This window comes from Cylas formicarius, unplaced genomic scaffold (assembly GCF_029955315.1).
Source record: "Cylas formicarius isolate icCylForm1 unplaced genomic scaffold, icCylForm1.1 PGA_scaffold_1__22_contigs__length_36826433, whole genome shotgun sequence".
NCBI classification, from domain to species: Eukaryota; Metazoa; Arthropoda; class Insecta; order Coleoptera; family Brentidae; genus Cylas; species Cylas formicarius.
This window is the reverse complement of record NW_026844264.1, coordinates 6,930,069-7,055,720: the sequence shown is the minus strand read 5'-3', so window position 1 is coordinate 7,055,720 and position 125,652 is coordinate 6,930,069. Positions and strand designations below refer to the sequence as shown.

At 34.4% G+C, this 125,652-nt stretch overlaps 1 protein-coding gene across 1 annotated transcript; it reads left to right on the top strand.

Annotated features, from left to right (window-relative positions):
* The first annotated feature begins 27,159 nt into the window (after positions 1–27,159).
* LOC132697203 (uncharacterized) lies at positions 27,160–93,008 on the top strand. The gene is made up of 3 exons (XM_060662510.1): positions 27,160–27,346; positions 88,064–88,259; positions 90,887–93,008. The coding sequence occupies exons 1-3, from the start codon at positions 27,317–27,319 to the stop codon at positions 91,825–91,827; spliced, it is 1,167 nt and encodes a 388-aa protein (XP_060518493.1). The 5' UTR covers positions 27,160–27,316; the 3' UTR covers positions 91,828–93,008.
* Positions 93,009–125,652: the final 32,644 nt, after the last annotated feature.

The window sequence follows — 125,652 nt, the reverse complement described above, 5'->3', positions numbered from 1 at the left end:
TTTATAGGAAAAGATTTGGAAATACCTATACATCTTAATTCTGCTGTCAACGTGTGATTAATAAAGACTTAATATTTGTGATTCGGTGAAAATATCTTTAAGGTTATGTAATAAATAAATGTTGGTTTTCAACCCCGACACCAAAGAAGAGCAATTAAAATTATTTTTTAAGTAGGAATAGAACCTTTATATCATATACTGACAGCAAATCTTCACTATTCATATAAAGTAAAAGGTCTCTACATGGCTTTTGAATGTGATGGAATCTTATAAAATATATTTTTAGTGGATTAAAGTGTTAGTTACTAGCATTAAGGCAAGAGTTCACTTCAGTCAAAACTAAGTCGCATTTGTCTTCCAGCCATGTGTGATGCTGTGTGTACTCTTCCTAATACAGACCCTTGAGTTTATAATATTTTGCAAGAATACAGTAAATACTTGTATATATGGCACTTCGAAATTCGAAATGGCTATCAGGTAGTATTTTAATATTTTCAAGATGCAGCAAATGTCGTTGCAAATAGGCGTACTGAAACAACCGGTCTGTAACTATTAATATTTGTTTTGCTACTTTTTTCTATGCAATAGAATGTAATATGTTGGCTTTAAGGAAATTTCCCTTTACGGGTAAATTTACTAAAGAGCTAAATGGATAGAATGCGTTTTATAAAAAAATCGTTATACAATAACATTCAGTAAGACGTTTATTTATAAGCTTTTTAATAAGTATACTGTATAGCTCCTCCTCAAGGGCAGCCGTTCAAAAATTAGTCTATCTTTTCCAGGTTCTGTAAATTCGTGTTTTTTTTGTGCTTGTGTGGGAATGTTTTTGGTTATTTTCGCCATAATAATTTTTTCGTTATTGGATAGAGCATAAAAAATTCTTAGGGTCACAAAATAAAAATTTGATTGCTTTTTAGTCAGGCCATGAACGCTGGCAGCAGACATTTCGAAAAACAAAAGATTTGACAGTATTGGAATTATTTATTTAACATTGAACAGTTTTACTTTCTAATTACATTGGAATAACTTGGAATTACTTACTAATTATATTGGGATTAATAAACAAATAATAATTCAAAATTATGTAATGCAATTTAATATTTAATACATATTGTTGATTTATTAATATTGTCGATAGCTATATTTACAGTGTCAATTAGAAAGAATTTTCAAACAGATGGTCATCATCATTAGCACACGTCATATCGTTTAACAGTGGAACTCAACAAATTATTAAGTACATTGGTGTGATGATTTGAAATGCTTCCAAAACGAGCTGAAGGTTTCCTTCCTCTATTTGAAAATTATGTTGTTGCACATAGTGTCTTATGTAACCCCCAGAGATAAAACACGGGAGGAGTTAGATTCATCGTACAGGCCAGGAATCCATCTCAATATTTGTCAGGAAATCAATTTTTAGGTGTTATTGAACTATTTTCAAATTATGAGCGGGGCTCCATCTTGTTGAAACCAAATATTGTTGACCTCCGCTAACAGTAAGTTAGTATCAAAGTATCCAAACCATCTTTATCCAAATTTCGATATATTTCGGAATTTAGTGAGTTGTTTCTAAAATTTCTGCGCACATGTTGTAACTAAAATTGTATTTTTGTGAAGACTCCGTTACCACACTTTCGTAAGAAAATTTTATTAAGAAAACTTCTTTGGTATGTCTACCAAAAATATTGAAAAAGGATATAAACTTAAAGACTCCCATTGAAGGATGTAAATCAGTCGTTTCTGAAATTCTAGTCTGACTGTGGCTGAAGCATACAGGTATAGATTGTTTGTAATATTGATAAAATTGAGACTGACACCCTAGCTATGTAGCTTGTGGCATAGTAAGTTATGAAAGACAGAGTCGCAAGCTCTACGAAAATCAACAAAGGCGGCATAAACCATGTAGTAGTATAGATGGTGTCAATGCAATACCTTCCTTTTCAAAAACCAGACTGTACTTCTAGTATAATGCTGACAGCAGACTCCCATATCAGAAACCTCCTCAGGAATATGTTCGTAAATACGTTCACTAACGTATTCACCAAAGCAATTGGTGGGAAATTGTTACCATCAGTAAGTAAGGTATTAAAAAAAATAGAGCTAAGTTGTAGGAGTCAGTTTTGTCGCAGGTTCTTAAAAAATTCATAAGGAATATCCAGGAGACTTAGTATTTTTAGTTCTTCTAGCATGTAATTCAAGAGGGATACTTTCCTGACAAAAATGGCCCCAATAGAGTTGCAAAAAATTCCCGATGAGCAACTTTTGTTACAACTATTAATAAAGCATCAAAAGGATTTTAAATCAATAATAGAAGAGTGTGCACCAAGTTGTCTCTTATCAAAAAGGCGCTATTTGCTCATTATAAGTTTTTTATACAGTCGTTTAGTTTCAAGATAAGATTACAAGTTACAAGATAAGGTTGCCTGAGCCAATCTTCGTAGCTTTTTAGTTCAGATTTAGTTTATTTTTGAGTGTACAACACTTACAATCACAACAGGGTTTGTGTTGACCAGCACTTTTTGGATATGAAGTAGTCAAGGTGGTTACTGCTCAGGAATAGAAAATCAATTGTACTAACCTGCCTTACACCACCAAAGGGAAACTGTGAGGGATTGTAAATTGGATGTTCTTCCATTAATAACAACGAAACTATTTCTATTCATAAACTCAGGTAACTCTCGCCCTCTAGATTTAATTGTTTGGTCTAAACTAGATTACTACTCTATAAGAAGTTGCTAGCGCTTAGCCAATGAATTCTAGGATACTGGGAAAGCTGGAACGAATTCAATACCTGTGGGTTTTTACGACCAACGAATTCAAAAATTAGAACTGCAGTGTTGTCAGATTAACCACTTTTACATTAACTTGGATGCTCTATTCACTTTTATTGCAATGAATTGATCATGTCTAATTTATTAAAATTTCATAATTTGAAAATACTATTACTAAGCGTCGAAAACAGTGCTTTTTCAATAAAACGTACCGAAATGGTTAAATATCTCCAAAAATGCCACAGCTGGAACTATAATATTCCGTACCTGTGGTTTTTGAACACGAGGAATCCAAAAAGGCTAGCACCAATGATGATTGAACATAGGACGGAGGTTCTGAGAGATAAAATTAGATGGGGCAGTTTCCGAGTCGACCAAACCTCACACAAGGTTGCAATGTTATAAAGTAAGTAAATAAATCGTAGGTTTTGCACGTATGGAATGGCGAAAAAAAGGGCATTACGCAAAGGTAACGGCAACTAATGTATAAAGAAAACTACCTATCTAGAAATAAATAAAATAACCAAAATCTGAAAAAGTACATTGTCTGTTATATATGAAAAAGGACACAATTTTACGACATTAAAAAGCAAAGGCAGTTGTCCATAGCATAGTATAGAAGTTTTACGTCTACATTGGAATCGTTGCCACGGGGACCAAAAAAAAACACACCGAATAATAAACCGCGTGGGTTTAAAAATCAATTTCCTCATTGACGCAAAAAAAAATTTATCGTCTAATTTAGACGGGCAAAGTGCGTTAGGTAACTTTTATTGCCTATTCGCCCACACCGGTCGGGGCGGGCAATTGTTCCTAATAGGTTGTCGATTTGGGTGTGGAATGGCGGTTTCGATAAAGCATTCTTAGGCCGGTTTGAATGTACGGAGTGATATGAAACCAATGGTGATAATATCTTATTAATTTTGATATTAGTTTAAAAGGTTAAAATTATATACTTCTATACAATAATTTTTTTTTCTGGTAATCCACTACCCCGATCATCCAGGGTACAATAAGATCAGCACTATGCCACGCAAGCACTAAGGGAAAGCTGGAAAAGTAAGAAATTGCATGGTAGGTATCATACCAGCCTTAACATATCGGAAGCTAACAAAGAGAACTCGGTGGTCTACATAACTCTTCCCTGAGGTAGAAGAGTTTCTCAGCTCCGTTAAGGAGCAAGTGGTGCTGACAAGATCTTACAGGAAATACATTTGACCGAGGATGTAGCGTCTGGGAGCTGTAGGTTTGAGCGCCAAGTTGGATTCATCCAGCATATTGTGTCCGTCTAAGCATGCAGACAGGTCTAGATAAAAAGAAAAGATCACTTAATGTTGTCGACATAAATATTCCAGAGGACGAAAAAGCCTAATCTGAGAAATAGAGAAAAAAATCAGTAGCTATCCTTTGAGCTGAAACAACTCTGGACCTGGAACGATTAGACATCTTTCCCATAGTCGTATTGGCAAATGGGTTGGTGCATAAAAACTTACCTGATTGTCTTCAAGCGCTTCAAAGTCAGAGCCAGCAATATTCGGAACGGTGTCGGCAGATTGCCGCCCAGGTAAAGGACCTGTTGAAAAAAAACCCATCGTAAAAAAATGTGAACGCTGGATATACTTGAACTGCAGCGAGATACAAGTAGATATGTCAGAAAAACAAAATAAATCACCAGCAAAATGGCCAATATACAAGGCAGCTGACATGCGCTGCAATAGACAGTTCTCGCAACTCTGGATCACCGGCGGAAAACTGTACCCAGAGACAGACTGCTTTATTATGGTAATACTACATCGAGTTGTCGCAACTGGGAATTATAATAAAATTACAATAGGGGATCAATATGATGATGAAACGATTGAGCGCATAAACGCGGGATGTCCCTCTCTGCCGCAAACTTATAAAGTAGCTAGTGCATAGACAGCTAGGAATTAAGCACAACCTTCGGGACAAGCCTCCACTCTACTATCAATACTCACCTACTGCAGGCCCCGAAAAGGAGGTTACTTAAATATATTGGGGTCTCCCAATCCTTGTTGAAAAGTCTGTAGATTGCAACCGACCAGACATAGTAGTTGCAAAAAAAGAAAGAAAGAAAAGTCGTTTCAATCGATTTTACCTGCCTTTTAACCTGCAATCTGGAAGAGTGAAGGGTGAGCAGATCTGGGAATACCAGAACTTGTGCATCGATCTGAAACATATCTGGCAGCTTGAAGAGATTTGATTGGTTCCTCTGGTGATTTCGTTTACAGGGATAGTGACGGAAAAGCTTAAAAAGCCTCAACAGCTTGAGCTATCAGAAAAATTAGTAATACCTATGCAACGCACTACTTACAAACTTACCACATTGTAGGCAAGGTTCTAATACTCCGCACACCGAAGCAAGGCTTTTTCTGCGGGTTAATTAAGCCGGTACATACCGAGATAAAACTCCCCCTCTCTCCTATTCCTAATTGTGGGCTTGATGAAGTGTGTGTAACGTGTGTCCAGTCTCTGATGTTTCTGAGCCACGATTTCTTCTTTCTGCCTATACTTCTCTTAATCTCAATTTTGTCTTCCAGGATTAGCTGCAACTGAAGCTTTTCAGGGTTCTCAGTCGAACTGGTGTGAACAGCTTGACGAGACATAAAAAGTTACGCATGTTCAGGAATCCTGCTGCTGCCAATTCTCCTTCTGATCTCTTTTGAGTGGTCTAGATGGCTATTCATTTCTGTTGTCGGATTTTACCACCAGAAGCAAGTCATTCGTTTAACTATGTTTTCACTAAGGTCTTGAACTCTTCAGCCACAGTTCCGTCTTCACCTGGTGACTTGTTGTCTTTACCCTCTCTAATAGCCCGTTGTACTTCTATCATGAGTATAGGTATGTTCTGGCCTTTGTCGATGTGTTGATATTCTTGTCGTTCATTGTTGCTGTTTATCTAGGTCCAGTTCGATTTCGTTATTCTCGATGGCCACTAGTGAAAGTTGTTGGGCTGTCGGTGGCTAGTCTTTGATCTTTTGACGTAATTCCCTATCTCTGTACTATTGTTGCAGTTTTTCGACTCCATTACATTGCTCGCTCAGCCATTTCTCTTTTGCTTGTTTAATATTAATTTCAATTATCTTATCTGTTTTGGTTTTAATGCCTTTCATCCATCAGTTATAATATTTGGTCTTCATTCATGGCTTTTTCTTCTTTAAAACTTCGTTGGGCATAATTTTATTAGAGATTTCTTAATATTTGTTCATGCATTCTCCACGTCTGTTGACTGTTTGTGCTTGACTTCCATTCGGCGTCTACGTACTGTTGGTATTGCCGCTTTTGGTTTTCATTTGCGTGTTTTCTTAGCGTTTCTTAGATATCTTGATAGAATTCTTTCAACCCATCCTCTCTCCTCTGTCTGTTGTAGAGGCACATACTTGAAGCAGGTTCAAATCAAAAGGCTTTCCATTCAGCTTAGAGCATAACTCTCTCGTATAAAGTTTTTGACATACACCTTCATTTTCTTTCGCTTCCTGAGTAGTAGAGTTTGTTTCCTTTCTCGGTGGTGATTTATCATTCACCCTTCCATGGAACCTCGTTCATGCCCAGTATGTCCCAGTTCATCTTCTATAATTCTCTCTCGGCATTCGACAGTTTGCCGGCTTTATACAGTGTTTTCACGTTCCATGTCCCAATTTAAATTTTTCACCCTTGGATCCTTAGTACCCCCTGACCACTTAAGGTTGAAGGAGATTAGGGGCCATATCTTTGCTATCTTTTGCTATATTGATATGCCTAGAAATGTTAATGTTTCCTACTTGCCTTTCGGATCCTATGCTGTTGACCAAGTATAATCTTAGTTCATCCACCTTCGGTGTTTCCACTCTGGGCAAACGGGTGCCTCTTTAGCCGCACCTAACAATAGAGAGAGAAAACAACGATAATAATAAAAAAAGCAAATTCTTCGTATGCATAACAAAACGCTATGATGAAAGTTAGTCATGATGGAATTTTTTATTTACTCTCTGAGTCTCAATATTGGTAGTTTCAAGGTTCAACGGAAAGTTCACAATTGGCGTGTCTGTCACTGCGACCCAAAGAATCTGCTGTGACTTCTAGTGGCTATAGAGCTTTATTTAGTGGCTTCAATAGTGGCTCCTTGGCGCATAGCAGCTTTGTCGCCTCCACCTGCTTGGTTATGGCGCACCAGAAGGCTGTGTACGCTCTCTTTGGTCTTACAAGGAGAGCCAAAGTATCATTTTTGGTTTTAAAGTGTTATTCTTTGAATGTCCGATTTGCAAGAAAACTTTTGGCCCTAAATACATACTTTGCATTGTTGGAAAAAAATTGCCCTTTCTCCACACACTACGGGCGATTCATGTCCTGTAAACGACTTGCTTATGAATAAATGGAACAATTGTGGTTTTCATATCAGTTTTTCAAAATATTTGTAGAATCTGGGGTCCTATTTGAGAGAATCCCAGTAAATTCTTATACTACAGTATTTAAATCTTATGCGGATCCTAGGCAGTAGAAGCTCTCTGCATACAGGTTTTACATTTGGTCATCATACATATACAACAGCTGCCGTCGAAACAGGACAAATTTGTAAAATAGATAAGGAAGACCCTTCTCTTTAATAGTGCTATAATAAAAACGTGGCATATGTCACTTGAGTCTGTCATGCAAATTAAGCTATTCTGAAATAGTATAAAATACAACAAGTGCGGTAACGTCATTTGACTCACGAGTTTATTTGACACGAGCGTGAGTGAGTGAGTTAAAACGTTTACCGAACGTGTTGCATACTATACTTTTTCTACGAACGTTAGGTTTTGGTTACATTTTCGCAAAACAACACGAATAAAGACATGACAAAGCGTGGGAAATATCTCCGAATACATCCGATTGCTCTCAAATCCGTGCAGTAAAATCTCGGAAATATCTGAAGTGGCTCGGATTCGTGGGAAACGAAACTGACGTGGTAAAGTGACGCTTCCCGCACGCTAGATCGGTAGGTAATTAAGTATTTTATAGACGGGAGTAGAGAAAGGTAATTTCAGTATGATCGTTTGCATATTTCTTCAAAACAATGAATCAAAATATGGACCACAGAATGCACGGCAGTGATTTAACAAAGGTAGGACCAAGGAATTACAGGGAGGATTGTTTCCCTGGGAATAAATACGTCTTAAGGTACCATGGGGTCTCCTAAGCTTATGAGTAACATATTCCCGAAGTCTGAGTTAGTGATTAGTTGGCATTAATCCGTTAATTAATTTGTCGATGATTACTGGCATTGTGAAATTGGCATGAATAAATATTTTTTAGTACAAATCTCTTGGAGTACTCCGAACTTAATTTCGATGCAATTTGAATGCATTCGATCAGACAAGAATGACTTTAGCAGGCTGGCTTAAAACTCGAGTACTTTCTTGTTTTTGACAATGTTTGAAGAACGGAGATTCGGAAGGAATATTTATTTTTGCAAAAAAAATCCGTTTGTGGAAAATAAGAACATAAAATGCTTTCGTGAATTATAATAATAATGAGAGTTATATTAATTCTATCTGCTGTAAAAATTTTGCTTTTTATATTTTAAATTATGCTAAAAAAAAGAGCTCTTACTTTTTTAAGTGTTAATTAAAAATAAATGCTATATTTATATTCCAAAACTGGTTTTAAAGTATATAAATCGCAACCTCTCGAACTGACATTACTACACACACATTATCACTTACACAAGAAAAATTAAACTAAATAATAAAACTATTAAACAAAGTTATATTACAAAAGTCTCCATCCACATATCATTATTTTAGATTTTAAATTTAAACTTTTTATTTAAAAAAATGTTATTTGTTACTAGTGAAAAGGGTTTTATCAACAAGGGGTGGGTGAAATTGTTGAATTAAAAATCCTTTGCCAAATATTGTTTTAAGACTGAGACAATGTCAAATGCCTCTCAGTTAGCAATGACACTAGAGGATGACTTCGAGGGTGGTCTGTGAGAAACCGACAAAGAATTAGGTACAATGATGGAATAGAATGGAAAAGAAAACTTCAAACCGAAGTTTCCACCAAGAAATGGTTTAATAATGTTATAAGGAAAATCACCACAAAACTTGGTCATCGTATGCCAATTAGATTCAAAGAATAACGGTTGCTAGTAACAATACCACATTTTCAAAAGCTATTTTTTACAAACTCAAATATCCATTGTACTAATTTAAAAATATGGAAACTCTTTTTATATTATTTCGTGTCATAATTGACTAATAAGTTGGACCGTTAATAAGCCTTCAGTCCGAGTGTCTTTTCGAGATGAAGCATTTCAATTGACTATAAAGTTATCGATTATAAACATGGAATTTGTTTTTACCAGTAATGTGAGTAGTACACAAAAATTGAAAGCCTTCATGAATAATATTAAAATAATTTATGTTCTTTGTTGTGCACTTTTAGAATAGCAACAATTTTACTGGATACTTTAATCAAAATAAATAAGAACTAAAAGTTCAGATTTTCACGAAATTATATATTATGACATGACAATTGTTTCGACAACACCGTGTCCTTATCAAATACTTTAATGATTTTTTTCACATAGGAGTATTAATCTTTAAAATGTTTATAAAAATTGACAGCTTTTATCAAGCTCATTGTTGTCATTAAGATAGTTTATGATGTAGGTACCGATGTTTTATTGTAAAACTTCGAAATCCTCACCAGATTAGTGAGCAGTTTATTTTTCGATCTAACATTGGACAAAGAAATGTCGATAACTTAAACTGGTTTTTCAGGGAGGAATCTTTGAAAAGTTTTTAATGAACTTTACCAAATTTTGTTTTCTTATGTGAAAGCATAGAGAGGAAATATTTGCAATATTAAATTTCGCTACAATATACTTTTATTGCCAATTCGTATTAAAATTACTAATGCGTGCTCTATTTATAAAAGCGGGAAGTTTTCTGGTAACACATTATTGCTAAATGTTCTCGTAAATATTAATAATAAATAAAAAACAAGGCTAATCGACGTGAAAAAACCTACTTACAAGACTCGTGAACTATATATCCGGGTGTAATCCCACGTATACCACACTGATTTAATTCGTGATCTGTTAATTATTTCAACGGAATGAGAGTTTGGAATTGCTGATTTGTTCAAGAGTATTTTTTTCAAATAATAGTGATAATAATTATTCTCCGCTGGAATGTACTAGGAAAAAATTAATTTGTAACTTAGTTAATTACAATAAATGATATGACAAAAATTTACTTCGAAAATTGAACTCATGTGACTTGCGAATGACCCAGATACGGAAGGCAGATGTTTTCGTCTATCAGGGTATAAATATCCGCCCACTGTGTAAACTGGGGCGTTTTATTGCATGCACTTCCATTTTTGGCGATTGGCGTGTGAGGCTAACGAACTCTTTATATGAAGGCGACAAACGGTACATATTTATAGTCGTTCAGAGGAAATGTTCCATCAAACTAATAATTAAGGAAGTCTCTTCAAAATAGCTCAAAAAATATATAAAGATTTGCATTGATAGTTCCATTCTATATCTATGCATGTTGATTTCAAATTAACTTGCAATACAATACAATTCAACCATTTCTTTTGACATCAAACGATTACAAGTGTGTTCAAGATTTTTCTGAGAAAATAAAACTTCATACATAAGAATTGTATCACGATTATCCCAATCTACGTCTTATTTTTAAAAGTCACGTAAGTAATACTAGAAGCCATTCTGTATGACCATATTTTCAACTCTGTATAGAACATTATCTCAGCATGGCTTTTATAATTAGAAGATATAACAAGAATACTAGATAATCAAGACAAGTAGACCGAATTCGGTTATTCATTTGACGCAATTAGTCACATTGCTTTACTTCAAAAACTTAACAAATTTGGATTTGCTGATGGTGCAGTAATGTGTATGCAATTAAACCTACTCTCTCGTGGTCGATAGAGTACAGAAAAAAAAATTGAAATAGCTAGTGTTCAAATCTGATATTGCATATCCAATAGGTATATGAGTTGTGTTCAAAAAGTAAGGTGACACCTCCATACCCCCCCAACCCCGCCACACGGCAATATTATAAACATAACTCAAAAAGCTGACTCATGGTATGGAAACACTATCGTCACTTTTTACGTCGAAATTCGTGTTTGCCATCTCAATATTCCAAATATTTCAATCAGAGTATCGCAGCATTCGATCCTTGTTTCGATATTTTGATCATTTTTATTGTTGAGCTTAACAAAATTGATGGATCGCTCTCTCTATTTAATGCTTCGCCACTCCAAAAGACTGCAAATACATTGAAAACTAAATTGGATAATGAAAAACTTCCTTTATATATACATCGATTCCTCCTGGAAATGAAAAACCCGGCATAAACTCTGGAACAGCTAATTCGGGATTATTTTTCAAATTTCACCTGAAGACTGCAATATGGCGTCTATTTCAGGAGATGGTAAGCCCTAATTGAGTACTTTTTTGTTGCTTAAAAAGAAGAATACTCTTTCTGGAAGGACGGAATTTATCAAAGAAACTTCCACAGGCTATTTATAATATTTGAAAAAAATCTGGATTTCTCCACCGTCGGTTTTTGCTTAGTCGAACTTGCTGACGTTTCGCCAATGTCCTGTTGGTTTCTTCAGAGTTTAACTGAAACTGGTTTCAAGTTCTGAAGAAGAAAACAGGATGATTGGCGAAACATGAGCAAACCCATTGTTTAAAAAACATTTCCCGTTATTTTTACTTTTATTGATGAAAAGTTTCGGTTTTCGCGCCAGTGTACTAATTTCTCCTGAGATTAAAGGTGCCGTTGAAATAATTTTTGTAGTCCTTTTAGATTTTAAGATATACCAAATTACCAAATAATTTATCGAAAATGAGAAAACCGTCTCTTATATAACATTAACTGTAGAACTCATTTCTGCCTTCCGAATTTGTATACAGGGCCTGGATCAAAGTTGGGAGACATCCTGTAAAGTTTTTGTTTTTGAAAAATCTCTGATACGCAAATTTTGTTACTAGTAGCTCTAACCTAATCTAAAAATGTTTACAAACCCAATGTTCCCTTGAAAATAGAATGGCCTTACTAAATGATACACAGATATGTAAACCCTTAAAGCATTTCAAAGATTTTTTATTAGCAAAAATTATAACATAGTGCAAAAATTATCTTTGTTGTGAAGATTTGTATAAACGTTATGCATTTATATCCTTCATTATTCATTTAAAAAAAAATCTCTTTTTGGAATGGCACATCTTTCAAAAATATTTTCATGTTGTACAGGGTATCCCAAAAGTGCGAAACATACCCAAGTGTGTGTATTAAATACATAAACTAATTTTTGTTCATAGTCGATAGACAATTTTACATCTGCTATTGACACAGCAAAATTATAATATGCAGATATATTTTCAACAAGTTTACACCCAATTAAAGATAATATATAAATAAGGGAAAAATAATGAAAATACAGTACAAAATACAAGCAAGCTAATTATTCGCACACGTACTCTAAGCAGTTATAAGCTTTGCGCGTGAACCAAAAAACCGTCAACAATATCAATAACATATCTAAAACAATATTGAAGTTATGGTCTGTTCATAAATATAAGAAAGTGACCAATTTATTAATAATTAATAATTGCTTAATTCATAAATACCTTAATTAATAATAATAATCTTGTTGCATCATCATCCTTGGATAATCCGTTCTAAAGCGTTTGGGCACATTCTTATATCTATGAACAGACCATACCACACATCAACATAATTGTTGACTGATATAAAACATTTTTCCTGGGAGTAAGGAGATAGAATGTAGGCCTAAATCTGACTTCAATTGTGAAGACGTAAAATTTTACTTTGCTTAAAAACTACTCAGAGGTCACCGCACCATGCAAAAGCCCATACAGAAATTTGACCTGACCTCCAGAGATGATTTCCCGATCCTCCGTAATAGGACCTGATGGTGACCTGCTCTGTGAGGATACATATTATCTTCTTTAAAAATTGAGTATTTAAGGAACCGGCATGACATTGATATACTGGATGCCACACCAATGACCTATATTCTAATTTAGATCTCACGTATCAACAGTTCGGAGTTCTAATAGTTCAGGTAGTGCTGAAGTGCCGATAATACTAATTGCTGAATATAAGGTATAAAAGTAAGTATGGAATCGAATACGATCCCCAAGTCTTTAACCTCACTTAGTCGATTCAATACAGTAAGCACATTACACTTAGAAAAATTTGAACCCAATCGATTAACCATTTGAACATTTGAAACGAACTAATTATAATTGTTTAAATAATGATTATTTGATCTTATTTTTTAGGCACTCTGCATAAGTTGGTAAAAATTTTACAAGTGCTACATAAAACTTCATAATTTATTATACCCCCGTTTTAATTTGCTTAAGAAAAGGAAAAGACCGGCTGAGAAAATAATCAATTTAAGTTTAATTTCATATATTTCAATTCATCAAATCTGTATTAAACTCATCTGAAATGGCATATATGGTGATCCATAAAAAAATAAAACTTTGATACATTTCGTGTTTTTAAGATATCCTGTATAAAATTCAAATATTTCTAAAATACAGCTTTTTCAAATGTTTGTTTCTATCTTTTAAACACATTGTATATTTTTCACATTAGTTAGTCTCTAACCAAATCCTAAAAACAACACTTCGTGTCGAATAAGTTGAATAACCCAGTATATTTATACGTTGTTTCCCTTTTAGATTTACATAGGCCAGTACAGAAACACTTAACGTTGTTTCTCAATCTCCTTTGGGAAAGCCATTTTCATTAAGCATTACACCGACATACCTATTTCATGCGTACTGGAAGAAGTCAACACCAAATTCATCTTTGAAAGCGAAAATTACGTTTTCCCGTAGATGGCGGCCCCGCCCGGTCATTAGTATTATAATGAAAACTTTTACGTACTTCCTCTAGAACCACTTTCATTTTCTTCCTAAACGAGACCTTGAAGACGTCTAGCGCGCACAATGGATGTGATTTGTTAAACACCCAAATTATCATGTGACGAAGTGAAAACAGTTTTTTCTTTGCAAATGGAACAATAGCTTCCCGCGCAATTGATTGTTTTCCGTTTCCCAGAAGCCGGTCTGGGTTACCCAGAAGAAAATAGGATACCGCGAAAGAACGGATTGTGAAAAAATTCATAGTTCCAAGCTTGTAATTACACTAGAGGTCATCAAGCTTCGATTATAAACTTTCTCCATGAAAATTTTGTCCACCAAGACTGCGCTCCGAGTGTGAAAAAACAACAAATGATAACAACGAAGTAATTTTAAATGTACAAAATCCAACACTTTTCAAAAGTTACAGCAAATGTCCATTATTGACGAGTTGGTGTGAGCAAGAATATAAATATGAAAAAGTTTTGAAAATATTGTTTGGCTTTCGTGTTTTATGAGATTACGCCGTAGGAAAAACCAAAAGGCTGTTCTTTGAGACGTTTGAACTCTACATTGACGCTTTTCGACCCTACCTGAAAGAATAACATTTTGAATTGCATATCATTTTTAAAGAAATTATAGGATATAAAATATTCAAATCATTCTTCAGAATTAATGCTAATTGTTAATGTTAATTAATGTTAATGGTGACTACAGGATTTCCACTCAGTGAGTGACGTTCGCCATCGCAGCACTGTATTCCATTTTTTACATAAAAGTATATGCAAATCCTTTTTTCAATTTTAGCACACAAAATACGTCTAACGCTTCTGTCTCACAAAGTAAACGTGCAAACTGGCTGAAACTGTAAACATATGCTAGGGACATGTGTACCAACATAAAAAAAATATCGAATATCAAATGTACGTACAATTACGAAAGTCGCCTTACTTTTTGAACACACCTCGTATATATGCATTTTATATAAATAAATTTATTTCAAATGGTCTTGAACGGAGGCGCAAGTGCATATCAGTTATACTCATTTATAAATTGTTACCTAACGTCATAAACTGCCCGAATTGGTTAGCGTACTTGGATATTCTCATTTGTCAAATGTATGTGAGATATTAAACTGCAGACTGAATGGACTTTTGCTTTGGCTACTAAATATTATTTTTGTTTTGATATTACCATATATTGCTCTGTAAATAGATTGTGTTCTTAAATTTTTCAAAGAAACTTCCACAGGCTGCGGTAATACATTTTACAAAATTTGTGGATTCCTCCTGCATTGCTTTTTTCTGAGTCGAACTTGCTAATGTTTTGCGAATCATCCTGTTGGCTTCTTCAGAGCTTGACTCTATATCTGCTTGTATATTGTTTGAGGAACAATTTATAGTGCTATCAATCTACAGACCACCTCAGGGTGATATACATGCCTTCTTACATTGCACCGAAAAGGTACTGCCCCAATTTATTAACGAAAAGAAAAAAATTGTTATGGCTGGTGATTTTAACATAGAAATGTTTAAAGGGCAATGTCAATGATACAAATTTAACTTCACTTTTGTCGTCTTTTAATATAGCGCCTACAACTTTTCAAAACACAAGAATAACTTTAGAGACATCAAGCTGTATAGACAATATATTTGTAAATTGTGATTTTGTACATAGCTTAGTATTAGATACATTTATCTGGGACCATACAGCACAGAAAATTGAATTTCTATTAAAACCGTGGCACAAAAAGTCTAATTATGTGAGAATTTTCTCAAACGAAAATAAACAAAAATTTTTAGAGTGTATATCTGAAGAGAAATGGAATGATGTATATAAGGTCCGAGAACAAAACGTTAATGGACCATGGTCTAATTTTTTAAATCCTTTTGGTAGATCTTTCAATTATTATTTCCCGTTGAAGTTGATAAATAAAAGAAAAAACCACTCTGATAGAAATAACCAGCAAATTCTAGATATTAAAATTAAACTAAACATTTTACTTATACTCTCTAGAAATAATGCTTATTTTAAATCGCTTTATAACCAAACAAAAAAAGAATACGACAAACTCTTAAAAACCTCCAGAGCTGAAGAATACAGACAGAAGATAATAAAACAAATAAAACAAAATGTTTGTTGTCAATTTGCAACGACATTTTAGATAAAAACAACAAAAGTAATCTGCAAATGCAAGGTGACCCTACGGAAGTAGCAAATCGTTATAATGAGTATTTATTATAAATTATACCAGATCTAATCAACAATCGGAGCTTAAACAGTTGTAAAATACCAATTAACAACCAAACAATGTTCCTCAGACCGGTGTCACCAGATGAAAGAGCTGTAATCAAGCCATTATATAAGATGGGTGACCCGGAAGAAATGGATATATATATATATATATATATATATATATATATATATATATATATATATATATATATATATATATATATATATATATATATATATATATATATATATATATATATATATATATATATATATATAAATGACATATATTCGATTACACAACTAAATAGTGAAAGCATTGTGTGGTATGCAGACCACACAAACTTGTGGATGGTACAGATATTACTCAGGTTCTGAACAATGGTAGTAAGTTGTTTGTAAAAGCCGACAATTGGTTTAAAGAAACCGAATTAATTTTAAATAAAGATAAATCACACGCTATTTTCTTTCGAACACAGTGTAAATTGTATAAACCACCCTATTTGGAATGTGATAAGCATGTTATCATTATAGTAGATAGTGTAAAGTTTTTAGGAGTAAATATAGACGAATTTGTGGACTGGAATGGGCATATTGATAGTTTAATAAAATTGTTAAATTCTGTTTGTTGGAATTAGAGTAGTTAGGACTACAATACAACAAAAATTTTATATTTTGCCAATTTTCTGTCCATTTTGAAATATGGAATTATTTATTGGGGAGGGCACAGCGCAGTACAAAGATTATTTGAACTTCAGAAGATAGTTATGAGGCTAATTAAAAAGATGAAGTGTGGAGATAGTTGTCGAGGAATTTTTCAGATGGAAGGTTTAATGACAGTATACGGTGTCTATATTTACGAGTCACTCAATTTCTTTTTTAAAAATCGGGAATATTTCGAACTGCATATATCATCCCAAACACTAGACCGCGAAATGTAAGTTACCCAATGCATAGATTAACTCTGAGAGAACCCTAGTCAATAAAAGACTATTGTGAGAAAGTAATGTAAGAATTTTTATATCTTATGGTTCATTGTATAGTATCTCTAGATATTAGACGCAATTTCCGTTGTATTTTTGTATTTTGTAATATACTAACACAATTTGAAATAAAGATGATTATTATTATTAGGTTGTTTAAAGATTTCTATAGACTCTCGGATTTTTCGTTGGTGGAAGAATTGATTACATGCAAGAATTTTAATTTTATTGAGTAAAACTTTATGTCCGGTTTCGTGATTGTTGATTGTATTCGGCAACAGCTGATGAGTTTATTTATCTTAGTCGGCTCTTTCGTGTTCTTTGAGCCTAGTTGATATTTTTCGTTTTGGTTGATCGTTCTCTCCACTTAATGCTGGTCGGATTTCGTTACTCTAAAAGAATGCAAATAATTTGAAAATTAAATTTTATGATGAAAATCATCTTCGATAGCTTTGCTATTAAAAATTCACCACTGTACAAGAAGAGTCAACGATAAAGTACAATTCATTATCTCATTAGTGAGCAAGTTTTAAATATTTTTCAATGTATAATTTCTGTAAAAGTTATTCTGTCAGGTACGGTTGAAAAAGCTTTAATATAGAGGCGAAACGTACCAAAGAAGAATAGTCTTTTTGTCTTTCTTACGACTTACTTCACGTAAACCAGAGCTAGTTTTGAAAATATTAACAACATTTATTAATTAAATTAAATTAAAATACGTTTGCTTAATGTTTATGCACGATTACTAATTATTCCGTCATCTTCAGCGTCCTTTCAGGAATCTAATTATTCCTTGTCTATTGTGATTATTTGTTCCGATGGAAAACTATGGGAAAAATACAACCCATTGTTTACTAGAACGCGTTTAATTTTGTTGTCAGAAAACGTAAGGTCAAAAAACGTCTCGAAATAGTCGTTATTAATGGCGATTTAATGAAAGGTGTGGTAAACAGTGAATGGTTGATTATGGCGTCCGAGCGAAAACGCAAGAAATAATGATTGTCTAATTTAATAAATATGCAACGGCGAGCATGTGGTGACCTAGAGGGATACCTACTGTTGAGATTTATAGCTAGTAGTGGTAAATGGCAGCAAAAACATATAGAGCACCTTCGCATAGAACTGCAAGACATGCTATTTGGGTCATGCATGGATATTCTGAACGTTGAAAATGAAATTGAAATTGAACTCGTCTGATGTGATTTGACATTTCATAATAACTTTTTTTGGGGTTCTCTGGGTTTCGGTTTTTCTCTCTTCTCATGCGGTATAATCTAGGTATACATGGATATTCAGAACGTTAAAAGATTTCTCAATTTGGGTTTGCGTGGTCAAATAAAAGTTTATATTTGTATTTTAATAATTTTGTTTAAGGGTATTGATACTCGCCTCTCATGGAGTCTTATCTTGGTTTTAAATGGATATTTAAAATATAAAGGGATTCTTCAATTTTGATTTTCGAAAATTATTTCCTTACAAACTCTCCATTTTTTTCTTCTCATGAAGTGTTATCTGGATTTTGCGTAGATATTCAGAATGTTAAGAGATTTCTGAGCTTTGATTTATTGAATTTATTTACTTACAATCTCATGTATGCTTTTTGATAATTTCTTTGGAGTTTTGATACTCTCTTCAGTAGATATAGTTTGCAATGTTTCATGCAAGTAGGGTTAATGATAATGATAAAGATAATTCAAAAATTGTTATTAAATCTGTCCTCGAAGTTTTTTCGATCACTACCAAAATTAATTTACTAAAGTCGTTATGTTCCCTTAGTGTCAATATTTTCCAACGAAATCGAAAAGCTTATTAAAAATTGTAAACCTTTGGACTTTTTAAATTTTTTGCGATAGCCATTTTCCGGTCTTCTGTTGGAAAACAATTTTTAATGGAACCTACATATTCAAAATGAACGAAAAATTCAAATTGATGTCGACGTAATTATATTACAAACGTGCACATTCAATCATGTCACATATCAATTTATTATTGGCCCTAGTTTTGGTATTTTTGGAGAGCCGGTAAACCTGCCTTTAAAAAAAATGTACCGGTCCTTCAATTTTATTTAATCTCTTCTGACATCACTTTATAAAAACTAATTTTTTTTTTTGGCTTATTAGGCTAATTTATCAATTAACTTGAAATTCTAGAAACATTTTATTACCTTTCTATTGAAAATAATAGTGATAATAATAATAATAATTATGATGATAATAATACTCTGTGAATTTCCCATATACTTTGATTATTTTCTAGGTAAATAGGTTTGCACATTTAGTTCTATAGCATTCTATTTTTTCCAAAATTTAGTAATCGTGAAAACTCGGTATTACTATTATCGTTTACTAGTTAGCGAAATTGCAAAATATAAAACAATAATGAAATAAAATTATAGGTTTTTCAAAAAAGAACTATTAAACAATTAGTAATTAAGCATAAAATTTTCAATGATTACAAGAAATTTTTGTGTCTTATTTCTATGTTACTATTTCCCTTCGCGATAACGTCGTGTGGTATCGGATCAAACGTTAGAGTTACTTCATTATTTTTAGTCAAGGTTTGTATATATACTTTATAGCCAATTTCTATATATCATTTTCTTTAGCCTTGCTTTTCCTGTCCGTACTGGTTTCCTTTTTATTTTTCTATTTTATCGTTGTCTCTGACATCATCAGCAGCAAATTATTGTTTAGACATTTCAATACTGGGTGTTTTACCGGTAGCTGAGTGCTGTTGTACATAATTAAATAGTCTATCAAGTCTTGTTTCCGATTTGAATTTTTTGCATGACTTATCCTTAACTTCTTTAAGATGTCTTTGTTTTGTCTCTCTACTTCTCCATTTTGTTGAGGCCAGTCAGAAGTTGAATGCAGTAGCGTTTTAAACAAAATCTTTTAAGTTCTTCCGAGATGATTTGTCACCCCTGTGAACTATCGGATTCTGTTTGCAATCTAATTTCATTAATTAAACAAAGAACCTTTTGCTTTTTGCCTATTACTCGGAACATCCTACGGTATGGGTTCACCATGGGTAATTCTATGAATCTATTCATATATAAGAAAGTGCCGTATCGAAAAGGACCAGACGGGGTCTTTATTTAGCAATAAAGTGCAGTAAATGTTTTATTATTCGAAAACATGCACCTTTTGTACAGTGTGAGTCAACAATAGAGTAGAGTTCATTATCTCATTGGTTTCAAGAGTTATGATAAAATGGTAAATACAAAAGTGCTAAAGATTGTTAGGATGAGCAATTTAAAATTATTTTTAAGTATACAGGGTGGAACACTCCAGTTTTTAATTTCGTTTAAAATTCCTTTTCAAATTCTTCCACTTTGTTAATAAAAAAAATTCAGATCATATTTTTTAAAAATATTTTTTATTGTTTTTATTATTTATTTTTTTTATATTTTAAACAAAATCTTCCGAGATGAATTGCCTTCATTATCAGCAGTTATTGAACTTCTTTATATCTGCTGTAGTAATCGACGACAACGAATACATAATCCTCACTAGGTAAGGGCACCATGAAATCTATTGTAACATCAACGCGTGGTGCTGTAGGAAGCTCTCTTCGTTCCATGCCGATACTAAGACTTTTATCAACTTTTCAGTCGCGTAATCGATTTTTCGCCACCAGACCTTAGTTCTCAGCCTTTGTTTCATGGCAACAACATCTGGGTGTCCTTAAGGTAATACTGTTAGTCTCAAGTTTACCGGAATAACTATTTTGTTTCCTCTTCTTTTACATTTTGAATTTCGTAATCGTCTAGTGATGACTCATTTATCCCCGACAATGTCAGTGCTCTAGATTTTGCATATTCCAATTATTTGGTGGACATACTTTTCATCGCTAATCGAAGTACATGATTCTACTGACCAAACCAAAATAGAGCTTCTGTTCCCTTAAGCAATTTTACGTGGCCCCGAAGCATCATACTGGATTAAAACTGCGCCCAGCCCGACGGAACTGGCATCGGCTATTACTTGCGTTTTGTTGTTGGGATTATAATATCCTAAACTTTTTATGTTAAGTAAACTATCCTTCAGTTTTACAAACGCATCATTTTGCTAATGTTTCCAGCAATTTTCAATGTTCGCATGCTTACCTTGTTTTAAACACAGCAGCCTTCTTATTGGATCTCTCAAAGTAGAAAGATTCGCGATCCATTTACCGACAAAATTTAAAAATTTGAAAAATTGATTCATTGGAATTTTAATAATTATGTCCTTAAATTTTGGGAACTGTTGTATTGTGTTGACGCTTATTCCGATTCTAAGAACACCCAAAGCGGTATTTTTACCCAACAAGCATCTAGTCTCATCTTTTATCACAAAATGTTTAAAGGATTTTTACTTCCATAAATTATCTTTTTTTTTTCGGTCTTTTTATTTGATCCCACACTTTTGCGTTCTTTTGTTTTAAAATATTCTACGTTTTACCATCTATTATATTGCTTTTTGGAAAAGGTAGATCTGTTCTTCAGCGTCTACATAATCTACTCTTTCTGACTTGGATTTTGCACTCGAAAAATTTGCAAAAACTCTAGCTGTTGTCGGAATTGGGTTATGTTTGTTGCTTTCGTTTGTGTGTACTTGGATTTCGTCTTGGTAACATCGCGTGTGAGGATTAGTAAAACAATAATTTTCATTTACTACATGTTTTTAACTTTGCTGGATATTTTGGAAAATTCAATGTTCGATTTCCCCCGCATCGACTACACTCTTTTTTATGTGATACATGGTTTAAATCAAGAAATTCTGTTTTTGTTCAGAAAATCCCTTTAGTTGTCGGTTAACTATTTCTAGAGCATTACCTTGAGAATGATTGCATTTAAAGCAATCGAATCTCCCCTAGATAACATTTTTTTCCTTAGTTTTTCAAAGATTTGAACTATCAAATGCTCATGCAAATTATTAAATTTACAACACTTGGAAGCTTGATTTCTTAGTCGGACCAGGAATTTATAAAATTTTACACCTTCCTCATGCTTAGTTACTCGAAAAATATACCATTCCTATACCCTGCACTGCTTTGGGAGGAAATACTCGTTCAGCTTCTCAAGAGCAACTTTATACACGTCGATCTTCTTACTTTCATCATCTTTTGATGCCGCATGAGCTCCAGGGAGGCTGCAACAGACATCTTGAAGGGCGGTGCCAGCGCTGTGTAACAGTGTTGTCCGTTTTTTTGCCGCCTGGTCTATATTTGATGCTTCCAGGTATATTTAAAAGGATCGAAACCATTTTTCCCAACGATTAGCAACAGACGTTGGCTCTCCCTCGCATTCAAAGGTTGTATTGCTAGCAGATCACCAGATTATGGGTCAATATGCCCTATGGAACAACCCCACTGTTTCAATTTGTATATTGTAACGACGCACAAACAGGCCAATTCCCGATAAGTTCGAATTAGTTCAACATCATTGCCAATTTTTTAAAATTAAATTTAATTAATTTATTATTATTATTCTTACTATTTTTATTATTATGGTATCTAAAGTTTACCTGACATACGTAGTTTTAATTTTGTTAAGTTTTGTTCTAATATCTAATATGTTCTAATAGATAAGGGGTTTTTTTACATTTTAGAAAACTTGTGTTTCAAGCATCTTAATTCAACACTGTAAAGTGATTCCTCGTGATCACACGGGTTAATATTGCCTGATTGTCCAAGCATCTGTTATCATTTATACATTGCAAAATAAAAGGTTTTTAATGTACACATTTGTATGTATCTTTGTGAGTCATGGATATGTTTATTGGATATACGTTAAAACAGAAGCACAGAAGAAGGGTGCGGTATAAAGAAGTAACAGCCAGAAAATGCTGAACACCTGGTCTGATGGTTTTTTAAATCTATCACCAGTTAATTGTCTAAGAGTAGGTGGTATATAATTTAGCTATTACAAATGAAAACGAACGTTCGAAGGAAACAGATGCATGTTTAGGTGATATTTTATCTTAATTGACACAGGAGGCCTAGATTCAACTACACCTTTGCAAATTTAAATACCTTACCTCTGCTCCTCTTTCTAATAATTTCCACATTAAAGATATTAAGCGTTAATTTTTTTCAAAGAAACTTCCACAGACTACTGTTTTACAAATTTTCCGGATTCCTCCTGCGTCGGTTTTTGAAGAGTCAGACTTGCTGACGTTTCGCCAATCATCTTGTTGGTTTCTTCAGAGCTTGACTGAAACTGTCACAGTCAACAGCAAAAACCGACACAGGAGGAATCCAGAAGTTTTGTAAAAAGTATATTAAGCGTTCCACCACAAAATACACTTCACCACAATCTTCCAATATCAATAAGCCTGAAAGCAATCCCACACTTGATACTGTTGTCCTTCCTTACTTTCAATACATCACTGACCACATATCGAAAGTTTTACAGAATCATTACTTAAACCACATTTAGCACTTCAAGTACCAAATCAAGAAACATTAAAAACGGTCTCCCTCAAGGCTCAGTACTGGCTCCACTACTTTTTAATGTTTACATAAGTGACACCCCAAATACTACGTCACGTAAGTTTTGTTACGCAGACGACATGGCTATAGCCACTCAAAATAAACACCTTGAAGAAGGAAAAACAACCATAACAGCCGACGTAGAAACTTTAAACCAATACTTCCAAAAATGGAGACTGCGCCCGAACCCAAATAAAACAGAGACATGTGCCTTCCACTTAAATAACAGGATGGCGCACAGAGAACTAAATGTCACGTTTTGTGGAGAACCAGTCAAACACAACAAACACCGCAAATATCTAGGCGTAGTCCTCGATAGGTCTCTCACCTTTAAAAAGCACCTTGAATTGACATGCCAGAAACTTAAAACCCGAAACAACATCATACGTAAATTGGCAGGCACCACATGGGGAGCAAATGCAGCTACCTTACGCACTGCAACACAATCACTTGTGTACTCTGTAGCGGAGTATTGCGCTCCTGTATGGGACAGAAGCTCTCATGTAAATAAGATTGACGCCCAACTTAATGAAGCCATGAGAGTAGTAACAGGGACATTGAAGTCGACTCCTTTACCATGGCTCCACGTACTATCAAATATCGCTCCCCCAGGAATCCGAAGACAACAGGCTACATTCCAAGAATGGCAAAAGATAAATCACCCAGACCAGCCAAGAACGTGGCCTATTCACAAGGTAATCGATGAACCCTGTGTGAATCGACTGAAATCAAGGGCCCCAATATGGAACTTGGAAGCACTTGCTCCAGGAAAAACCTACGACGCTTCTGAATCATGGACATCCGTATGGAATAACAGCAATGTCAATCAACACAACATAGAAGATCCTAATAAACAGCTCCCAGGGATGCAACTACCTCGTAAAACATGGTCCCTATTAAATAGAGTTAGAACTGGACATGCAAAAACGAGATCAGCGATGCACAAATGGGGAATTGCCGACAATCCAGCATGTGACTGTGGAGCTGAAGAGCAAACGTTAACACATATAGTCCAAGACTGCCCGCTGAGAAGATTTACTGGACAATGGAAAGACTTTACTGATGCAAGCCCCGCTGCCATTGCATGGTTATCTGAACTGGATTTGGACCTGTAGATTTGATTTTCCCATACCGCTAGGTTGCTCGCATGCACCTGTTATATTAACTGTCTGTGTCATATTTAATGTGTATTACTGTGTTTTACATTACTTGTATTAATTGTCATTTATACCTACCTTTCATAAGAATTTTGTTTGTAACCTATTATATAGCACTTGTAGAGCCATACGATAAATAAATAATAAGCACTTGTTCAAAAATCTCTCAACATCTTCGATCCGTCAAAGACAAACTTCCATTTGAGATGCCAGGAGTTTACAGCATTCCATGCATATGCGGCAAAGAATATATTGGCGAGACCGGCTCACATACCAGGATGATTGGCGAAACGTCAGCAAGTTCGACTCAGCAAAATACGACACAGGAGGAATCCAGAAGTTTTGTAAATAGTAACATTTGCTATCTATACTATCTTTGTGACAACATGATATTAACGCTGCTTGAGGTTTGCTTACAACATACCCTTTAGACGTCACATAAAACCACATCTAAATTCTGATCAGCCTAATTCTTGATTATCATAACACCAGATATATAACTGATTTTAGATTGCCGCATCACAAAACTGCAAATTTTCAAAAGTCTTTCTATGTTGCTGCTAGTAATTGGAATGCCATACCTAGTCATATTAAATTGCAAAAAAATAGAACTTTAGTAAGAAACATTAAAAAACATCTTTTACTGTAACAAAATATTATGCCGTAAAATAATTGCAGCTTTTCTTTCCTTTTTTTCTCATGTATACTATTCTGTTATGCTTTTCTGTAGCTCCAGCTGTCGCTATCGAGGCTCTGTCTCCATTTCCTTTCTTTCTGCCTGCGCGCGCGTCTTCTCCCTCTAATGAACGACATCTTATTTAGTTCTATCTTCAGTATGTAAAAATAGTTATCTTATACTTATAATATATAATTTTTCATTTAATACGTGTCTGCACATCACAGGTATGTTCAGCTCCTGTGTAATCGTTTTTTTTTTATAATCGCTGGATAGTCACTTTTACTGAGCAAGTGTAATGCAGAATTACTATTGTTTCTGTATATTCTGACAAATAAATTCGTTTTGTTTTGATTTAATTTAATATAAAAGGTGAAACTTCAAGTTCGGGAAGAAACATTATTACGACAAATGGCAGATTTCAGTTGGCGCCAAAAATGTTCAATGGGATTAAATATACAGTGCAAAGATTTTTTGCATAATTATCACAGACGTATTCTTTTTGTAGGTTCAAGCTTTGTAGAACCTCAATTAATTGCTCTTGGTATAATCTTCGTGAAAATAAATGTCGTTATTATACATGTAATTTTGGATTGTTTGGATTTAGTCAACTGTCTACTGTGATAACTTGCATTGTCTATTACAATGACGCTATTAGGAGGAATGTTTGGAACTAGTTTGTTTTTAAACCAACTTTCAAATAAATCAGCGGTGGTGCCTTCATGGTAATTCAGAGAAAAATCTTTAATATCTTTCGCAGACAGAGAAAGTCCATTTGGAATCCAACCATCCTTAGAGCCAGCATGCAAAATACTTATTCTTTTACCTCTTTTTGATGGCGCGTTTGTTTTACACTTATCAATTGAGTCAACCCAACCCTTTTCCGGGGTATCATAAGTGTCGAACCAGGTTTCATCCATGTAAATATTTGCCCTGTGTTGTTCTCTGTAAATCGTAATTTTTTCTAGATATTCCAGTCGCCATTTCCGAGTTCTAAAAGATTCCGCTTAAACTTGCCTTTTGTCAATTTTTTTTAAATCTAAAACCCATGTGTTGAATACACCTCCATAAGGTAGTTCTGCCACATTTACCACCGGTTTCATCTTTTTCAAGCCTCTTTATTAAGATATCTGTATCTGTATGTAAGCATGCTTTGTTCCTCGTATAACTGGTAAATTTTAGGCCGTATTATATCTTGATCACTTTGATCTACACTCGAGAAAATGTGAGCATCGCTTCTTTTTTTCCTCGCTAAAATGGGATTATTCACAATTTTCGATACAGTTGATGTTGGAATTTTCGTCAATGTGGCGGTTTCTTCAAAAGATGCTTGCTTGCTGGCACCGCGTTCAATGAGAGTCAAATTAACATTGTTTATAACTTCCTTAGTCTCAATAGAATATTGTTTTCAACATTTCGGCGGGAGCATCTCCTGAGATACACTTGACTCGCACATATTTTGCATAATTCGCACACGATTCAACACACACTGTATTACACACGAAATAAGAATAATTACTAATAAACTTAAACTATACCAAACCAAAGAATATTAAACACAGGTAGGTATAAAATTATTTTCTATTACGGACCTCAATTTTAGCTGAATTTAAATTCAGAAACCATAGGTAATAATCTTGTTGCATTGTATGTTAATGACCACCATTGCCATTGCCATTCAAAAGCGATTGGTCACTTTCTGATATCTATGAACAGACCATACTTGCAAATTAAGATCTACCATGTGGCACCCCCAACTGGGCTCTCGTTTTTTTCCGATCGACCTACAAAACGACCAACAATCAAAACGTTATTTTAGCTGGGCGCAACACTCGTAGCCTTGCGTTGAATTTGCTCTTGCCGACCTCTGACTCCTTTTTGGCGGGGAAACACCCACCACACACACTCAGCATATCGCGAACTGTTCCGCACTCGCACCGGAGCGCGGCAGAAGCTGTTCGCAGTTGGTACCGCTTATTGTACTCGTTTACCAGGGGGTACCGGGCTACATTTTGCGCGCGTAATCGAGTCGAAAAGTGCGTGACGTTTATTGTTGATGCTTGCCGGAATCCGTGAGGCGAACGATGTGGAACTGGTACTGTCTGTTCATTTTGGTTAGTAGTTTTCAGTTTCGTTCTGGTACTATTTAATAAACAAAACGAGAGTAAACGATTTCCTGCACGTACGTTATACGAGGTTTTAATATAAGTTTTGTATATTTTAAAAATATTTTCAATAATGCAGGTTGTATTATGAAAACAGGGAAATTGATAATGTATTTTTTTAATGATCGATAGGTATAGCGAAACCTTAATAAAAGTGGTAGTGATAGAAAAGTTAGATACAAGGTGTTTAATTTAAAAAATCAGAAAAACATTGGCTTGAAGAAATTAGTAATAGTATTTTTCTAATCTATCTAATAGTATAATAATAATAATAATAATAATAATAATAATAATAATAATAATAATAATAATAATAATAATAATAACAATAATAATAATAATAATAATAATAATAATAATAATAATAATAATAATAATAATAATAATCTCCTTAATTGAGGCTACAGGGTTAGCTTCAACTCCGCTGTTTTCAAATTTTAATTTAAATATATGTTAGTTATCGTTCTTGTTCGGGTACTTTTTATTAAACAAAATGGGAGGAAATAAATGCTTGCATGTACATAAACATACAAGGGGACACGGTGTGACAAAAAACTACGTCCTTTACTTATTTATTCTTTAAAAATAATAGAGGTTGCATAAAATCCTAAGATGGACATTTTAAAAATATTTTAAATAATACGGGCCGTACCCCTTTTGTTTTATTTAAAAATCAAGCAAAAATTAGTTTGAAAAAATTAGTAATAATATCTAAGATTTATTATTTATTTATTATTAACAGAATTCGTAACTTTAAAGTATTATTAATTTTTGGTTCTACCGAAATTGTAAAAATTTCTTGATGGCTAAAATTTGTAATGGTTTTAAGTTATAATGTAGCCAATACTATCTTGGGAAGTACTCGAGAGGTTGTTCTTATGGAATGAAAACTGGTATTTCATTCATGAAATCATGCCAATAGAAAATATGTTTTTTTTTAAAGGTACCGCTTTTATTTTAATTTAATGGCGATAAGTCTATGTATTTTTGTCCAATCGAAGGGTATAAGCAAACCTTAATAACAGGCGCAATAGTTGAACGTGATAAAATAGTTGGATACAAACTGTTTCATTTAAAACATAACAGAAAAATTAGTTTGACGAAATTAGTAACATCTAAGAATTATTATTTATTTATTAGGAACAAAATTCGTAACTTTCCATATATTTTCGTTTCTTTCTCCAGTATTTTTTATTCTTGGTTATACCAAAATTGTAAAAATTTCTTGATGGCTAGAATTTGGAATAATTTTAAGTTATACTGAAGCTATTAGTATGCTGAATGTATTCTGTATTTGTATTGTTTTTTCTTCTTTCGCGACAATATACGCTCCATGCTATATAGTTATATAGCTATAGTTGTAGAACCAACATCTGGTTCAACTACGTTATTAATTTTTGCAAATATGTACTTTTAAAAATACTACACAAGATTTGCTTAACCAATTTGTATCTAGGGCAGTTTATATTGGCCTTTTTTTCAACCTGAATTAGCAATTATCCATATTGCAAAAAAAGGTCTATTTCTGAAATTAAAAATTTGTCATTTGTGATAACAAACGTAGCTGTGGGAAGTAAAGTTACATAAAATATGTCTGAAATTTCAACTTGAATGAACGAACCCAACCAAACAGAATATACAAATTATCTCAAAAGTGTTAAAAATGTCAAACTTGTATTTTTTAAAATACGCTTTCAAAATAATTTTGCTTTTGTTAGTAAAATTGACAGTAGCGTGTAACAATAAACCATAATCTTAAGATGAATAAGAACTTCCCATCTTAGGCATTATTTAATGCAACACCATATTTTTAATTAACCAGGGAATCCAATTTTCAATTTCCTGTCGAATGAGGTTAGAGTGTCCTATAATTAACTCTTCTCGTATGGTGTTTTCTATATCAAAATTTTCCTGATTCTCGTTGCTTATGGAATTTGGAATGTGATATAATTTATTAAGGCTGCAGGTTATATCCCACTTTGAGGGGTATAGTTCCGGGTTTTAAAATTTGCCACCCAGATCCCCGGGTGGAGACACATAAAAGAAATTACTTACCTCTACCAGCCACACCAGACAAGATGAAAATTCACAAATATTGTGCAGTTAACAATAGCTTCAAGAGAGCCTGGAACGAGACGGCTGATATTTCAAAAATTTATTGTAAATTTTTATTTTCCTTCTTTTTCGTATTACTTTCAGTTAGTTTTCATTGGTTAGTTGACGTCATACAATAAATTGATTTTCATGTTTCATAAATTTATTGTTAATTGTAATTGCCATAATCTGTATAATTGTTTATAGTTAATTATTGTATAGAATTTGTTTTATTAAGAGTGATCAACGCGTCATACAACCAGACACCAAACCCCAGACCAATTTGTCAACTGGATGCAACAAGACATATATGTACCTATATATTACGAAGAACTATAGATTTGCGAAAATACCTTAAAGCATAGTACATTTAATTAATAATATAATTTAGATATAAAATATGGTCAATGGTTACACATTACTGATAGAGTTTCGCATTCATACTTTCAATAATTCCTATTATTCAGGTGACTCCATTTAAAAAAATACCATTTTGATACTTTCTATGCGACCTGTATAGAATAAAAGCAATTTTAAAAAGTGACAAAATACATCGCAAAGGTAAAGCTTTCTGAAAGCTTTGTACTTCTTGGATAACCTCGTATATCAAAATAAAAGACAACTACTGCAGGAAAATGTGTTAAAATGTGTTCCCACTAATTTTTTATTCCTTTTTCGAACGCTATGGCAGATACGGAAAAAGGAGTGTCTTTCTTTTCCACAGTCGACGACTTTCTCCGCGATGAGACAGCGGAAAAAATACATTTATAACAACGTTTGTCGCAATAGTTTTATACGTAAAGCCAGGACATTAGAGAAAAAAAAAACGCAGCCGATTTTGCTATATCGAGGATCAAACCAAAGTTAATCTTTAGATCGCGCAATTACTTTTCTATCTCGTTTAAGATCTCGTTATTAACAGGATTTCACCCTGAAGCTAATCGTTTCGTTTAATCTTGTACGTGTTTTTTTTTAATTATTTGTTATAGACGCCCATAAATATATACGCACTGTGCTGTGGGCAAAGTATTCTTTGAAATTCTCCCATTTTATATTCATATACCGAGTTTGAAGCAATCGATCCAGTCGAATCAATTACAAAAAAATAAATTAAAAAAAAAATGCGGAATGCATTAATCTGCTATCAATAGCGTACACCGTGCTTTGATAGATAAAGTGATTCCCGTATTTTAATATTATGAATTTTGCAGCGCAACTTTTAAAAATATTTTAAAATATACAGGGCTTGTAGCCGTAGTCAATTTCAGTTTTCTAATTTTAATTTGAATACCTTGTGTATTAATGTATTCTTGGATTCTAAATAAAATTCTGAACAATTTCTATTGAAGGTGCCCACCCCATGCTTAAAACGAATAATTGTTATTTTCCTCCGCTTGTTATGAAATAAAATGAAATAGAAATTTGCTGGTGATTTTTTTCAATAACAATATATTATTTGTTTTGTTATTTTTGAAAATTCTTTTTGGTATATTTTGAATTTCAGAAAAAAAATATTTTCTCGAAAACTATTAACCCAATCGGCAAAATTTCTGAACCCGGAAATGCGAGAGATCTGGGACCCTAACTTTTATTTCAGGCATTTTTTCCATTATTTACAGAGTTTTTCAATTATAGACAAAAACCTAATAGATTCGTGAAAAATATGGCCAATTGGTTTAAACAGTGTTATAGGCCACATCGAAAGCTACAATTTTTGTATTTACGGTTTTCGTCTATCACTTATGCTGTTCGAGACATTTGAAAAAATCCAAATGAAAATCACCATTTCTCTTTACTATTACCATGTACTGCATGGTTTCAGAACACAAGCATTTTCTTGAAAACCACTTACTCTATTGGAAAAAATCATATACCAGGAAACGTGGGAGATCCAGGGCTATATATAACCTGTATTTCGAATATTGTTTGAAATATATAGAGGGTGTGTCGTTTATGGGCAAAAATTTCTAAAACATCCTAAAAATTTCCGTTTTTGTGGGTAATTTTATTGAGGATAAATGAAAAAAAAATGAGCGCAAGATATTTCAAAAAATATCATTCGACAACGCAATTATTTGTAAAAAAAATAATATTTGCCAAAGTTACCGTAACTTTGAAGTTCAGCGAGACGTAAACGACGGTTTATACAGGGTGTATGCACAATAAAATAACATCGATTTTGAGAAGGTTCTATAGTGGTCCGCAGGAACACGATAAAAAACAATGCGTCCCTCTAAGACAATATTTCTTTTCAAAGTACAAAGCTGCTTCGCGTTACGCGCTACGAAGTTGCCCCGCCTAGCTACGATTTTTCAAAAGCACTCTTTTTAAACTCGGATCTTCTTGCGATTGCACTAGGAGCATAATTCTACTATTTATTGAAAACAAAAAAATCACTCAAAGTTGTAATGAAAGAATTCCTTGTATACATGATTATTAAAATAGCACTACGAAAGAAGTATAAAGAAACTAGTCATAAAAAAAGACAGAAAAAATTTATTCAAAGAAACGACAAAAAATAACGGTACCCCGTAGGATACGGACCAAAAATTATATTTTTTCTGTAAATGTTATTTTTTAAGGAAGAAGGAAATGATTTCTAGTTAATGGCCTTGAAAAATTCTGATACAGAATGTATTGATACATAACAATATCTTAAGGCAGGATTTCTGCGGTCATTGATGAATCAAACTTGCCTTGGCTTCTTCAGAGGTTAACTGAAACTAGTTACAGTTTCGGTTTTAACTAGTTTCGGTGAAGGTGTAAAGACGCCAAAATGATGATTGGCGAAACATCAGCAATTTCGATTAAACAACAACCGACGCAGAGGGAATCCAGAAGTTTTGTGAATTGTGGAAGTTTCTTTCAAAAACGTCAACCAATTGAGATTGGGCGATGTTTCGAACCAGATCTTAAAAGAAAAACACTCCTTTGCACCAAATAAAAATGTTCGAATCTTGCATTTTTGCCATAAAAGGATTTTGTTGTACCTCCTACAGATTTTCATTTCATCAACAAACGAAAGATGAATCCAGGATTTGTAAATATAATTACAGTAGCCTGTGAAAGTTTCTTTGACAAAAGTCTTAAGGTGTTTTTCGAAATTTTTGATAGTTTTGAGATTTTCACTGTTCTGAAAGAGGATTATAGAGACGTAAACCAAAAAGAATTGATGATTGTTTAACGTGTTCTTCAATATTTCGTTGACTAGAGAAATTGCTTCTATTTCTTGTAGAATATTTATGAAAAACTTTAATTCGTCTTTATGAACATATGTTAAAATATTAATAGAGTGATAGAAGCGGAATATTTTGTGTCGACATCGCCTGTCCCCAGACAACAATGAGAACAACTTATCCCGGTTTTACGAGTGAGGACCTCCAAAATCAATATACATATACAGAGTGTTTCAGATTTTGGTTCAAAGATGTTAAGGACATTTTTGTCAAACCAGAATAAGTCTATTTTTTGATGTAATATTTGTCCTAACATAATTTGTTTTCGAGATTCGGTGTCAAAATGTGTAGAAAAAAATTGTTTTTTCATTAAATAATAAACCAATGGTTTATTAATATAAATTTTATCAAAGCAGTTATTTTTTGATGACTTTCGTAAAACGGTTCATGATTATTGGCTGTCATCTCTACAGAAAAAAAAAGTTTATATAAACTGCTAAAATACTGTTCTAAAATGCTTCATTTCGGAGATACAAGTTGTTGAAATATTGTGAAATTTTCTCCTATTTTGAAAAATGTTTGCTATATTGATAAACCATTGGCGTGTCGCTTTTTACATTAATTAAACCTGTCTTACGAAGGGCAATGGTTAAACAAAAATAAATTTATCTCTGCTATAAATTTGTTAGTTTTGGTTAGTTTGAAAGCAAAATCTAGAGAAACAAGATTTTATAATCAAAACGAAGCATTTTTGGACATTTTTGGACACAATCGTGCCAAGTTTTGTCAAAATTAGTTAAAAAGTTGGAGCAATTAATAAAAACCAGATTTTTTCTGTAAATTTCGATACTGCACCTCGAAAACATAACAAAAGAATCAAATTTTGTGTGATGAATAAGGCACGTAAATCTGGCTAAAATTCTTATTATTATTTGAAAACTTGATATAAAATACCTACGAAAATAATTTTGCAAACGACTGTCCTCAGTAGCAGAAGCAATTTAAAAAAATAGTTGTTCTCTCCAAAATGCTCTCATTATAATTCATCGTTCGCATCCCACGCCTTTTAGCATAGCAATTTAATATCTTACCTCCGGCTTATTAAAATTTCTAATGCAGTCGGCTCCTAGATGACCTAAACCATCTTCAACGAGGTATCCTCCGGCGACCGCTCTTCTTCTACAAATTAATATCCCAAATGAAACCGCGGGCATCAAATTGAATATAAAGCAGTTTACACAACCAAACATACCCATGACATCCCGCAATTAATCAATCAAGGAGTTCCGTCAGCCATTTGGACCAATTAATAATGCAAATAAAAATAATTTGTAAATTGTTTCAAACTATTTGTTAATTCGGCACAGAGCAATAGGATCAAGAAAATTTTTTTAATTTTTGAAATTTCAATAAATACTGAAAATATTTTTCCCGCTATACTGTACAGGAAGGTCGTAATTGGAGGGTTTTAACAAACCTATTTTTAAATTAGCAAAAACCAAAATCAACTTACATCTCAAGGGTTTGATGTTTAAGAAACATTTTTATTACCAACTGAAATGTAGGGATTTTTCAATTTTCGGCTCTTTTGAAAATTGGACATAACTCTTTATGAATGAAAATTTTATATTCGAATACTCAGGAGGACTGTAGAAAAATCTGAGAACGCTCTGCGTTTGCCTTTAAGACATGCCCAAATAATATCTTTATCCGTATCCAAAATATTCAAAAATATAAAAACTATGCACAATTTTCAAAAGAGACTTAACTATAACTCAGTTGGTAGAGAGCCCCGTAAGTCGAATTTGCTCGATCTGTTCGGAAATAGGGTTTCCCTTGTTAAAACAGTCCAACTACGACCACCCTGTACAAGACCTATCATTAATGCGATGCTTTAAAATATGTTGAATATTTAACAATTACAATTTACAAGAAAAGTGATCTTCGAAAAAATTTAAGGCTAAGGATCGAGAATTTTCTAACTTGGAAGGATTTTTTTAAATATTTATTATACATTTTATTCTATTGTGTTACAGAAGAAGTAGTCGGATGTATCTGAAGCTTTTTTTTTAGAATATTTTAGACAAAAATTATTATGATTACCTATGGTTATAGAAAATATTAAGGTATGAATGCCCAACTACCTTTCTGGACAATAATATTTGAAAACAATTCGTTGTCGTTATACGGCTTTCGGAATATATTCGTCAACATTGACATCGATTTATTGTGACTCTGTATCACAGCTAATAGTTTTGAATATATTGGCTTTTTTTCAACAACTTAGCCAACAATCATACATATCACTCATTGCTAAAATATAAATAATATAAGAACCAATTGATTTGAACCAAGCGTGACGTCATTCCAGAAAAGTAAAACGCCAACTATAATTCTCACTCTTATGCTGATATAAAACAATATAACAAATATAAAACTATACCCCCCTAATACTGTAATTAAAAGCAAAGTCAATTTCTATTAAAAAAATCAATCTTAACAAAAAAGGTTCACTATGTTACATCTGAATTATTGTAGCTTTGTCTATCTTTTACAGAAACACCAAACTACACCAACACACCAACACCAACAACACTATTGGATTTCTGTTGACGCATAGCTCTATGTTTTCGAAGTGTCTCCCTTTTTATTTATTTTTTTATAATGCCAGACCATATAACTCAAGAACACTACAAATTTATTTAAATAAGATGAACATTAAAACCGCCTCCACACAGTCCAGACTTTAACCCAATGGAATATTTATGGGATCAAATGGGCGATGACCTATTGGGTAGGTAGCTTACGCACATACGAAATCGCTACGTTTGAAATTAAATTCCGTATTTATTTAATAAGTGAGATAAAGACGTGAACACAAAAAGGAAATGCTGAAAAAAAATGGGTTATATATTATCTGAGACAACTAATATTCTCACTAACCAACCATTGAGTATAACACTGTTTTTTCATTAAACACTCTGTACAGAGCTGGCCGATTTAAGAGGGGCCCATACCTTATCTCGCAATCTGTGAGTGTTATAAAAAAAGTTTGAAAGGAAAAGTTGTTTCCAGTAGATTGATGTTTAATTTTTTTGTATTATTTCAATTTTCACTCAATTACACACAGTATGGTCATTTTTTAAATAAAACATATATACTTTATTACATGTTTACATACCGGTTTGAAAGACATATCCAACGTTGTTTATAAATATCTATATATAATAATAATACATATCTTCGGGATTAAGGTTATTTTGGAAATTTTTTGGATACGTTGCATATTAACTTTTACACCATTTTTCTGCGTAACATATTTTTTTAAAATAATATTCAAAGTTCAAGTATTTTCATTATATTTCGCAAAAAGTTACTTCTTAAAACAAACACCTTGTATATTTTCGGTTAGCCCTTTAAGAGATGAATGATGATGAATCCAAGGATATATATCAAAAATTTCCAAACAATTCCGAGGCAATATTAACGAAATTAATTAAATTTCTTAGCTCTGTGGTTTCATTCTGAAAGCGAATCTAATATTTCTTTATTAAATTGCTAGTTATTTAAAGTAACTTTAAATATTAAAAATCTTTATTATAAGTGAATAAATATTGATTTGATCATTGAAGTGTTCAAAAAATCATTAGTAGGTTTTGAAAAAATTGCCGTTTCTTGTTGTCACAGCAATATTAATGATTTCTTCGTTTACACGAATTTTTTCTCAATTGAAAATGCATAGAAAAAGTTGACAACCAAAACTTGTCAATAAATTCAAAAATTCGTTTTTTAAAGAGCTATTCGAAAAGGCAAAAAATATACTGGGGTTTTGATTTTATAAAAAATGAGAGAAGTAATATTACGTATTTAACAAAAAAAAATCTTATCAGAGAAAAATATGTTACGCAGAAAATTGAAATGTACTAGAAACATATTTTGTATTCAAACTTCCTTTATAACACTCATAGATTTCCTAAAATTTAAATTTAAGTAAAATGTGTTTTGTAAAATCGTTTCTGAAAGTTTAAGCTGCAATTAAAAAATACATCCAAAGAAAATTACGAAATAAACGCATTGCAAATTTAAAATTATGAAATAATAATTTAATTTTTAGCGCTTCAAATAAGTATTACATCTATGTTGGAGGAATATTAGTTTAATATTATACCGATTAAAGTCAAGAGGTCATGAAGTTATAAGAAATTTCGCAAATCTATAATCGGTGCATGTTCCACTTTCGTAAAACGACTAATTACCTATTTCTAACTAGTTTAAGTGTCTTCAGGTATAGTTTCACAATGTCTGACTTAATTTTTAGTGTTAATTAGTATAGCCTTTGATTGGGAAATATTCACATTAAAATACACAGCTTAAAGCAAAAACATAGACAGACTAAAGAAAAAAAGGGTACAGGGTTAAGGCATTGTATATATGATGAGGACTTAAATGTTCCGAATTTGGGAGATAATTTTTAAAAACAATTATTAACACAGAAAGTGAAATCAAGTTTATTTGGACAAGCCGATACGGAGGCTGAAATAATTAAGAGCGTTTTTTAATTGAACAAGCGAATATATGTCTTCTATTAGCTATGGGCTTCGTCTGCTGTTCTGGGTATATGGTATATAACTAATGACAATTATTTTTTGGGAACGTTCTTGCGTGACGCAGTATAGACCCATTTTAAAGTTCGTTCCAAACAACACCATCATCGTCCTGAATACATAAAATAACCATCATAGACTCGAACTTTGTGAAACGAAACCGGCTATGCCTACGACACCGTTCTCGACAAGCGCATACGTGTTCTTATTATCTTACTTAATAGCAGATACATGCCTCCTTTTTTGTTTTTTGCAATTTTTAAAATACTGCTAGACTTATTGCCAGACTCAAGTAAATGTTGATTAATATTGCTAATGGAATATTCATTAATTTTAGTGTCCATGTAAACGATGGGTAAATATTTGCATTCTTTTGGATAGTATAAATATTAAAAACTTCACGGCATATTGAAAAATTAGTATTTCTTGACTTTTCCAGAATTTCTTAATATAAACCTGTCGAAACTTTGCGAACACCTTTTAATAGAAAAGTTTAAATCCACGATATCATAGATGGGTGTGTGACGCACCAATAGTTATTATTATGTACCTCAATTTTCACGTTTTTTTATATGTAATTCTCAATTTTTAGGATTATCTCTTCTCTTCTCCTACCCTATTTGCTGAGCAAAGAAGAATAAAATTATACAGCGCGTTTCAAAAAACAACTTTGAATAAGCCTACAACTACTTCATAGTTGACTCGTATGCGAACGATAAAATAAAAATCTAGAAAATTAACAATATGATTTTAAAGAAAATTTCTTTTTTTGGATACCTAAACTTTGTTCTAAAAAATTAGAAAATGACAGAAAGCATTTGCGTTCTCAGTATATTTTTTAAAAATATTTAATAGCCCATATGTTAAGAAGTAACCAAAACGAAGTTTTCCTTTCCGACCTATTGTCAGTACCATTGGTTCTTTGGCAAAATATCTTACTTCAATATTAAAACCGTTTACAGGGAAAACTTAATTCCTTTCATATCTCATTTCATTGAACAATTAAAAAAACATTATATATATAAGATCCAAACGATAATCTGGTTAGTTTTGACGCAAAATAACTTTTTATTAAAATCCCTGAATGAACCGAACATTATTTCAGATATATTAAAATATGACAATCAGGAACCAAACCTTCTCATAATAATTGAAAAATGCTTGTCTGGAACATATTTTTCTTGTAACGTGTAAATTTATGAACATCGGGAACAGCTATTGATTCTCCATTATAACCAGAAGTCCTGCTACACCTTCCATTTAAAATCAAAAAACCATAATTATGGAAACGCTACCTTGATAAAACTTTTGTTATTTGACCTTATGTAACCCTAACGTACGTTCTTATCAATAGAAAATCAATAGAAAAACCAACGCACACAGACCATTAATGTATTGTCACACCAACATCCGCAGCAAAAAATCATCCGTTATCCGTTTGTTTTGAGAGCCGTAAAACTATCTCAATCCGAATCTTTCAACCGTAATTCAAACATCTTATATATGTTCTTCTCTTTAGTAATTTCCACAATAGAGATATTCAGTGTTCCATCACAAAATACACTTTACCACAACCTTCCAAAGCAGCAACCCCGCAGTTGCCACTGTTGTCCTTCTTTACATTCAAAACATATCATCACATATCAAGAGTTAAAACCAGATATACCACTTGTCCAAAAATATCGCAACATCTTCGATCCTCAAAGACAAAATGCCGTTTGAGACACCAGGAGTTTACAGCATTCCATGCATATGTGGCAAAGAATACATTGGAGCGGCTCAAAGAACCTGAAAGACGTTTAAAACTACCCCAAATAAACTCAAGAGTCGTTGCTGAGTGGAGTTGGAGGTGGACAGTCAAATATAGCGACTGAGCACGAGGATAAACGCGGTCACCAAGGGAGAAGTACATCAGAAACAAACTTGAATGAATGAGGATGGAAAAATTGACATCAGAAGAATAATGTATTCGTTTAATTTAACCTACCCTGTACGAAATCATATCTGAAATGAAAAAAATATATATATTTTCGTAATACGAAAACTCAAAACAGAAAACCACTTTAATAGCGAAAGGAAATTTTGAAAATTCCACGGGAAGACACGAACATTTGAGCCAGTATCAACGACATCCCGGATAGCGAGTATGTATTGGCCAAGCAGTGCTTATTTCTCCCAAATATCAATAGTGTTGTTTCTTCAATCACTAAGAAAATATTAATTCTTTAGCGTCGAAAAAATTTTACTTTTAGATTCCAACAATTCAGTAATTCAAATTTAGAGACTAGGTTATCTATATGTAGAATCCATAATCAAAGTAAAATACAGAGTATTTTTCCAACGAGTCCTCTATAACCCAAATATTTTTTGAGGGTACAGTTTTCGTCGTTTTGGGTAATATCTACCCAGAACGACGAAAACTTACTTTGCACTATAGTTGGGATACCCGGCACAAACAAATTAACCAAAACTACATAAGTATTTTGTCAATTATGAGTTTGAAGAAGAGAATAAACGTGTTGCATACTATACTCTACAGTTAGGTGCTGCTAAATAATTTTAATAATAAACATTTCTGGCAAGGTTCTAATGAATTTCTGTTTGCACGGTCCTGCAAGAATGTATGTCATTTCTGCATTAGCGTAATTCACCATTATTGAATTGAAACCATTATTATTGAACAATTAAATGATAATAAGCTTTTATTAAGTGAGTCGTATTCTGTATTGAAGCTAACTGAGCAATATCAAATTAAGAAACAAGAACGAACGCCTTCAAAAGTGACAGAAGCCCACTAGATTTTGTATAAATTTCTTCAATCTTGTTAGGCGTTGCTTTGGATATTATTTTTTTGTTTGGAAACGGTAAGTATTATAAGAAAAATTACAGAAGACAAAAGTTTCTCATTAAGACATAATATTAAGAAATATGTTTTTTTTATATCATTGCGTAAGTTTTTCCTCAATCTTAGTTAAGAAAAATGATACGGATAGACTAATATAATCCTCTCAATCCATTTAAAAGAAAAAACAAGCAGAAACTGTGTTTTCATGTTAGCAAAACTTCTGTTATATTTTATTGTCTTATCTATTTTCGTTTGGCGATAAAAAATAAAAACATTATTTTTCCGACGTATTTGTAGTTGGTTGGTAATGGCTGGCTTGCACCTAACGTTTGTCTAACAAACTGGCGTTTATTTTAAACAAGGAGTTACCTCCTTAAGATTTTGGCATTTGCTCCGAGACATCCTCTATAACACAAATTTTATTGTGAGAGTTTTTTTAATTCGCTTTTTTCTTCTTTTTGCCATTATTTTTATTTAATTTTTTTATCGGTAAAGTAACTGAATTGATTTTCATTATCACAAACTAATCGACATATGTCGATACGTAACGAAAACCATAGCCGGCAGCTTCCTGAACTTTAAAACGCGCAAATCTATATTTCGCAGGTTTTACTCTCGTCGAATCGAATTTGCCACTTTCACTTCAGGAACGACGTCGCAGATTGACTTACAACACCGGATCTTAAACACGCTGAAAAAAAAAACAAACAAATATGACTATCTGTTTCCGTCTAGGTTATGCAAAATTACGCTTGAATTGACGATCGGTGAATAAATTATCAGGATTTATGTAACTCCGAAGGAGGTCACCATATGCTTTCTTCGTTTCTGTTTCGCGAACTTTGCTCAGTAAAATCTTGAACTACGCCTACTATGGCGCCTCTAATGAGAGTGGATAACTTATAGGTTGCATTATAAAACGAAATTTCAGGGAAATGCAATGGGCTTTAAAAATCTTTAAAAATATGTACGGGGGAAGCACATTAAAAAAATCATACTGAGATAAATACCAGAATATACGGAAGCTTATAAGATATAAAGTTAGACCAGCAAAAAATGGATGGCCTAGACTTAAATGCCAAAAAATTTAACAGATGCTGAATAAACATGATGACTTTAATCTTCATAAAAAATTACAAGAGGTTGCCGGAATATATAAAAGGGGCCAATTAAGCATTTTTGTTTATCGACACAACAAAATAGCGCTAGACGGAGAAGATAAGATTAGAACATCGGAAGAATATATTAAGGAGCTTTTTTAGTGACAAAAGACCCTTGACTAATTATGAAGCCAGTAGTGACATAACAAGACCCCCAATAACTGAAGAGGAAGTGGACAAAGCAGTCAGATAGTTAAAAAACAATAATTTTATTTAATTCTTTTTCTTGATACAAGTATTGCAGCGCTCCACAGGATATTTAACATCATTTACGAAACAGAGCACAACCCCAAGCAATGGCTATTCTCCATGCATAGGTCCGATAAGCCAATCCTTGAAGATATTCTTAAAAATGTTACGCTAAAAATTGTATAGAAAATGCGAAGCATCTATCAATAACAAACGTCTATCTTTGTTTTTGAATTCGATCCTCATAATTTGTTATAGGATTCAAATCGCAGTGATAAGGCGTCTAGTCTAAAGGGTTATAATATTGCATTTTTATATGACCTCATGCTGGAAATAAGTTTTATCGTACGATTTGGTTCTTAAGACTTGAGCTTTTAGTTTTATCTTCAAAATACAAGTCATGGTGACTAAGGAACTCTTGCAATACCTCTTTGTTCCTGCTGATCGATAGTATTTTTTTAGCTGTGATAAGTAACATTATCATAAACTATTATGCTGCCTGCTAGGATGTTTGGAAATATATAGTTTTTTACCCAATTTTCAAAAAGTTTACTTGCCATGTCCTTATAGTAGTCTAATGAGTTGCCTTTCATGTTTTGTGAGCCACAGTGTGGACATTTACATTCAAAATTCAAAAATATTTCGTTTTTCCACTCGAAATTGATGAATTTCAGTTAAATATTTTTATTTGTTTGTTTTGTAAAAATACTGATACTCTCTGTACTGATCAACCCTTGTAAATGGCATTTTTATTGGTCATTTGCGTTTATCATAGAGCAGGTAAGTCATGACCTGTGCTGTTCTGTGCTACACTATACACCCTGTCTTGAATTGGCAATCCGGGTGTGTCATTTTCTCCGTGTCTATCTTGGTATATTCCTGTGTGTCATTCCACCAGGCAACCAGGCGTTTCATTAGGTAGCATTTTCATTCCACGGTTCTTCATTTTGTAGCATCTTGTCAAAAATATATTTCGAAGTTAGTGCGTGCTCTTGCATATATCTAATTACCCTTCTCATTACTTGGTTCAGCAGCACCTGAGCCATTTCCAAGTTTCTGGTCTGTATCAGCACTTTCACATATTCCGTTTCACTTTTAGGGAGCTCATTAAGATTAATTACATTGGGCTACATATTAGTTTGTATGGAAATGTGAGAACTTTTTCTTCTTCTTTATTAAACATTCATACACAGTTTTCATACTTTGTTCTGTTGTTTCCAAACGTACGGTAAAGCGGACTATTCAAGACTGCGACTTATATCAGCTGACACGTGGTCGATACTTGACTGAGTCGCCAGTGTCTTATCCCTTATCTATGACTTTGTTACTTTTTGGAGAAGGATCCTACAAAAACCTAGACAATATACCTTACTTACTATACTATGCAAGTTACACAGCGTACGGAAGTTTCTTAAAATAATTGATATATTCTTTACACTAACTGTAAAGGGGAAAAAATTATACAGATATATAAGATAAAAATAAATAAACTTTCACTGGAATTTAATTGAAATCAACTGGAAAAAATGGAATACCACTCATCAACAGTTAGAACTTCTGTTTAACTCAGAATGTAAGGTTATAAATTGATATTCGTATATTTTATGTAGTTTTCGTTGCAATAAATGGCGAAAAAGAAGATTTTGACTGGAATTTGATCTAAATCAACTACTCGCAGCTATGGTTCAACTCAAAAATTTAAGTTTTAGGTTGATATCTGCAGATTTTATGTAGATTTCGGTACAATAAGTGACGATTATGACAGAAATTTAATGGAAAGGAACTGGGAAAAGTGCTGTTTCACCGATTTTCTGTGTTTTATCCGTCAAACGTACTCCTTGGTGTTACAGTTCAACACAGAAAATGAAATTTTAGATTAAAATCTGCAGGTTTAATGTAGTTTTTGTTACAATAATTTGTATTTTTACTGGGATTTAATCCAAACTGACTATGAAAAGTTTAGTTTAACCGGTTTTTGTGTGCTTTTTCCATTACAAATACTCCTTGGAGCTACCGTTCAACATAATAACTGGAAATTTAAGTTGATATCTGCAGATTTGACGTCCTTTTCTTTACGAAAACTGACGATTTTGACTGGGATTTAATCAAACAGACTGGGAGAAGGGCAGTTTTATCAATTTTTTATGTTTTTTCCTTGAGCTACTTTTCAACATAAAAAGGGACGACTTAAGCTGATGGAGCTTTCATGTAGACGTAGTTACAATAAGTGGCGACTTTAACTGGAATTAACTAAAGAGAAAAGTACACGTTCAACCATTTTTTGTTGCTTTTTTATCAAAGTGAAGGTTTAGATGGATATCTGCAGATTTAATGTAGTTTTTGTTATAATAATTGAGATTTTGACATTGATTTAATACAAATCGACTGAGAAAAGTGCAGTTTTTTCCAGTAGAAAATACTCCTTGGAGATACTGTTGAACACAGAAAGTGAAGATTTAGATTTATATCTGAGGGTTACAATAATTCTGATTTTGACTGGGATTTAATCCGAAGCGACTGTGGAAAGTGCAGTTTTACAGATTTTTTGTTTTTTTTTCTGTAAAAAATACTCTTTGGAGTTACTGTTCAACACAGAAAGTGAAGGTTTATATTGATATCTGTAGGTTGAATGTTGTTTTTGTTACAAGAATTAGCGTTTTGACTGGGATTTAATCAAAATCGACTGGGTAAATTGCAATTTCATCGAAATGCTCAATCCACTGCTCAACACAATGAGTGAAAATTTAGGTTGATATCTGCAGGTTTGATTTTTTTTTTACAATAAGTGACGATTTTGACTGGAAGCTAATCCAAATCAATTGAGAAAAGTGCAGTTTCACCGATTTATAGTTGTTTTTTCCATAAAAAATGTTTGTACGACTTACTGTTCAAGACAGAAAGTAGAAATTTAGGTTAATACCTGCAGGTTTAATGTAATTTTCTTTACAATACGTGACGAATTTGATTAGAATTTAATCTAAATCTACTGAAAAAAGTGCAGTTTCACCTATTTCTTGTGTTTCTTTTCTCAAAAATGCTCGTTGAATCTTCTGGTCAACACGGAAAGTAAAGATTTAGTTTGATGTAGTTTACAATAAACGGCGATCGTGAATGGAACTTAATTTAAATCTACTGGCAAAAGTGCAGTTCCACCAATTTTTTTTATGTTTTTTTCCTCAAAAAATCCTCCTTGAAGCTCTTGTTGCACCCAGAAAGCGAAGTTTTAAGTTCATGTATGCAGGTTTGATGCAATTTTATTTTCAATAAATGGCCAATTGACTTTGATTTAATCGAAAAATGCTTTTTTACTCATTTTTGGTGTTCAGAATCTCCTTGGCGAGTGAAGATTTACATCGATATCTGCAGTATTATTAACTAACCTAAACTAACCAAATCATACTCGTTGCTCTGGAAAAACGCAGGAACATTTTTGGACGAGGCCTATGTCAGACGAAGAACTTACGACAGTTCAATAATGATTTATTACTCTCTCGTGTCAAGCAACAAGCTGTGATGTCGAATTTGGGAATCATTTTCTGTTAGAAGTTGATTGAAAAAGTAATTTTTCTGTTGCGCCAGATATGAAACGTCATCGGGAGAAAAAATACACACACGCGCGGGTACGGGCTATTTAATTTTACGGTAATTAATAACGAATAACTGTATATAGGAGAGTTTTAAACCGCGAAGGCAAAAAGAAACAATCTCACGTCACGTCACGACGCCGTTTTCACCAAAGAAGAAAAATCCGCTGTCGGTAATTGAACTTTAGATACGTGTTAGGTTTGGGCTTTTTTTAATGGTTGGTGACCCTGCAGGAAGTAAGAAATTAAAAAAAAAATCGATCGAACGCCCTGTAATTTTTCTGTTTTATAGTGGCAATATTAGATTTTTAAGCATTGGATGACTTACACATATGTTGATTACGGAAATGGTAGGCATTTAAAAGTTGAGGTGCGGCCATACAAGGCATATTTTTCAAATATTTGGCGCATTGCAATGTTGCCACATTGCCTAATTGTTTTTGGGTTTCTAGGAAAAAATCTGAGATTTCTTATGTAACATATGTTGTACCGTTGCCTGTTGTTGAAGTAATTTGAAAATATTAGATGCATTTATTTCAAAACAGCTTGCGTGTACAAAAAGAATAAAAGTATAATTCGTAAAATTTAGGTAAAATAATATTTTAAGAAAATTTTACTACACAGGCATGACATTTAAAAAATTAAACGTAAACATTATAATTTTCCCCTGTTCATTCTGCAGAGAGAAGAAGAAGAAGAATAGAACAACTCTCCATTTTTGCCAATTTCGCTGCACATTAAACATATCTCGTTAGGGTTGGAGAGCGTTTACGGAGTTATAACCTCCTCTAATAAGTCATCAGATGTCTCTTAGTTTTTTGTTTGCCTATAAGTTTTTCTCAGTATTATGTTTCTTCAGCAAAACATCTTTTTAAAGTTTCTTTTCTGAGTGCTTTTTCTTTGTCCTTCTTCTTTGGATTTTCTTTGCTTACCTATTCCTTTTCTTGTGCAATTTCAAATTCTTCTTGAGGAATGTTGTCTTTTTGGATGTGTCGGCATCAGGCAGAGAAACAATCAAGTTTTGGTACCGCTGTCAGGTAAGGATATTTTAGCTTTTAGTATGGATGACCACGATTTGTTTAGGTATAATATATTAATGATGTGACAAATACTATTTATTTATTTATAATTCACATATAACAAAACATTCCTAAAATATACGATTATAAGAAGACATCCAACCGATTGGCAAAAAGTGGACTTGCCTTGTTTTCTGATGTTGAAAATTTATAATAAATTTTTGAAAAATCGATACGTCTATTTAACGGCGGTCATATGTAAACTAATTTGGCAAATGGTCGCGCTAAGAATTTACGGGTCCCATAAGAGGAAAAAAGACTGGTTGAGCGCTATGGATGACTCGCGAAATTTGAAATATTTTGGTGAGCAAGGTTTTAGGTGTTGGAGTACAAATATTAAAGGAGGGATGAGAGAATATAATACACAACATCCACAAAAAATAAATTTTTAAGTAGAGATTTTAAATAATAAAATTATTTGGCCGTATTTATCAAACTGCCATATATAGAGATTTGGTTCCAACAAGATGGTGTTCTACCCCATTTTGCTCGACAAGTGCGTGAATTTTTAAGTGCGGTGACAATGAGTTTCGTCTGGATATATTTAAAATCAAAAGTGTATATACAAAAACCATAACTTTACCGAGTTAAAATTTTGAATTGGACAAATAATGAAAATAACCTGAGTAATGTTTTGAAAGCATTTCAAACCGATTAGTAAATTATTTTTTTACATGTTTTTTTTTTAATTTTTCAAAGAAACTTCCACAGGCTACTGTAATGCTTTTTACAAAACTTCTGGATCCCTCCTGCATCAGCAATTTCGACTAAGCAAAAAACGACGCCGGAGGAATCCAAAAGTTTTGTAAAAAAGCATTTTTTACATGTTTTTTATTCTTTTGCTCATTATAAGTGAGAGATAGGAATAGGGTATACTAGGTATTTTAAGAATTGGTGTCTCATTTAACAAAAGGAACTTGGTATCGACATCTACTTTTGGACCCACACTGTATACTTTCTGTTTAGTGCAAACAATGCCAAGGAAAAAATGATGACGGGCGGGTGCGAGCATTTTTCTTGAAATCCAATAAATTTTTAAATGAATTTGTTCCATATTTTAGCCGCTCACTGAATACAATTCTGTTACTATTTCAAATAGTCAACTTTTGTTTACTCATTTAAGTTTGTCAACTCATTTCCTTCTATTAAAAGACAGTCCCATAGCCTTTGGCGTTGTTTACCCGATCGCGATACGGTCGAAAAATGCCAAACCATATCGCCAAACAAACGTTCATTGTTATAATGGGGCTTTTATGATAAACACCAGAAAAACCAGAATAAGTAAAATCGTGCCGTTTTGACAATGGGTCCCGTCAAGCATTACGAATACGTATACAATGGAAACTGGATTAAATATCGTTACGATTTCCCTCGCTATTCGATGATTTTGAGCTACCGTTTTTTTTTTTGATTTGTTGGAATAATTAGATCCGCCCGTCATTTTTGTAAAAAAGCATTTGTGGAGAATGACCCAACGCTAGTGTTTTAAAATAGATTATAATAGTTTATTTTTTAAGAAAACCAATATGTAACTTATAAAAACAAGAAAGAGAGAGCGAGCAATGAATTTTGTGCGGCAATATGCCAATCTGTTGTTCCCTAATGTGTACAACAAAGATAAATATGAAAAACCTAGTCCATTTTCACACAGTGGAGCTTAAAGATCAACCAAAAGGAAACTCCCAGTCTTCTATACTAACTTTACCAAATTGTTGAAAAAAATATCAATTAGATAATAGAAAAAATTGGCAACAATTATGTTTTCCAAGTCCAATCCTGTTTTATGTAGAATAAGTTTAAAATTAAATTTTCAAATTTTTGCTATTTATAATTTCGACATAAGAGATATTGTATAAGTAAAGATATTTTAGATATTTAAGATATTTAAAAAGACAGTTCAATTAAAGGTCAGGTTCTAAGTAAATAGTAAAAGTGGAAAATTACCTTAGTCTAAGTGCAGTTATTTAGCATTCAAATTTCAGTTACGTAATAAGTTAATAACTAAAGCATTCATCCTAATTAGTTTTGTAAGAGGCAGAGCATAGGCCAGTAATCGACAGTGAACTTCGTAAATAAAAAATAATAATAACAACAGACAAGTATTGATGTTGTATTTAATATTTATATAGAGTATTTACGAATTAAATGTAAATGATAAAGGGGCGATTGTTGGGTCCGTTTTAAAAAGAAAACTTCATATGCAAGTTTTCAAAAGTAAAAGATTTTATTTAAATATCTGTAATACCTCTTTAGATATTTAAATGAAATTTGACATACACGTCAAGAGGCATTATTTAGTGTACCACAATTTATTTAAAATAAAGCAGTGGCGGGCGTAAGGAATTTCATATGTCTATTTTGGCAGACACTGATAATACGCCACGGATTCCTTTTAAAACAAAAATTATTATTACAATCTCCAATCATTTCGAAAGAAATTTAATTTCTTATTTTTTTTCAATCCGATGTTAATATGACAGCATGCAGAGAAGTATTATCGTAACTATTTCTTACTTAAGCAATTGTCTGTTTTATTAAAATTCTTCAAAAAATCAAAGCATTTCTTATCATTGTAGTCGGCTGTGTCTGTAAAAATTATTAATTATGTTGTCAAAGCGGATGTTTGACAGATATCGACATTAGTTTCTAAATTCAGTTCTTCGCATCGTATTAAAAGGAATGGCCGAGTTTATTAATGTATGGTTTGGCTGATGGCAGTTGAATATCTAGAGTGCTTTCCTAATAGAGTCATGCCAGATTGGCGAACTTCTTCAAATGTACATACAAGGTTGACTGAAACAGGTATTTTCAGGGCAAATAATCATTTAATAGGGACCCATCGGACTGGAAGAACTCCATATCATATTCAACAAGTCCAAGCGTTACTCCCAGGAATTTTCTCTTGCGTTTCAATTTTTGTCAGTGGTTTTTGGACAAAATTGCGCATTATCCCATGTTGATTCCCATATTGGTAATAGGTAAAGACCTGAGATTATCTTAAATAGTTACAGATATGCCAATTCTCAAACAACCCTGGCAAACCTGATATGATTTAATTTCTGTTTCTTTAATTTTATCTTAGATATTCCAAAAAAAAAATCTTGAAATGCAACAGAAAGAAATCCTCAAAGTGGATTCAAAGTAAATTTGGTTTTAATAGTTTAAAACCAAGTAACTTATTGTTTTTTTGGAGTCAATCACAATTAGTGCACGGTATTGTTGTTGGTCCTTAAGCACAATTATATACTGGTATTTCCTCGTTCTCGCAAGTTATAATTATTCAATCGAGGAATATACAAAGACGGAATCATAAAGCAAGGGAAGAGTCCTTTTTGACATCTAAGAGAGCCAAGATTACTGGCAGCAGAGGTAAAAAAATTTAAACAACGAAATGTGACGTGAAATGCAATCAAATCTTTTCCGGAGGTCGAGGCGTATAATCTCAGGATATTGTTTGGCCGTTAATATTCCCAAAACGTAGTCGTTTGGGTTTGGGGTCCAACTGCCGATTAAAATTGGGCCTCGCACGCAGCCGCATGATCGTAATTACAATCGAAACGACAAAAATATGTGTTACGCTATTTGTCGTTATGTTGAAATTTCGTGCGTATCCTACGACCCACCTGAAAATTCCTGAATACCCAAGAGGCGAGTGATGTCTGATTTTATAAATAATTTTTAATAAACAAATACGACGATTATGCATGCGTCCATGATGTTCGCCATATGTGGAAACATTTACCTAACATTAAAGAAAAATAATTTTTAATTAAACAAAATATAGGCGATAGTAAATCATTTACTCATGCGGGGTGCTCAATATCCCTAAATAGGTGATTTGTCTTTTTGCCCTTTTCATCACTCACCTTAATTCGATTTCATTTTTATTTGCACATTCGACCCACTTGAAAATTTCTTCATTTTTATGCTTCGAATGAATGTGTTATATTAATATAATTTCATTTCATTTTAAGCCAAGGGGAAGATTTTTTCTGATTAGGACGAAATAGAGTTTGTTGACCCTTATATACGTAGCAGAACGTGGAAAGCCATACAATCAGCTTAAAACGAATTGGTTAACCATATTTACAAATATACAACATACCAAGTACCTACAGAACTGAAGAACATGCATATGGTTAACGATGGGCGTAAAAAGCAGACATCTGGACAACCAGATACTGATAAAGAACTAATTTGGAACCAAGGAAATGAACATAAGGCGCAGCCATAATAAAAATTCAAAAACGAAGAGGATCGAAAGACAAGTAAAAGGATAAAGAGCAGGATCGTTGGGATAGAACGGCAGGGATGTAATGTTTCACGGTATTTGCTACTTGAGTAGTATTTGTTTATTTATTCTGTTCCGAATTGTCAAATAATGTGATCGCGAAAAGTCACTTATTTCGAATAAAAGTTATATTATGAGAAAACGAAAGGAAAATTCTCTTTACCATGTTCAGAAACTTTGAAGAGCCCCTTGCGACGTTAGTTTAAATTGTGTATATCACTTCTAAAATGAATTTGGTTGTATAGGTTAGGCGGTGTTGCGGCATCTAACTATACTAAAGCAACCACATTATTTTTTTGGTAAGGTGTTACGCGGTCTCTGCGACTCACTCCATGTATGAGGCATGAATTCTGCACTTTCTGAATGCGATATTTTTCAATAGTATCAAGGCATGTATAAACTAATACAATGATTCAGCATAAGAGTATCACACAAATTTTTTTTATATCGAGAGACAAACAATGATATTGACTGTAGATTAACTTTAAACTATTATAACAAGTTCTGAACTTACTTGTCACATGTTCCTGGAATTTTAATTCTGAGTCTAGAATTAAGTCCAGACTCTTCCATGCTGCTGGTCGTTACCAAAGAGTATAACCGACGATATATTTGGATTTAATTTTAAGAGATGATCTGTAGTTATACCAAAAAACTTCGTCGTCACAATTAGCTGTTTGGAGATCTACATCGTTAAAAGAATGATAGAGATGAGTGTCATCAGCATAAATGTCATATTTACAGTATTTGAAACACTTATAAAAAACTGAGTAAAGTAAGTGAAAGTGAAGTAAAGACCAAAATACTTCCCTGTGGGACTCCGATTTGAACATTTAGGGAATCAGAGATCTGGTCATTATAAACCACCTGCCTAGTTCTGTTGCCCCAAAAAGGAGCAAATGAGCTGACGGGATTAATAATTGAACTGAAGTGGCTTTTACTTGATGAAAATTCATTTAACAAAATAACTAAGAACTAAAAGTTCAGATTTTCACGAAATTATATACTTTCATATGACAATTGTTTCGACAACACCGTGTCTTTATCAAATGTGATATCACTCATTCTAATATAATGTAAAACGGCCAACAGAATTTCATGATTAATCATATCAAAAGTCTAACAGCCGTCTAAAGACTTCAGAGAGAGTGTACTGATAGATCGCAGTTGGGAGTACCCAGTCTGCCTCTTTACTTTCGGCAATGGAGTAACACCTGCATTTTTCCAAGCGACTGGAAAATAAGAAGACAAAATACAATAAGAAGCATAAATAAGCATGAGTAACATCCTGAGGTATCACAGGACAACACAAATGTAATAAGGCCTTAGTTTTTATATTTTTCAGTATATTATAGATCTCGTCCTCACTAGCTAGATTAAAGTTAAAAACTTCCCTGCTGAGGATATTATTGTTATAAAAATTTAATAGACTGCATTTAGGTAAGTTGCTACTTGTGACAGAGTTTACGAAAATGTTATTAATGTTGTTAACGTCGCTCAGACTTTATGGGTAGATAAGATTAGCTTTGTTTTGACAATACATTTTTCAGTTCTCTCCACCTCTCCTTATAATCCGAATTTTAAAACTTTTACCAAAAATAAGATTTTTTTCTGCCCTCAGTGCCATAGTAGTATAACATAAATCTATTAAATCCATTTTCTGATCCAGATCTGGTCTTTGAACTCGGTATTTTCAAACTAGTATGTTAAGAGGATATAGAGGATAAGAGGTATAAGTATGTTAAGAGGAAACTTTGGGTAATCCTTTATGTATGTATATGATTTTCAATTAGTGTCCGTATAGACAAAGTAACGAAAGAATTTGATTTTTTAAAATGAATATACACTTTTTGCAGGATAAATACTTTGTCAGAACAAGACGAGTTTTCCCATACTTAACTCGAATGTGGACAAAAGCATTGTACACAATTTTCCATACATTATCATTATTACTTTCTAAGATGCCTTGTCCCAAATATCTGAGTGGAACAGAGATACTCAACATCAGGAAGCCAATTAAGATCAGAAACCAACATGAAACTTCGGAGGTTCTGACTTTTCATGCCTTCTGTTGGATGTAAAAAGATTATTGTGTGTCATGGTTTTATTTAATTTTAAAGCATTCGTTAAAAATCATTCACCAGCCCTAACTAAGTTATCTTTGTGGCAGCGGCCTGTCTCGAGATTGGAGATCTGCGAAAAGGACAGGTTATCTATTCTGGACAGCAGTGGGAAAGTCATGTATGTATACAGTAAACAGAACCGGTCCCAAAATGGATCCTTGGGGCACCCCATCGTTGATTGATAAAAGTGATGAGTCTTTTCCAACGAAGTGTTCATACTGTCTGATATAACCTGAACAATTAAAGCGCGTTGTTACGCACTCCGTAGAACTCAAGTTTTTATAGTTGAACATCAAACAGGTTTTATCTCCTAATTTGTTATTATCAAAGCCAATCTGAAAATGCTACACAAGATTTGCTTTAAATACTGATTCAAGAACTTTGTTTAACACTGCTAATGTTGTTATTCGTTTGTAGTTGTATATAGGGATAATCTTCGCAATCTTTAGCGATTTCGGCCAATTTCCTTCTTGCAAGCGTTTGTTTATTAGTATAGTGAGTATAGTATACTCAAGAGTAACTTTTAACATTTGGTTATTCGTGCTATAATAGTCAAGAAAATTAGAATTACTCATATTCAACATTGTCATGAAAAATGAAAAAACGGCTTTGTCAATTTATATAAGTAATCCAAGGAATTTTGCTTGGGGTTTGCAATTGATGCAAAAGATGTTGTATGCATCTGTGTGTAGTTTTTCTTCTAAAAGCATTTAGATTGGCTATTTTTGTTATGGTTCTGTGGCAAAGGGTTATTGCACCACACCATACCGGTTTTATTGCTACAAATATTCGTCAAAGGAAAGCATAGTTCAATAATTAGAGAACACCCGTAAGAACCTCTCTGAGATTTTATCACTTCTTAGTTGCTTATCATAAAGATATTCCCAATTTGTTCCTTGCAGATTTAGTACCAGTTTTTTTTAGTAAAATTTGACTTAAATTGAAAATATAATGAACAATGAGGAGGAATCCGGAAGTTTTGTAAAAAGTAATATCAGAATATTTTTAAAAAAACGCGTTTTAAAATTCAAGATGGTAATTTCGGCCACCGGTGGCCATTTCATTTTCTCTTGGTCGATTTACTTAATATTTTTTTTACAAATTTTTAGGAAAATCCGTTTCCCCAATACCGCACCTGGTTGCCCTTAGTGGGGCACGCAGTATATTGCTATGGAATAGTTTCGATTTCGAAAATTTTTTAAAATCGTGAACCATGCCCATTATTTAATAGTTCTGCTTATAATAACAGAAACCGTAAATTTACTCTAAACGGGGGTAGATGATTTGGATTTTAAACAGAATATTATATTAATTAATAATAATGGTTTTTTATATGCCGCTTTTCGTTTGATGGTACTCTGTGGCGGTTAATTTATTCTTTTTAATAATGCCACACATATAAAATATATTTTCAATATTTTCTGGAGATTCATCTAAACATGATCTTCAACATATCCCCAGAAAAAGAAATTTAGTAGTGTTCATTCACGTGATCTAGAGGGCCATCCAATGAATCCACCTCTACCGATCAATTTCTGTGGGCAATGAGTATTTAAAAATTGTCAAACATCTCCATCTTACTGAAACCACATTTGTTGGAACCCAATGTCATCAACTTCTTGAAGAAGTTGAGGTAAAGCATTTTGCAAAATGTTTAAATATTATGTGGTTGAGTGCTTCGTGAAAAAAAATGTGGCTAATAATAAGTTTAAAGTGTTTTATTACACACAGAATGGATTACTGCGGAAAGCAGCTTCATCGGGAAACATTATTTTAGACAAAATATTTTGATCAGCCTCTATAACTTTGTTTACAAGTTTACCCTTCGTTTAAAAATCACCGTCTAGAAGTTCTAGGTGGAAGTCCATAAGGAAGGGATCATATTTGCATTTTCTAGTAGTGCCATTAACGGGACTGAGGCCTATTACATTAGCTAACTACGTGACGGCTACTGACCTGGGAATTATCTTGAACTTGAAGTAAATTTCCCAATTCCTTTGACTCATTGTTTTGCTCATTCCAGTTTACCACTTTCCATTGTTTTTCATATTTAATGCCACCACTAGCATCAAATTGTTCCATTAAACACTGAAGAGATTGTTTAGTTGGTATACGTCTATTAAGGTATTTCGCTTTGTAAAGTCTTACTGCCAACAAATTATTTGTATCCGCCTCACCCAGTACAAATCATATCAATTAATTCAGCTTTAGGAAAATCCATAATTAGTTTTTTTTTATTTATGACACCATAATAAATTTTGTAAATTTGACAATGTCATTTTGTCATGGCGAACTGAACAGTCTTAAAAAGAAGGGCAAATATTGGAAAAGTTAAAATAAGTAGCAAAAGTATTTAAAAAAGGTATAGCGTAGGCAACAGGCGAATTACGTTGTATATATCATAAATCGGAAATATTGTAAAAACTATAACTTTAGGTATCTATGATACCTAAATTTGTTTTAAAAGGAATTCAAAACAAAATTTAAAAATGTATTTTCATTCGTTACGCTTTTTTGAGCCAACCTGTATACTTTAAAATAATTTTAAATTGTGCATCTTAAAAATCTTTACAACTTTTATGTTTACTATTTTGTCATAACTTTTGAAATTGGGAACGAAACCTTTAGATTGGAGGATCTAAATAACTTGACTGAGGCTGATCTAAACTGATCCAAATGAAATGTTCATCATTAGTAACATTATTATGAGCACATTACAACGTCGGTTAAATTAGCAAGCCAGTATCATTTTTTGCAAAACCAATTGAATGTAGTGTTTTGTGCTCTAAAACACTAAGGCAAGGTGCAATGTTACAAAAATAGCAAAAATCAGGAAGATGTACTATAAAAGGTCATATGCAATATTGGTCTAAAATTGAAAATAACTGAATTATGTGCTAAATTTCTTTTTTGGACAGGATGGCTACGAGTGCCTGCGAAATAAAACTCCATTTTCCTTTTATTGTTTTGCAGGGAACGAGAATAACAACTCAAATTTTCACGTCTTCCTTTATTATAAAATTTTTTGGTCTTGTTTTTTTTTTAGCAAAAATGCATTCATTATTTCTAAAGATTCGATAAAAGTGATGAAAAAAATGTTCAAGGAAGGTTGTGCAAAAAAATTACAGCCCACCAAATAGAAAGCTGGTTGCCAAAAAATTAGTTTTAATGTGATAATTATTAGTATTGTTATATCAATTGTTGTCAGTTTTAATTAAATCAATTTTACTACATAACTTATTTGGCATGTAATTAATTGTCTGTATGGTCAAGATACACTACGAATTTTTTTTTGCGCCTTTATTGAGTTTTTAGAGAAAAAGGAGACGAAAAAATTTTATTGTCATTGAAGACGTGGAAATTGGTGTTCTTTGATATCTTAAAACATATCTTGACAATTTTATTCGAGGCATAGTCAAGAACTCTAACCTATCCTTATAAATTCCGACCAGCTGAGGTACTTTTGGCAGGGGATGTAGAGAGAAGACTCTTTTTTGTCATCGGTATGTTTACTTTTTGCCGCCAAAACATAAATAATTTTCGGGATATTTTCCAATCAAAATTTTCAAATTCTCATCATTATTGGTTAAGAGAAAATTTATTGCTAGTACATCCCCGATGTCCACAAGTTCGTTTCAGCTTTAACGTTTGGTGCGGTATAATTGCTTCTCGCATTGTTCGTCCCTATTTTTAAGATGGCACGCTGACCAGTGAGCGGTACGTTGGAATTATTACTGAAACTCTGAATGTTTTTTTAAATGAGGCAGAATCTCCATTTTAATTTTTTACAACCATTTTCCACAATAAATGTGGCCCTTTTCTTTATGTGAACGACTGATACAGTAACATTAATTTAAATAATTGCCCAGCATTCTTTGAACAATTTTTTCTGCGCCTTTATCGAATCTTTAGAAATACTGAAACCGTTTTTGTTAAAAAAGCAAGACGAGAAAATTGTATAATAAATAAAGACGTGACAGTTGGTGTTATTATTATTGTTCGTTTAGCTGAAATAAAACAATAAATAATATAATATTGCATTCGACGTTTTGTGTTCTGTGCGTGATTTCGAACGCTAGAGTAAAAAATATAACGGGTGTTTCATTTAAAAAGCGTACATTTTCTGTTTTCATCATCATAATCAGTGGAAGAAATGCTACTAGTTTGCTAATTTAACCCACTTTGTTTCTCTACTCAGCACAAAGTTACCAATGATCAACACTTAATTTCGATCAGTCTGTATATGAGAGTTGAATCTGATGAAGAAGTGAAGGCTTAGTGTGCCAGAATAGATTATCAAGTCGCAGCACAATGAATCATATACGCTAATGGTGAGAGTCCTTCAATTACATCCCAGATTGAGTCTTATCAGATGTCACAAGAAAAGCGTAGCTGCGCACACTTGATTACGCAACGCTTCTAACTCGTTCCAATTACCCAAACTGGACGGTCGAAATATCCGATTCAAATGTCACAGAAATAAAAAAAAATAGAAATCGGACAAATTAAGTAGACGATAACGACCACGGCGTGTGTTTTAATGTCACCAGACTGTTCGGAACCAGTCGGCGCCGCGCGTATACGCCGAATAATTTTCGAGAATTATTCTACTTTTCACCGGACGACCATTGAAATAAATATCTGGTTTGCGATACATAAACTCGGTTTCAGTCGAGAACGGGGGAATTTCGTTGAATAATGCAGCGTAATGGTTACGGCACCGATTTCTTTGAAATATTGAAATTTTTCGGAGTCAAGTTCGTCGTCAAGGCTGGACCGTGAACCGAGCCGATCGAATGCTAGAAATAATTGCAAGCGAAAGGTTAGTGTACAGCGTGACAAAATAGAAAATAGGATTTTTCCCGTTTTTTTATTAGGTTATTGGACGACTAGATATGCCGCAGTGGAATCTACGAATTGAAGACAAGTCTGACGATCTTAGGAATAAATAATATTATTGACTGCATATTTTATTTTTGACGGGAACTAAGAATGTAACACTTACTTCTACAAAATACGAAGGACCTAAACAAGTTTCTAGTGCACCCTTTTGTTCTTCCATTCAGTAAACATAATATACAACTACTATAATGAATAAAAATTCATAAATTGATTGATTGAATACAGTGAAAACTCCTTATAGCGAAACTCTGTATTACCAACAAAATTTGTTGTACTATTAGGGCTCCATACAAAGCTATGTATTTATCCACTCTGTATTTCCTTTGAATTTCCCACTCTTTATACCGAAAGAAAAAAGGGCACATCAGGTAACAAAGTAAGGAATGTAGGCCGAAAGTTGCTTTAATTCGAGAGATAGAACGGGGAGAAAAGAAAAGTGATGTGGGACGTCGATACGGACTTACACCCTCGACTGTATCCACGATTTGGAAGTGCATAGAAAAAATCATTCAGGCTGAAGCGGCAGACAGTTGTAGTAAAAAACTAAGAAAGATAAAATTTCAAGATTTGGATCGGACAATGTTTCAGTGGTTCCAACAGAAATGCCTTAAAAATGTACCACTCTCTGGACCGTAAAACTAATAGCAGAAAAGTTTGCTGAACAGCTTGCCATTATCGATTTACAGGTTTCGGATGGATGGTTGGGAAAGTTCAAACAGAGATATGGTATAAATTATGGACAGATAAGTCTAACTAGGCAAAACTAGCGGAGAAGTACCCTGCTGACTACATTTTTAAGGCTGACGAAACTGGTATTTTTTACAAAATGACGCCAGATAAAACTCTTAAATTTCGAAGCGAAAAGTGTGTGGGTGGAAAACTTTCTAAAGAACGTATAACAGTGCTAGTAGCTGCCAATATGATTGGGATAAGAAAGCTAGTCGTGATTGGAAAATCAACTAACCCACCATGTTTTAAGAACATGAAGCATTTGCCGGTCACTTACAAGGCAAACAAGTATGCATGGATGACATCGCAAATTTTTGAAGAGGAGGTATGGAAATGGGATTCAACACTTCTATCGTCACGCAGAACTTATTACCGAGACAGAATGTGAACAGGACTTGGAAGATGATCAGCCACTAAGCGAGTGGATAAACCAGTTTCAAACAACAATTACGTTTACAAGTGAGGAGTTGCAAGATTTTATGGTGATAGATCAGGCTTTGCTAACAACAGCAGACAGGCAGAGGAAACCATATTACAACAAGCAAGAACGGGAAGAGGAAGAGCACCAAGAGGAAGAAGAAGATGAAGAAGTTGATCTGGAATCACCACCGACCATTCAACAAGCCCTATATTCTATTAAGCTGCTAGAAATTCTTTTTATTAATCATGGGGAAGGTGTCCCTCTCGAGGAAATGGTGAAAATACGAGATGCGTACTGGCATACAAAAAAAATCAAAAGAAAACGACCGATTATTTGAAACATTAAATGCAGTTAAAGTTAAAATTTGTATATAAAATAATTAAATATTACAGAACACATATGCGTATTGTTATTTTTCAAATGATTATAACTCTTTATAATGAAAAAAAAAGCCGTCGCTTCAATTTCGCTATGTAGAGTTTCGACTGTATTTCCAAACTGCTAAAGTTAGAACGATAAAATTCAATAACAAAATAAATAGGACAATTCATTTAAAATGACAAAATTATAACGTGGTTCTGCATGTTCCAAAACTGCCAGGTATTGAATTTTATCGTCCAGCTTTGCCAGTTTTGAAGTTTCAGAGTGAAGTTCGTCATTAAGGCTGGACCGTAAACCGAGCTAATCGAATGCTAGAAGTAACTGCAAGCGAAAGGTTACCGTCCGCATGACAAAATAGAAGATAAGATTTTTACCGTTTTTGGGTTACCTTATTGAGCAACCTATTATGCCACAGTGGAAATCTGGAAGACGGTGAATTGAAGACGGGTCTGACGATCTTAGAAAGAAAGATTATTCCAATTGTCCCAAAACGCATTTAGGTAAATTAAACCCAAAAATGATAGTACATTTTATTTTTAACGGGAAGTAAAAATGTAACGCTTGCTTTTGCAAAATACGAAAAGGAACTAACCAAGTTTCTAGCGCAAAATCCCACCCTGTTGGTCAGCTGCAAAAGTTTACTAAAAATACATATTCTCCTAGTTCTTCTATGAAAATATTGATGAGGCATACTAGTTTTACAACATAAATCAAGGATGTATAGTGGTGGTCATGTGCAATAGAAACCGGTTCGTGCCGAGTGTGCACCTCAAGAATATGAAAGGCTTTACTATCTTCCTCTAAGATAGATATGAAACATGTCTACAGAATAAAAAGTGCACTTTCCAATTTATCTTCTTAACAATTCGCATTGGGAATATGTAATGCATGAAAATTGTGCACCAAACAATTCTATTTTATGTTTAATAAAACACTGTGTTGTGATTTAAACATTAACAAAACTGTCAGAACTGGAACGATAAAATTCAATACCTGGGGGTTTTTGAACAGGCAGAATTCAAAAATGATAGCAATGTTATTGGATTTATCACATTTACGTTGCACGCCCGAATTTTGTTATTTTAAAGGGATTTCTTGTATAAACTTGTATAAGAGAACAAGAAATTGCAAAATTTGCAAATGAGGCTATATGTGGGCTGTAGAAATCTGGAACGTCAGCACATTTGCAGACGATATAAGTACCATAACTGGAAGTGAAGCAGATTTGCAAAGTAATATGAATGTTTTTAAGGACATACCGAAGGAAAGTGGGATGAAAGTGAATACAGCTACAACTAGGCTCATGGTGTGAACTGAATTGGATTAGAAAGAAGTAATAAACTTTGTGATGCACTGATTAATCAACAACAGAGAAATGTCAAGAAGTACAAAAATAAAAGTCTACAAAGACCGATCTTTAGATATGGATGTGAAACATTGCGCGAAAGAGAGGAAATTAAAGTGGACGCCTCTGAAATACCGAGGGAGTTGCAAGAAGGGATAAAATTAAAAAGGTCGACATTGTGGTAAAACTTAATATCTAGCCAGTACAGGTACAGTACATAGAACAGAGACAGCTGGGATGGTAAGGACGCTTGCAGAGAGTGAACTCGAGATTGCCTGTCAAGAAAGTGTGGAGAAGCAGAGCGACTGGACGTAGAAAAGAAGGAATACCTAGAAAGACATGAAACGAAACACTTTTTGATTTTTGATTTTGAGAAAAAGGAAAAAAACTGGAAGGAGTCACAGCAAATCGTACTGGATAAGAAGAAATTGAAGCAGTTGATAAATAATTGATTATGTAGAGACATTATGCATGTGTATCATGGGTGCTATGTGAACGCTCGTCAATATTTGGAGGAAATTGTACAACTCTATAAAATGCCATTTGCTAAAAAAGACAGCCGAGAATTTATACCACAACATGGTAATGCGTGATCCCACACTGTAAGGGTAGTAACGAATTCCTCCAAGAGCAAAATAACCAGGTTTTGGAGTGGTCAGCAAATTCCCTACACCTTAACACATCTGGGATTATCTCAAAAGGAGAATTAGGATTAGAATCGTCAACCCACAACTTGAACCATGCTCCACAAAATTCACTTTTTTATTTTTATTTTTTTTTTCCATAATTTAAAAATGTTGACTTTATGTTTTCTTATAATGACGTAGTTTTAAGAAGAACAAATTTTACTTTTTGGAAAAATCCACAGTAATTACAAAGTGGTCCTTATTTCATTTTGACTGATTTAAATGTGGGTTTAACTGATTATAAAGGACTGACAGCAGTAACTACAAGGATATGCAATTTAAAAAAATTTGCTCCGGTGATTCACATGGGGTTTTAAAATGTTTAAACAATTTAGGTTGTCGTCATTCTTCGCGGTTTTCGCGGCTGCTGACGCAACAATCAAATGGTGTATCACGCCGGTTAAATAAGCGTCTTTAAGTAGATATTAGCGATATAACAGGAAATTCAAAAACTTCAGTCGCTGTAATAAATTCGCTGCAGCTTCCCGAGCAATTTTTCCGTTTGCAATAATTACTTACGAAATGAATGAAAATGAAATGGGAAATATTTAATAACGTACAAGTATACTACAAACACACTTGAAACAATATTTCTGTCGTATGCCGTGGACATTAATATTCCCATGTCCAATGTTACGCAAGTGTCTTTGTGCGCTGTCTTATTAATAACGTTATAATTTCACTTTGCCAACAAAGCAATTAGACCCAGCGCAAATGAAAAGAACAATAATAATAACTGCTAATTCGGTTTCTCTTTCTTTTGTTAAATCGTCGGAAATAAAGGACTGTTTAGTATCGATCTTAAGCTATGCTGGCTATATATTTAAACAACTTTTGAAATTTTATGCAAAAAATACCGTTGATTTAAAGTTTTTTTTACGATTTTACAAACCGTAACTAAGTTACTTAGTAATTAAAAAAACACTATCAGTTTTCTGAAATATATAAGTTTTTTCATGACTTTATACAGTATGGTGGTGATGGTAAGCCACTTGGTGCTTCAGAAACTTACTAAGAGATTTGTAAATAGTATTACGGTACGGTGGAAGTTTCTTTGAAAAACAAACAGGAATATCTATTAACTGGAAGAAACAAGATTGCTTTCGAAAAATCGTCGCTTGGCGGGAAAGTTCGTAGCGCCCAGCGCGAAGCAGCTTTTTATTTTAAAAAGAAAGAGCTTCGCGGTTTCTTGTGCTAGAGGGAGGCATTGTTTTTCTATCGTGCTCCTGCGGACCACTATGCAACTTTCGCAAAATCGATATAATTTTAGTCTCGCCGAACTTCAAAGTCACGGATAAATGTAGTTATTTGTACATTTATATTTGCAATTATATATTTTGGAATATCTAGCGCACCCTGTATGATACACAAAAAATGGAGCTCTTTCGATACAGTTTACTACACTGTTTAAACCAAATTATCCCTTTTTTAAAGTTTTTCATTAACGGCTAATAATTTATCGACGAAAACCGTAATTTTCAGGACCTTTTTATTTTTTTACCCATAATCGACACACGCTCTGCATAATTGAAAAAATGTCAAAAATAGGATAATTTTTCCAATGGAGTAAATGGTTTTCGAGAAAATAATTTCTTTCTGAAACTATGCAGTCCGCCGTAATAGTCAATGACGTCATCGCGTCTAAATTGGGCTCGAGAAACAGCAATTTTCATATGCATTTTTTCAAATATCTCGAGCAGCGTGTGTGATAGACGAAAATCGTAAATACAAAAATTGTCACTCTTGATCCGGAGTATAACACTAGTTGAACCTATGTCATATTTTTTACAAATTTTGATTTGCGGTTAATAATTTATTCACGATTTTTAGCCATAATTGAAAAACCCTGTATATAATCGCAAAAATGCTTAAAATAGAAGTCATAGCGCTGGATCTCCCGCGTTTTCTGGCTTTAAAATTTTGCCGATCGGTTGAATAGTTTTTGAGAAAATCATCTTTTTCTGAAAGGCAAAATAACCAAGGAAAATTTCTAGTGTTAGTTGTTGCCAAATTTGAAGTCAATGGCTACATATTTGAGACACCTACGACGTTTTTGAATATAGCACCGAATATTCCGAACACTCTATACAAAATGTGAAAACCTTAAATACAAAAGTTTTAGTTCCTTACACGAGCTATATTTTGGTGAAAGACAAATTAACATCTGAATCATAGTTTCTAGTTATGCTACATTTTAATAAAGAGGAACCACATTTTCAGTTCTCTGTTAATACTAACCACACCCTGTACATTTTCAATAATTGACAAGAATAAAAATTTAAAGCACTAGGTCTTGTGAATCTTTTGGTATACTTTTTTTTTTGATTGCATAAACCGGTTTCGAGAAATGATTTTCTTCTTAGAAGCGTGCATACCCGGTTTTTAATTTTTTTTAAAATACTTCTCGACCCCCCAGCGCCCTCAATTTCAATAGGTTCGGTTAGGGAACCAAACTCTATATTTGTGAAAATTTTGAAATCGATAGCTGCAAATTTCGGACACTTATCATGTTTTATAACGATGTACGAAAAACAGACGAAAATCGCAAAGAAAAGACAAATTCCAATTTCCAATCGCAGTCATTTCCTATTGGCTTATGTGTCTTGTGGCCAGTTTAAAAGGAACAAAACTTCAGCTCCCTGGCTCAAACCGTTCTGAAGTTATTCGCGATTTTATGGAGCGTCGACAGAGAACAGAGAACGGAGAACAGACAAAAAATTAAAACTTTTATTTTTCGACGCTGATTTCGTCGGTACCAATGGCGACGCTGTACGCGCCATTCGATTTCATTGATTTTTCGAAAGTAACAAGCTATTATTTATGGATTCATAACTACTCACATTGGTAGCACAAATGAATTTGTCGGTGATGGGGTACTAGCATGTTTTTGAAAAATACCCCCGTCAAATGGTTGATATTATCCCTTCTGAAGAAGAAACACTTTCAGAAAAAATATGGGAAGCTGACAACATGCTAGAAAACAATGTTGAGCCCCTATTATTTTTGTGGACTCCAGAGACAATACCTCATCTGCTACTCTACATCTGCTCGAACCATGACACTTACTTCTATAAATTTAGATTTTATTTATTTTTATTTATTTATAATTGAATTAAGGCGCTTCAATTAAAAGTTTCGTAAGGAAAACAACAGCCATAATTTCCGTCTTTGTTTCGCATAGTAACGAAAAGAAACAAATCAGATAACTACATCGAAGTAAGTAGAAAGGAACGAGTCGATTTTGCTAATTAATGGATAACGAAGAAAAGGTGCCGCAGATATATTACGCGGTAGTGACACTTTCCAAATATACCAGGAAGCAAATCGAACTCCTAATGTCAACGACATCCGCGTGAGTTAAACGTTATACGAGTCGTAAAAAATAAATAGAAACACCAGCTGATCCTAATACAATTTGCATTTTTTCCGAATGACTATGACCTGCCGGACATAGGCCTCTGGGTGTTCTCGACGCCTCAAATTAATTGGATTAGTTTTAATGGGAATCTTTACGGCACACCATATAAGACGCTTCAAGAATGAGCCATCGAGATCCATTAAATAATAGAAAGTAAATACCGATAAAGACGCGTTTGTTTCACATAAATGTTCTTTTTATTTTTACCACCAATGGTAATTGCTTAGGTGTCGCTCATGTAAATCCGGCATTATTAATCAGATTTTCAAAGTTCATCTTAATTAAATGTCAAAAAAAGAATGTGAAAATTCATGTGGGATGCAGTCATCGCTCCATCCGTCTTTAAATGTTTTACACGTGTCTAATAAATACAAAATAGCCTAGAGATACTTACATAATCTGACACGCATATGAAGCATATATTTTTTTTCTTTAAAATTTCTATACAATAATAATACATCCAATATAAAATCACAAAAAGCTAAGTTGAACAAAAAGCTAAGTTGAAGCTAGTGAACTGAAGTAACATTTTGAGGAAAATTATTTAAAAAAACAACACATATATATAGTTTGTCTTCCTGTTAATGATTTTACAGCGTATCTCCCACATCAATTGCGAATTGCGCCTTTCGTGACTTTTTACATGAAAATAGACAATAGATATTTCATAGTTATTGGATTTGGATTTTTAGGTACAGGGTAATTTAAAATTTGAATTTTAAAATTACGAATACGGTGAAAACTAGTCTGAATAGGGTCTTTTTTACGTAAAGTCCACTTTCGTAGTTAGTTTTCTCGTAAAACTGAAAAAAATTCTAATATACATATATTATGATGTGTACTAGTGTTGATCCGGGTATTCATCAATTCGTTGTTTGATCTTAGAGTAGGATCAGTTGCCTGACGTTTCGCCAAAATTTCATCTGCCATCTTACGGACGTACGGACATGTACAAATAACAACGATCAAGGTAAACGAAAAAACGAAAGAGAGAGAGAGAGAGAGAGAGAAGGACAGTAACGGGGCTACCGGTAACAAAATTAGAGCAATATCACTGGGGATGCCCCTGTTGTTGTTAATAGAGGGAACAATAAAAGTTGGTAACGCTCAAGTGAATGGCTTTTTAATTAGTAATCTAGCTTTCGCCTGCGTTATTTATTTTAATTTTTCTTTTCTTATATATATATATTTATATATATATATATATATATATATATATATATATATATATATATATATATATATATATATATATATATATATATATATATATATATATATATATATAGATAGATTCATTTATTGACTACGTTTCGTGCAATAAAATCAAATAAATAAATAACATAAAGACACACATCTAATACAAACAAAATTAGACAGTACTATACAGTTTTATAGCGCATCGATACCAGTGACAGTGAGAATGTATGCTCGCAGGGAGTAAAAACAATGACGTTGCAAGAATTCTTTAATAGTATGTTTAAATTTTCTATTGCTCATCTTTTTCACGGTACCTGGCAAAACATTATACAATTTCAGGTTCAATGAGTTGTTCTCAGACTTCCTCAGTCTAAACCTAGGCCGTCTAAGGAGATCCCCCGAACGAGTTGAATAGGCATGGCAATCGGAATTAGCGCTAAAGTTTCCTTTCGTTCTCTGTATCTCTAATAACTGGTAGTAGATATAGATGCAAGGAAGGAGCATCACCTTGAATTTTTTAAAATAAGGTTGACAATGGTCCCTATATCCTATATTAGTAACGACTCGAATAGCCCTTTTCTGCATTCTAAAAATCTCCACAGCAGCTGAGGAATCACCCCACAGTACCGTGCCATAGAATAAATGTGATTGCAACAAAGAAAAATAGACCATAAGCAGAGTCCTTGTTCCTATCAGGCCTCTCAGTCGTCGAAGAACGAATATGTTGCTGGACAACCTATTTTTCAGGTCTGAGATATGTTGTTTCCATCGATCCTAATGCCAAGCAACTTGACGGACTATCCACTATTTACCAAGCAATTGGAGGAAAACACAATACTCTGGGTATTGTCTAAATTTAATTTAAGATAATTATTTTCGAGCCAGACATTAGCCCTGTCCTCCAACATGCCAACCCTAACGGACAACTCCTCGATACTCTTAGCAGATGTAGTGAAGGATGTATCGTCGGCAAACATCACGCACTGATTGGGGGCCATGAAATGATAAAGGTCATTTATGTATATTGTAAATAGTAGCGGGCCCAGGACGGAACCCTGGGGCACCCCGCTTACTACTGATTCAAGTGATGAACGGTCATCCTGGTATTCTGTAAACTGCTGTCGGCCCTGCAAGTAGGACGCTATAAGATCTAAGGGCAGACCCCGTATACCATATCTGTATAGCTTTTTAATAAGAACCTGGTGAGAAACACAGTCGAAGGCCCTGGAGAGATCACTCAAGGTCAAACCAACTAATTCACCCCCCTCGAGGCCCTCAACTATCCCACTCACAACTTTAGACACTGCTTGGATCGTCGAACACCAAACTGACCAGCACAAAGACATTCGATCTTATTAATATAAGAAGTTAGCTGATCTTTTAGTAAGATCTCAAAAACTTTCCCGATTGAAATCGGCCTATATATATATATACATATATATATATATATATATATATATATATATATATATATATATATATATATATATATATATATATATATATATATATATATATATATATATATATATATATATATATATATCGTATTGATTCACGGATGGAAAAATGTGATGACACTATATTCCGGGATATCATCCGTTCGCTCGTTGAACTCCGACTGGAATCCTGCATCCGACTGGAATCCTGCAAATCTTGCATCCGACTGGAATCCTGCAGACGTTTCGCCAAAATCTCACTTGGCATCTTCAATGCTCGCGCTCCGAAAACACTTCGAACACTGGGAGGTTATCGGCGGTGCGTGTGGTATTTATACTCTGCGCCGGAGATGGTAACGGTGCTGTTTGTGCGTGGGGGGAGGTGGCTAAGCCCCCTGAATTGTCGCGTTGTTAATTTCGCCCGATCGTAGTTGCGATGTCCCCGTTGGCTGCTGCGCATCGCTCTGCTGTTTGATTATCGTTCTCCACGTGTTGGATAAATGCAGAGCGTCGTCTCTCGTATTGAGGTGTCCGGACTTTTCTATTTCGATGGCCTCTCGTATAATCCTTGTCCTAAAATCAGGAATATTAGCTATTTGTTTGCAAGTGCCGAAATCAATTTTATAGCCTGTCTGATGTTGGTGCTGAAACAAAGCAGATGTTGTTTGTTTGTTTCTTATGGCTAAACGATGTTCCTCGAGCCTGGCTGAAATCCTTCTGTTGGTCTGTCCCACATACGTCAGGCTGCACGATCCGCATGCTACACTGTATACTCCTTGGTTTTCCAGAGTAATTTTTTGTTTTGGGTTTCTTAGTATTGCTCCGATGGTATATATATATATATATATATATATATATATATATATATATATATATATATATATATATATATATATATATATATATATATATATATATATTCTCACGTATTGATTCACGGATGGAAAAATGTGATGACACTATATTCCGGGATATCATCCGTTCGCTCGTTGAACTCCGACTGGAATCCTGCATCCGACTGGAATCCTGCAAATCTTGCATCCGACTGGAATCCTGCAAATCTTGCATCCGACTGGAATCCTGCAGACGTTTCGCCAAAATCTCACTTGGCATCTTCAATGCTCGCGCTCCGAAAACACTTCGAACACTGGGAGGTTATCGGCGGTGCGTGTGGTATTTATACTCTGCGCCGGAGATGGTAACGGTGCTGTTTGTGCGTGGGGGGAGGTGGCTAAGCCCCCTGAATTGTCGCGTTGTTAATTTCGCCCGATCGTAGTTGCGATGTCCCCGTTGGCTGCTGCGCATCGCTCTGCTGTTTGATTATCGTTCCCCACGTGTTGGATAAATGCAGAGCGTCGTCTCTCGTATTGAGGTGTCCGGACTTTTCTATTTGATGGCCTCTCGTATAATCCTTGTCCTAAAATCAGGAATATTAGCTATTTGTTTGCAAGTGCCGAAATCAATTTTATAGCCTGTCTGATGTTGGTGCTGAAACAAAGCAGATGTTGTTTGTTTGTTTCTTATGGCTAAACGATGTTCCTCGAGCCTGGCTGAAATCCTTCTGTTGGTCTGTCCCACATACGTCAGGCTGCACGATCCGCATGCTACACTGTATACTCCTTGGTTTTCCAGAGTAATTTTTTGTTTTGGGTTTCTTAGTATTGCTCCGATGGTATGGTCAGGTTTGTATGCCGTTGATATGTCGTGTTTCCGTAATATTCGGCCGATTTTGTCAGTAACCCCCTTGATGTATGGCAGGACAGCGATCGATCTTCGTTGGGTCTCGTCCTGCACTCTGTGCTGCGGCTGTTGTTGTTTATTGATTGCCTTGTTGATGGTGCGCCTTTGGTATCCGTTTTGTTGAAGACAGGTACTAATTTTCTTCAGTTCTTTATCTCTGTTCCTCTCGTTTGTGAGCCTGAAGGACCGAGCAATTAATGTATTTGCCACTGCCTGTATCTGTGATGGGTGGTGATGAGATTTAGCGTTCAGATATCTATTAGTGTGTGTTGGTTTTCTATAGACAGTGTGTTCCAAGTGTCCATCTTCGGTCCTTGTGATGTGCACATCTAAAAAGGGCAGACTGTTATCCTCTTCAAGTTCTATTGTAAATTGAATCCTTGGGTGAATGGAATTCAGATGATCTAGGCATTTCAAAAGCTCCTCCTTGCCAAAAGGCCATACAACAAATACGTCATCAACGTATCTTGTCCATAGTTTTGGCTTCAGATTTGCCTTCTCTATTGCTTTCTTTTCGAAGTAAATCATGAAGAGGTTGGCAATCACAGGTGAGAGAGATGATCCCATTGCTGCTCCATCTATTTGTCGGTAAATTTTCCCGTTGTGCATAAAGTAAGCGTTTTTCAGGCAATGTCTTGACAGATCCATTATGTATGGCGGAAGATCTTCGTTTTCTTCTATAAGCAAGAGTGCCTCTTCTACTGGAATACTCGGGTAGAGGGATTTGACATCGAAACTTGCCATAATGTCGTCCTTGTCCATCCTGAGAAAACCTAAAATCTGAGTGAAATCTTCTGAGTTTTTAACATAGGAATCTGCCTTTTCCACTATAGGCTGAAGTGCACTGGCCAGATGTTTTTCCAGCTTGCATAATGGTGAGTTAAAGGCGCTTACGATTGGACGCAGGGGAACCCCGTCCTTATGGATCTTTGGGAGCCCGTAGAATTTTGGGCAACGACTCGATTTTTCCCTCGGAATAAGTTTCTTCTTTGTATCCTCGTTTATTGATGAATCGAGAATTTTGGACTTAGTTGTTTTCTCCAAATATGTCGTGGGATCTCTGGTGACTAGTTTGTATATTGGGTCGTTCAAAATATCCTCCAATTTTGCATTATAATCCGACGTATTCATGACGACAGTGGCATTTCCTTTGTCTGCTGGCATTATTAGAATTTTTTCGTTTTTGTTTAGATTCCTTAAGGCTTGCATTTCTTCTCTGCTTAAGTTTGGTTGCGGTGGTTTTGACTGTCTTAAGACTCTGGCGACATCTTGCCTAATTAACTCCGCATCTTGTTCGTCTATGGTGGAAAGACTTGCTTCGACGTTGGAAACGATCTCTTCGACGGGTACTCTTTTTGGAGCTATTGCGTAGTTAAATCCTTTATTCAGTACGCTGACTTCTGTATCGGAAAGATGGTATGCTGAAATATTATGAACTGTACTGCTTCGGTTTGTATTTGGCACTTGTCCTGATTTTTTGGAATTTGACTGAAGGATTTCTAATATATATATATATATATATATATATATATATATATATATATATATATATATATATATATATATATATATATATATATATATATATATATATATAGGAAAACGGACACCAAAAGCTCATGAGGTGTGTGTTTCATTAAAAAACATAAATCTAGTTTCTAGGTCAAATTTTGTGAGTTCCAGAACAAAACCAAACACACTTTACATTTGGCCAATATTTTTTATACCTTAAAATGATAAAAATAAGTAAATTTGCTTTTTAAATTTGTAAATCAACAGGTGAAGAATACCAAAATACTGATTTGTTTTTTATTTCCAATTATTATACACAAATACACTTTATAAAGTTATTAAATGGAAACACTTTACTTATATAGTCTGTCCAAGATAAGGAGGTCTATCATTTGGATATTGGAAACCATAAGAGATACTAGGATCATTAAATTAGAAAAAAGTTCCAAAATTGAAAGGTTCATAATGTGATGTTCAGAAAACTAAAAAAATCACATCGCTCCTGAAGATACGCTAAAAAAAAACGAAATTTTATCATTTTATTTTTTCAATGGTCCGTAAAACAACACTATGTATTAAATTTAAATTAAATTTTTGAATACAACGATGTAGCACACCATATGATTCTACATTGTTTAAAAGAAGAAAAAGTATGATATTACTATTTACGAATATTTATTTACGGAATTCCTCCTGCGTCGGTTATTGACGAATCGAACTTGCTGACGTTTCGTCAATCATTCCGTTGACTTCTTCAGAGCTTAACTGAAACTGGCTCGCATTCTACTCTGTACCTCCTTATATGTTGTTTGAGAAGTATAAACGCGTTTGAGATTGTTTAGTTGCTTATAGATTTCTATAGATTCTCGAATTTTTCGTTAGTAGAAATAAGAATTTTTGTTTTATCGAATAAAATTTTATGTCCGGTTTCGTGATTATACTCGGTAACTGCTGATGAGTTTATTTGGCTCTTTCATATTACTTGAGATTAATTGATATTTTTCGTATGATCTCTCCAATATATTCTTTGCCGCATATGCATGGAATGCTGTAAACTCCTGGTATCTCAAACGGAGTTTTGTCATTGACGGATCAAAGATGTTGAGAGATTTTTGGATAAGTAGTAAATCTGACTTAGACGTTATATCTCTTTAGAACTTTTGATATGTGGTCAGTGATATTTTGAACGTATAACGAAGGACAACAGTGGCAAGTGGGGGTTGCTTTCAGATTTGTTGTCTTTGGGCGGTTGTGATGAAGTGCATTTTGTAATGGCTTAATATCTCTAATATGGATTTTTTTTTTTTTTAATTCTGGGTTTAGTGACTCGGGTTGAGCTAGTTGAGAGTTGATAGCGGATGATTTTTGGGCCGGATGGTGATGTGACAGTGTATCAGTCTGTGTGCGTAGATGTTTCTGTAAACAGAATGACCCAATCTTAGGTCTGATTTTCTAATGAATAAGTATATCTAAGAATGGGAGATTATAGTAATTTTTGATTCAATGGTAAAGTGTATCTTAGGATGTATAAAGTTTAAGTTTAAGTGTATCCACAATTTTGGTTTTAAATGGAAGGCGTCAAGGGATTTCTTCTCAAAAGCCATGAGTGATAGACTTTTCCATGGATTCTGATAGAGAAGAAGTCTTAATAACAGATTTAAAATTGCGTTTCATTGGTGGCGTAGGATCTTTTTTAAGTTAAAGATAGGGTCCATGTGTAACAATATCTTGAATTTTGTCCTGATATGCACTTGGGTTAATCAATCATTAGCTGTTTTAGATGGCAGTTTAGGTTGGACTCTACATTCGAAATGATTTCCGGAATAATACGTGGGGCAACGACGAAGTTGGAACCTTTTGCAAGAAGTGATTTTTTTGTCTCAGGAAGTGGGTGCGATGCGATTGATGAATGAATGATAACAGAAGACTTATTGATTTAGTCTATTTTTGTTACGGGTATGAGGAATTCTTTCTCGAAGTAAAGCAAAACTAAATTTGGTAGAATTTTATAAGCAGATGTGGTTTTGTAGTTTAAATAATTGACATATTTTTTAAAAAAATGGGGAGAACGTTGTGGTTTCTACAATGTAACAAAAAACTCGGTATATATGGTAATCCAGGAATCTATATAAATCTATAAGCATCTTAACAATCTTAACCGCGACTCAGGTCTTTAACTTTAGCTCCGCCCCTTCAATGTAAGGAAGTTCAATGCATCAACAACCGAGGAATCTAGGAGGAATCCAGAAGATTTGTAAATAGTATTACAGCAGCCTGTGGAAGTTTTTTCGCAAAACAAGTAGAATATTGTTAGCTGTAAGTGAAAATCTGGAAACATTTATTACAAATATAGAATGTATACTGAAGTTTGGAAATCTACTGTTCATTTTATTTTGAGAAAACCCGTTCAAATTTAGAATTTGTCAAGCGCTCAGATAAAAACTTTCCCCATAGGATTATTTGGCCAGGCGAAGTATGGTAAATTTTCAACCGACGAAATGCTCGTTATTGGTATTGACGCAATTGGTTTTGAAGGGTAGAAGTAAAAAACAAAACTATTGTTTTAATAAAAAATTCAAAATGGAACCATTTTGCACCATATCATTCTTGCTCACATTGGATCATAGGTCTGCAATGCTCAACTCTGTTACAAATGCAATAATAAATAGTTTAGGCATTTTGACTTGAGGATGGCCCTGAAGAGAAATTTTTGAATTTTTATGCTAAAATTCTCAATTGGGATAAATTATTTGTTTAAAGAATATATTCGGCGACCATATAACAAAATCACAATATTACAGATTTGATATAAATATTTGAATCTGCACTTGATAATAATAAATACGATCCATTTTCAAACATACTTCTTTCTTTTTTGAAAAGAGCATGAAATTTTCAATTTGAGATACTCGTCGATGGCCACAATATGATTTGTTTTTAAGATGCAGCTAGTTGATGCCACTTTTCACTTTAACTTTAAACGAAAATGCCGTTCCTTATAGTATTACCCAGTTTTAAAACAAAGCCCGATTCAAACTACTTATAAGCTTGGAAACTCTTAAAAGCCTTCATCTGCTCCTTGGCGTAAAAGCTACGGGAAAACTCCAAGTAACTTAAAATGGTGACTGGTGAAACTCCATTAAATGAATAGTCTAAACTCTCCGAATCTAAAATAAATTGACCTAAACCACCTACTAATTGTAGTTTCCTCTGATATATACAAAAAAAGTCGTATGGTAAATAACACCAAAAACTATTATGCAATTTTTACACCAATACCGGGATTTTATTGTAATAATTTCTTTAATAATGACTCTCAAAAATCAATTTGAACACTTCAAAACACACACACACAAATGATTTTCTCCCTATCCTACTGCAATTGTTTACCCTAGACGGCCATATTTGATCGCGTTGTTTGTAACTGCTGATGAGTTTATTTGGCTCTTTCATGTTACTTGAGATTAGTTGATATTTTTCGTATGATCTCTCCAATATATTCTTTGTCGCATATGCATAGAATTCTGTAAACTCCTGGTATCTCAAACGGAGTTTTATCATTGACGGATCAAAGATGTTGAGAGATTTTTGGATAAGTAGTAAATCTGATTTAGACGTTATATTTCTTTAGAACTTTTGATATGTGGTCAGTGATGTTTTGAATGTAAGGAAGGACAACAGTGGCAAGTGGGAGTTGCTTTCAGATTCGTTGTCTTTGGGCGGTTGTGGTGGAAAATTATTTTTTTAATTCTGGGTTTAGTGACTCGGGTAGAGCTAGTTTCACGGCTCTGTAAACAAGAGAGTTGATTGAGGATGATTTTTGGGCCGGATGGTGATGTGACAGTGTATCAGTGTGCGTAGATGTTTCTGTAAAGAGAATGACCCAATCTTAGGTCTGATTTTTTATTGATAAGTATATCTAAGAATGGGAGATTATAGTAATATTTGATTCAACGGTAAAGTGTATCTTAGGATGTATGGAGTTTAAGTTTAAGAGTATCCATAATTTTGGTTTTAAATGGAAGGCGTCAAGGGATTTCTTCTCAAAAGACATAGAGTGATAGACTTTTCCATGGATTCTGATGGAGAAGAAGTCTTAATAACAGATTTAAAATTTAAGATATCGGGATTTTATTGTAATAACTTCTTTCAATAATGACTCTCAAAAATCAATTTGAACACTTCAAAACAAACCACACAAATGATTTTCTTCCTATCCTACTGCAATTGTTTACCCTAGACGGCCATATTTGATCGCGTTGTTTGTAACTGCTGATGAGTTTATTTGGCTCTTTCATGTTACTTGAGATTAGTTGATATGTTTCGTATGATCTCTCCAATATATTCTTTGCCGCATATGCATAGAATTCTGTAAACTCCTGGTATCTCAAACGGAGTTTTATCATTGACGGATCAAAGATGTTGAGAGATTTTTGGATAAGTAGTAAATCTGATTTAGACGTTATATTTCTTTACAACTTTTGATATGTGGTCAGTGATGTTTTGAATGTAAGGAAAGACAACAGTGGCAAGTGGGAGTTGCTTTCAGATTCCTTGTCTTTGGGCGGTTGTGGTGGAAAATTATTTTTTTTATTCTGCGTTTAGTGACTCGGGTAGAGCTAGTTTCACGGCTCTGTAAACAAGAAAGTTGATAGCGGATGATTTTTGGGCCGGATGGTGATGTGACAGTGTATCAGTGTGCGTAGATGTTTCTGTAAAGAGAATGACCCAATCTTAGGTCTGATTTTCTATTGATAAGTATATCTAAGAATGGGAGATTATAGTAATATTTGATTCAACGGTAAAGTATATCTTAGGATGTATGGAGTTTAAGTTTAAGAGTATCCATAATTTTGGTTTTAAATTGAAGGCGTCAAGGGATTTCTTCTCAAAAGACATGAGTGATAGACTTTTCCATGGATTCTGATAGAGAAGAAGTCTTAATAACAGATTTAAAATGTAAGATATCGGGATTTTATTGTAATAACTTCTTTCAATAATGACTCTCAAAAATCAATTTGAACACTTCAAAACAAACCACACAAATGATTTTCTTCCTATCCTACTGCAATTGTTTACCCTAGACGGCCATATTTGTTCGCGTTGTTTGGATTGCGTAATGGATAATTAAAAATTTAAAATAATTGAACCATAATTACGATCAGTGCAAAGAAAGGCACTTCGTCGATATACAGGGTGTCTTGCAATTGGAAGCGTACATACATTCCCGACTATTCATTCGGCCGAGTCTAAATGACCCGAGGGTCCTTCGCACGAACACTTTCTCTTATAGCACACGAACCAGTTGTTACTTAAAGAAGTAAAAGTGAACCTATACCTTTTCGATCGTGGGCAACGTATATGACAACATTCCTTATACGGATAGGCGCGCTTCATTATTGTTTAAATTTAATATACCGCGTGCGTAACACAGAAAATAACGCTTCATGCGCAATATGAAACATCGTTAATTTGATCGTCTACCGACGCGTCTTTCGGAAAAAATAAAAGTTAACCTTCGCGTGAAAATTACACGGTACATAGGCAGACGTTTAATCCTCGCATTACTTGCACATTTGATTAATTTAATAACGAAATTTTTGTTATTAATTTGATCGAATTCGACTAGTCAAATTGAAGTGGTCAATTAACGGCCAATTGACCAGTTAATTGACCAGCCCCAACACTAGTTTTCACACTACCAAAAAATATTCTATATATTGTCAAATTTTTACAATTGAGTAAATAAATTCATAAAATTTACCGTGGTATCAGTAACTAAAAATAAACTAAACATAGATTTTCCTAAACCTGAATTAACTGATATGATTTATATTCTACTAGACGTATGCCAAATAGACAATCTCTTAAGTATTCAATGGAAAGTGGTAAACCGGAATGTTACCAATGAGGAAAAAGAAGAGATTTTACTTCAGTAATTGTCAAGTTAATCGTCACAATATGCACTACAATTTAACAGTTATTCTATTCCGGATACGGCAAGTACAAAACGAAAACCATTAGTTAATGTGTTTTGTGGAATAAAACACTTTAACTATTTAGATATTTAACCTTTTTGTAAAATGATTTATTGCAATTTCTTCGAGAAGTTGATAACATTGAGATCTAACAAATATGGTTTCAGTAAGGGAACTCTATCATATTATCATCGAGAAGTTTGCAAATTTTTAGATTATCCACAGAAATGGATAGGTAGAGGTGGATTCATTGCATGGCCGCCTCTATCGTGTGACTCAACACCATTAGGTTCCTTGTTTTGGGGAAATGTTGAAGATGTAAACACCGTTTATAATAAGGAATGTTCAAGAAAACTGTTTATTTTGGTTAATAGTTTCGTCATGGCTAATTAATATTATGATAATAGTCTTAGACAGAAAGAAGGGAAGGGAAGTGGAAAAGTGGCAATAGCAAAATATTAAAAATAGGCATGTGACACACTCAATAAAATTTGTATATTTATCAGAAATGGGTAATGTACATTTAAAAATAATGGCGCTCTCGTATTTTTTTTTTGCAAGTATGGAAACTAGTTTTTTTTTTTAATTAAAATATTGGAAAAATTATTCTCCTATAAACCGAAAATTTCATAAATTTGCCAAATTTCTTTAAATATTTTTACAGATTTTGAAAATATTTACAAAAACCCGTCATCAGGATATCACTTTTATATCTTAAATCTGAAATTAGATTAAAATCTATCTTAAAAACCAACAAGTTGTGGACTCTAATTTGTAAGAAGTTTTATTTCGGTTTTATAGCGGGGGAAGAAAAAAAAGACAATGTCTCATATGAATGTTGACTATACGTCGGTCCAAAAATACAGGGTGTCAAATATACATAACTATTAAAATTGTTTAAATAATATTATAATCATTTTTTGAAATCTTTTGCATTTACAAAAAAATACGTTTAAGTATTAGCTAAACTTATTTATTTATTTTTCATCTGGATTTCTTCATCTGTCTGAAACTGGAGAAATCTAGAAGTCATGGTTAAACTTTAACTTTACTAAATTTAGAAACGCATGTTCTTTAAAGTAGCAATGAAGAATAACTAATTGCAAAATGGACAAAATGAGGGTATCACACGAGATGACTCGCTGAAATTTCAAATAATAATATTGATCATACGAGTCTTATTCTTACTTACTGTTTAAGTACCAGCATTTAATTAACGACCGTCCTGTGTATATCAATATTTTTTTCTCCGTCCAATACGTAGGCAGAAGTGTTTTTTTTAGTCAATAAAACATTTTACGCATGATATTAACATTTATTCACTTTGCTTATAACCCTACAACGGAAAAACATTTTATATTCGTCTACTGTGTAACGCGTTACATAATTTAGAAGAAAATAAATTATCAGTGCTTATAAATTTCCTATAGTAATGAATAAAGTATTATCGACAGCGCTTAGCCGAGTACCTACATAACTCGTATCATTATATTTATCTGGGAATTCTTGTCCAATTAAAATTTTTGTTGTTTAATCGGCCATGCGATTAGTTACTGAAATATGAAGGCAAGTGAAACAGTTGACCGGCATTGTTATCAACAGTTTGCTGGAATTCTGAGTCAAACGCAATTAAAGCAATTACTACGCGGTAATCGTAACAAAATTAAGCAACACTCTGATGAATTCTCGTGGTAAATCTCTGTCGGAATTTCTGCTTCGAAGCTACTTTAACAAAACTAGCAACAGTGTCGATAAAAATGCCGTAAAAAACAAATTTATCAATCTATAACGTGTTATATAGATTGTAAAAAATATTTTAAAAAATTAAACACAAAATTTGTTTGGAATCACTAATCACTCTAAATATTTATATACAGGATGTTTGTATTCATGCGATGTTTCCGAACTTTCTAAACGAATAATTCAAAAGGAGATCTACATGAAAAAATAAGACATATGGATATGGATCTCTTGTGACAAGAGGCTCCTTTTGGAATAATTAAATTACGAAGTGCAGTGGCGTCTCGGGAGGCATCCTATCGAATATTTTTGGCAAAAATAAAAAAATATGCTCCACTAATTTTTTGCGGTTTCTTTTTTTCAAATTAAGCAACTGCAAATTTTTTTTAATGATTTTTTTATCTTGCTTTTCCGTAATTCACAACAAATTTGAACCAGATTTCTTAGAATGTGGTGGTTTTATGTGTAGTGATAAGAGGCTAAGTTATCCCTAACTGGATTAAAATTTTAAGCTAAGGGAGGAAATATACATTTTTTTTAATTTTTCAAGTGCGACACCATGTATCATGAAAACTGCGCATTTAGTGCAATTCTTATTTTTTTGAAAAGTAGCATCGCCCTTTAAATTATTCGAACGTTGTTGACGGACACTCTGTATATTCGTCTGACTGACGGATCACCCGCTATAAAAATAATTGATGTACAGGGTGAACAAAGAACCGAGAAAAGCGGCTCCGAAACCACAAAGTGTAGAGATTTGCGATAAAAAAATGTATAATTAAAGTGGTACATAGAAAATACTGGAAATAGATTTTAAATTCAAATAAGTCGATAAAAGAATACGACCATTGTCATATATAAAATATATATCAAAATTACATAGGGAGTAGATTGCTAAAGAAAAGGTAAACCTCCGTCTTTATTTTTATAAAAATCGGAGGTGTTAGGAAGGACTTTAAGGTATCCATCGAAAGATCTTGTTGACCTCTACTTTCGATAAATATTTTAATTTTCTGAGAGCAAACAACAAAAATATGAAATTTTAAATTAAAAAAACAACTCAAAATTCGAAAATTAATTTTTTAAGTTTTAAAAGTCACTTATTTACAATCACCGAAATTTTAGGGTATGGGTCCTTTCTCTATTGGATGGTACCAAAATGTCTATTATAGGTGGTACTAGTAGTCGTTAGGAACGATTTTTGTGAAACGATCACGAAAAGCAAAATTAAAATTAATTGGGGCTAAAATTAGCGGAATAGGAAGGATTTTGACCTCTACCCTTAGCAAATATTTTGAATTAAAAAAAAATTAATAATTAACTTTTATTTATTTTTTATTTCCAAAAGTGAGAGGTTCAGATTTTTATGTTTATTTTTATGTTCTCATTCGTCATCATAATCATTATTTTTCGATTGCATCGATTAATATCGGAATAAATTTAAAATCGTAATTTTGAACTTGATCCCAGGCATACGGTGTCCTTATCGAGTGTCAGAAACGGTTTAGGTGACACATACCTAAGTACGCAGCGAATATCATCTTTGCATATTAATGACATTTATGACCTTGGTACTATTTTCGCTAGTCATATCACTTTTGTTTATAGATAGAATACCAGATTAATAATACCTAGCTGGCCTGCTTTTGCATTTGTACGGTCAATAGCAACTTTTTGTGCGATGTTAGATTTATCTTTTTCAATAAGTTTTGATACTTCAAATTGTTGAGACTTTTTACATAATTCGTATTTGCAAAAATATTTCTGGTATAAATTTCGATAGATTGGCGAAAAGAAAAAGAAACGCTAATTGTTACACTAATCTACCTAGCTACAGCTAATATAAAGAAGACTTGTGATAATTTGTAGAAAAATTCGGAAAAAAAGCATTTTCCATAAAGGTGTAGCAATTGTAGCTCCAGCTGTCCTAAAAACACTGCACTTGTGAGGCTTTAGAATAAGATAATGATATAAAAATTGTTTTATAGTGTGGAACAAATTTTGATAGGGGAACACTGTTGACAAATTAAACTTATACTTGTGTAACATAGTACGTTTCATTTCAGTATCATATTAAACATAAATGAAAATAAACAAATACGGTTTATTTAAAACAATAAATCGTAAAACTACATTTGGTCCATTTTGCCTTCATAGGAATAAATTATTAAGACTACTGACATTTTCCATAAAGCTTCAGCAACTTCATGGTTTGAATTTTTTTTTTTAATACTTTTAAAGCAATTTTTTATATGTAGATAGAAAGTCGATTTTACCTTTTAACTTACAATAATTATGTGATGAAAATAATTTCAAAAAGCGTTGTTTTATTTGCCACCGTCATTAAAAGAAGTTTGCTGCGACCGCTGTTAAAATACCCAAACGCACGCCTCTGCTACTTCCCATACAACACCCAACCAAAGACACTATTTATTTTTAGATTTTTGAAAGGCCGAATAGCAACCGACTGCCAGACGATGACGAGCGTTTCTGAAACACCCTGTATACTGCCCGACGACAACAAACACACCGAAGTCATAAATACGCCAAATACCGCACGATATTTTCTTAATCAGTCAACTTAATACGTTTCAATGCCATTCAGTCGATGGTTTTGTCGAAACCGCCTACTTGCATATGCAAATCCGTTCCCATTTCCTCGCGCGAAACACATCTGAACTGGCTCGATACATTGCTAATTGAAACCGACGAAAAATCCGCATTTTGTTTATTTGTATAACGTAACGCACACTTTTTATATGCGACGCAAACGTGTAGGTTCCACTAGCGCCTACGTACACCCGAACAATTTCGGTGCCGCGGCTTTGCGCAGGTGCGTTGTGGGTGCTTACGGTATGACGTACAACGGAAAAGCTACCTCGACATTCATTGCACAAATGGGTATTCAAATTATTTTTTGTTTTATTAATTCCGAGTTGCTGCCGTTCTAAGACAACACAAACAACACAAAGCTTCGGCATCTAAATTGTTTCGGTGTACGTAGACGCTCGCGTAGGTTCCACTACAGCGAGTGGGAAATGGCCTTTGCACAAACATGGCGTTGATTGGAAGGCTTGGCAGCTGCCATAGGGTAATCCCAAAAAGCATTTAACCACAGGGAAGCTAATTCTAACGACTGCGGTACGAAATATTAGGAAAATAATCTACATATAAAAATTCGCTTCAGATTGCAGATTGACATCGTTGGCATCACTAACTTTTCCGTTATGTCCTGTCGAAATCACTTCCCATTAGAAGTTGCAACACACAAAAAGATAGTAAGTGTAGGGTTGGAAATCATCATCCAGTTATAATCCTGATGAGTTTGTCTAGAATAGTTGAATATGGATTTCTTAAGATAATGTTGGTTTTTCTTGAAGGGAATAATATACTAATTTGGATTTCGCGGTAGAACGTCGTTTATAATGACAGTGACATCGTTTCGCGGAAATCTACTGAAAAGTCTGGATTGGGAGAGTGTTCTATTAAAATCCTGTGTGATCTCAGTTGGGCGTTTGGCTGTATTGATCACCGCACTCTTTTGGGGAAGTTGTCATCGTATGGGATTGCAGATATTGTTTTTAACAGGATAAACTCCTTTTTGCAGGAGCGCAAGCAGTTTTTCAGTATTTTTAGTGACAACGATAATCTCTGTTGTCAGATTAATTCCTCTATTCTTGATATTGATAAAGGTGTTCCACGGGGATCAGTTTTGGGTCCTATCCTATTAACACTCTATATCAATGATGTAGACACCATTTCTACAAATTCATCTTTCCCGTTATATGCTGATGTCAGATAGGTGCGATCTTTTATTGCAAAATAAATGCAACAACATGTTCAGCAACAGTTGTTTTTAGATCCGGATAAAACAAAGTTTTTAAGATTCCACCATCCTCAGAAAATAGGTTCTAGTCTCATTTTAAAGATTGTCTAGTAGCTGAGTGTGTTAAATTTTTTATATTATGATCCACGAGAATCTTAAATATAAAAGTAACTTTCAGTTCTTGATTTCTCCGTTGTACCCGAATATTTCTATGTTGAGGAATTTGCGCACTGTATTGACCGAGTCACAATTATTACAAATTGTATATTACTCGTACATTAAATTTCGTCTATGATACGGAATAAGATATGGGGTTGGTTTACACAATCCACAAAAGCGTTTTTAGCACAGAAGAGAGCAATTCGTTGTATTGCTGGGGTACCGAGCTCTCATTCTTGTTTGTTCAAGTTTGTTTATATTTGAGCCCAATAAATGTGTATCTAAAAATAAAAACAACTTTTCTCAAAATAATCATTCTTTTAACACCAGACGGCAAAACTATTTTTTTTTCCAAATATAAAATTTCGTCTAAATCACCTTGTGTATTGGGGCTGCAAGTCTGTAATCGTGTTCCTAATGAAATAAAACTTTTAAAATAAGATTAAAGTATCTACTGCAAAAATATTTAACACTGTAAATATATTTTTGTAGTGTTGATGTTGGCACTATAGTGATACTCGAAAGAAGAAAACATTCTGGACTTCAGCTGGCGTATGTCGCAAAACTGTGACTTCTACCAAATTAATAGTAATGTAAAAACGTTTCAATTAACAAAGTTGTTACTTCTACTGTGATTTTTTTTATTCTTCACCTAGAAATCATAAGAAATGAGTTTTTCTTTAAAAACGCCTACTGCATTTTGGTGGGCGGTATGTTTAGATTTCTCTTAGCTTTTTGAGTTTCATTTTTTTATTTATTCTTTTTTATTTATGCTGCCACTGCAGCAAATAAAAATTATTCATTAGTTACTTTCGCGATGTTAAATCTCAAAGCTTAACTAGCCAGCTGTACCCGCCAGCGCCGCAAGTGCCGTATTTACGCGAGTGGTGATTATTCAATTTCCTCACCACCCTAGGCCCACATCAAGGGTCCCTCCCATTTCATTAAGGAAAAAGACAAATCCGTAATTATTACTCGTGCCACCCTCCATAGAGTTAATGGTAAAAAGGGAATTAAATACCACAAAATAGACAAATCGTACAGAATGCTCACTTGGACACTTAATTCTGTCGGCTTCTTCAGAGGTAAACTGAATTGATTTGCATTTGGTTGTACCTGCTTATATATTGTTTGATGGTGAAGCAGCAAAGACCTGAGTCGCAGTGAAGATTTGCTTGTTTGTTTGTTTAGCCATTTCTATGGATTCTCGGACCTTCCTTCAATAGAAGAATAGAATACATGCAGTTTCGTCGAATAAGATTTGATGTGCGTTTTTATGATTACGTTCGGCAACCGCTGATGAGTTTGTTTGACGCAACCTTAAACATGTTTCATTTCGTTTCCTACCTCTTATACTTGATAAACTAATCGGCAGCATTCTTCTATTGAAGGAAAATCCGAGAATATGGGAGACAATGCTTTTGAAGTCTTAAACATGTTTCATTTCATGTCCTACGTCTTTTTATATTACTAATTATATAATATAAATATATAATAAGTCAAAACCATTTTTCCGCGAAACTAGTATAGGTAAAATACATAAATAAATATTCTAAAGGATTCTTGAAATGTTTGATGTTTTTCTTTCTGATGTGTGATGAAAATTCCTGTATCTCAAAGGGAATTTTAGGTTTAATGTATCGAAGATGTTGGGAGAGAAGTTTTGATATGTAGTCAGTAATGATTGGAATGTCAAAAACGGCACCAGTGGCATGTGTGGAATTGCGTTAGGGCTTAATATGAGGAAAAGCTTATATCCCAGAAATACTTGACGTGCTTGTTCAATTTTAACCCTTTTTCCCTTGTTTGTGTTGTGTTTATCACAAAAATGAGCCCAAATACGTTTTCAAAACGATTTCCTAACTCTTGGACTTCATGGTCAATTTTGAATGAAATGGGGATATTTTGATTTTCGCTGATTGTCTTTGTTTTTATACCATAGTGTAAACACGCTCAACAAGCTCTATGTCAGTGTCGGCCAATTGCTTTACCGTAAAAATTTTCGACTCCCTAAGCAGTTGTACAGAAGAGTAATTTCTAGTTTTTTGGAAAACTGTATTTAGGAAATATTTTTTGCATAATTTACAATTTTTTAAGATATACATCCAATACTCCGCCCCATAAGAAAATGCCATATTTTAAACGTGACTGCACTAATGCATAATAAAGTGTTATCATTTATTGTTTACTTAAAATGTTTCTAAAATTTTTGAATTTGTAAATCAATGGAGGCAGTTTGTTTGTTTGTAAATGTTTATTCCATTTGAATTGTGCATCCATTGTTATTGCTAATTATTTTATTTTTTCTGTCGACTTTATTGAATAGTGTTAATAATATCTAAAGTTTCAAAATTTGGCAAACCCGGTTTATTGCACGAAAATGGCATAAAACTTCATTTTTCATTCACCGTACATCTGATTAAACTAGCTCAAGTGTAAGTCATTTTCCACTTTGGTTTAAAGATTATCCCAAGAATCACTTTCGTATTGGAAAACTTTAATGTCCGCAACACCAAAAATGGTCCCTGACGTGTTTACCAATTATTTATGTAAAATATTTGCCCTAAAACGGATCCCTGGGGGACACCATAGGAAATGTTTTTTTTACTATAAGTATTTTTTTTTGTTTTCCGTATTCTTTCCATAAGATAACTTTTTAATCGTTTCCAAGGATTAAGGGTTTTATTATAGCTACTAGAAGACATTTTTCTACAAAAGTTGGAGAACAAATAACGCTAACAATACGTTCGAGGGATAGTCCTGGTTTGTGAACCTTAGGAAGAGACAGATTTTTTCCCGGATTCAAATAAATTAGAATCTTTAATATCAGATTTAAGGTTGGTATATAATATCTTTATTTTTTTCTTGATAGTCAATTATATGTATGACTATCTTCGCACTTTCTTTATCTGCTGAAGAAGCTACTGAGATGACTGCCGAAACTTCAGGCCAGTACCCTGTGGAAATTCCTTTCAAAAATTAATATTGGACTATCACGAAGACACAAGTGAAGAAATTTTATAAAGCAATAAGCACCAAGTAAAATCGAATGTTGGTGGTCAATCTTCAAAACTGCCCAGCAACGGCAACATCGCGAGCACCGTAAAAAAAAGGGTTGCCTGCAAAAAAGGGATCGGCGCTGCCGACACTGAAGAGAGACCGCGGGACGCTGGGTCTCGACATTACAACCCGTGCTAGCAAACGTTAAGCTTCGTTATTCATTTTCATATGTTTTTCCTTTTTTTGTTAGTTGTAAAAAGTGTGTTAAGTTGTAAAAGTTAAAAAATAAAGTTATCGAAAAATACAGTCCACTCAATCGAACAAGAATCAGCGCAGCAAATAACGTGGACCTACGTTAAAACCCACCAGTTGGGTATTCCTACTTTAAGTCTGAGTGTAATGAATTTAATTAAAAGTATACTTAATATTGAGAGCTTCAAAATGTGAAAATGTAATTGTAATTAATCTAAGTGACCGAATTAGAACTCGAATAAAAACGTATTTGTTTAGGTAGTTATTAATAATTTGCATATAATTAATCTCATCATATTTTCTATTAGTATGAATGTGATTTTATTAAACCCATATTTTTAAAACACCTACAAAGTTCTTTCCTGATGCTCCGTCCCACAGTACCGACTAATTAGGTGTTTTCTTGCCTTGGCAGTTTATTTGGCTTATTGTCGTCAAAATCCAAAATTGCGATGATAACTTTTAGATACTCCGAACGGCTTAACAGTTTCGGTACTTAGCAATTTCAAGAATTTCAAGAAAACGGCAATTAAAAACTCACGTGACGGTTCGGTGGGTAATGATCTTGGCCCCATGTCGAGTAACGTTTGCATTTCCGTCACGTAGACAAATAGAAATTGAAATTTTTCATGGTTACGGGTCACGACAGAAATAAACAATGACAGTCATCTAATTTTGCGTGACATTATGGCGATTTCCCTTCCTTTTAAGGACGCGCCGAATCAAAACCTTTTAAGGACGCGTGCGGGCCATCGAAATCCGCATTTTTATCAGTGACGTCGACCCCCGCCCACAGTGAAACCGCTTCATCTAAAATCAGGGACACAGAGGATAGAGTTATGTTTATGTTTTTAATATTTAACTTGCTCAACTCTTTACCTTATTGCGATTTTGGATTATAAATATCTTAATACGATGCATTTTTTCTACAAGTTTATCTTAAAGAAGAATTTCGATTATTTTTTAAGCTGATACAGAAATTATATAAAAACTTTTGCTGTAAAAATTTGAAATTATATAATATCAATCGTAATAATTACTAAATCTCAATTGTTTCCTTAATTTTTTTACATTACGTAAATCATTTAACAAAAAAATAAAATTAACCATCTCTAACTCTAAAATTAGAAGTCTAGATCAAAGTCGACCATCTCAAAATGTCCGATATGTATTATTTTGTTTGATTTTTTTTTAATGAACAGTAATTGTTAGAACTGTCGTATTTCATTGATTAAAATCAAGAGTGAATAAAGAAACAAAATGCTTTTGCTTATAGAAAGTAAGGTTAGGGTATGAATTCGAAAATGGATTTGAAAAAATGGTTTTTGAACTATGTGTTTTCTATTTACTTGAAGAAATGCGCAACAAAAATTTTTAATGGCCGTGTGCTAACATTTTTCTGGTGTGAGGCCGGGTAACCAAAACTTAAATTAAGAATTTGAATGAAAAAATCGTGACAAGTAATTTTAGTTCAATGGAAACACTCTACTTTTATAATGCAGTTGCAGATATCGAAACATTAGCAATAAAACACTTTTTGGATGGAAAAATACTTAGCAGTTATTAACACAAAATATTTTAATTTTAAAAAGTGGGTCAAGTTTTATATAAAATAAAATAAAATATTTAGACATGTGCTGAAAAACGTTCAGATGAACAATAACCTACAACAAAGTCTGCTTTTACCTAATAATATCTAGCAAATTTAGTTTTGATTAAGAAAAATAAAAAAATATAACATAAAGAAATATATATTTTTACTAAACAAATATAATTTTTTCGTTTTCTTATTAACTAACATTATTTAGTTTTTTTTGTAAAAGAACGTTTTAAAGAATTCATATCTTATTTGTATTAAAATAATCCTATTAATAGAAAAAAAAATGAGGCCTTAAACTGTCAAAATTTGATTTTCAAGCCAAAATAGTGATGTGTCTGTAGTGCTCGAATGTTTTCTTTTTTGTAACAATACCAATAAAAAAATTTTTGGATGGAAAAATACTAGGCCGCTATTAATTGCCAAAGAAAGGGGACCTACTATTTACTACAATTAAGTTATTAACACAGAAGTTTTTAAATTTAAAAAATGGATTAAATTTTATTTAAAAAATATAGACATATGTTGAAAAACATTCAGATGAACAATAACCTACAACAAAATCGGTATTTACCTAATAATATCTAGTAAATTTAGTTTCGGTTAAGAAAAATAAAAAATATAAGATGAAGAAATATATATTTTTAGTAAAAAAAATATAATTTTTTCAATTTTTTCATTAACTAATTAATGTATTAAAATAACCCCATTAATAGAAAACGACGAAGTAAAGAGACCTTAAACTGTAAAAATTGGATTTTCAAGCCAAAATAGTGATGTGTTTGTAGTGCTCGAATGTTTTCTTTTACGATTTATTGCTAATATATGGAAATTTCCCACTTTTTCATATAGTCACACTTTTTTAAAATGCAAAATACAGTAAAGTTATAAAATTCGGGTATTTTTATTTGAAAAACGGTTTCTAATGGTACTTTGTTACCAGCGCGAGTTTATTTCTAAAATATCAACACAGACCGCTAAAGCAAATCCGTTTCTATAAGGAAATGAACCTCGAATATATAAGAAAGGCTTTTAGTCGGATATATATTTTAATATATTTATAATTTATAATTGAATATTTTAATATATTTAAATTTAAAAATGTACAATTAAAATCGGAACAACTTTTGTTTCTAAATTTTTCTAATAAACAAAAAATTGAATATGCTTAAGTGGGTGTTATACTTCTGTTTCAGTTGATATACATAGCATCGTGCAAAATAAGCTCCACAAATGGCTACGATACCCCCGGTGGACCGCAGTACCATATTCAAACAGACGAAGGACCAGAACGATATTTCCGGTACCAGACACTCAGCGGTCAGTACCGGAAGGAAAAACGACTCCACGACGGTACCGTCATCGGTACTTACGCCTGGATCGACGATGACGGTTGGTATATACGAAATTGGGTTGTTAGTTGATGTGTAATTTTGCTTAATTGGGTCATTACAGTGTTAGTCACAGCTGAACAGCAGGTTTCGCTTGATACTAGATATCTCACTCTCCCATCGAGAAGAGAAGTCAGGGACAGAATTAAATTTTTTTAATTTTAATTTTGAGTAATTTGAGTAAACTGAGTAATTTCGACAATTTTTCATTTATTGTTTATACAGTATCAATTTATAATTGTACCATTACGAGATTTATATATTTAAAATTATATAAAAATATTTTAGGGAGTCGATATTTATAATATGAGGGAAGGGGTACTAATAATAGACTTTTTTTAATGAATCTATATCAAATATAGCAAACAATTTTGAACAAAGTACTATGTGGTAACCGTTTCACAAATTGAAATGTCAACAAGGAATTTTATTAATATTAATGTATCAGCTAAAAAACATATTATTGGTTGTTTCACATAATTAATTCGTTTTTCATTTCTGTTGATTGTTTTCTAAGAAGTATATTCTCAGTATACAACTCAAGGTCCGCTATTCTATCAATACAGCGTCGTAACACAATAATGTATGAGAAATCATGTATGTACGTCCGGTATAAAATATTTTAACAGATTGGTTGTGAGTTGTACCTCATCGATTATATACAATATTAAACTTTTCTTGTTATTTTACAAATGGAAAAAGAGTTATAGATATTTTGAGTTTTAATTTTAAATTTTGTTTATTCGTTTTTAATGCTTCTATTGTTTTCATTAACTTTATTTAAGCACTTTTTTCTCGACATTGAGATTTTTCAGTTCATTAGGTAATTCATTAAAATATTTTCCTGCATAACTCACAGAGCCTCTTTGTCCGATAGACAATTGGTTTCGCGGTAAAATAATACTTTCATTAGGAGTGTTCATTTGATTTTGTATATATTCATTATAACTCTTGTTTGATACTTAGTGGTCTATTTGCATCTTGTTCCTTTATTCCATAATTTTAAGAATGCTCTTCTGAAGACGATCCAACTGGTCAAACGATGAACTGTAGATACCTACCCAGCCTATGAGACATACGTGCATACACAACAACACTATGCAAAAGACCATAGTAAATTTGTAATAACTGCTTTCTTATTAATCTTTTCTTGAGACTATAAAAGACGTGTACTAAGTATTAGTTTTTTCTTACTCTGATAGCCACGTGAACATCTCATTTTATATTTATTCATTTATAGTCATGTAGTGTTTACCAAATTCTGTGGAACAGAGTCTCTATAGTTTCCAAAAGAGACTGTGTTGAGTACCAGTTTATTTTGATAGAACCAGGAGTATTCAGAGTTGATGACATTAATGTTGAAAGGTCGGGCCATGAATTTGCTTTCATTGGTTCCTCACATGCTATCTTGTAAACCAGCACATTACTTATATATAAGATGAACAATATTGGTCCAAATATTGAGCCTTTAGGCACTCGAACATTTGTTTTAACTTGCTGAATACCATTTACTCTTACAATCTGTTGTCTATCTTTCAGATAACTTACCATCAAAGTTAAACTTACACCCTTTATTCCCAAATTCTGCAAATTGGACAATAGTATAATATGATCAACTGTATCAAAAGCTTTTCTAAGGAAACCCCTTTATTTTTTATCTTATTATTTTTTTTATTTAAATTTTATTTTATTGATTTAGTTGTTCAAAATGTCCACCCAGTGTATACATAGTCTAGCTCTTCTTAAACATGAAGTGGTAGCTCTACTAACAGCACGACTGGTTTTTCTTGCATCCATTATTCTAGCTACCAGTTGAAGAAATTCTGTTTCGTGTCGACTAAAGTGAATTCACCAGACCAAGCTGAATCTACATTCGTTGTCTTACATTATTAGGAACATCATCCAGTAATATTGGAAGATCATTTTCAATGAAACATAAATAACGAATGGCCGTGAGACGTTCTTAAATTATAAACAGACCAATGATTAATAATGCCACACCAAATATTTTTCTAAGATCTAAGCTGTAAGAAATTTGCCTCAAACGTCGATGGACATTGCTAAAGGACATCGTCGACGATATCCATCAATTGTCGCTTATCCGTTTCCACTACACAGTCCATAAACAGAGTAAATATCGGCGTATTCTTCATTAGAAAAAGTAGACATTGTACCTTAAAGAGTATTTTAATATAACACACGACAATTTCTTGTTCATTATGTTCATTTGACATGTTTAACTTGAAATCGTCCTTTAACACTATGACACTCATGTCGCGGGACCCCCTGTATTTTTATTATATAAATTTTTAATGTAATTTTCTGCCTCATTTGCATGTTCTGTATTGTATACCTATTTGTGACCCACTTGCCGAAATCCATAATGGACTGATTGTATTCTGAATATGTTCTATAATATTCGCATTTATTTTGAAACGGCCTGTATGTTTCTGTAATTGAATCTATTATAATCATTCTTCTTATTATTTAAAAAAACTGCAACGGTCATCCAGTGATCGGTTTTAAAAGGTGATACTCCAAAACACCAAAGGGGTGAATTCTTGAAAAAAGATTTCGAATATTTCGCAATGATTTGTATTCACGAAACTGAACCTCCATTAATTTCAGGTATATTCAGGCAACGCGATTATGTAGCTGATACGGGAGGATACCGAATCGTGAAAACGAAAAATATTTTGGTGGGCAGAGACATGCCGATCGCCGACGCCCTGAAGACGGCCAAAAAATTCCCTTCGTCCGTCGACGTGCTTCAATCTGCTAAATCCGGACCTGTCTCGGTACGACCGCAGCCGCCACCTTTCATCGCGACCACCCCAGTTCCTAGTTCTTCGTTCTCGCCCATCGTCGAGATATCCAACAACGCGTTGCCTTCGTCCACCACGTTGCCTTTGGAGGTGACCTCCACCGCCGGCTCTTTCGTATCTTCTACTGAGCGGCCGTTTGTAGAAATCACGCCCAATTCCATCGACTCAACCCCTAAACCTTTCGTCATTACTCCAGCCGATACCCGTTTAACTGACTTCCTTGTACCCTCGTCCACACCGAAGCCTTTGGTGATCACACCAGCACATACCCAGTTAGCTGGTGACGTTAAGTATATCCAACCGCTGCCGAATTACGAAACGGTACCCATGTACACGGAACCCAATCAAAAACTCGACTTTAACCCTTACGTCAGCCCCGTAAACAAGGGTTATCTTTTCCATAACGGTCCCACCTATCCTATAGATAGGAACGGTCGTACTTATAGGGGTAGCAGATACGTCAGCGCTAGCCCTAGGATAGGCGATGACTACGACAAGCGACACTCTGGGTACGACGGGGTGTCCGTAACGAACGACGGGTTCAGGTATTACATCCCTCGAGCGTACCACGAGGAGGCCACCTTACCAGGAAACGAAAGAACGGGCAGTTTCGGGTACATCGATCCCTTTGGAATCAGAAGGGTGATCTACTACAACACCAAACCGGGTTCCGGGTTCCAACACAGGAAGAATAATAGATACGTCGGATTCGACGCCACCCCATACGATCCTAGACCGTACTGACACGAAGAGCTAGACTGTGATAGCATGTTATATACAGTGCGGCGGTACCGGTGGATCGACCAACGTCCAATTCGTTGAAGAACGTTTTTAATTTATTTTGGAGTGTGGGTGCCATGACGGATTCCTAGGATTAAAGTTTATGTGTTGTATAGGCTCTAGTCCAGGAAGCCGTATACCTGTAAAAAGTTGCAAAGGGGAGTTTTCTTGTGGTGGTACCTTCGGTCGTGATAGTGTCGGGTAGTTTTAGGGGAATATTTGTGCCTGTATACCCTGTTCGTTCGGAAGGGCAAGCTAGCTTTTTGTACCAGTACCATCGAAAGTGACAAGTGGTACTCGTATTTCTTCGATCAAATATTTCAACAATTAGTAATTGAAAGCTGCTTAACCCCAAATAATATAAATCGAAGCTACAATTATATTATTAAAATTATATCTGGGACCAATAATGTAACAAATAAATTATAAAAAATTAGTGTTCACTTGCTTCGTAACTGTTGAAATAATTAAATGCAAAAAATTAAATGGATAGCTGTAAAAAGTCTCTACAAACTGGATAGAACGTGTACCTAACGTCGACGTTTTTTCTTTGAACTCTGGAGGGCCATTCAGACTGCACTTCCGTTCAAATTTCAAATGGTCAATGACTTAATCCTTTGTCGAGATATTTGGATTTTTATTGTTCGTTGCTTTATACCGGAAGATTCAAATTCTTTTTAATAAACAAATTTTATTGAATTGTCGTCAGCTATGCTAAACAGATTTTTTTAGTGAGTAACTCTCACGTCTAAGTAGCATCGTACTTTCTTACTAAAAACAAAAAAAATGCACTGAAAAATTCGATTTTTATTCGACTTGCATGTCGGAAAGTGTGTAATGTTGTACAGACCTTTCAAAGACACCCAGTATAAATCCAATTTGATCATTGGAATAGGATATCGTTTCGTTGTCCCCTTCTCAACGAACAGACTAATTTATTGCTTCGAGTTCGAAAACGAAACGAATTCAGAAACTTCGAGTTTCAAACGAGTGTGAAAATTGAATGGAAATCTCCACATTACATTTGCGCAAGTTGTAAATATATAATTACCTACATATTCTAATCACCTACCTAAACGTATTAACACGCTCATTTTTAATGTGGATCTTGAAAAATGTTTTTTTTTTTTAAATAAAATTTATTTAACAACTAATTTTGCATTTTATTTGCCGAATACTGCGGCCTTTTTGCAGGTCAACACTAAATATACAACAGAAAAATAAAATAACGGTTTTTCTTAAAATTAACCAAAACAGAGAATTATTAGTTCTGAACCACCTTTGAATAAACCAAAACTACATTTCTAAAACGCCAGTCGTAATCGCCCCAAGAACAGTTCCAAAATTAAACGAACAAAGCTATACATAATTAGAATATAAATATGACATATGAGTATATATGGTTGCCTGCAAAACAGGTAGTACCCTCCGATAGAGTACATTGCAATTCCCGTGCTGTGGTTCGAGCAACTTAGAGACTAATCTGTCTTCTCGTTCTCAGATGGCGCAAGGTGGAGTCAATGTTTAAATTTCAAATAGTTTACAAGCGAAACAGACAGTGGTAGATATGGTAGCGCTAAGTGAATTTTAATTAGTTGGCACCAAAAATATATAAATTAAAACAAATTATTCAATTACAAAAATTTCCAATAAATTTTTATCTTTAAATTTTTCAGTCAAATATTGATTGTGACGGTATAAAATTGACGATTAGATTTTTTTTGCGTTTATCTTGTTTTTCAAAATAGGTTTTGCCAACATTGAAATTATGTTTTATATAACTGCCTTTAATGAACATTAAGAAACTAAGAAAACAATAGGATTTAAGTAGGTAATAAATATTTGTTACTACCATTAAGTGATTAATTTAATCAAAAATATCAAAAAATTATTGAAAAATGTATGTATTCATGTATGTATATAGGAAAAAAATTTTATAAAAAGGAGGAAAGCATGATTAAATTTAATATAAAAATAGATAATAAATTATAAATTGGCAATAACTTAGCCTAGCAAATTTTATTAGTTTTAGAAAAAGCAAAAAAAAAATCTTACTGTCTTGAACATAAAACCGAATTTTTCAAAATTTTTTCTGAGGGGAATTTAAAATTTTCTGCATTGCATATAATAAAAGTGAAATGGCGATTTTCAAGTCAAAAACTATTGATATGCGACATGAATGATTTATTTGTCAGAAATTATTCGACCCAAATTCATCGCTACAAACAGATTATGTGCACAATGTAGAACTTTCAATTCATTCCATTTTTCATAAGTATAAATAGACCATTTTTCTGGTGTTTTCAGTTTTAGAAGTTGGTATTAAACTTTGGAAAATTATAATTGTGGTGTAGATGGTGTGTTATAAAACATTGTGATCAGCCACATTTTATTTATTTATTTATTTTATTTATTTTATATTGTAATTTAATAATATACAAATATTTTTACAACTTCAACTTTCTAAAATATAATAATTTATGATACAATTCTTCTTCTTCTTGTATCAACTTCTGCTTTGGACGTTGGTGATCATCATGGCTAACTTCAATTTTGATACTGCTGATCTAAATAATTCCATTGACGATAGACCAAACCATTCTCAAAGATCACGCAACCAACAGATTCGTCGGCCCCCTACACTTCGTCTACCTACAATTTTGCTCTTCATGATGAGTTTCAGCAGCTCATATCTTGTACCGCGTGATATATGTCCCAGGAACTCAAGTTTGCGTTTTTTAATGGTAAAGAGTATTTCGAGTTGTTTGCCTAACACTTCCTCCTTTAAAGTTATACTCATCCACGAGACTCTCAGCATGCGTCTATAAGTCCACATTTCAAAAGCTTCCAACCTCCTTGTGGTTTCTCTATTGAGCATCCAGCCTGCCAAGCCATAAAGCAACACGGGAAATACATAGAATTAGAGCATTTTTGTTCTTACTGTTGGTGATAGGTCCGGAGCCGTCAATAGCTTTTTCATTTTTATGAAGACTTTTCTTGCCTGTTCAAAGAGGGACAGGATTTCCTGTTTATGTTGAACGTCTTCATTAATTATAGTGCCAAGGTATTTGTAGTGTTTTACTTGTTCAATTGTTTTCCCGTCTACGATGAGCTGACCTGTTGCTTGCTTCATTTATATTATCATCATCATTTTAGTCTTGATGATGTTCATGTTGAGACAGTAATCTTTGCTAGCTTTCGCTACTTTGTTTAATAGTCTCTGTAAATCTTCAAGAGAACTCGCATACAAAACAGTGTCCTAACGAATCTAATATTATTAAGGATTTTCCAATTTATTACCATCCTAGCGGATTCGTCTTCCAATGCTTCTCTAAAAATGTTCTCCGGATATATGTTGAATAGCATTGGAGATAAGATACACCCCTGTCTGACACCCTTCCGTATGCTGACCTCTTGAGAGCACACATGGAGATCCTGATTGACATCTAGGCATCTCTGGGCAAGAGCGTTAAAGGAGAAAACGGCTTCCCGAGTTCCAAGCCCATTGCGGAATCAAAATTGGGTGTTAGAGGTTCCAGTTTCGCATTGTTGTGTATTCTGACGTGCACGATTTTTAGACGAATTTTCAGAACATGGTTCATTAGATTTATGAGTCGGTTGCGACAAAACTAGACAGAAGCCAATCATGGGGAATATTACCAGTCTTGTATACATCGTTGAACAGATCAAGAGTACCTCCATCGAATGTTTGTCAAGCAATTTCAAAAGCTCACAATGCACATCGTCTGGCCCCACTGCTTTGCCAAATTTTGCTATCCTTAAAGCGTGGTCAATTTCATCTCTTAGAAGTGGGTTCTTGGTTGTTGTTAGCTCGTAGTCAGTTGTTCGTTGGTCATTGAAAAGCTGCTTTATATAAGTTCTTCAGATCCATAGCTTATTCTCGATGTCCAAAATTATTGAATTTTGTTCGTTTCTAAAAATACCTTAGTCTCTTTTCGATCCAATATCAACTACTTCCTTTATCTTTTTGTGCATATTCAAGCTATCGTATTTGCGTTCCAGATCCTCTATTTCTCTACACCTTTCCTTCATCTAATTCTCCTTCGGTTCGTGGATTTTATTACGAATAGTGTTTTTAATGGACCTGTGTTCTGCTTCATTATTGTTTTTGTTTTCTTCCCTCTTACATTTGTGATAAAATTTCTTGTGTCATGCACTTCTGTTTTGGCACCCTCCTGTCCTTCCCAACTATTTCTTTATATGATGTTACCAAGGTATCCTTAATTTTTTCTCATTTTATGTTATGGTCATAGATAGCGAATCCTTCTTCATATAGCCTATGGAATTTTTCATTTAAAAAGTTGATGGTAGCGTTACTTATAGTTGACTCTTTTAACCTATGAATATGTATGTTTTGTTTTGCCATTTTGTTTCACTCTTTTTAATTTTATGTTCATGTCCATAACTATAGGGTTGTGACATCTGAGCCTGGGTAAGCTTTTACTGCTTTTGTTCCATTTCTAAATCTGTTATTCACCAAAATATAGTCTATCTGGTTTCTAATTAATGGTCTTTGTTGTCTCCGGGTGCTTTCCAGGTGGCCTCCTTTTCGGAAGTTTGAAACGCTTACCACCAAGTCTTCTTCTACGCAGAACTGCAACATGCAATTTCCCGGTCATTTCTATCTCCTAAACCGTATGCACCAACATAGTCTTCATATCTGCCTTCTTAAATTTTCTCCTTCTCCTTCTTTTCTCAATTTTATAATTCAAATAGAAATTCCTGGTCATTTTTATCTGCTGTAGGCGTGTATATTTGTATGAGGTTTAATTTACCAATGTTCGTTTGGAACTGAATCATAGTGACCTTATCAAAGTAGAGTAATAAATTGACCACTGATTTCAACATGTCTTTCGTTACCATGATTTCAACTCCATCATAGTGGTGATTCCCATCGTTGCCCGAGTAGTACAGCATTCCTCTGTCAGACGTGCATTTACCAGAATCCGGCCATCGCACCTCACTCACACCCAACACCTCTCCATTTCTGCAAGAACGTTGTCCATCTTTCCTACCTGATATAAGCTACGTACATTCCACGTTGCGATTCTGATGTTATTTCTATGAATTTTAAAACACTTTCCCTGGCTGACTGGGAAATTCTTAGCACCCGTCGATTCTAGGTTTTCAACCATGTGAGTTATCTTGGAAAAATAATCACTGGCGTGGTTTCCTATTGCCTTCCCCTGTATGTAATTCGGTCGCTTCTAATATGGAGGACACCGTTTGCAGCCGCCCACTTTGAGTCAGACGCTACTGTTGTGGGCTTCTTTTAGCTTCACACCTACGTTACCGCCGGCATCGATCCCTGGATATTGAAGGTTACTGAACCATCTCACCAGCGACAAGGTGGAATTCCCCGAGATGGTATGATACAATATGTGGCGAAAATGGCTCTACGTTTATATTATAAAAGCACACTATATTGAGTTATTTGATTATTTGGTGGATATAAAATTTATTTTAAATTTTCTGAAATATTTTTGGTTGAAAATATATTTCTGTCACATTAATTTTTGGCGAACATATATTTTGGCATTAATATGCTAACTTTTATGAGCCTCATATTAAGAGCAACTAAGGTTTTTAATAATAGTATTGCTACCATTTTTAATATCCCTTGAAATTTAGAATCCATGAAACTGCTACTTTAACCATCTCTTTTATAAATGTTTTATATATCGTTAATAATTTTCCTTATCCTTATCCTGATGAATACATCATGTTAGCAATATCTCATCCAATAACCGATATTCCGGCATTCTGCTGCGACCTGATGATCTATATCTACAGACCTACTCTTCACCTTTCCTCACTTGGAGGTTGGTGTTTTCATGATCTTCCACTATATCGTGGTATCCATGTCAGTGTTGCTTTATTATTGAAGTCATCAACAAATGAAGATATTTCATATGAGTTTCTGCTGAAAGTACAAGCAGCCTTGGTGTGCTGTTCGATGCGTGTATTTCAAAATATGTGATCGGGGTGGTAAAATTTTGGTAAAAAAACAGGTATAGGCAAAAGATAGAAATGGATGAATTCTAACCCATATTTTAATTTAAATTATAAATAAATAGATTGTATTTTAACTAAAAGGCAGTTGGTTGTACATGGTGGTTCAGATTTTACTAGAAGAACTTCAAGTATCGATAGAACTAACTATAATAATGATAGTTTGTGTTATAAACTATACTCCAAGAACGGTTTCACTTGGAGTAAATATCGTCAAGGTTTGAACTATTCATATATCAGATCGTATAACTGTGATCTGTGACCAAGAAACCCAGGGCGAGGGCTAACATTCACCGCATAGCATAGTAGAGCAAGGTTATATTTTGCTAGATAAAACATCGATTGATGAAGATTGGGAGTCCTTTGATCAGATGAAATCCGATTTTGTCGCTACAACTGAGAAAGACGTATAACAATTTATCAAGGAAAGATATACCCAATGTAACTTCCAAAACACCACAGTTTATTTGATGGAGGGCGATATGATCTACGAGCGTATTTAAATACTTCCTAACCCTCCTAACACTTTGAATGGTCTTACTGGATATATTGTCCAAATATAGAATAATTTGGATCAAAACGAGATAAGGGCATGATATAAGAATGAATAATCGCTGCCTTTCTGTCAGTCAAAATAGAGGAGAAAATAACCGTTATTAATTATTTTTAACTAATGTTAATAATTTTCCTTTTCCTTTATCTTTTGTTAAGACCCTCATTAAGAGATGATTATATTTTATGAGTATTATGAAATAACAAATATTTTTCGAAATATAGTAGTGGTGCGTCAGCAATGGGTCAATTCTTCCTGACTTACTGTATCGAGGAATTAGGATAGTAATAAGGTACCAAATAAATGCTGTCAGGAAGTTGAGTTTTCTAAAATTGTCAGTTTAATTTAAATATAGGACAGAGTTACCCATATTGCACTAACTCCTAAATTGAACCACTTTTTAGAAGAAGTATAGGTTGGGAAATATAAATTGTTTAAGTTGCCTATTTTGAACCGCATTTGATTTCCTAAATCGAACCGGTTCAATTTAGGCAACCTAGCCAAATGAAATTTGACTTTTGTTTCAGATCCTTTTTTTTTTTACAATATCAAAACGAGGAAAATATGGTGAACAGATTGTGACGTGCCAAAATCTCAGGGGAGTATGGTAAATGGCACCACAATACCCGGCTAGGTTACCCGTAGATATTCAGGGTAGTTTAGCTGCTATCACCAAGCCCTAACAAAATGTTGAATTCTGGGCGCCACGTGAATTGTGAATCTACGGTCTGGCTGGGTTACCGCAGCTGAACCAGACTGAACAGCACAAGGTGAGCCTCCAAATCACAAAAAAGCTCTGCCTGTTCTGCACCTCGGCACCTTCGCAGTGGGCTCCACTTCTTAAATGGGGCAAGAAAATGAAACTCTAAATTTAAATTTAATTAATTAATTAATTAATATTAATAAAATAAATAAATTTAACGGGGGGACCAACGATGTCGGGTGTCCCTAGGAGTCTCTATCGGGAATTGGACGGCAGATAAATCCCCTCTCGGGAAACTTGTGCACCCAAGCAACAAGTCGCAGTAGCCGCAGCGGAAGGCTCGATCCCCAAACTAGAAAAATTTCCAACCAATATTCCAATGACCTTCACCAGGCTTCTGCCGCCATCAAATTAATCGAGGAAAAAGGAGTCCCAAAACCCCGTTCACCACCTTAAATATAAGTCCTCAGAAACAAAATACACAAGGCACAATACCAACCTAACACTTCCAAACCAATACTTCGGAAATCCTGAACAGAACTACTACGGACTTCGATAGAAAAATCTACTACTTCGCTGTAAAGCAGCTTTGTATAACGTTAAAAAAAAATAAAACCCATTAGGAATCAAATCCGAATTTGTAATTTTCGGGAACTATGCAACCCGTATTTTACCAACTCACAGATGCCGCGCTAAGCCGCTAATCGGCGTTAGCCACGTTCACTAAGGACTCTCGCCCAAATAATACGGCAGTCCTAATCTTTAATAAATTAATATCTTAAATAAAAGTAAACCGACGACAATCGTAAAACCAACCAAGTCAAACTAGGACGTAATACTCGCAAAACGTAAAACTAGATGTAAACAATGACTCTGCAAGAATCACCAAACCACTAGTAAACTAGTAAAAACTTTGAAGATTCTCCAATGAAGCGGAACCCACATGAATCCGACCAGTCCAATGAGACATCCAGGCACACTCAGAAGGTAGCAACATCCAAAGAGTAAAATGACATACAACTCTTGATGGAAAATGTATGTTAGCCAGCGTTGCGTTACCACCAACCAAGACGGAGGAACCTCGTTTACTGGCCTCCTACTGGCTGTAACCAAATGCATCATCAAACCCGCCAAAATCCACCGGCACTCGCACCAATGGAAAACGCTCAAAGGGCGGAAAACCAAAGAAAATCCCAACCCATTATGGAAAACCCTCAAGGAGAAAAAAAACAAGTAACCCCTATGTTCCACCTATCATAAGGGAGTGAACTATAGCGCACACCAAGCTGAAAAATGCTGACGCCATTGAATACAAAAGAGCTACACAAAAAAAGAAAAGGGTGTTCCCTAAAAGGACACTGACACCAACCTTCCAACATCTCTCACCTAAAGGGGCTGAGGCCAGCCGCAGTAGGGGTACCCAATTATTTTATGCACATTTATGAACATAAACCCAAGTAATCACCCCCCAACGTTTGCCCTACGTAAAGGGATTTGGTGATGAGGAATTTGACAGCACCTGCCATAAAAGGGCCTGTATAAAAACAAAGGTGTAGTCTCTAGAACCTAAAGCTATGACTAAAACTAATTGAAAAGGATCCTGAAGCATCCTGAAGACAGAGAAAATAGCATACACCACCAATTAATGAAAACCCTAAAATATCACCACAATAGTATAGAGATGATGTGATCAGAGTTCGCGCTAAGATCAAACCTAATCTCAACTCTAAATGCGATGTTAGAAGCAACAGAAGTAATGCAACTGAGGGTCTACATTACAACTCCACATGAAGGACTTCTAAATCCTACAGGCACCGTAGCGATCGTATTCTTCCTAAATTAGGAATTAGTGCAACAGCAAGCTCCATTCCGCGCTAGAGCCCACCAAAACTCTACAACCCAACTTCGCCCCAAATCGCAGAACGGGCATTGCACAGAAACGGAAACAAAATACTCCCAATTAATGAATGAAATTTACCGGCTACCGATGCTTGCCACTGTTCTACAACAAACTTAAATCCCAAGCAGGCTTCAAATCCTGGACATGCCATTTTCCCGCAGGCTTCCGCTTATCGTCCAATAAATCGTATGTCCAATTACCGAGCTTCCTAACCACTTTGAACGGCCCAACGAACTTAGGACACAACTTTGCGTTTATTCCTTTGGCCGCGTCGGACAGGACCTTATTTCTTAGCCAGACATAATCCCCAACTTCCTAATGTACTGCTATTCTTCGAAGATTATATATCTTCCGGTTACTTTCCTCGGCCTTCTGAAGTCGCTCTCGCACCTGTAAAAATATTTTGCGGAATCCCGTGGTCCTTGCATTAAATTTGTCCTCCCAGCGGTACTCCCCTCCTGGGTCGTGCAATCGCGAGTCGTACTGTTGTCCATCACCCACATACTCGCTCCCATGAAAAATGCAGTAAACCCGATGGTCTCACTCTTAGAAGTGCGTATTGCGCAACCTATAGAGAGGATATTCTCGTCCCATTAACGATGATTCTCGTTTAAATAACTAGCTATCATATTCTTTATTATTTTATTATACCTCTAGACAGGATCGGCTTGAGCATGGTAATGTGCGGTGTAATGTATCTTGGTGCGGTATTTATTACAGAGGTTCCAGAATTCGTTGCTCTTCATTTGCCTATCATTGTCACAAACTAGAATTTGCGGGACTCCGTAGACGCAGAATATTTGTTCCTCGACAGTACGACACAGCGCCCTGGATGTCGCGCTACGCAACGGAAACAACAAAACGTACTTACTAAAATAGTCACAGACGTTCAAAAGGTAGCAGTGCCCATTTTTGCTACGGGGATATGGACCCATAAAATGCAGACTAATCATTCGCCAGGGCTCTTCAATTTTCGGACGGGAACCCATAAGCCCGGCGGCCCCTTTTTGTTCCGGTTTCTGTTGTGCGCATGCACAACAACGCTGGATATACTTCACGACGTCAGACCGCATTTTCGGCCAGGTATAACGCTGGCGGATCTTCCAATAAGTCTTGCGAATTCCTACATGTCCTGCACGAGGAACATCGTGATGTTCACAGATAATGGACTTTCTCTTGTCCTTGGGAACAACTATTTTCCAATAGTCGGCAGCAGTAGACAGCTCCGGAAAAGTGCACTTCACATATTTGTATACTAGGTTATTTTCTACACGCCATTGTGGAAACTTATCTGGGCGGACGTTTATTCTCTCCTTCATCCCGTTAAACCACGAATCGGTCGTCGTCACTCCTAAGGTCAACAGCGTCGACAGCCACGGGTACGCTCCTGGACACAAAATCGGGAACGACATTATCCTTACCCTTGCGGTGCAATATGGTGTAGTTGTAGGACTGCAGGCGCAGCGCCCATCACGCTAAGCGTCCAGTAGGATCTTTCAAGTTGTTAAGCCAAACCAGGGAAGCGTGGTCTGTCACAATTGTTAAGTGGGTACCCTCCAGGTAATGTCTCAGCTTTTCGACTGCCCAAATCACGCTCAAGCACTCTCTCTCGGTAGTAGAGTAATTCCTTTCCTGTTTTGTCAGGGACCTTGACAGGAAACAGATGACCTTCTCCCCGTCGTCGAAGTCTTGGGTGAGAACAGCGCCAATATCATAAGCTGAAGCGTCGCACTGCAACTGGAATGATTTTGCAAAGTCTGGGCAGGTTAAGATCGGTGAGGAGATAAGGGCATTCTTAATCGAGTTGAAAGCGTCTTCACACTCTGGGGTCCACACAAAAGGGACGTTCTTTTGAGTAAGTCTTGTTAACGGGGCAATCAACGTCGAAAACCCTCTGACAAACTTCCTATACCAGCCGGCCATTCCCACAAATTGTCGGATCATTATCATTATCAATATCCACTTCCGTCCACTACAAATCCCAAATATCGAAGCGAGGGTAAACAAAATTTACACTTCTCACGGCTCACGGTAAGTCCGGCTGCAGTCAAACGATCAAGAACCTTCCCTAGTATAGTCAGGTGAGTTTCGAAGTCCGGTGAAATTATAATTATGTCATCCAAGTAAACGAGCACATAGGGTTCCAAGTCCACTCCTAGTACCCTGTCTATAAGACGTTGCCAAGTAGCGGGGGCGTTGGTCAGACCGAACGGCATGCGTTTGAAGTGGAAAAGTCCACGTGAAGGAACAGTGAAAGCTGTATATTCCTGACTCTCCTTCTTCACCCCAACCTGCCAAAACGCAGATTTGATGTCGACTGTGCTCAGGTATCGGGCACCTCTTAGTCTATCTAAAATTGAAGACACATACGGTAGCGGGTACGCATCTTTTTGTGTAATTTTATTGAGTGCGCGATAGTCCACGCAGAATCGATATTCTCCGTCGCCCTTTGGTACCAACAATACAGGCGAAGACCGAGCACTACTAGAAGGTTCTATCACCCCCATCCGCAACATTTTTTCTATCTCCGCATCCACAATTTTCTGCTTCAACGGTGAAACGGGATAATAACGTTGTTTTAACGGCCTTGCCTTCTCCGTCAACACGATCTCGTGACAAGCAACAGTTGTAAACCCCAGATGGTCTCCCATCTTCCTAAACTTTTCATCCAACAAAGCTCCCAGCTTCGCGCGCTACTGCTCGTTCAAGTTGCCCTCATCAACAATTCCACAAACGTTCACAGGTTTACGGTCACTTCCAAAATGCCAGACATCCTCTCTTAAATTCGGAACAATATCCATTCCAATCCAAAAGTCAGTACCCAGTATAAGTGTGTTTGTGAGAGCAGGCACCACGAGAATGTCCACGACACAAACTTTTCCCAAGAGGCATATAGGTGTTTTTATTAAACCTATACTGCTACATGATCAACCGTTTGCGACAGTGCAGGTGGTTGTGCGGCTGGTATCTAGAGTTAACCCCATGCGTCTCAGAATCTCAAACCCCGGTAATCCTACCAAGGTCGAGCCACTACCCGAATCCAATAGTCCCAACATCTTGTGTCCAAGCACGGTGATCTCCAGATAAGGTCGTTCATCTCCTTCGGTATGAGCTACGATATAATTAACCAAGGCCCTCCTCTCTAAGACAACGGTATTCGAGGACTGTACGGTCGAGATTTGCGATGGAAGGGAGTCGACTCGACGACCTAACCCCCTAGGCTGGAGTTTTTTAAACAAGTCGGGCAATTACGTTTCGAATCCAACTTCATCACAACCGAAACATTGCAATCGCCGGGGCTGTGGACAATCTAATTTCCGGTGGCCGGTCTGGTTGCAATTCTAACAAACCATACTCTGTGTCGGTGCCTGTCGTCGTCTGGGGGTTCCATTTCCGGACTCACTCGGTTGAACGGGATCTACAGCACTTTGGGGTTCATCGTGCCGTATCGCTCTCACAGATACTTGTCTTGGGCTAGTGCGACGATATGCTAGGTGTTGCTCTTGGACCAATCGGGACTGAGACGGAAAAGGCACAAACTTCTGCGACTGCCACTGAACAAGCTCAGCTTCTTTCCCTTTAGTTATAAGTTCTTCAATGGTACCAGCCTCCTGGAATGCTAAAGATGTCTGAAGGTGAGGCAGCAAATGTTTCCGGATGATGCTGATCTGCTCCTTTTCGGTAGGTCTCTTAGCGGCGAGTTTTTTAAAAAGGTTCTGCATGGGAGTTACATACAGGATTACGCGCTCATCGGTGCCCTGAGTACGACGTTTGATTTCTTCCATCAAATTATCTTCATAATTCAACGGTAGGAACGCGTCTTCCAGTTTTGCTACAAAATCGTCCCAATTCCGGAAACTTCCCTTGCGAGGCATGTACCAGTCCCTTGCATCCCCTCTTAGTAGTTCATAAACCGACAGGAAAAGCTGGCTCCGGGAAACCCCTCTCGAATCTGCCAACTGTTCTATCTCCTCTTTAATAAACCCTACCACACTCCCGCTACCATCAAAGTAAGTATTCCACTTATATATTGGTAAACTGTATCCCCTACTAACGGTCTCGAATGGTGCAGTATTGCTGCCCCTCGACACGAATTCCGAAGATATGCCAGCACCAGTAGCTCGAGCTGCACCACCCGTGCGCTCTGAAAGTGTCTCTATGCAAGGTCCGAATTTGGTCGACTTGTCCCAGTCAGCAAACGATACACTCGATTCAAAAGGACTCTGAAAGGCTCGGCCTTCCGCTCGAAAGCCATAGGGCAGTTCCATTGTTGATGAAACTGGCCTCGAGGCCAACTGACCAAGTCGATCAGCCAAACGCTGGCAAGTTCGCTGACTCCTATCCCTGAGAAAATTCTGTAGTTCCAACCCATGCAAAACCAATCGCAAATTTCGGTCACCATGAAGAAGCGAGGTCCATTGCTCCCACTATTCGAATCTCCGTCCACTCCACCAGAATGGTCTAGGCACTCTTGAGCCTCTGCTGTGGTAGTAGTTCCACTAACACCAAATCACCCAATATTCACATTCATATATATAAGAAATATAAATAAATACGTGTGTATACAACAATAATTTAAGAATACAACAAATAAACGAACAACAATAACGCTAAATTAAATTAAAATTCGGTGACCCACCCTGTACATGAGCAACAATGCAGCTAATCAATTGAACTTTGTGTGACACACCCTGTATATGCGCAACAGTCAAATTAAATCAGTGATCAAAATATTTCATAAGGGAAGGTAAAGAAAACAATGCGCCCTGTATATTTTAGGCAGCCCAACAAATACCGGTATCCAAATTATATAATGTTTAACTATACAGCACCGCAACACATAAGAATTTAAAATTCACACCAAAATTGACAAAAATATTCTCAACACAATAAAAATTGCAAAACACCCGGTATGCGCGAGAAAATGCAAAACAAAATGGCAACGAAACACGATAATGCTATAATTATAAGACACAACCAATCAAGCTCGCTATTTGCAAAGTATATGAGCCGTGTATGTAATCGACAAGGCTTTTATTCCCCTAGTGCACCCTGTACGTTCCCGGAATGTGGCGAACAGAATTTGATACAACTAAGCGGATGTTACTAGCGAAAAGCTAGTCGTATCATACATTCACTCCCAATAGGTACAAAATAAAAAACGAAAGCAAAAAAGAATCCTAATTGATAAAAGAAAATTATTAACGTTGGGCGCCAAAATGTGACGTGCCAAAATCTCAGGGGCGTATGGTAAATGGCACCGCAATACCCGGCTAGGTTACCCGTAGATATTCAGGGTAGTTTAGCTGCTATCACCAAGCCCTAACAAAATGTTGAATTCTGGGCGCCACGTGAATTGTGAATCTACGGTCCGGCTTGGTTACCGCAGCTGAACCAGACTGAACAGCACAAGGTGAGCCCCCAAATCACGAAAAAGCTCTGCCTGTTCTGCACCTCGGCACCTTCGCAGTGGGCTCAACTTCTTAAATGGGGCAAGAAAATGAAACTCTAAATTTAAGTGAATGAATGTAATTAAAGCTGGAAATAATATAACTAAATTACGACGTACCCAATTCGGTGAAACTTGCTGAACCAATGTACAGTATTAAAGCTCGATCAACTAAATTACGGGTGTATCGGGTGATTTTCCTCCGGTTGGAATTAAAAGGTGGGAGAAACTTAGTAAAGTGTGCACCAGGGGTATACAGAGCGCACAAAAGCAAGTCCGGAGACAGTGCACGGGCAGACTCCGTGCCAATCAGTGGGTCACAGCTCAGCCACGAGGGTTTTCTTAACGGGGGGGACCAACGATGTCGAGTGCCCCTAGGAGTCTCTATCGGGACTTGGACGGCAGATAAATCCCCTCTCGGGAAACTTGTGCACCTAAGCAACAAGTCGCAGTAGCCGCAGCGGAAGGCTCGATCCCCAAACTAGAAAAATTTCCAACGAATATTCTAATGACCTTCACCAGGCTTCTGCCGCCATCAAATCCATCGAGGAAAAAAGGAGTCCCAAAACCCCGTTCACCACCTTAAATATAAGTCCTCAGCCACAAAAAATTGGAGGGAATCGAGGCCTGAGAATAGGAACCGATCGAAACTAGCAAAACAAAATAACCCTAGGCACAATTCCAACCTAACACTTCCAAACCAATACTTCGGAAATGCGGAACAGAACTACTACGGACTTCGATAGAAAAATCTACTACTTCGCTGTAAAGCAGCTTTGTTTAACGTTAAAAAAAATAAAACCCATTAGGAATCAAATCCGAATTTGTAATTTTCGGGAACTATGCAACCCGTATTTTACCAACCAACAGATGCCGCGCTAAGCCGCTAATCGGCGTTAGCCACGTTCACTAAGGACTCTCGCCCAAATAATATGGCAGTCCTAATCTTTAATAAATTAATATCTTAAATACGCCAATAAAAGGTAATAATAAAACGGAACCGTGACAAGATCAAGGCATGAATTTGGCTATCAGGGCTTATAGGGTAGGTCAAATTGGTTCAAATGAATGTGCTCGAAAGTACAATATTAATAGATCCACTCTTTTAAGACAGGTCAGAGGTAGCAATAAAGTTGCTAAAGGAACTGCAAAATAAAAAACAAAATCTGTATTTTCATTAAAAATACCTTAGCAAAACATTATTAAACTTGAAGAAATGCTTTATGGTTTTATAATAAATGACATAAGACGTCTAGCCTTCTAGTTGGCAGGAACTTAAAAATCACTTTAACAAAGTAAAAAAGACTGCTGGGAAGAAGTGGTTCTATAAATTTATGAGTCGACATCCTGAGCTGTCCAGAGTCAACCTTAGTTCGAGAGAAGGTGGGGCAGTTTTTTGATAAATGTAAATTCATTGCGAACTCAATATTTAGTGTTGGTAATGATAATGGTCGTTGTATCAAGAAACCCAAAAACGTTAAGATAGTGGAGCGGAGAGAGAAAGGGGTGTTAATACCACAATGGTCTGCTGGTGCAATGCTAATATTTAAAAAGAAGTGATCGGACAAGGAACTTAAACGAGGTGCTCTATCGGATAGCCTTACTGAAATTGCCGACACTGGTTACATTACAACTGAACTGTTCATAAAGTGGCCTAAACATTTAAACAGTATTGTGCAATCAAGTGAAAGAAAAACCAGTAATCTTGTTACAACTCATTCAGTTGCCTGGACACACGACGCATGATCTGCAGCCTCTTGATGAAATATTTTTTAAACCTTTGAAAAATTATTACGTTGAGGAACCGGACTCTTAGCTGTAGTCCCATGTGGGCGAACCAATAACTATGCACAATGTAGGTAAACTATGAAAAGGCTTCTATTGTAGGGACAGCAGAAAATGCTTTTAGGAATGCTGGAATTTGGCCTAATCGAAATAGGTTTGAAGATGATGTGTTCTTCCCATTTACTGTGCTTACAGTTCACAACAATTAAAATAAAGAGAATAGTGACAATTCCACGTCTGGAGTAACAGTTCAGTGTACTGTCCCGTACTTCCGCAGTACTGCTTACTAGTACGCCCTATAAAGAGAATCTGAAAAAAAAGAAAAGAAAGGCTCGGCCAGCAAATAAACAGAAACTTAAAGAAATAAACGGTAAATACCAACCAAAGAGGAAGTTTCAACCACTCTCTTTTCACAGAGATCAAAAGCTAATGGAAATATTAAAATCAAAAGCTGAGCTCGATATTAGAATTGTTTAATTTAATTGTTATATAAAATTCGGTAATTCCCCGTTTTGCACATTTCTTTTGCTAGCCTGCATTTAATGTTGTGTTTTGTCTTCAGATTCGTACTTGATATTGGAGTTATTTTATAATTTTACGTAAAATGGCACCGAAAAAAAAAAGGATGCTCTCGTTAAAGGAAAAGATGGAAGTTGTTAACGTTTCAGACAAGGAAAGTGTTTTGGTTCGTCAAAGAGGTTTAATATTGGGAAAACGCAAGCAGCTGAAATAGCCAAAAAATATAAACCAAAAGAAGGATTTTTTGAAAAAGGAAGGTTTTGCTATAGACAAAACATGTTTTGAGTGGTTTGTGAAAGCTAGAAATCAGAACATTCCAATCCCCGGGCCGTTAGTGAAAATGAGAGCTAAGGAAATTGCGACTACTTTGGGCTACAATAATTTCAGAGACATAGTGTTAGTTTTAAATCCATTTCTGGTGAAGTAAATCGAGTTGATGTGTCACAGTTTTTGGAAAAACTTCGGTCCACGTTGCTTGGCTACAAACCAGACATGTATACAACGCAAATGAAAGTGTTTTTTTTTCCTTGCATTGCCCGACAAAAATATGTCTCTCAAAGGAGAAACATGTGGGGGGGGGGGGGGGAATTGTCTAAAGACAGACTAACCATTTCATTCTGTACAAATATGGCCGGTGAAAAATACTATTTGACTGTGATCGGGAAAGCGGCTCGTCCTCGTGCTGTAAAGAACGTTGCTATTAAGCCACTTGGAAATCCAATAAAAAGACATGAATGACCCGAAAAATCATGTCTGAGTGGTTGCTCCAATTTGACCGGAAAATGGGAATCCAAAAAAGACAAGTTCTTTTTGTTTGGGACAATGCATGCTCTCATCCTCGTGAACTGAAATTGAAAAATATGAAAATTATATTTTTACCGCCAAACACAACTTCAATTTGTCAGCCCTTGGATCAAGGTATCATACAAATTTTATTATCGGCACTTGGTTTTGAAACATATTTTAGCAAAAATTAAAGATCTTCAAAGCTTAGCTTTGTATTTAATAAAATCAGCATGGAATAAAGTAAATTCCTCGACAATTAATAATTGTTTTGGCAATGCTGGATTGAGAAAAAGTGAATGTAGCTCAGAATTTACTAAACAAGATTATTACGATCCTGAAGATGCTCTGCCCTTGCTGAGTTACTGCGACATGCAATATTTAGGAGTAACAGAAATCTAGAATGTAGACGATTTCATGACCTTAGACGATAACATAACAAGAGAAGAAAATGCCATTGACAACTTTTATAAATTGGATGTAGAAAGCCGCGGCCCACTTGAAGAAGATAATCCAAATGACTCACAAGAAGAAGTGGAAACACCATGCAGTTCAAAAACGATAAATTTATATCGGGAAGCTCTAAATCATATTTCTATATTAAAAAGAATTTCTAGAGATGATGTCACTGCATTTCAATACTTAAAAAATTTAGAAAATTATTACGAAAATTCAGCAAAATATGGCGAAATTTCGTCAGACAAGCATTTTAGACTTTTTTCAAAAACCTAAGGAATATTGTTTTTTTTAATGTAGAAGATAAAATTTAAAAATGTTGCCAGTTTCTGTTTCCTTTTCCTCTTATCATTACATTATACATTGTACGTATTTATACTTACACACTATCCTTTAAGCGGACAGCTCCCATAAGCGGACAAAAGTTATGGAACCGCTTATGGGAACTTTCACTGTACTTAGATAAAAACATTTTTTAAGAGAGTTTTATTGTGCGTTATTTTATGGTTCAAACAAAACAAATCCTTTCCTTATTGTGACAAATTTGCAAAAGTCTGGAAAACATACATATCAATTTGAAATAAACCTTTGTGTTATGTTCTAGAAATTAGAGCTTTTTAATTGAAAGTGGTTCCATATAGGCAACTCTCCCCTGTATACTTTTTTATTTTATTGATGAACAAAAATGTATAGTGGACTCGCTTACGGAGCTCCTATTTCACACGAAATCGGTAGCTTTAAAACGATATTAGAAAAGCAAAAGGAAACTGCACAGTTACCAGATATAATTAACCTTACGGTTTGCAAAAGATGGAAAACACGAAATTATAAGCAAATACTGCGAAGCCGCGTTTTTTTTTCCCGAACTAATTCCATATAATTAATTAATTCTTTAGCAATTCGTTTTAATTGCGCAGCGCGGTAGCAGCTTTTATTGCGATCACGATAATAAAACGGAAAAATATACACACACCGGGATAAGTTTTCTGGAATGGCGGATTTCTCAGTAATTATTTAACTTTCTATAACAATACTTAAATTGGATGTTATTAGCCAAACGAATTGCGAACAAATTGCATATATACGTCGAAACGGCGGAGTGGTATCCTTTTTAACGCTTGAACGTTGCCGGATTTCACGTGTAATTGTGATTATACGTTCTCGAACAATATGCATTTGATTGTTGTTTTAATTGCATTTCGCTACCGTCTTTGCAGCATAACTAACGAGCAAAATGCGGATAAAAGGGGATATTTCGGATGAATCTCGGACCCGACTCGTTTATACGGGGTGACTCATAATCATCGCAACAAAAAGACCGATAATAATAATCATAAGTTAGAACTTGTTTAAGATGCTATATAGATATATCTATAGGTACTTGTTGCTAATCGCTGATATGGAGATTTTTCGTTAACATTTAACGCCTTCCAAATCGACCCAGCCATGGTCCGGCAACGTTCTACAATAGTATCAATTAAGTAGTTGAGAAACTCAAGAAGCAAGATATAACAATTATCATGGGATACTCATGAATGTTTTGTACATGGAAATCACAAATGGACGCATAAGAAATGGATCATAAGAAAGCAGACTACATAATTGTCGATTCCAGATCAGTTGCTCATCTGCAATGACAGACACAGGTTAAAAATGAAAAACAAAAATCAAAAAAGTAAAGAGATACGACCTTACAAAACTCAAGGGTCCGATCTTGCAGCAGAGAGTGAAGGGTTCTTCACGATACAAGAAACAACAAAATATATAAAATAATAATACCTTAAAAAAGATTCTAGAAAAGCAAAATTATGGATCACTCAGTATTAGAATATAGAATATAAAAGAATACAGGATATTATTAGAAAGAAAATAAGAGAAACCAAAAGGAAGAAAAAAATTAAGGCGATGCGATAACATCCACTGTAAAGTAAAAAAAGTAGGTGGAAAATTTCAGAATAACAACAACAGCAGAATAATAAGTCACAATTAAGTATAGGAAACAATGAACTAACCACGACCTGAAATCCTCCCAGAAGAAATAATTGCAATAGACAGAAATACTGAAAAGCAACTGGCCTACTTCTGGGTGAAGAACAAATAAAAGCAATACCAATAATGTATATTCAATACCATTATCAAATTGTGGACGTGTCCTGAGTTGTGAAAGATTGCTGTTTTCCTGTTTCTAAAAAAGATGTCGTGATGAGTGTAATTGAAAATTAGCGGTCCATATCGATTATTTGCAATTTTTCTTCGAAATTGTAGTTTATGACAGTATTTATTCTAGTCTTAAGAATAATATAAGTGTTGAGCAACACGGATTTGTTTCAAATAAGTCGTGCACAGGCAAGCTGGCAACGTTGACTCAAAATTTATATGAATCAATTGATGATTTAGGTCGGACTTATGTAATATATATGGATTTTCAAAAAGCAGTTGATGAAATATTATTAATTTATTTATATTATTACAAAATCACATTTTTTTATAGTAGCTTCAGAAACTTTGCAAACTTGCTGAAATACCACCTGTTATTCGATACGAAGGGTTTAGCACTAGGGTGCTTCATTTTTACGCGATATTTTTTTTCTATGTGCTACCTGAAAATCTGATACTCTGTAGAAAATAAAAAATTATGCCGCTGGGTAAAAGGATATAAGTGCAATAGCGGCTTAAAATAACACAGAAAAAAATTTTTTTTTGGTCTTTACTTCATTTTTCTAGGTGAGGAAAAATTTTTTTTGAAAAACGCGTGTATAGCTTTTGTAGAGCATAAAATTTGCTACAAAAAGTTCCTATGCGTACATTCTCCCCGACCAACAGCTTTTAAGTTATATAGCTGTGAAAATAAAGGTTCATCATAATTGGTATCAAATCATTTCTAAATTAAGATTTATTATTTCTAAATTAAATAGCAATTAATTATAAACAAAAGAACGCTTTATTTGAGTTATTATCTATATGATTCAAGTTTCTAATATCCAAAATTATTTTGGAATCAAATAGAGAAAATTAAAATTCAATTATTAAAAATATATTAAATATAATTAAATAATAATTAATTATAGACATTTAGAAACTATTAATGTTTGTAATCCAGTGACCACTCTAAAATTTAGTGAACGAATATAATTTTTAATTAATAAAGAATTATATGTAGAAGTGTAATTTTTTATGTTATTTTGGAGTTTCTGTTGAGCCAACCCACAGACTTTTTTTTTCTGTATCAGATTTTTAGGTAGCACAGAGAAAAAAAAATATCGCCTAAAAATGAAGCACCCTAGTATTTCATCCCACGTCGGGAGTACCACAAAGGGCAACTTTAGGACCTCTTCTTTTTGAAATCTTCATTAATGCCCTAATTGGTAATTTAAATTATAATAAGTTAGTATATGCTGACGATTTAAAAATCTATCGCACGGTTAATTCTCACGAATATTGCTTATTCCTTCTTGATATATCAAAGTGGTGTCTGCTTAATCGATTAGGTTTAAATGTTTCTAAGTTTAATGTGCTTACTTACTATAGAAGGCTGAATATAAATATATTTAATTACGTAATAAATGGAACTGTATTGAATCGATTAGGCGAGGTCTTCGATTCCAGACTTACCTCAACTACTAGAACTATGTACTATTCTTACGTGAGATCGAAATTAGAATATGAGTCAGTGATGTCCTGTTGATAACTTGGAGTTGATCCAGAGATGTTCACTTGAATACTCAGTTTTTAAGGAAGGAGAATTGGATAGCCAGGTACTATTCACATAACATTAATTCTTTATGGGCTTTTGCATGGTACGATGAACTCTGAGTGGCTTTTAAGCAAAGTAAAATGTTACTTCACCAGATTTTGGGCCTATATTTTATCTCCACCTACACCTATACAATCGAAAATTTTGTTTATGTGTGGTAACTTCAATATTGTTTCAAACAAGTAATGCGAATACACTTTATGAGATTGTTGCCTGTTTTTTCGTTCACGCACAAATTAATTTGCTTAATATTATATTCAGTAGGAAATATCCCAGCGAAATGACTACAAAACCTGTGGAAACTATGAAACAATAAGTTTGATAAGCCACATGTTAAAAGCATTCTTAAAAGTCATCCACCCAATGTCTGGATGATATGCAAATTGATATAGTCAGGACAAGTGACACGGCTGGCAAAATTTGGTTAATCTATATGAAAATAGAGGAATACCGGGACAATTAATATTAAGAAAGCAATTAATAAGTCTAAAAATGCAGGAGGAGGATGATTAAGGAGAATTCTTTTCCAAATTTGATGAAATTGGTAGACAACTGCCTGCACCACCTGCTGACTTGATTTCAAACAGTTATTGCTATTTTAGAAATCATTCCAGCATATCAACTCACTCTAGATACACCGAAAACAAGATTACTACCAAAACAAACAAATCACAATATTCCAAATCGGCAACATTTTGATCTGCTACGAGTGGCAACTGTCGCACATGTGGAAAAAGGGGACATTACAAGAGGGTTAGGAAAGACAGAAACAAGTGTTTTACAAAGAAATTGAAACATCAAAAGGGAATGTTAATATTTTGAGTGTTGTACATGGAAGAGAGAAAAAATATACTAAATCGTAGATGCGAATCTAGAAAATGTGACGCCAGCGGAAATGTGGAATGGCAATAAACCTGACATCGGAAACATGAAGGTATTTGGATCAATGGCATATGCACATATACCCAAACAATTCAGAAATAAATTTGAATCAAAATCCAAAAAATGGATAATTATTGGATACACAATCACTGGATATACATTATGGAATATAAATGAACAAAAAGTTATAGTGTCAAGATATGTAATATTTAATGAAGAAGAATTTTACTACAAAAGGGCTAACGTGAATATAGAAAATGATGAAATTGTCAGTGAAATGAAAAATAAGAAAACAGGTAATGTCCATGAAAACGGAAGTTATCAGGATATAATTGCTATTAAAAAAGGAGATGACGGAGAAAGAAAAATTGAAACAAAAGAAAACAAAAGGAAGACAAAATTACCAGAAAGATATAAGGATTGTGAAATGTACATGACATATATGGATGATGATGTACTAGAAAGTGTATGTAATTTTAATCGTAAACAAGTCAAAGAATCATGGATTAAAACTATGGAAAGAGAAATCAAATCGATTGATAAAAACAATACCTGGACCGAAGTCCCATTATGCAGTAAAAGAGAAATATTGAGCACTAAGTGGATGTTTGCATTGAAGAAAGTGTTGAAAATAAATGTATATTAAATAATATATTAAATATATTGTGACCGAGTTTGCTCGGCAAGAAACTTACGATTACGATACCATTTATGCCCCCGTATCGAAGATGTCTAGAATCATGTCTTTTATCTGCAGGAAATCAATATAAGTACTTTTTCCAATAACTGGATGAGAAAAACGTCTTTTTAAATGGAGAGTTAAAAGATGAGATATATGTTTTCCTACCAGAGATTCAAATATGGACATATTTTACAGTTGAAGAAATCTTTAGATGGATTAAAACAGCCATCGAAGTGTAGGAAAATTAAGATCAACAGCTTATTATTATTATTATTTATATATGAAAAGAATTGATGACCGTGAAATTGTGTATTTATTACTGTATGTAGATGACATAATATTATCAGGAAAATCTTTAAAATTAATTGGCAAGTACAAAAGTAAATTAGTGGAAATGTTTGATATAAAGGATAGAGGTGAATTGAAATTGAAATTATAATATATAAGAAGGAACTTTGGAAATTTGTCAACGAAATTTTAGAGACATTTAATTTGGAAGTATTGTTGTTTGAACAACAAAGAAACAAAAGTACTAAAGCAGAATTCGTGGCTTTGAGTTAAGCAGTTCAACAAAATTTGTGGTTAAAGAAACTGCTTTTGATAGCGAAAAAAGTCTATGAAGATAACCAAGGTTCTATTACATTAATCAAAAATCTTGAAAATAATAGAAGCATTAAATATATAAAGTAGAGATTTTATTTTATTGGGGATAACCTAAATAATAATGATATAACTATTGAATATCTAAATACGAAAGATAAAATAGCAGGGTTATTAACCAAAGAACTGTCGAGAGTTCCATTTTAGACAATTTGTAAAAATTTAGGTATATAATTCAGAGAGGGTTGATTGTAATAACTAAGAAAAAGTTTTGGTTTTATTTACTTCATGTTATGCGGAAATAATTGTAAAGAAAGCATTAAGAGAACGTGCTGTTGTTTAACGAGAAAATATGTAATGCTTTCCTTACACTGCTTAAATGTGAACAGCAGGGTAGCTGTAACCTAACCAAAGCATTGTAAAACTGAAAGAAAAAAAAATATTTCTGTTGTCGGTCAAGATGGATGCCGTTTAAGTTAACTTTGTTTCGCTGTGTTGAATATAAAATACATGTAAAACTGGAAATGTGTATAATTGAAAGCCCTTCTAGGCAAGTTTCTTCTTTTTAAACATTACAATTAACAAGACAATGGAAAAAAACTCGCTGGTAAACATAAGTTTTGCAATCTCACCATATGAAAAAGTCAAGTGGAATGAGGTCCTGCGTTGAGGTGGCCACGAAACTGCTGAATGGGTATATATCCATTTTTTCGGAAATCTGTCCGATAGCTATTAGCGCAGTTTTTTTATAGCAATTTGTTTTACAAGCGGTAAGTTGTCCAAAGCTTCTTGAATGGCGTACTAAAGGCATTTAACGCTCAGAGTTAAGAGAACCATTATAAAATAAGGGCCTATTAAATGTATTATATTATACTTTCGTCCGACCAAATAATCTTATTGGGAAAGTTTTCATTATTTTAGCACTTCCTAATTTACCATTCGTAAAATGTTCTCCGCCTTTCTTCATCACCATTGCCATCAACCATATAGCTATAAGATAATATAATGGCCATACTACGGTAAAAAGTGATGCGCCGCAGGTGGCTATGATATTCTCGTAGAGAAGGTGTGGATCTTTTGCTCATGCGTCACCTCCAAGTAACTGAGTTGCCACATTGCCATAATTTTTCTGAAAAAATTGGCTAATTTTCATAAGAACGCAAAATCAGTCTCTGAAATCCGAATATAATTGACTACGCCGAGGAATTGCTATTACCAGAGAATACTAATCGTCTGTGCCATTGTTATTTACATTTTTGGTAGTTATGATTCTCTCCGTACCTTTTTCGTGTTTTTGTGAAAAAGTTGTTGTGTTTATGGTTAAACCTGTAAGGAAAAGAATGTGCTTATATACGTGTTGCCTTATGTACAAGTTAGTTTAAAAGATTTAAAAGTGATTTCCATAGGACTCACAAACTTTTATAATTTGTGCTTTCAATTGCTCCTTCGCGTGGCAAATTTGAGGACCTAATAGGATCTTAGAAAAACCCGAGTGATTTAAGAAACTGCGAGATAGCAAATGGCTACATACGAAAGATGTTTGGGTAATATGTCTTAGTGTACAAGAATTACAGGAAATATAAGAAAACAATTGAGCTGCAAGTATTACTAGAACAATCACAAGAAATACTCCTTGACAATTACAAATCCCTGTAAACCTCACTGTGGGAAAGTTTTCGTTTGTCATCAGGCTTAGTGAAAATAAAATTGCCTTTCGGATGGTGAAAAAATACAGAAATTATTACCGCAGAAAGTGGGGAATTACCAGAATCAGTTCAGCTGCAACAGAAACAGGAAGAATTTAAACTATTAATCTGCAGGATATTTTTGGGAAGTCTGAAGGCATTGCAGGAAATATTTTAGAATTACCAGGAATTCTAGGCAACTATTCAAAATTTTGGGGTACTTCATTTGTAGGTCACCTACCTCCTTAGAGAGGTAAGTGAATACTGCAGTACTTACACACACAATTTGACACTCATTAAATAGAAGTAGTTCTCTCAATAAATACCGATTTTGTAAATCTGCTTGTTGGATTCGGGACAACTTGAATAGGAACAACTTCGGAAGAAGAGATCTTGATTAGTCTCTGAACATTTTCCCAACCCTTGCTTGACTCGAGAGTAAGCTATGTCCTTGACTCGTAAGTATCACCTACCTCCCTTGTGTGAATAACTATTTAGTATATCAAGATTTTAGACAAGTTATGAGACTGATCCATGTTCTCTATCCCAATTTTTTTTGTAGACTTGCATATATATCTGTTTCCTAGTTTTGATTTAATAATCACATATTTATGTCACCATCCCATCCCTGGGTGTGTCTTGACTGCGTTTAGAATTCGCCTCCATTCCTGACGGTCTTCTGTCATTTGGGGTTGGTGTCTGATCTGATATCATATTATCTTGCCATCTTAAACGAGGTCTTCCTAAAGGTTTTCTCCCAGCTGGATTGTCACTCCAGACTAGCTTTGTAATTCTATTTTCTGGGGCGATATTGAACAGCAAGGGGGATAGTGCATCTCCCTGTCGTAGGCCGTTGTTTATGTGGAAATAGTCTGACAATGTTCCTATACGGACTGCACTTTTTGAGCTGCTAATGCAAATCTTTATCAGTGCTCTGAGTTTTGCTGGGATGGAGAGTTCAGACATGGCTTCCCACAAAGCGGTCGTCTTCACCCTGTCATAGACCTGTCTAAATAAATAAATAAATAGATGACGATGATAAAAGATAATGTTTTTGTTAACATGCTGTTAAATTCCCAGCATTTTTCTAGCATCATCCGTATGGAGAAAATTTGATCTGTCGTTGATCTATTGGGTCTAAAACCACATTGATATTCTTCTATTATATTTTCTGCATATGGTGTCAGTCTATGTAAAAGGATATTTGCTATTATTTTGTATGAGGAGTTAATGAGCGATATACCCCTATAATTATTGCAGACCATTTTATTTCCCTTCTTATGAATGGGGACAATTATGCTTTCTTTCCACTGTTCAAATCAGATGGTGTAGATTCTTGTGTAATATTTCTCCTCCGAATTTTATTAGTTCCGGTGGGATACCTTCACTGCCTGGAGCTTTTTCATTTTATCATTTTGCTACAGCCGCTGTCACCTCTTCCAGGCTTGGTGAGTGCACTGGCCAGTCAACAGTTTGAAATATTTTTGCTTTTGCTTCTTCTTGGCCTTGGGTGTTTAGGAGGAATTCGAAATGTGTCTTCCAGGCATTCAGGATACTACTTTGCTCCGTTATTAGTGTCCCGTCATCTCTTTGAAGAAAATTTTCTGTTTTTGGGTTAAAACCATTTCTATATATTGTCAATTTCTTGTAGAAATCCCTTACTCTGTTGTTTGTGTTATCATCTTCGAGGCCTTCAAACTTTTTTCTTTCTTCGGCATATGCGTCCGACTTTCTTTCTGTGTTCTTGATACTTTCTGTTGTTCTCTTCAGTGTTATGTTGTAGGCTGATCTTTCCTTCATTTTTTCCTCGCATTCGCTATCAAACCACTTTCTGCTCCTATTTTTTAGCTGTTCACCCAGAACATTTCTTGTTGTTTCTAGTAGGCTATCCTTGATTATTAACCATTTCTCCTCCATTATGTTCTCTGGTCCATTTTTTATTTTCGAGAGTTGTTTGGTAATTTCGTGCTCAAACCATTTTCTCGTTCTGTCGCCCTTGAATGCCTCTACGTTCCATTTTACAGAGGATTCCGTTCTTTTGTTTTTCCATCTTGATATTTTAAATCGGACTTTAGCTTTTACAACTATGTGGTCTGTATCTCCATCTGCTCCCCTCATGCTCCTAACATCAATTATGTTGCTGCTATGTCTCGCATCAATTACTATATGATCTATTTGTGTCCTTGTTTTGCCATCGTTTGAGATCCACGTTTGTTTATGTATCTGTTTATGCTCAAACATGGTGGATTTGATGACCATATTGTTGGCAGCAGTCAGTTCTACAAGTCCAAGTCCGTTGTCATTGCACACTTGATGCAGGCTATGACATCCTATTGTTAGTCGGAGTTCTGGTTCTGTTCCGATTTGCGTGTTCATATCACCACTTAGAATCAACATATCTTGTTTTGGTATTCGTCCTATAAGTGCATTTAGTTCTTCGTAAAATATTTCCTTAGTTTCTTCATCTTTGTCCTCTGTGGGAGCGTGGGCCGAGATAATAGAGTAGTTGTACCAATTATATTAGTCTTATGTAAGCTAGACGTTTGTTTATCGCTTTAAAAGATATGATGTTTTTAACAAGATGCTGCTTTACGACAAAACCAGTACCGAATTCGTGTCCTTGTCTTTGCTGCCACTGTTGAATACAACTGAGTTGCTAACTTTGACGTTTCCGCTATCGATCCATCTGATTTCTTGGATTGTAGTTATGTCCATATTGAATTTCTCCATTTGCTGCACTGTCCTTAAAGCAGCACCCGGTCTATACCAGCTGAGAACATTCCATGTTCCAATATTCGTTATCCTGTTTCGTTGCCTAGGTCGTAATCCAGATATATCATTCCTTTTCCGAGGCGATTGTTTCGTCTTCACAACATGTTATTGTTAGCCCTTTGCTCAACCCTCCTCCTTTGCCCGGGCGTGTCTTTTACGTAGATATTGTGTAAATAGGGTTACTTATTTTCAGGTCATTCTGTTTGCCCATGTTTAAAGTGCCAAATAGTCCTTGCTTTATTGCCAACAAGTCAAAATAATAATTTCTTTCCTAGGTAAAACTAGAGCAGACACCAGCATATCTTTAATCTTCAGTAGTGGTAGTGAAAACAACATTACAAGTTATAGAGAAGCCTGCCACAGAACAACCAGCGGTCATCAGTTTTTAAAAAGAACTTAACATATTGTCAACAAGTAAACTGTTTCCAATTTAAATTTTGTTTCGAATTTACAGTTAATGAAATTTTTGCTTTAGTTATTCTACTAAAAATTAGCAATAGTTAAATGTATTGTAAATGAACATTTTTTTTATTGCTTTCATCTTCTTTTTTGCAATTTTTTGCAATTTTTAAACGTGATCCTCTCAAATCAAGTAACAAAAAAATGTTAATTCTGTTACATTTAGAGCTAATTGTTTATTGACTTGTTTTATAGGAGTTTTTAATTTTCTTGTTTACATTTTCCAATACCTGCAGTTTTTTAATGAAATCTCCATTGCTACTTTTCATAATTATATATTTTGGAGGCGAAACCTTCTGCAATTACTAGACTTGCGATGAAATCATTAGCGTTCTGTCTATATGAGGTGCTTGTTGAACATTTTTTAGATGTTTCCAGTGCGATATCTAGTACCTCAAACTTATATTTACGCATTTAGAGTCACATTTCGTGAATTCGACTTTATTTACATTTTCAATAGAGGTTAAACCGATAAGTTTATAAAAACAAACTGCCCCGATTTACGGGCGTAAACTCGGGAAAATTTAGCTGATATCATGTCTATTGTGCTTAAAGAACTAAAACGCTAAAATACTTACAGAATTATACTGAGGACGTTGATCCGTGTGCTGTAATTCAGCATAATATTAACACTACAATGTCGCTATTTTTTTAACAACTCTTTCTACACCTTAATTCCTTTTTTGTCAAAAAATTTAATGGGATTTCGACATATTTTAAGAAAATACTGCCATAAAAACGAAGCATCCAAACATTGACGACCTGCCAGCGGCCATGTTGGTTGTTGGAAGCCCCAAGATTGTATGGGTCGAACTTAAGAAAATGCAATAGGTTAAAAACGAAATTTCAAATCTCGCGCATGCGCATATTGATTGAAAATTATGTCTAGTATCTAATGCCATCAACTGACACCATTATTGTTTGAGCAGTAGATTTCGCGTTCCAGTTATACGTTCTATTTTCCTAACAGATGTTTTGTGGATATTGAGTTACAGCTAACAAAACATTATTTACTTTTTTTTCATTGCAAGGTATATTTCTATATAAAACTGATTTCATAAACGCACTATGCGGCTTAATCTTCGAAAGATTTTTGTACTCGGAGGTCTTCTCTCTAGTAGTTATTTAGTTAGCTTTAACGTCGTTACTACGACATAAGATATAACATTGCAGCATATCCATTTTATGTAACAAAAAAAAATCAACAGTAAAGAGACGCAACAACAACGTTAAAAAACGGGAAGTACCAATTTGCCAATAAAATTCTTTTGGCATTTCCTATCGCCTACTACACCAAAACATTAAAAATTTAATATAAACCCTTTTTTGTGATTTTAAAGAGCATTTTTTTCTTAAGAATTCAACGATGTACGACACAATATTCTTAATCCATGGTGTAGGTTTTCACGAACCATATAAAAAAATTAAATTGATGGAGATTTCGCCGAAACGAAACATCGTATTTAAAATTTCTCAACGCTATCTTGTAGAGCTGAAAAATGACTACGAGAAAGTGATCCCCATGATGCTTATCTTGGGCACATTATATAAACGGAAGGGTGCAAAATGATGCGAGCTGGGGGGAAATTTGTTTTTTTTCTTTTTCTGTAGTCATTTACGTCGCTCCTCATTTTTGCAAAACAAAACTGGAGCTTAAAATTTACGATACATTAAAAATCGCGTTTAATTCACTTAAAATAGGTAATAGCCGGAAATAACAGTAATACCAGGCATTTGAGGCCTCATAGTTATAAAATTACTGTAAAATGACGGGTTTACACAATTATTCGCGCCTTTAAAATATGATACGTCTCTGCAAGAGAGAACTAATCAAATGCCGCGAGAGGGCATTTGCATCAATGTTATTAACATCTTAACTTGGCTGCTACTGGTATTTACTGCCGGTCGAAAACCAAAAAAAAGAAACGCTCTGCGTTGTAATCTGCGACCATTAAGCGGATAATAACAAAGCATAGGATCTCATTAATGCGACGAGTTAAGAAATGGCGTTTTCGGGGCAGTATATAGACGGTATGTAATTTGAAAACGTACATCACGCTCACTAAATTTGGCACGGCCAATAAAAATAACTGTCAAATCAATTCGTTGTAATATTAATAAGTTTTGATGCGCGGCGAAGTGATATTTTGAGTGGCGAGAATTTGGCTTCGGGCTTCACAATTTATGCCTTTCACACAAGATTTAAGTACCTGTTTGGTTCGTTACTTGCACGTATTTATACATTTCCAGCATTGATTTCGTCAGGTGCTATAGGATCAACCTATACTTATACCTTTCTAAACTTTCTTGTTGGAGACCTAGAAGTATACCTATAGTTGCTTAAGTGTACGACACACCTTAGTGTCACACACTTTAGTGTCAAATAGCATAAAATGATAAGATCCAAAGGGATAATGCAGGGAAAAATATAAAATCAGGTTGGACATAGCTTTAGTCAACTTAAAAACATGTTATAAAATCAACACCTGAAGCAACTCCTCCACAAAATATACATTACATTACATTTTATTAAGTTAAACGTGTTTTAGGCAATATCTTATTACACAGGTCACCAACATTGTCATGTATCGCATTATTTCATCCATGCAATCATCGTAATAATATGTCTTCTTCTTCTGGGGTATCATCAACTCATGTTTAATGACTTTCATTTTACATTTTTCATTTTGTTCTTTAGTTTTATTAATCTTTCCTCTTGGGTCATCTATCTCAAAACTATGGGAGAGATGAAACACTTAATATCATGAAAGTTATGAAACTTTTGGTATGCTAACATACTCTCAAAGAACAATGGAGGAATCTACAAAAATTAACTTTAAAATTCGTAACAAAATAAAACTTGAAATTCTCCCTCGACACCCAAGGATTCTTTTGCACATAATCGACACACTCTGTATATAATGCAAAAAAATGGCCGCAGTAAAATTTATAGCCCTAGATCTCCCACGTTTCCCGGTATATGAGTTTTTCCAATTGGGTAAATGGTAATAGTAGATAAGAAATAGTGATTTTCATATGGATCTCTTCAAACATCTCGAGTAGCGTATGTAATAGACGAAAACATTAAATAAAATAAAAAATATTTGTAAAAATTGTAACCTCTGATGCGGCCTATATGATTGCATAAACCAGGGGTCGCCAACCTGTCGATCGCGAGCTACAGGTAGCTCGCGGGTGCAATTGTGGTAGCTCTCGCAACGATTTTAATTTTAAAAATACAAACTACAAAAATCAGAGAAGCTCCAAAATTCCACAAAAAAATCTAATTGTCATAATATTCCTTGTTGATAGCTCACTGTTTATTCCAAAATTAACAAAGTAGCTCAACACATTGAAGAGGTTGGCGACCACTGGCATAAACCATATGGTCGTATTTTTGACGAATTTTGATTTAAGGCAAAGAATTTACTCTCGAAAAGAAAAATTTTCAGGATCTTTTACATTTTTGTGTATAACTGAAAAACACTCTATATATTCAAAAAAATGCTTAAAATAAAAATGATATCCCCGGATCTCCCGCATTTCCTGGTTCAAAAATTTTGCCGGTCGGATTAATAGTTTTCGAGAAAATAATTTTTATCTAGAAGCAAAAATAATCCAAAAAAAATTTTTTTTAAATACTATGCCATTTGTGATTGCGCTTACTTGCACAATTTAAATGTGGATGTGGACTTCTACTTCCTTGTCAAATCTGACAGTGGACAGCAGTAACGTTAATATACCTATTATACTTTTTACTATAGCACGAAATATACCGAATATAATATGAGAAACTGTCAAATACAAAAATTTTAGGTGTCCATACTATCGGCAGGGCACAAACTGACAACTGAAATTTTATTTTATATTTTATAGTTTTTTGCAAATTATCGACGCACGATGCACATTTCAAAAAAATATTATTCCTAATTCAAATTCTAATTTTTAGATTTGGATCTTGCTCGTCTTTTCATTCAAGAACTTTTTTGATCTCTGTAACCGTTTTTTTAAAAAAATTCTTTGGACCATTGCACAGGTGGTTTTTATTTTTTTTTAATAGTTCCTGACTCTCCATACGTGAACCCAATTTGAAGTCGATAGCTGTCAAATCGAAAAAAAAAGATAGACGCCAAGGTCCGATCGCGACTATTTCCTACAGGTTTATGTGTCGCCTGAGCCGTTTAAAATGGGCCAAGTTTCATCATCTTTTTTTATGGAGCGTCGATAGAAAATTGAAACAGAGAACGGCCAAACAAAATAAAAAACAGTTTTTTTCGACACTGATCATTAAGTTTTATATAGGTACTCTGGGTCTCTCTGTGGTGTCCTAACAAGACTGAGTGGTGGAAAAAGCTTCATTTTTGGGTTGTAGTTTGCTAAAACCCCCTACATGATATTTATCTACAGAAATTTACTTCGCAGCGTACAGAATGGTTTAAAATTCTGATGTAATATACAAAAAGGGTCAAAACTTTATATTATTATATTATTTAACATTCAAAATTGTAATTAAAATTACGTTAAAATTGATGTCTATAGAATAGTGATTACCTAAGGCGTAGAGTTTATAAACATTTCTGATTGTGATCATTAGTACTTAGAGTGTTCTGTCAAGAAATGCCTCGTTCTGTTATAATAATATTATTATTAATAGTATTTATTTCAAATTTGTTAAATAATGTAAAAAAGTGAAACTAAGTTCAATAGTTTGTTAAAAAAAACTTAACAAGCCCTAACGTATTAAAATAGTCATCAAGGCAATAAGGTTCCAATT

What these genes read in the sequence shown, in the direction of transcription:
- LOC132697203 (XM_060662510.1), top strand. Translation starts at nt 27,317, where the DNA reads ATGTGGAACTGGTACTGTCTGTTCATTTTG. An exon ending in GGTACTGTCTGTTCATTTTG is followed by an intron (nt 27,347 to 88,063) that starts GTTAGTAGTTTT and finishes CTTCTGTTTCAG; the next exon opens with TTGATATACATAGCATCGTG. An exon ending in CGCCTGGATCGACGATGACG is followed by an intron (nt 88,260 to 90,886) that starts GTTGGTATATAC and finishes CATTAATTTCAG; the next exon opens with GTATATTCAGGCAACGCGAT.